Source organism: Carcharodon carcharias, chromosome 20 (genome assembly GCF_017639515.1).
Source record: "Carcharodon carcharias isolate sCarCar2 chromosome 20, sCarCar2.pri, whole genome shotgun sequence".
Taxonomy (NCBI): domain Eukaryota; kingdom Metazoa; phylum Chordata; class Chondrichthyes; order Lamniformes; family Lamnidae; genus Carcharodon; species Carcharodon carcharias.
Genome location: NC_054486.1, coordinates 72007847 through 72134936, shown reverse-complemented (window position 1 = coordinate 72134936; position 127090 = coordinate 72007847). Strand labels below are relative to the sequence as shown.

General features: G+C 40.7%; 1 protein-coding gene across 9 annotated transcripts; it reads right to left on the bottom strand.

Moving 5' to 3' along the window:
• Positions 1–20872: 20872 nt before the first annotated feature.
• On the bottom strand, positions 20873–126812 carry ppp1r13bb (protein phosphatase 1, regulatory subunit 13Bb). 9 transcript variants are annotated; one of them, XM_041214060.1, is made up of 19 exons: positions 126412–126812; positions 98275–98422; positions 88838–88957; positions 87482–87558; positions 66936–67037; positions 60910–61084; positions 53973–54169; positions 53181–53345; positions 51837–52038; positions 39953–40108; positions 39452–39565; positions 34343–34518; positions 32993–33518; positions 31532–32268; positions 27340–27477; positions 27079–27212; positions 24778–24944; positions 23575–23774; positions 20873–22037 (listed from the first exon to the last, which is right to left on the bottom strand). In XM_041214060.1, the coding sequence occupies exons 1-19, from the start codon at positions 126418–126420 to the stop codon at positions 21996–21998; spliced, it is 3585 nt and encodes a 1194-aa protein (XP_041069994.1). In that variant the 5' UTR covers positions 126421–126812; the 3' UTR covers positions 20873–21995. The 9 variants fall into 9 exon arrangements, with proteins under 9 accessions (XP_041069994.1, XP_041069996.1, XP_041069992.1 ...); XM_041214062.1 differs by lacking the exon at positions 126412–126812 and adding an exon at positions 115992–116012; XM_041214058.1 differs by lacking the exon at positions 126412–126812 and adding an exon at positions 99983–100242.
• Positions 126813–127090: the final 278 nt, after the last annotated feature.

Here is a 127090-nt window from a genome sequence, read left to right as displayed (position 1 = left end):
GAGTATCTCTTCTGTCTTCATACTGCAGCGTTGCTACACTTGAAATCATTGACACTTGATATGAATCCCTCTCTCATGCAAATTGTTGGCTAACAATTTTTAGGCTATTTGCATCCAGGGTCAGAATCACTGCAGAAAGGATGTATATCTATCTGTTCAGTAAGCGTGGTCAGGTTGCACAACTGTGGAGGGCATCACAACCAAACCTGATCCTGCCCTCAACCATAGCTTTAGTGGAGATCTCTGGATAGCACTAAAACAGCCAACTGACTGATTTCCTCCTTTGCTTCTTTTGCTCTGAAGACTATTTTCACATGGCTGACATCAACTGAATAAAGATCAGGGATAAAACTTGGAATGGTCCTTGTCTGTGCAACTCAGTACCATATAATGGTGGTGCCCACTCTTTTTTTTATTCATTCATGGGATGTGGGCTTTGCTGGTTGGGCCAGCATTTATTGCCCATCCCTAGTTGCCCTTGAAAAGGTGGTGGGGAACTGCCTTCTTGGACCGCTGCAGTCCATGTGGTGTGGGTACACCCACAGTGCTGTTAGGAGGGGAGTTCCAGGATTATGACCCAGCGACAGTGAAGGAACAGTGATATATTTCCAAATCAGGATGATGAGTGACTTGAAGGGGAGCTTCCAGATGGTGGTGTTCCCATCTATCTGCTGCCTTGTTCTTCCAGATGGTAGTGGTTGTGGGTTTGGAAGGTGCAGTCTAAGGAGGCTTGGTGAATTCCTGCAGTGCATCTTGTAGATGGTACACACTGCTGCTACCGTGCATCAGTGGTGGGGGTGTGAATGTTTGTGGATGGGGTGCCACTCAAGCGGGCTGCTTTGTCCTGGATAGTGTCAAGCTTCTTGAGTGTTGTTGGCACTGCACCTGACTTGTGCCTTGTAGATGGTGAACAGGTTTTGGGGAGTCAGGAGGTGAGTTACTCATTGCAGGATTCCTAGCCTCTGACCTGCTCTTGTAGCCACAGTATTTATATGGCTAGTCCAGTTCAGTTTCTGGTCAATGGAAACCCCCTGGATGTTGATAGTGGGGGCTTCAGTGGTGGTGATTCCATTGAATGTCAAGGGGCAATGGTTAGATTCTTTCTTGTTGTAGATGGTCATTGCCTGGCACTTGTGTGGCGCAAATGTTCCTTGCCACGTCAGCCCAGGCCTAGATATTGTCCAGGTCTTGCTGCATTTGGACATGGGCTGCTTCAGCATCTGAGGAATCACGAATGCTGCTGAACATTGTGCAATCATCAACGAACATTCCCACTTCTGACCTTATGTTGGAAGGAAGGTCATTGATGAAGCAGCTGAAGATGGTTAGGCCGAGGACACTACCCTGAGGAACTCCTGCAGTGATGTCCTGGAACTGAGATGACTGACCTCCAACAACCACAACCATCTTCTTTTGTGCTAGGTATGACTCCAACCAGCAGAAAGTTTTCCCCCCAATTCCCATTGACTCCAGTTTGGCTAGGGTTGATGCCACACTTGGTCAGTGGTCTTGATGTCAAGGGCAGTCACTCTCACCTCACCTCAGGAGTTGAGCTCTTTTGTCCATGTTTGAACCAAGGCTGTAATGAGATCAGGAGCAGAGTGACCCTGGCGGAACCCAAACTGGGCATCAGTGAGCAGGTTATTGCTAAGCAAGGGCCGCTTGATAGTACTGTTGATGACCCCTTCTATTACCTTATTGATGATGGAGAGTAGACTAAGGGGGTGGTAATTGGCTGGGTTGGATTTGTCCTGCTTTTTGTGTTTAGGACATATCTGGGCAATTTTCCATATAGCTGGGTAGATGTCAGTATTGTAGCTGTACTGGAACAGCTTGGCTAGGGGCGCAGCAAGTTCTGGAGCACAAGTTTTCAGTACTATTGCTGGAATATTGTCAGAGCCCATAGTTTTTGCACTATCCAGTGCCTTCAGCCATTTCTTGATATCACGTGGAGTGAATTGAATTGGCTGGATACTGGCATCAATGATGCTGGGGACTTCCGCAGGAGGCCAAGGTGGATCTAGCACACAGCACATCTGGCTGAATATTATAGCAAATGCTTCCACCTTATCTTATGCACTGACATGCTGGGCTCCCCCATCATTGAGGTGGGGGATATTTGTGGAGCCGCCTCCTCCAGTGAGTTGTTTAATTGTCCACCACCATTCATGACTGGATGTGGCAGGACTGCAGATCTTAGATCTGATCCATTGGTTGTGGGATTGCTAAGCTCTATCACTTGCTGCTTTTGCTGTTTGGCATGCAAGTAGTCCTGTGTTATAGCATCACCAGGTTGTCACCTCATTTTTAGGTATGCCTGGTTCTGCTCCTGGCATGCCATCCTGCACTCTTCATTGAACGAGAGTTGATCCCCTGGCTTGATGGTAATGGTAGAGTGAAGAATATGCCGGGCCATGAGGTTACCGATTGTGTTTGAGTACAATTCTGCTGCTGCTGATGGCCCACAGCACCTTATGGATGCACAGTCTTGAGTTGCTAGATCTGTTCAAAATCTATCCCATTCAGCACGGTGGTAGTGCCACATAACACGATGGAGGGTATCCTCAATGTGATGGCGGGACTTTGTCCCTACAACAACTGTGTGATGGTCACTCCTACTGATACTGTCATGGACAGATGCATCTGCTGCAGGCAGGTTGGTGAGGATGAGGTCAAGTATGTTTTTCCCTCTTGTTGGTTCCCTCACCACCTGCCGCAGACCCAGTCTAGCAGCTATGTCCTTTCGGACTCCGCTAGCTTGGTCAGTAGTGGTGCTGCTGAGCCACTCTTGGTGATGAACATTGAAGTCCCCCACCCTGAGTACATTCTGAGCCCCTGCCACACACACTGCTTCCTCCAAGTGATGTTCAACATGGAGGAGCACTGATTCACCAGCTGAGGGAGGGCGGTATGTGGTAATCAGCAGGAGGTTTCCTTGCCCATGTTTAACCTGATGCCATGAGACTTCATGGGGCCTGGAGTTGATGTTTAGGACTCCCAGGGCAACTCCCTCCTGACTGTATACCACTGTGCTGCCACCTCTGTTGAGTATGTCCTGCTGGTGGGACAGGACATACCCAGGGATGGTGATGGTGGTGTCTGGGACATCATCTGCAAGATATGATTCTGTGAGGATGACTATGTCAGGCTGTTGCTTGACAAGTCTATGAGACAGCTCTCACAATTTTGGCACTAGCCCCCAGATGTTAATGAGGATGACTTTGCAGAGTCGATAGGGCTGAGTTTACCATTGTCATTTCCGGTGCCTAGGTAGATGCTGGGTGGTCCATCTGGTTGCATTGCTTTGTTGAGACTTTGTAGTGGTTTGGTACAACTGAGTGGCTTGCTGGGCAGAGGGCATTTAAGAGTCAACCACATTGCTATGCATCTGGAATTTCATGTAGCCCAGGCCAGGTAAGGATGGCAGATTTCCTTCCCTAAAGGACATTAGAAAACCAGATGGGTTTTTATGATAATTGACAATGGTTTCATGGTTATCATTAGACTTCTAATTCCAGATTTTTTTTATTGAATTCAAATTCCACCATCTGCCATGGAAGGATTCGAACCTGGCTCTCCAGAGTATTACCCTGGGTCTCTGGATTACTATTTGTTTAGGATGCTTTAAGGTACTACTTTAACTACTAACTTGATTCAGTGATAGTACTGTTTTCTCTGAGTTGGAAATTAGAGAATTATTTCCCACTCTAGAGCAGAAGTATGTAAATCTATATTAATGCTTCACTGCAGGTACTGCTGCATTGTTTGAGGTGCTGTTCATTGGATGACACATTAACCAAGATCCCATCTGCTTTCTTAAGGAGATGCAAAAGATCCTGTTGCACATTTTTGAAAAGTAGGGAATCTTTCCCAGTGTCCTGATCAACAGTTACCCGTTATCTATTGTAATGGCACAGCTGATAGTAAATACAGAACTGTTCAAGTTCCAAAGGGAAACTTGAAACAACTGCCACAACTGTTTTGAAAATTGTATAAATTCCAAAATGTGTGCTTTGAATTCAGTAGTAATAAGACCAATGAGTCTTATAGGATTCTTACAAAGCTAAATTAAACCTTTATTAATAAAAGAAATTATTTTCAGTACACACATAGATCTACAAATTATTACTATGATAACTTCTAAATCCTCTAGTTAATCTAACTCCCAGTTACACTTTTATTAAGGCAACAGTAAGACACACAGATTTTAAAAGACCCATAGATTTTAAAAGACCCAGGCAAAGAAACACCATACCCTGAACAATTCAGTTCAAAGTGAGTTTTCTTAATTTCAGTTCTTTGTAGACAGCAGTTTGAAGCGTAGATGCTGGAAGCTTTTTCACACTCATTTTAGATCTTAGAATGCCTATTCTCACACACAGCCTTCGCTCCTTTATACGTATTTTCTCCTTTGAATACAAATTCCAATTGTTTCACTATGTCTTTGGGCTTTACCTCTCTAATAATAAAAATCTCTCTTAGCACCAATTTTACCAATAACCTTTGGGAAAAATAAACACATTGTTTCTTAACTTCTCTTGGCTAGGAGTAATATTTTACTCCCTCTTTTGAATTCATTCTAGTCTGGGGGTTCATTTAAAAATGCAATTGTCCCCTTTACACCTTATATCCTAAAACTTCCCCCATGTTTACTTACTTAACATTTCAAACCTAGCTTATCTTCTGTTACATCAAAACCTTCAGACCAGCTGCCTTTAATTTAATTAAGTCCCACACACACACAGACCCCACTATTACCCTACTTTACAATAAATTCCAATAACATGAAAATTATTATATCTTCCTGACATCTACTACCAACAAAAATGAGTCTATTTATTGTGGTGCCAGTGTGAGACTTTGCTGTGTGCAAGCTAGCTGCTATGTTGCCTGTGCTTCAAATAAGAAATTTGTTGTTGTGAAGTACCCTGGGATACCTGGAGCTTGATTGGTGCAATATAAACATAAATGATGGCTTTTTAAAAATTTTGAGGTAGAGTTCCAAAAGTTCATCTCTTGGATGGGAGCAGATTATGAAGTGGAGATAATCCACCAGATATAAGCAGCAACTATGGCTGAACAATGAGAACATCTACAGATATGTTGTACCACCCTTTAAAGAGCGCGCAACTGCATTAATGATCTTCAGACAGAAACACTCTACATAGTAGTGTGCAATCCAGCACCTATAAGGATTGTGTGGGGCAAATCTAGAATTTCAATACCTCTAGTTTCATTCAGAGACCTCAAGGTGCAATTATTTACTTTGACCCAGATTTCATGTTTGACTAACAGTGAGGCTAACTGCACCCACCGTTATTATGAAGTAAATCAGAGAGCAACTTCTGAAGTACACACGTGCAGTTAAGTAAGGAAATCCAGAAGCTGACTTGCTGAGTTTCCCTGCTCCTTCACAGGCTGTGCTATTACTGCACCTCACGGCAAGATTCTGGATGAAAGCAACACAGTAGTTTAAAGATTCTGGTACTTACTCATTAAACACAACAGTGTGTACAACAGTGTGTATCAGGGTTGGGGCATTCAGATGTAAGTGAATTTTTAATGATGTGACCGGTTGTTATTACTGCCAAACAACCTTTTTGGCCCTGAAAATTTATGTGGTGTCTCATTCCTTCGGAATTGTGTTGATGATTTGAAAAAAATATTTTCTCTTTTCTCTCACTCTGGTCCCTATTTTTCCCCCAAACTTTATTTTACGTTCGGTACATGATATAAATCTAATTTATAATTGTTTTATACCTCGGTTTAAACGCTGCATGTCTGATGACTTTCCAATTTGATTGGTTGAAGTGCTTCACTGTTGTTTGCCCTGTTCAGAGATGCCACATTCTTTGAAGAAAGTACCAGGCTGGATCAGATATTCAATGACAGCAAGTATGTCTAAACTCAAAATTCCATGGAATTTCTGTGGCCAGCTTTCAGCATGATGGTGAAAGGGGAAAACAGTACCATCATTGCTGACCACAAAATCCACACCATTGCCTGTGTACACTTATCATTACAGCACAGGAAGCCATTCAGTCCATCAAGGCATCACCTCAGTGGGAATATCTAGGAAGCCGTTAATTGTCTTAGCAAGGAGACATTTGATGAAGACTGCTAATTATGCAATTGGTACTATTGTTATCCTGCCACTTCCTATAGCACTGTGGAGTGCTGCATGAAATGAAAAAGTGGTCACAGAGTGCATTGCAAGCAGAGTGCAAAAACACCAAAACTGGTGCATGTGAAACTCTCTGACAAATGAGTATAGACAAAACTGAAAACTAGTTAACAGAAACAACCTGTCAGCACCAACTTACAGGCAATCAGGCAATCTCCAGGAACTTCAGCTCTGAGCTGTTGAGCTGGAATCTGAGATGTAGACATTGCAGGACATCAGGGAGGGAGAAGATTTATAAATGTAAAGCGAAAAATCAAGGCCACAGGGTGATGAACAGCGTGTGGCAGAAAAGGATAAAATGTTTAACGGCAATAGTGAATAAAATCATATAAAGGAAAATAGTAAGAGGTTAAAATGAAAAGGTGCTTTATTTGAATGTCTGAAGTATTTGTCACAGGCTAGAAGAAATAACGGTACAAAGCTGTTTATACTTCACTGCAAGGAGTATTACAAACAAGGTAGATGAGTTAAGGGCACAGATAGACACATGGCAGCAGGATGCCATTGCTATAATGGAGACCTGGCTAAAGGAGGGACAAAACTGGCAGCTTAATATCCCTGGTTATAGAGTCTTCAGACACGATAGAGTAGGAGATAAAAAAAGGAGGTGGGGGTAGCACTAATAGTTAAAGAATCAATTCCAGTTGTGAGAAGGGATGATATACTAAATGGGTCAACAAATGAGGCTTTATGGATTGAGCTTAGAAATAAAAAAGGGGCAGTCACACTACTGGGAGTATACTACAGACCCCCAAAGAGTGAAAGGGAGATAGAAGAACAAATATGTAGGCAAATTTCTGCTTGCAAGAACAAGAGAGCAATAATAGTAGGAGACTTCAACTATCCTAATATCAACTGAGATTCAAGCAATATAAGGGGCACTGAGGGAGAAAAATTCATGGGGTGTCCAGAAATTTTTTTTCAACCAATTAGTGACAAACCCAATGAGAGGAGATGCAATTCTAGACCTAGTCTTAGGGAACGAAGGAGGGCAAGTGGGTGAAGTGATAGTTGGCGACCATATCGGGGACAGTGATCACAATTCAGTTAGATTTAGCATTACCATGGAAAAGGACAGAGATAAGGCAGTAGTAAAAGATTGGACTGGGGCAAAGCAAGTTTTGCAGAAATGAGAAGGGACTTGGCTGACGTGCATTGGACAGCACTGCTGGAGGATAAAACAGTGGAAAACCAGTGGGTAGCACTAAAAAGCGAGATCCTAATTGTACAAAGTAGACATGTTTCCTACAAAAATAAGAGTGGGACTGCCAAATCTAGACCCTCCTGGTTGTCTAGAGGAATACAGGGGAAGATCAAACAGAAAAAGAAAGCGTAAAATAGGCACAAAGAACTAAGCACTGCAGAGAGCCTAGACGAATATAGGAAGTGCAGGGATGAAGTAAAAAAGGAAATAAGGAAATCAAAGAGACGACATGAAAAAAGATTAGCAAGTAAAGTCAAAGATAACCCAAAGATGTTTTACCAATACATTAATGCTAAAAGGCTAGTTAAGGAAAAAGTGGGACCTGTCAGAGTTGAAGATGGAAACCTTTATGGAGATGCAGAGGTTGTGGGAAGGGTTTTGAATGAATATTTTGTCTCTGTGTTCACAAAGGAAAGGGAAGATGCAGATATAGTAGTCCAGGAGGAACACTGCGAGGTATTGGATGGGATAGTCATAAAGAGAGAGGAAGTACCCGAAGGGTTGAAATCCTTGAAAGCTAATAAGCCACCAGGGCCAGATGGATTGTTTCCGAGGCTGCTGACGGAAGTCAGGGAGGAGATAGCAGATGCTCTGAGGATGATTTTCCCACCTTCACTAGGTACAGGGGAGGTACCAGAGGACTGGAGAAATGCGAATGTAGTTCCGTTGTTTAAAAAGGGATCAAAGGAAATGCCAAACAATGATAGGCGAGTTAGTCTTACATCGGTGGTGAGCAGATTAGTAGAATCAATCCTGAGAGATAGGATTAACTGTCATGTGGAAAGGCATGGACTAGTCAGGGATGGTCAGTATGGATTTGTTAAAGGAAGATCTTGCATCACAAATTTGAATTCTTTGAGGAAGTGACAAGAAGGGTTGATGAAGGTAGTGCAGTGGATGTTGTGTACGTGGATTTTAACAAGGCATTTGACAAGGTCCCACATGGCAGATTGGTCAGGAAAGTAAAAGCCTATGGGATTCAGGGTAATGTGGAAAACTGGATAAAAGGTTGGCTTTGTAACAGGAAATAAAGGGTAATGGTCAATGGATGCCCATGCGAATGGAAAGTTGTCTCAAGTGGTGTTCCACAGGGCTCGGTATTGGGACACTTGCTGTTTGTGTTATATATTAACGATTTGGACATGGATGTTGGGGGTACGATTGGGAAATTTGTAGATAACACAAAGATTGGCTGAGTAGTGGATAGTGTAGAGGATAGCCATAATCTCCAAAATGCTATAGATGGGTTGGTGGAGGGGGCGGTAAAATGGCAGATGGATTTTAACATAGAGAAGTGTGAGGTCATACATTTAGGGAGGTTAAACAGTTACAGGGATTACACAATAAATGGGAATATACTAAGAGGGGTAGATGAAGTGAGATATCTTGGTGTACAAGTGCACAGGTCCCCGAAGGCAGCAGTTCAAGTAGACAAGGTTGTAAAGGCGGCATATGGAATGCTCTCCTTCATTGGCAGAGGTATAGAATATAAAATTAAGGATATAATTTTGGAATTGTATAAAACACTGTGAGGCCACAACTGGAGTATTGTGTGCAGTTCTGGTCACCACATTGTAGGAAGGACGTAATAGCTCTGGAGAGAGTGCAGAAGAGGTTTATAAGAATGTTGCCAGGGTTAGAAAAATGTAGCTATAAGGAGAGATTGGATAGGTTGGGGTTATTTTCCTTAGAACAAAGAAGGCTGAGAGGTGACTTGATTGAGGTGTACAAAATTATGAGGGGAATAGATAGAGCGGACAGGATAAAATTGTTTCCCTTGATGGAGAATTCTAGAACCAGGGAACATAGATTCAAGATAAGTGGCAGAAGGTGTAGGGGGGACTTTTTTTATGCAGAGGGTAGTGGGTGTCTGGAATTCGCTGCCCAAGTTGGTGACAGAGGCAGAAACTCTAAACTCGTTGAAAAAGCACCTTAAGTGCTGTAAGCTGCAGGGCTCTGCGTTGGGTGCAGGAAGGTGGGATTAGAAAGGGCACCTGGCTGGCATGGACAAGATGGGCTGAATGGCCTTCTTTTGTGCTGTAACTTTTCTATGGCTCTAAAGATAAATGGTTTTGATCTAATAGTCACTACAGAGATATGCTTGCATGGTAACTAAATATTCCTTGGTACATGACATTTAGAAAAGTCAGACAATGGAAAAAGGGATAAAAACAAAAAACTGTGGACTCTGGAAATCCAAAACAAAAACAGAATTACCTGGAAAAACTCAGCAGGTCTGGCAGCATCGGCGGAGAAGAAAAGAGTTGACGTTTCGAGTCCTCATGACCCTTCAACAGAACTGATTTTTCTTTACAAGGAGAGGGGTGAAATATAAGTTGGTTTAAGGTGGGGGTGGGGAGAGAAGTGGAGGGGGAGGGGGGTGTTGTTCTAGGGCCAAGCAAGCAGTGACGGGAGCAGATCATCAAACGATGTCACAGACAAAAGAACAAAAGAGCACAGAGGTGTTGATGTTGGTGATATTATCTAAACGAATGTGCTAATTAAGAATGGATGGTAGGGCACTCAAGGTATAGCTCTAGTGAGGGTAAGGGGGCATAAAAGATTTAAAAATAATGGAAATAGGTGGGAAAAGAAAAATCTATATAAATTATTGGAAAAAAACAAAAGGAAGGGGAAAGAATCAGAAAGCGGGTGGGGATAGAGGAGGGAGCTCAAGACCTAAAGTTGTTGAATTCAACATTCAGTCCGGAAGGCTGTAAAGTGCCTACTCGGAAGATGAGGTGCTGTTCCTCCAGTTTGCGTTGGGCTTCATTGGAACAATGCAGCAGTCCAAGGACAGACATGTGGGCAAGAGAGCAGGGTGGAGTGTTAAACCTCCCTGTCGCTTGCCATTTTGGGTCATTCTTGCGGACAGACCACAGGTGTTCTGCAAAGCGGTCGCCCAGTGTACGTTTGGTCTCTCCAATGTAGAAGAGAGTGCATTGGGAGCAACGAATACAGTAGACTAAGTTGGAGGAAATGCAAGTGAAATGCTGCTTCACTTGAAAGGACTGTTTGGGCCCTTGGACGGTGAGGAGAGAGGAAGTGAAGGGGCAGGTGTTATATCTTTTGCGTGGGCATTGGGTGGTGCCATAGGTGGGGGTTGAGGAGTAGGGGGTGATGGAGGAATGGACCAGAGTGTCCCGGAGGGAACGATCCCTATGGAATGCCTACAGGGGGGGGGGTGAAGGGAAGATGTGTTTGGTGGTGGCATCATGCTGGAGTTGGTGGAAATGGCGGACGATGATCCTTTGAATGCGGAGGCTGGTGGGGTGATAAGTGAGGACAAGGGGGACCCTATCATGTTTCAGGGAGGGAGGAGAAGGTGTGAGGGCAGATGCGCAGGAGATGGGCTGGACACGGTTGAGGGCCCTGTCAACGATCGTGGGTGGAAAACCTTGGTTAAGGAAGAAGGAGGACATGTCAGAGGAATTGTTTTTGAAGGTAGCATCATCGGAACAGATGTGATGGAGGCGAAGGAACTGAGAGAATGGGATGGAGTCCTCACAGGAAGCGGGGTGTGAGGAGCTGTAGTCGAGGAAGCTGTGGGAATCAGTAGGCTTGTAATGGATATTGGTGGACAGTCTATCACCAGAGATTGAGACAGAGAGGTCAAGGAAGGGAAGGGAAGTGTCAGAGATGGACCACGTGAAAATGATGGAGGGATGGAGATTGGAAGCAAAATTAATAAATTTTTCCAAGTCCCGACGAGAGCATGAAGCAGCACCGAAGTAATCATTGATGTACCGGAGAAAGAATTGTGGAAGGGGGCCGGAGTAGGACTGGAACAAGGAATGTTTCACATGCCCCATAAAGAGACAGGCATAGCTGGGGCCCATGCAAGTACCCATAGCCACACCTTTTATTTGGAGGAAGTGAGAGGAGTTGAAGAAGAAATTGTTCAGTGTGAGAACCAGTTCAGCCAGACGGAGGAGAGTAGTGGTGGATGGGGATTGTTCGGGCCTCTGTTCAAGGAAGAAGCTAAGGGCCCTCAGACCATCCTGGTGGGGGATGGAGGTGTAGAGGGATTGGACGTCCATGGTGAAGAGGAAGCGGTTGGGGCCAGGGAACTGGAAATTGTTGATGTGATGTAAGGTGTCAGAGGAATCACAGATGTAGGTGGGAAGGGACTGGACAAGGGGATCGAGAAGAGAGTCAAGATAACGAGAAATGAGTTCCAAGGGGCAGGAGCAAGCTGACATGATCGGTCTACCAGGACAGTTCTGTTTGTGGATTTTGGGTAGGAGGTAGAAGCGGGCCGTCCGAGGTTGGGCGACTATCATGTTGGAAGCTGTGGGAGGAAGATCCCCAGAGGAGATGAGGTCAGTGACATTCCTGGAAACAATGGCTTGATGTTCAGTGGTGGAGTCATGGTCCAGGGAGAGGTAGGAAGAAGTGTCTGTGAGTTGACGCTCAGCCTCCGCGAGGTAGAGGTCAGTGCGCCAGACAACAACAGCACCACCATTGTCAGCGGGTTTGATGACAATGTCAGGGTTGGACCTGAGAGAACGGAGTGCAGTAAGTTCAGAGAGAGAGAGATTAGAATGGGTGAGAGGAGCAGAGAAATTGAGACGACTAATGTCACGCCAACAGTTCTCAATGAAAAGATCAAGAGAAGGTAAGAATCCAGAGGGAGGGGTCCAGGTGGAGGGAGAATATTGGAGGTGGGTAAAAAGATCCGTTGAACGGGGAGATGACTCCTGCCCAAAGAGGTGATCCCGGAGACGAAGACGGCAGAAGAAGATTTCAGCATTGTGTCGAGCCCGAAATTCATTGAGATGAGTGCATAAGGGTATGAAACTAAATCCTTTGCTAAGCACTGAACATTTAGCGTCGGAGAGGGGAAGGTCAGGGGGTATAGTGAATACATGGCTGGGGCTGGGTTTGGAAGATGGGGTGGGGACGGAGGGACAGGCAGGGGTGGAGGGTCCTAGATGGGTGTTGGTGTCGATGAGTTGTTGGAGCTTGCGTTCCTTAGCACTTGAGAGAAAGAGAAAAAGTTTCTTGTTGAGGCGTCGGATGAGACGAAGAATAAAATGAAACTGGGGGCACGCACAGCTTTGAAAAAGGGTGCGGCGGTGCTGCTGGAGGGAGAGGTCAATTGTGTTCATATGGTGTCGCATGGCACTGAGTGTGGATTTCAGAATGTGACGGGAACAGCAGTCCAAGAAATGTTTTGTGTCCCAGAGATAACTGTAATCCTGGGTGGGTTTGAAACGTGAGGGGTGGAATTTCAGTTGAAATCCACGTGGGGTAAGTCAGAGATGGAGACAGTCACTGAGAAAGGAGATATGGCTGTGAAAGCGGGTTTTAGTAAACACCTTGTCAAACACCAGGAGAGAAATGGAAAGCAATGAAAGTGAGCAAGGCAAAAGAGAGATACGGAAATCTTGTCACAGAGACGAACAGAACTTCTTCAAGGTAGGCATTTCTTGAAGAGCAATGGCAGTCAATTAAATACAGTGATAAAAATAAAAAACTGCGGATGCTGGAAATCCAAAACAAAAACAGAATTACCTGGAAAAACTCAGCAGGTCTGGCAGCATCGGCGGAGAAGGGTTGACGTTTCGAGTCCTCATGATCCTTCAACAGAACTGATTTTTCTTTACAAGGAGAGGGGTGAAATATAAGCTGGTTTAAGGTGGGGGTGGGGAGAGAAGTGGAGGGGGAGGGGGGTGTTGTTGTAGGGACAAGCAAGCAGTGACAGGAGCAGATCATCAAAAGATGTCACAGACAAAAGAACAAAAGAACACAGAGGTGTTGATGTTGGTGATATTATCTAAACGAATGTGCTAATTAAGAATGGATGGTAGGGCACTCAAGGTATAGCTTTAGTGGGGGTGGGGGGGGCATAAAAGATTTAAAAATAATGGAAATAGGTGGGAAAAAAATCTATATAAATTATTGGAAAAAAACAAAAGGAAGGGGGAAGAAACAGAAAGTGGGTGGGGATGGAGGAGGGAGCTCAAGACCTAAAGTTGTTGAATTCAATATTCAGTCCGGAAGGCTGTAAATTACCTAGTTGGAAGATGAGGTGCTGTTCCTCCAGTTTGCGTTGGGCTTCAGTGGAACAATGCAGCAGGTCAAGGACAGACATGTGGGCAAGAGAGCAGGGTGGAGTGTTTAAATGGCAAGCGACAGGGAGGTTTGGGTCATTCTTGCTGGCAGACCGCAGGTGTTCTGCAAAGCGGTCGCCCAGTTTATGTTTGGTCTCTCCAATGTACAGGAGACCACATTGGGAGCAACGAATACGGTAGACTAAGTTGGGGGAAATGCAAGTGAAATGCTGCTTCACTTGAAAGGACTGTTTGGGCCCTTGGACGGTGAGGATAGAGGAAGTGAAGGGGCAAGTGTTGCATCTTTTGCGTGGGCATGGGGAGGTTCCATAGGTGGGGGTTGAGGAGTAGGGGGTGATGGAGGAATGGACCAGAGTGTCCCGGAGGGAACGATCCCTACAGAATGCCGACAGGGTGGGTGAAGGGAAGATGTGTTTGGTGGTGGCATCATCCTGGAGTTGGCGGAAATGGCGGACGATGATCCTTTGAATGCGGAGGCTGGTGGGGTGATAAGTGAGGACAAGGGGGACCCTATCATGTTTCTGGGAGGGAGAAGGTGTGAGGGCAGATGCGCGGGAGATGGGCCAGACATGGTTGAGGGCCCTGTCAACGACTGTGGGTGGAAAACCTCGGTTAAGTAAGAAGGAGGACATGTCAGAGGAACTGGTTTTGAAGGTAGCATCATCGGAACAGATGCGACTGAGGCGAAGGAACAGAGAGAATGGGATGGAGTCCTTACAGGAAGCGGGGTGTGAGGAGCTGTAGTCGAGGTAGCTGTGCAAGTTGGTAGGCTTGTAATGGATATTGGTGGACAGTCTATCACCAGAGATTGAGACAGAGAGGTCAAGGAAGGGAAGTGTCAGAGATGGACCACATGAAAATGACGGAGGGGTGAAGATTGGAAGCAAAATTAATACATTTTTCCAAGTCCCAACGAGAGCATGAAGCAGCACCGAAGTAATCATCGATGTACCGGAGAAAGAGTTGTGGAAGGAGGCTGGAGTAGGACTGGAACAAGGAATGTTCCACATACCCCATTAAGAGACAGGCATAGCTGGGGCCCATGCAGGTACCCATAGCCACACCTTTTATTTGGAGGAAGTGAGATGAGTTGAAGAAGAAATTGTTCAATGTGAGAACAAGTTCAGCCAGATGGAAAAATGGAAAAAGGGAGGTGGGGAAGGAAAATTGGGGAATTGGAGGGTAGCAAATGTAACAGTACTATTCAAAAAAGGAGGGAGGTTGGAAACTGAGAACTACAGGCCAGTTAACCTGGCATATGTCACCAGGAAAATGCTGGAATCCATTAAGAAAATTATAACATAATTAAGTAGAGTCGGCAAGATTTTATGAAAGGAAAATGGTGTTTGACAAACTGATTAGAATTTTCTGCAAATGTCACTAGCAGATTAGATAAACTGGAACCTGTGGATGTACATTATTTGGATTGTCGAAAGGCAATTGATTAGGCGCCACTTGAATGTTGTTTCACAAGGGCCCCTGGAATTGGGGTAATATGCGTAGAGAATTGGTTAAAGATAGAGAGCAGGTCATTTTCAGGTTGGCAGGTGGGGTGCCACAAGGATTAGTAACTAAGGGCACAGCTATTTCCAATCTACATTAATGACTTAGATGAAAGGGCTAAATGTAATTTATCCACATTTGTTGATACAAAACAAGGTGGGAAAGTAAGCTGTGAAAAGGGCAGAGTCTGCTGCTGAATATAGATAGGCTGAGTAAGCATGAAGGTGGTAGATGGGAGTATAAAGTATGGAAATGAAATATTCACTTTGTAAGAATAGAAAAGCAATATTCTTTAAATGGCAAAAAATGTTTAAATGTTGGTGCTCAAAGGAATTTGGGTATTTTTGTGCAATAAACAAGGGCCTGGATTTTCACCATGATGGAAAGGCTCTCTGTGCAAGTTCAGACCTGCACTTACCTGTTCTAATCTGCACAGACTGTATTCCCAAAGTTCTACTTCAGTGGAGGCCTCTCCCAAACTTCTACTTCACTGGAGGCCACTGGTGAGTTAAATGGCTGGCTGCTTCCACCAATTGTGCATGTGCAAACCCTGGCCCAACTCCAGTCTCGCATCAGACCTGGCATTTCCCACATTCGCAGGGTAGGACTGGAGTTGGGCCAGGGTTTGCACGTGCACAATTGGCAGAGGCAGCTGGCCATTTAAATCACCAGCTACCAGATTCATTTGGATAGCTAGGATAGTGTCCCAGGACACCTTTTGGAGAGATAAGGCACCTTTTGGGACTGTTGAAAGTGAACATCATTGTGCATGTTTTACACAAACTCATTGGAACTGTCAAGGGGCTGTCTAGCTGTCAAGGGGCGGACCAGCTAGCGTCCAAGGATATTAGGTGAGTTGGCACGGAGGGTGTAAGGGCAAAGGGTGGTGGGGCTTAGGTTGGAATGGGGGTATGTGGTGGGTACAGGGACACTAAGTTGGCAGGGGTTTGGAGCAATGGGGTGGTAGACCATGGTTGGCATGGGGATGGGTAGAGGGGCAGATTTGGCATATTGGCATAGATCGAATATAAGATGGAATATTGGGGGTGAGTAATGGAGGGATGTTTATTTTTTATCTTTATTTATTTAAACAGTTCCAGAGCAGAGGCAGGCCTTGCACCCAGCTCACCTCTGTACTCGTTTCAGAGTAGCCCACCCTGTCTTCTATTTCAGCCCACCCCCTACCCCACACCACACAAAATCTGACCTATGGGCGGATATTTTTAAAGGTCGCATTCGCTGAGCCAGGAAATCTCCTGACTTGGCAAACCAGACACTGGGCTGAAAATCTGGACCAAGGTTATCATGCAGGTACAGCATGCAATTAGGAACAAATAGTATATTGACCTTTATTGCAAGATGTTAAGAGTATAAGAGTAAGGATGTCTTGCTACAAATGCACATGGCTTTGGCGAGACCACACCTGGAATACTGTTTATAGCTTTAGGGTCTCTGTACCCAAGGATATATCTGCTTTAGAGAGGGAGTGCAATGAAGGTTCAGTAGATTGATTCCTGAGATGGGAAGGTGGTCATATCATGAGGGATCTGATAGAATGGGCCTATACTCTGAAGTTTAGAAGAATCAGAAGCGAACTCCTTGCAACATAAGATTCTGGAAGGGCTTAAACAAGATAGATACAGAGAGGCTGCTTCCCCTGGCTGGCAAGTCTAGAACTAAGGGGCATAATCTCAGGATAAGGGAACAGCCATTTTGAGCGACTTGAGACATTTCTCCACTCAGACTTGTGAATCTTTGGAATTCTCAGCCCCAGGTGGCTGAATGCTCAGTCATCGAGTATGTTCAAGATTGAGATGGTTAGATTTTTGGAATCAAAGGATATGGGAATCAGGCAGCATCATGACCAGTTCCTGGACAAGGTCCCCCAATTTATTAAATTCCCATTCGGGACCCCAATTTTGTTATAATGCCTGGTGAGGAGGAATAAGCTGGCAGCTGGCTCCCATTATTTATTCAACCCCCTCAGCTGGTCACAACAAGGTTAATTTAAAAATCCTTTCCCCCTGGATATCTTTTCCCAGTCCAAATGAATTTATTTTTCAGGAGCCATTTTAACTAAGTTTTGAGTCAAAGAAAATGTAGGTTTATTAGTTCCTAAAACCTGATAAAAATAAAAATGCAACACAGATCAGAAATGAGAAGTTGAGTCAAAATACAAGTTAAATATACAAATCAATCCTTGGCTTATCCATGAGGCACAGATGGTACATTGCAGCCATTAAATTGGGTGATTTCAGTACAGCTGACTTTGGCAGATTCGCAGTCAGTTGGGAGATGCTTGGTTCTACAGGGTAGCTGAAGAGGCTGTCCTTTTTCCTTTTGAATGTGGCTCCTGCTGAGCCGTGCCTTCAAATGAGAGAGAAAAAAAAGACACTTGGTCTACAAACTGTGGGGTGACTGGTTTTTCTTCTTGTTGCTGTTACTCTCAAACACTGGTCTGCAGCCAGCTTTTTAAACCCATTTTCTTGTGTATTCCCTGGAGAGGAAATAGTGTCTTGCACCCAGAGCCATTTTTCTTTCATCTCAAACCATTTTACACATTGAGATATAAATCAACAGGAGATGAATTTTTGGATGACTGCTGAGATATGGAAATCAGTCTCCATTGTCTCTGTAAACACAGGAGATTAAAAGTCCAGTCTTTTGCATTTTCCGTATCTTCAAGTGTCTTTGTTTTGAGTAGGCCTTGACACCTCTTCAGGTGCAACATTCCATTTTCCCTTAGGACAGGTCTGTCTGTATAATCCACACAGGAATTTTCCAGAAAGCGGCTGCTTTACATTATCAGCCAGCTTTTGATCAATCTTTACTTGTACTTCTTTTTCAAACATAAGCCTTCCTTAAAAAAAAGTTCAATATGCCTGTAGATAGTTGGTAGCTGTACTCTGCTTTTCATGACAATGGGCAAGTAGAGTTGAGGTCAAGGATCAGCCATGACCAAATGGAATGTGGGAGCAGGCTTGAGGGGCCATATGGCCTATACCTGTTCCTATTTCTTATACTCTTAAGATTTTTTGAGGTTCATTGGTGCCAAATTCAAAGGGTGTTTTACAGATCCAGTGGCGAGACAAATATATAACAAATATTAATTTTTCTATTATTCAGTGTTTCTTTGTCAGAGGTTGCAGACAATTAAAAACTTTAACGAACAATACAATGCAAGCAATCAAATCTGCTTTATGTTATGTTACTGGAGATCAAGAAACGTAGAATAATCACTTGTACATTTGAGTTCCATAAGTAGTGGAAGTACAATTTTCTCCTGGCTCTGTTAGGTTATTAAACCCTGATGTTTTGGGAGAAGCAAACTGCAAGGAGTTTGATGTTCATCCTCTAGTTTTCATCTTCGTCGAGATTACAGGGAATAAATGGACACAACGTAGGGAAACAGGGAGCCAAGAATTGTCTGATCCAATGAACAATAGAAGTTGATAGAACTTCCACTGACAGCACTATTTTCTGATAGAAACAATACAAGATGAAAATATAATTGGTAATACTCAAAAAAAACTCTTGGAAATTCCACTCAGATGCTCCACGGAATTCAAAAAGATCCAGGAAATTACAACTGCCGTTAAATCATTGCAACATGCCCTCTATAACTGGGAGTGTCCTTTTCTTTCAAAAAAGTAATTTGTCTCAGCGGCTTGTTCCAAAGAGCAAAGATTTTTCAAAAATAAGTATTCCCAGTTGTCTAACTTTGACCATGGATGTCATAAATAAGCTTTTGTTCTGCCATTCTAAACCATTTCAAATTATCTGTATAGCTAGACTATATCAAATCCCTTCAGAATTAAAAAATTGCAATCACACATCCTAAAAGCCAAAAGAAAGTTTACTGATACCTTTAAGTTTGACAGTTTAATGAAATTACTGCTTAATTACTAATCTTTTTGCTAATAAGGGAAGTCCAAAAGATATCAGAGAAGATTTTGTCCAAAAGCTTAGAGAGGTGTAGTTGGTCTTTAGGGCATTTGTAATCAGTATTTGTTCAAATTAAGGGATAACTTTCCTACAGATGGATGTTTAGTCTGGAGTTGGGTGCTTAATGCATCTTGTGAGTGGGTCCAGTGAGCACAAAATAGATGCAATGTGAGCTAACATGCTCAATTATTTTTCAATATACTGTTTCATGTCTCAATGGAACTTGGAAGGGAAATGTTTCCATTTATTTCCCTACTCAAAAAATCCAGGCCATGTTCTCTTATTCAAAGCTCCATGGCCAAGTTCACCATAGTCAGTTTTAAAAAAAAATTCCTTTGAAGGATGAGTATGCTACTGGCAAAGCTTGCATTTGTTGTCCCTATCTGCCCTAGTGAAAGTGGTCATGAGCCATTTTCTCGAGCCATTAAAATATGTGGTGTGAGTACACTGACAGTGTACTTTCTTGTAGTCATTAGGCCAACCACATTGGTATTTTCATGACCGTTATTAATGAGATCAGCATTTTATTCCAGTGTTACAATTATGAGATTTAAGATTGTTATGTTTAGAGACCTTTTTTATGTTTAGTGTAATATGAAGGTGGTCAGGTGATTTGTGCTGAAGTCTGTCTGACAATAGGCCTGGGTGATGGGGCTGCTACAGATCAAAGGAAGGCCTAGATTGTTTTACTGGGAAGAAGGTGCAAGGTGTCCAGAGTAGGAGACAATGGCAGCAGCATCTGTGTTTACAGTGGTCAGACTGCTGGACTCCGAAGTTCCAGGAAGGTGTTGAAAATATCAGCTTGTCAATGGTTGCGCTTTATTTGTTCACTTAATTTCACAATAGAACAGAGTTGGAGTCTACAGAATTGTTAGTCAGCATTTCTAACTGGATACAAGGCCCATCTGAATCATGGTGCCGTGGTGATGGGCTTTGAGGGGGAAGCCATTGTGATATTGGATTACAGGTTTTCCTAAAATAGCATGACGGACAGGTTTGTCTGCCAGGCTCTGGGAGAGAGCAACTAGAGGCCGAAAGTCTCTATGGTTTACCGCAAGAATGCGGGTGGGAGCTCGTGTTCTGATTGGAAAGGTCAAATAAGTGGGGAGTTAAAATGAGATTCGCTTAGCTTGTGGGAGAATAGCCTCACTGAGAAAGTTCTGAGGTTACAAGTTACCAGGCTGAGAAAGAAAAGAACAGAAGTAAACACTTGGAAGCTAGAAATCACTTTGGACTGATTCTGGAAGAATTGAATGTCTACTTAAAAGGACAGTGTAAACTATACCTGTGATGTTTGATTTTTCGTTTGTGCTGGAAGTAACAAAAGAACAGTTCTATTCTGTGGTTTGAAGTATAAGTGGCCTACAAAATAGTGTTTAGTCAAATAAAAACAGAAAATGTTGGAAAAATTCAGCAGGTCTAGCAGCATCAGGAGAGAGAAAAGGAGTTAACATTTCACTCATGTCCCAATGCCCTGTTTACCTTGCATTATTGGCTTGCACTTTCAACAACTTGCAATGCAAAAATTTCCCATCTAAATATGCAAGGGTAAATCTGAAAACAGACAATTAGATGTCTTATGCTGCAGCAAAATTTAGCTCAATAAAATTATGCATCTGCAAGAGAAACTTCTTTGGCATACAGCAGCAGAGATGGAATAAGGGGATTATATCTGACTTAAAACTTCAAGGACAGTAATCCTTCGAAGAACTGGAATTATTCCACACATCAGTTTATCATTCAATAATATTTTCCTGCTACCTTCAGTAAGAAAAACAATTCTAAACTAAACAGTGCAGTTAAGCAAATGTGGCTGCTTAATTAGTTCACTGGTACATGTAAAAACAATTCATAGACATTTAAGAATTAAATGTCAAGAATTTAGATTCCATCCTCCCCCAGTCATTATAAATTGAATATTCATTAGATAGACTGAATATAATTTGCAAAATGTCATTGTTCATGCCACTGTATTTTATTGTATACGTTTACATAACACCCTTGTTAAGCAGTGTATTACTATCAACTATGAAAAAAGTTACAGTTCAGTCACTTAGTCATACATAATTATAGCCCACTGTTATAATCTTATACATCACAATATTTACATTCAATACTACCCTGTGCTCAGTTAACAGAACTGTTCGATAGGAAAAGATTAGATATGAAACATGGTAAACAAGCCAAAGATTGTTTTGATACATGTATAAACCCATCATTTGTTAGGATGTATGCCTAGAATTATTTCAAAAAGAAAAATGTAATTGGAAAAAATAAAAGAAAGATTCTTTAATATAGAAATATACTTGAATACTTATTTCAATGAAGTGCTGTAGTGTTTTGCACCAAAATGTGGTGAAAGTTATTGCATCATTTCCATTATAGACACAGAAGTTAATCGAAGACAATATCCTCTGCTCATTCTCACATCCGCTGTTCCATTAGTCACATACACTTCACTTACCTCAAACGACTCAGACAGTGCACACCTCACCTTACTAAAACCCTTGTTTCATCTCACAAAATTATTCTTTTATGTCCAAACATACATTTCATAATCCTTTAATGGCTCTAATTATCACAAAACCAAATCAAACTCTGCTAGTCCACTCACATGGCCTTTCAATAATCAAGATAACTTCCTCCCTGAAACCAATGAAAGTTACATTAAAACATTTCCCTTACCACCACTGCCAGCCAAGCATGCCACGTACTAACAATACTGAGGTCATGTGGTTTTCAGATAACACCACTTCCTCTTGTGTGTGTGTATGGGTGGTGTGCATGTGTGTGCAGGCCTGTGTGTGATGTCCAGGTATGCGTGCTCATGTGGGTCCATCCATATGCACGTGCAAGTGTGCATGTGTTTGAGTGCGCACATGTGAAGGTGTGCTTGGGTACGCATATGCGTGTTCTTCGGATGTAGCAATGCAACTTTGTTCAGAGAAAAAGCACCATAAACTACTGTATATCCAAATCACAGCACATAAATATCTAGTTCCTCGTCTGGGAGGAGAGCACCTCCATTGTGTAGCGTATTGTGTCTGTTCCAGATTCCGATTAGAAGGACTCAAGAATATTCCTAAGCCAGAGATCGCTGCCGGGGCTTTATTCTAGGATACAACTGTAACAAAAATTTAAAAAAAGACATGAAAGTAATGGTTTATCATAATATTACTATATTATACTTCATACACAACTGTACTTCCTTTTTCAGCTGCAGATTAAGACAGTCTGAGCTATGGATGTCACTATAGTCATTTATTAATACTGCTCAGAATTTGATGATAACTAACATTTATAGTAATGTATATAGCAATGTAGGGAAATGTCCAAAGGTATTTCGCAGGAGAACAAGATGACAAAAATAAACCCAGAGCAAAAGGAGGAGATATTAGGTGGCTAAATGCTTGGCCAGAGAGGTATGTTTTAGGAAGGGCCTTAAAAAAGAGAGATGGCAAGATTGCAGGTTTGGAGGAGCAATTTCATAACTTAGGGCCTAGACAGCTAAAAGTACAGCCAGGAACAGAGAGGCAAGCATAAATCCAGAGCTGGAAGAATGAAGAGTCCTTGGAGGGTTGTAGGCCTGGAGAAAGATAAGGAAGGGTGAAGCCAGGTAGGGATTTGAACATTAAAAAAGCTTTTGACCTCCATTTTGAGGCATAATTGTTTATGATCGTTAGTAAATTACCTATTTCTTACTGTAATTTCAACTGAAAATGATCTATAATCCTACGACAAAGGTTAGCAAAGGGTGTAATTACAAGTTCTCTTAGCTTTACATCTAACTTCAGGATGAAATAAGGGAGCAGCAACAATAGAAAACTCCCTATAGCCTTCATACAGCATAGCAGTAACCTTATCATAAATGAGGACCAAGGGACCAAACCTCATGCTGCCATTTTTAAATTTTACACTTGATATCTGTTTCTAGGCTGCCTTTAATCAGCAGTTTTGAAAAGCAAAAGGATGATGAGAATCATTGCAGTTTGTACACACAATGCCTTCCTTTGTAACATGTAGGATATGTAGTAATTGATCTGAACTGTTTTATCAATACAGTTTATACTGTAAAAACTAATGATCCACATGGATCAGCAGGACAAACAAATCAATAACTGACATATAAAATTTAATGATGCATTTGTTAAAGGAAGGACTTATTTTTTCTTCAATTATGTTGCTTGTCCTTTGCACTAACTTCTGTTTTCTGGGATTGGTCCCCAAGAAGATTCCCTAACTAACCTGACTTTTACACTCTTCCAGTCTCTTTAGCTACTGATTTGATCAGCCAGCAGAGTTGGATTAAGAATTCTTGGAACCTTGGAAATCAACATCATTTTGGCCCATCCCATCAACACAAAGCATCATCCCCGATCTACTAAAATTCAAATGCTTAGTAAAATACATGAAGCCACACGCCAGCAGAATATTTACAAACTGATTAAAGTAATCAGAATTACAACACTTATACACCACATCATACCATTCTTAATGGAGAGATGCCTACATGAGGCCTCTAACAGGAGTTCCATATTTGGCTGGATCTTTAACTTAATCTGCCTTGTCAGTTGGTATTACTAAGAGTTACTTTTGTTTCACTTGCACTATTACAGTTTATTTGAAAAAACTAAAGCTACAGAAATTTGGGCTATATTTACCCCTAGCAGATTGCGAGGAACATAGCCTTCTTTGTCATTCAAACGAGCCCACCACCAGTCTGTTTCATTGTCATCTTTACGCCTCACGACCGTCAGAGGGTCTCCTTCATGGAATGATAATTCATCACTGTTCTTGGCCTCATAGTCCCATAAAGCATAAACCACACCTTTGTTCATGACACCCATTTTTTCTTGCACTCCTATTGTGGATTGAAAATAATTCTCAATTACCTCAAACTTACAAAACATGTTGCTGGTCATTGAACAAAATGTATGCTTTAGAGCTATGCTTAGAAGATCAACACAAGTTTTTTTTTTGCCTTCAAAAGTGTGCATTCAAACATGTATAGCTTTTGAAAGCTTGTTGTGGGGATTTCATGACAATTGCTAATATGTGCATCCAGACTTATAAAAAAAAATATCAAATATCCGCTCAGGCTGATCATTATCATACATTCTTCTACAGCTAAGAGAACAGAACAGCACTGTTTCTGGACTTAAATACAAATGCTTTTCTAGAACTGAAGCGAGATGGGGTAGAAATTGTATTTTTTCAAATCTCCTTCTCAAGAAAAAAGAAATGCTTTGCTGTCAATTAGTAATCCATTAAGGGGCTTTAGAAAATTATTTTTTCCCACTGTAGATATGTTCAAGTGGCAAACAGCCTCCAATCTCAAACCTGATCTTCTGCTTGAGAAATCAAGTCAAAATGTCAGAACAATATGCTAAAATGACCAATACCACACAATCAAATCTTTGTTTGTATAGATGCTGTGGAGATGCTACTGATTTACTCATTTACAATTTTGTCTTGCATAAAATATTCAAAAAAGTGAAAGGGACAATGGCAGGGTGTATTTGTTCACAAAATATATAATCTGGCACTGGTCCATGTCCTTAAATGACAAGTTCCTGATCAGAGCAAGCTTGAGAGAGGAGCACCAAGCAGAGACCGAACACCAGCATGGATGGATATAAGTGAATCAATCTAAATATTGGTTGGAGTTGAAGTGGCTCATTGTATGGTTAGTGAAGATAGAACATTTCACCATGGCAGAGAAACTTGATAAAGTGCCAAGAGAACATATTGCAACATTAAGCACTGCTTAATTTATTTTGCCGAATTTTAAAAATAGGGGTTGAACATGTGCACAAAAGATTACACATTTTTATAAAAGAATCACAAAGTTCATAAATACTTGCCATAAAGGAACTGTGAGCATTGTACAAAGCCTTCTTCCATCTCCTCACATTTATCTGCTGCTGTTTCAACATCACTGATAGTGGTGGCAAAAATAGCAGCACCAGATTCCACAAGCAGTTTGCAGAGTTGGACGCTGTTGCAGGAAGCAGCGCAGTGTAATGGTGTCCTGAGAAGAAATTGGCACGATTTTAGATGACATTTTTGAGTGATTTTAGTCTGAAAGTTAATTAAGTATACAGTCTTAGAACCATGGAAGCCATGTTTCCACGTATAGAATAATAATGATTTAACTACAGGGTCAGTTTTTCTAATTGTCTTTAACATTACAGCTAAAGATTGCCCAAAATATCATGTAGTTATAAAATGGGATGAGGAGTTTGACTTGTACCATAAATCAATTTGGCACATTACAGCCTTCCGGACTTAACATTGTGTTCAAAACTTCACACCATGAACTCTCTCCTCCATATTTACCCCTTTTTAAAGTTTTTATTATTTAGTTATTCATTTTTTAAAATCCTTTTTCCCCACCCCCAGAGGGACATCTGTCACTTTTTTCTATGTTGTGCTTTCAGAGTGCTGACCCTGGTTCTGCTATTAACACTTTCTGCTATCTTACCATAATGCCACTATCAGCACCTTCTTTAGTCTTTACTATGACCATTAACACTCCCTTTGTCTTGTGTCCGTGACATCTTTCTCAATCTCTCCTCAACTCCCACCTATTCCTGACGTTCTATCTTGCTCCACCTGCTCCATCCTCTCTTAATTAGAATCAAATTGATCACATTTGTCTTTAGCTTTGAAGAAGTTATATGGACTCAACATATTAACTCTGATTCTCTCTCCACAGATGCTGCCAGAACTGTTGAGTTTTTCCAGCATTTTCTAATTTTAAATTTTTTTATTACCTTTAAATTAAATGCGAGTGCAAGGACTGTCTGGAGAAGGAAGATTGCAAATTCCATATCTTAATCAATTGGCCATGGAAAGCAAGACACAGCAGTTATTTTTGGAGCTTTCCCAATTGAGAATATTAACAAGCAGCAACACCTGATTTCCTTCCCATGTAACATAAGGATAACCATACACTTGCGTTATTAACACAATTTTGCATTTCTTCTTTGCCTCTGATACTGCCAATGCAGTATTCAAGGTACAGCCTGACAATAGAACTGTATAGTTTTGTTCACTATTCCCTCAATTATATGTTTTGTTGATCGCTGCTCTAAACTGATTGGACATGTTTAATATCAAGTTTAAGATTCCCAAATCACTTTCAGCTTTTTAACAAGTACATATGGCACCTTTTCCTTTCCAATCTACAGTACTTTGCACCTGTTTGCATTAAGTTTCATCAGCCATTTTTCTACCAACATACATACTTTGTCAAACTCATTTTGTAATGATTCATTTACTTATTGACAATTCTACATTTCACTCAATGGAAATGTATTTAATGTAGGGAAGAATCAATTTAATTTGTTGCATTTAACTCCAAAAATAGAAAATAAACCCCACAAATGTCCTTTGTTGGCACAATATGTACCGAGAACTGAATATTCGAGGTAGAACCAACCTACTTGAATTTGCATAAGCCATCTCGTTAAATTGCAACACTTGTAACTAATTTGTTTCACAGTAATTCTACTAAAGCATGAGAGCTTGAGTTACTCACAATAAAACTGAAGGTTTCAATAAGGCAAAACAACTTGCATTTAAACTGTTGGTAAGTGGAAAACGTCCACTTGAGGGGGAAAAAACAGAAGCCAAAATTAGAGAAATAGGTAACCAAAACTTTGGTTGAAAAGGGTGGCCTTTTAGAATTTTAAAGAAAAAATGGGGTGAGAGAAAAGGGGAGAAGGGAAAAAGGGCGAAAGAAAAAGAAAAAAAGGGAGACGGAGAAAGAAAAAAGGGAAGATAGAAAGAGAAAAAAAACAGAAAGAAAAAGGGGGGGAAGAGAGCAAAAAGGGAGAAAAAGCAAGAAAAATAAAAAGGGACTGAAGAAAAAAAAGAAGTGAAAAAATTCCAGTCCAGGGAGACCAAGGCTGGAGCTGAAGACCATCAGTGGTGAGAGAGATGGGGGCAGAGGGAGAAACAGAAAATGCACAGAAGGTCAACATTTATACAATTACAAGTCTAGTTTAGATCACCTATTTGGAAACTTTTGCAACATAGAAATTTACAATTATAAGGAGAGCTTTAAGTTGAATTAAGGACAGATTTTATCAGCTTAGTCTAAACAATTATTGGCCACATTTCAACCAATATTCATGTCAACAACAAAGTTTGAAGCTTACCATCCATCACTGTCTGCTGCATTTGCATTTACACCAAAATCAACAAGGAACTTCACAATGTGATGGTGACCAGCACACACTGCATTGTGTAATGGCGTAATCCCTTCATCATTAGGTCTACTGGGATCATTAACCTGGCCAAAACCAAAAAAAGAGTGCTGAACATATTAAGTAACTGTTTAAATGTTACATTCTACTATGTTGGAATTTCAAAGGCAGCATGTAACAATGACAATACAAAAACTTATGTAGAAAAGTTACCTCATAAATGATGCGCTGTACAAGATCAAATTCTCCTTCTAAAGAAGCATCTAGAAGTAAAGCTAGAGGATCGAATTTTACCCTCATCCCACAACCTGTCCTTTCTGAATCAGGCTTTTTTAAATTTGTACGTTTAGTCTGAGGAAATACAGATATTAGAAGTAAACTCAACAATTAGCACAACAGAAGCACAACGATTTCCCATGACTATGTAGCAACCGCTTTCTGTAAGAAAAGCGGGTGCACAAATAACTTAAATGGCTACATAGAAAGAAAAATTATATACAATGGATTGGTCTCAAAAATTAAAACAACCAACATCATAAATGTAGAAATAAATGTTACTGTAGAATTTAAAGTTATATGTTTTAGGTGCAAGTGTCTCCAGATTTTATGCCGAGTAAGAACAAAGTCTGCACTGCAATAGTATTGCTTAATAGATTACTAGTCATTTAAAAAGAAAATCACTTTAGTTTAAGCTTAATAAGCTTATCCACTTTTAATCTAATGTTAAGATTCAACATAAAATGGCACAGTAAATAAATTACTGCCTGTTCACTTACTGGTCTGCAAATATTGGTAAACATGAGCTGCTCTAATTTAAAGCCCCTTTAGTGCTATGGAATCTAAACAACAGAAAATTCCGGGCTAATTTTTTGGAATCTTGTCCCTTCCCTGCTTGATAGGTACCCATATCTCTAATGTTCCATTCACTAAAGGCGAAGGCCAGCTGCGGCACCCACAATGCACTCTGATTGAGATCAACTAATTATCACAGAGGAGGGGATCAAGACTTATTTTGCATTGCCCTATGCTTCAAAAGTTTATCTATTCTTTCCTTAAAATACATGCTTACCAACTCTACATGCAAAGCATTTTGTCTAACACCTGTTCTCACTATCAGACACAATTTTAAATTGATGATCCCTCACCACAAACTGCAACCAGAGGAAATGGTCTTTACCTATTCACTCTAACAAAGCCTTTGTAATCTTAAAAAAAAAACTTGGTCTTTGCTTTGCCATCTTTGCTCCAGTGGAATTAATCTTAATATCATAAATCTTTTCTTACAACTAGTATTTTACCCAGTTTATCATACTGGTGATAAGGAGCTTTACGCTCCTTATGGCTTCATTGTCCATTCAGTGACCTGCCTAAAACATCACAGTATCCCAATTATGGTTGTGAGAGAGAGAACAAATTAATTTTCATTTTATATGATGAATTTGTTCATAGCCAATGCAATACATTTGCAATGTCACTGCTGTAATATGGGCTAATTATGGTCTTGTAAAAAATGTTATTTCTTTGCTTTTGTTTATAAAACCCAAAATGCAATTGGCTTTTAACTTTCAAGGAATTCTGTCTATGAAACCCTAGTGACTTTGTCCCTCCAATCTTCAATGTTTTTCCATCAAGTATATATGTTCAATCTTTGCTTTTTCTCCCAAAGCCTCTTTAAAATAAGTATATAGGAGGAATAGAGAAACTAAGAAAGAAGACATTGATGAGAGGGGATGCAAGCTATGGAGAGGGATAATGTAGACGTAGAGGAGTACAAACAGGGTCAAAATGGTTGGATCTGCAAGATAAAGGATTTGCAACGTTGGTAGGAGAAAGTTGTGGAAATGAAGTGAATCAGGGAATCTGCAGTCAGTCACTCTATTCTAAGATGAGTAGGAACCAAATTATTGTTCTGGGAGATTTTAATTATCCATTTATTTATTTATTAGGACAGAGGAGTAAATAGAGAAAAGGGAATGAAATTCACTGAAAAAGACAAGGTGCCAAAGCTTCTCGTCTTGCATTCATCAGGACAAAGACAAGAATGCACCAATCCTGAGTGCTCTAATAGCTACACTAACAATCAATTTAAGATAAATCAGTCATGCTCATAACATGGCCCATTTACGCTCGCCAGAAGTGACATACATTCAAACGCAAGGACCTGTTTTCTGCAAAGAAATACGTTCAAGGCTTGTGCCTTTTCTTATTAAATACCCAGGAGCTTGGGGAGCCTATGTTGTTTTCTCCATGGCAGTGCCTTGCTCAGAGTTGACTTGCCAAACAATCAGCACCCTTTTTTGGCATTCTTGAATTTTTCCTGATGAGTGCAAGGTGAAAAACTTCAGGTCCATGTGCCTCTTTTCAGCAATATTCAAGGAATGAAATTCCTAAAATCTTTCCTCAGGACTCTTCCCTCAAGCAGGACAGTATTAGAAAATAAGAGGTAAAGTCAAGAGGAGCCTTGAGGAAAAAACATCACTAAACATCAAAGAAAACAAAGTATTTCATTCATTGGACAAGTGAGCAGGCTAAGGGAAGACAGTGTTCCAGCATCTGATGGGATAGGTCCTAGGACCCTGAGGGAGGCAAGTAAGAAATTGCTGGGACCCTAAATATTATATTTCAGGAGTCTATTGAGTGTGATGTATGGAGGAATGGAGAGTGACCAATGTAGTGCCCATTTTTAAAAAGGGAGGCAGCCAATCTGGATAATTACAGACAGAGATTAAGAAAAAATTAATTTGCATTTACACAGCCGATTTCATGTCCTTGGGACATTGTAAGGGATTGACAGCAAACAGCTTAACATCTGTTACAGAGAAATTTTTAGAGTAATAAGGATGAAATACTTATATATACATAAAGAGAAAACAGAAGTAGCCAGCATGGATTTCTTGAGGTATGATTATGCTCGACAAGCCTCATCGAATTATTAGAGAAGGTAACAGACTAGGTATATGGAGGCAATGGAAGGAATGTAGTGAACATGGACTTGAGGAAAACCTTTCAAAGGGTACCACAAAGGAGATTACAAGAGAAGAGCAAAAGTCGAATTAAAGGACTGGATTAAAAACTAGGAGAGAGAGAGTTGGAGTTAAGGATGGTTTTTCAGGTTAGCTGGAAACAAATGGCGATGTCCCATAAATCCACTCTGGTTCACTGTGTATATCAGTGATTTGGGTACTTGAGGGAGTGGTGTGAAATTTATAGGAGGTATAATTAACCTATAGGGAGCTACAAAAAAAAAAAATTGAGAGGACGAAGGAAAGGGTAAAAGGTGAGAAAAGTGCGAGGTGACACATTAGGATTTAGAAAAAAAACAGTAATAATACTCTGAATGAAAATAGTCTTAATGCTGCCAAAAAACCAAGGGTTTGAGGCTGCAGACTTACAGGCATTAAAGGCAGCACCTTGGGTTGTTACTGTAGTAAAGAAAGCTAATGGAATTCTTGATTTTATCATGATGCATGGAATAGAAAAGCTAGGATGGTAATGAATCATGTTTATGTACAACTTTAATTGTATTGTTATGCAGGAGAAAAGATAAATTTAAGAGTTACATAAAGTTGTGGAATTCACTTCCAGAATTAATGGTTGGGCAGAAACTATGTCAACATTCAAGGTTAGACTGGCTAGGTGGATGACAAAAGGGAATGAAGCAATATGGTAAATGTGATTAGCATACTTGCTCACATGGAGGATAAACATTGACAGGCTGGTTGGGTCAACTGGCCTGTTTATGCAACAGAACTTAAGAAATTCTATATAAATTGTACCAGTAATCCATCAGCCTTAATCAATCTACTTCCTCCTTGTGTTTGCCAAATCCTCTACTTCTGTGTAATCGCTAAATGCCAATATTATGATCCCTGAATCAGTCCAAACCATCTGCATACATGGAAAACCGTCATACAGATGGAACATTTTACTTTAGAGACAATTTTCAGCAACATGTTCTTTAGCTGCCATGATCAAGATTTGAAACCTTTGAACAAAACTTGTGAAAATAATATCCATATGTCACAAGATGCAAAGCAAAATGAAGCCTTGCTCTATCCTCTCCATAACCTACAAGAGCTCCTCTGCTACATCAATTCTACTCCCCATATCAGACACACATGCAAGCTAAAAGAGATTCCCAATTTAATGCCTAATTAGGGGCAGAGCTGTCTTGTGGGCCCATATCCAGCTAAAACGATCCAAACTCATTTCACATACAGCATTTCCAGCCAAAAAAGAGATTTGCAACCATCATCCTGGATTGAATGTAAAACCAGTTAGACAGTAACTTAATTTACTATGCTATTTGGTCCCAGGAAATACAGCTTCTTAAAACAAAAGCCCATTGATTCTACTGATATTACTCTACATTTATTGTTTATACTAGGTACAACACAAAACTTACAGGAGAGGCCAGTGGCACAGCAGGTGGCAGAGGAACATCTTCCTCTGGTGATATGACCTCTGGCATAGGGCTTGGTAGTTGCTCCGTTTGAACAATAGCGGGGTTATTGTTATTGTCCTCTATTGTAGCAGATATCTCGTTGTCATCTGTCTGAATCAATTCAGAATGTGGAGAAGGCAGCTGGTTATCATTGGCATCCGACGATGGTTGAACTTCAGGCTGAGTTGTTGGTTCAGGCTGCACAGAACCAGACTCCACTAAGCTGGTATTACCATTATCAACATCTGCTAAAGCACCTACATAGTCCTGCTGATTACTGGGGAGGTAAAATGGCATATTATCCATACCCCCAGCTAGTGTATTAAAACGCTGATACAGCAACTTCTGTATATTTGGCCCACTTGGGCCTTCTGGCTCAGTTATAGAACTCCGTTTCTTCAGAGGCCTTGGTGCATGTGCCAGTTTCTTCCTTAGAGCTTCAAGGTCAGCATCACTTTGATACCGTAATGGCGAATGCACAATAGGTAATAATTTTGTAGGACTCAGAGGACGTGGGATGTTTTCAACATTTGAGTTGGTGGGTGGCAAGTTCTCATGTTCTAGCTCTTTTTCATTACTAGTTTGGTTTTCATCACTGGTCTGAGGATGAGAACTTTGGAAAGGCTGGGTATGAGTAAAAGGCAAAGGAGATGGTGAAGCAGAACCAGATCCAGATGGCAATACTGGCTTTCCATACACTAGAAAAGGGAAAGAGAAATTTCTCTAATAAATCAAAAGTAATAATTATGCTTTATTATGTTAAATACAGCAAAATCCCACCATTCATGACTTCCTCTTCCACAAATTTGCTTATCCGCGCAAAAGTCTTTGTACGCCAGATCATCCATTCTGGGCTCAAATGTATGCTTAGCTGCTGTTTTAAAAGTCAAGAAATAGAAGCCAATTTAAATGCCAAAAAAGAAAAAATGCCTAAATGAACTTTGAAGAACCTTGAAAGTGTCCATGATGTGTTTCCTGCATTGAACATTGAGCGTATGTCTCTGCTGTTGCTTGCACGTGGATATCCATTGTTGCTGCGATTTAATTCCTGATCACAGTCCACCTCCACTCTCAAGTAATGTACTGAGAGGCAAATTTTACATTGTTCTTGTTTTATTCTTATGTTAAACAATTCCCCCAGTAAATTTCTCTTTAAATTTATTAAGAGCATAGTTTTTATTGCCTTTGATCCTTTACACATGTCAAATTTTAGGATAGCTGGAACCTATCTAATTAATGTCCATTGTAAAGTATGTTCAACATTTGCGATTTCGCCATTTGTGAGTTTTCGCAGAAACTTAACCCCCACGAGCGGCGGGACTTTATTGTATAATAATTATACTTTTGCTGTACACAAAACATTATAGAAACTATCAAATTATTAATGGTTTTTATCAAACATTTAAAAATTAAACTACTTACTTGCTTTAACAGTATGAGTTTTGTTTAGGGTGTTATATGCAGCCTGTTGATAGTTCTTTGGTGGAGTAGCTTGCTGAAGATACATTGAATAAATCGAACTGGAATTCACCGTTTGAGGCCCTTTTCGTGGAGACTGAGGTCTAGAACCTTTATCTGTCAAGAATGGCCTTACTGCCACAGCTAGTGGTGGATCAGGTCTGTTGTCTCCAGCAGGGAACAATGGTGAGCCAGCTGGCTGATAAGTAGGACTTGGAGGCACAGTAATTCTCTGCTGAATTTGTTGCGAGGCACTGGCTTGAAATGTGCTTGCAGGTTGTGAAGACTGGATAGGTCTCTGCCAGTTTGCTGAGGTTATGTTGGAGACTGAACCCATACTAGGCCTGGGCTGAGTGCTATCTTTCATTCTTTCCAGTGAATTGGTGGAACCGATGGTCATGAGAGAAGATTTTGGGTGAGATCCATAAGACTGAGGCAGCTGCTTTACTGCACTCGGCACTGATGGCGGTACTTTTCCTGTTTCAATACCCTAAATTAAATGAGATACTGTTAGAAATAGTCATAATCAGTTTATAATCTCCAAAACAAAGCTTTACCTAACCAATTTATAACTAATAGCCAGTTTGAAAACATTAAACACTCAGAACAAGAGCAAAACACAGTGGATGTTAGAAATCTGAAATAAAACCAGGCTGACAGCATCAGTGGAGAGAGAAATAGAATGAAGGTTTCATGTCATTGACCCTTTGTCAGAATTGGGAATGCTTAGAGATCTAACAGATTTAAAGCAAGGCAGGGAAGGGTGGGGGTGGGGTAGGGGAGGAAAGGTGGGTTGGGATAGGGAAGGAAAAGGGGGTGGGGTGGGGGAGGAAAGGAGGGGTGGGGTCGGGGAGGAAAGAACAAACAGAAGACCTGTGATAGAGTGAAAGGCGGGAGATTAAAATCACAAAAGGGATCACAGTGCTCAAGAAATGAAAGGTGTGTCCAAAGAAGGTGCAAATGGAAAAGCAGAATCACTGTCAATGGTTGCTGCCCAAAAAAGAGCAGAGGTAATATGAACTCAATGTTCAGTCAGGAAGGCTGTAAATTACTTAAACTTTTTATGGTCTCTCATTAAAAGCTTTTACTGTATTCATATTATTCAAGCAACAAAAGCACTATTAAATGTTAGAAAACTAAAACTTTGGATTCAGAACAAACTAAATTTAATTTTGTGCCCTGGAGCAGTAAAGGCAGGTTGCCATCTGGAGTTGACTGTACTTTGAAATTGATTTGCTAAAATCAAATAGGGAAAGATAGCTTCCATATTAAATGGATCATCAGAGGCCACTTTGAAGTACTGCCAAAACCTACCACCATTTTCTCATTGCTTGAAATAGATGAGGAAGTGGACAGGGCCTGACTTGATCCAGCTCCTGGTTTCAAAACCGTATCCATGTTGGATTCCTTCCAGTCATTGTTTGCTGTTGTAGGTGATTTCCCTGTCGTAACAGATCCCTGTGGGACTGCTGGCCAATTTCCATCGTTAGCTAATTAGGGCATGAAAAATTGAAATATATTTAAAATCTATTTTAAAAAAAATCAAATAACTACTTATTTTAGTTAAATTGATCACATCTGGTTAGTAAATACTCAAGCTTTCCCAATCTGTCACTGCAATTATGGCAGGGTGGAAGAGAATGCACTAACAATTGTTCAAGCACAATCGTTGCAGCCATTTTGGGGACAAAAAGGAAATGTAATTTCCTTATGCCACTAATGTACATGGCACATGCAAGCAGTAGAGTTTCGTTACAAACTGATAATTAGGTACTGAATTAACATTTGCTCAATGTCATATGTCCTTTGCCTGAAGGCAGGGCCTTGACTCATTACTGATGCTTCATCCCAAGCTGTTTTTTTGTCAGTTTTTGTCAGCGGTGGTTTGCCATTGTCTTAATTTGGTCAACTGACATACTGTAATAGCAATGATCCTCTAAATACCAATATTAATGTCAGTTGTCACACAACACCGCAATAAAAATGGTAAAATAATTTTCTCTAAGGACAGAATATTCCCCCCGTTTTTTGGTGGGGGGGGGGGAGGGGAGAAGAGTTGTGTGGGGGCAAACACGGCCCCAATTGGCACCCCTGATCAGGTCCGCACCGCCATTTTACGTGGGCAGGCCAATTAAGGCCCACCCAGCATGATGCGTGCCCGGAAGCGCTGTGCGCTCCCTGTGCGGGCGGGGAGGGTTCCCTCAGTCGGCAGTGCGCTCTTTCATGCATTTGTGCAAAAACCGCAGAAATCTGAGGCACAGGGGTGCTTCAGGGAGATTAGTTTAAAGTTTCTAAAGTTTAAAAGGAGGGAAAAATCTTCAGATCATGTTCCCTCGTGTGAACTGTCACATGAGCTGGGACAAGTGTATTAATTTTATTAAAAATTTTTCCAAGATTTTAAAAACATTCATGAAACCTCTTCCCACCCATGGATGAGATTCCATGAAAAATGCGAAGGCCTCCTGGCCTCTTTGCCCGCCCGCCAATCTTAAAGTTGGATGGGCAGCTTTCTCTATAGTGTTAATTAATGGCCTTAATGGGCCTTTGACAGTTCGGTGGGCACACAGCCGACTGGGCTGCATGCCCACCAAACTGAAAATCTAAATGGCACACAGTGACATCGGGATACATGCCCGTCACCCCATGTCATTTTACGCCTCGGTGAGCAGGCCCCACCCCCGCTTGCTGGGCCGAAAATTCTCCCCTAAGTGTTTGCTTAAGCTTCACTCAGCCTGATGGATCAGCATTTTAACATAATGTAGTACTATGTGGTTAGTTAGGGTCCTCATTGACAAATTCCCCAGAGATGGATAAACCAGACTTTACAGCTGAGGAGGAATGTGAAATATTGGATGGGACATTAATTACTCCCTATATTTAAGATATTTATCATCCTTAAAAGTAGATCAATCACCAGGCCCAATTGAAATGTATTCCAGGTTGTTAAAGGAAGCAAGAAAATAAATAGCAGAGATTTTGACCATCATTTTCCAATCTTTTCTGGGCACACTGGAGAATTGCAGGACTACTAACCGTGTATAGTTGTTTAAAAAAAGGAATAGCCCAACTAATTACACACCAGTTAGTTATTACCTCAGTGGTGGGCAGATTACTGGAAAAAAAAATGAGATAAGGTATAAAGAGCCATTTAGAGGAGCATGGATTAATCAAGGACAGCATGTATTTGTTAAGGGAAGGTTGTGCCTGCATAATTTAATTGAATGTTTTGAAGTAACAAGGAAGATCAAAAAGGGTAGCATGTTTGAAATAGTCTGCATGGATTTTACGAAGGGTTTTGAAAAGGTTCCAAATTGCAGACTGGTCAGAAAAGTAAACACCCATGGAATCCAAGAGAAAGTAGCAAGGTGGATATAAAATTGGCTCTGTGGCAGGGAGCAAAGGGTTATTGAGGCTGGAAAGCAGCTGCTAGCAGGATTCCACTGAGCTCAGTACTTGGCCCCTAACTGCTCACGGTATGCATATCAATGATTTAGACCAAAATGTACAGGGTATCATGAAATTTGCAGATGATACGAAAATTAGCCAACGTGCAAAAGTGAGAAAGGAAGCTGTAGTCTGCAGGAAGACATCCACACACTGGCCAGGTGGGCAGGAGAGTGATAAATGGAATTCGATCCAGAGAAGCATGAGATAGTGCGTTTGGGAAGGACAAACAAGGCAAGGGAATACACAATAAATGGTAGGTTTCTGAAAAGCATAGAGGAACAGAAGGGTCCTGGAGTGTATGACTGCAGATCTCTGAAGGTAACAGGACAGGTAGATGAAGTGGTCAACAAGGCACAGGGGATATTTTTCTTTATTGGCCAAGGTCTAGAGCAAAGGAGCAGGGAAATTATGCTAGCGCTACATAGACTACAGCTAGAGTACTGCCTACAGTTCTGGCCACCTGATTCCATCATGGATCTGATCACAAGAGAGAGGGTAGAGAAGGGATTTATAAGGACGTTGCCAGGAATGGAGAACTTTAGCAATGAGGAAGGATTGAATAGGCTGGGTTTTTTTTCTTTGGAACAGATCAAGCGAAGGGGAGATTTCATTGAGATGCATAAAATTATGAGGGGTCCAGATAGAGTTGATAGGAAGGAAGGACCTATTTCCGTTAGCAAAGAGGTCATTAACCGGGGGTATAGATTTCAAACAATTGGATGGATTACAGGGGAGTTTAGGAGGAATTCTTTTACCCAGGAGGTGGTGGGGCTCTGGAACACTGTCTGAAAGGGCAGCAGAGGCAGAAATACTCATTGCATTTAATGAACACTTGAGATGCAGTAACCTACAGTGCTACAGACCAAGAGCTGGAAGCAGTGATTAAGCTGGATAGCTCTTTTTCAGTCGGCATGGACACAGTGGGCCAAATGGCCTCCTTCTGCAGCTTAAATCTTTCTATGTTCTCTTATCTCAACTGGCCCAAAGGAAAGTGCAATGGGTGGCACATCAATCCACAATTACTTCCATGCCTCTGTGGTAGCTGCATTTTAGTAGCAGCAGAGTATAGGTTACCAACTCAATCTACTTTCTAGAAAATGGCACAAAATACAATGGTGGCTGTCAAAAGGAAAAATGATTCTTTGCAAAATTTCAGTAATATGGGAGCCCATAAAAGTGTGATTATTTTTACAAATTCAATAGTTGTTCTATTCAATGATGGAAGTTAAGTTTATTCAGAAGTGTAAAATGATTGTTAATACTACCATACTTCAAAATTAGCAATACATTGAAATGTTTTACACCATAATTTTACCATACATCACTAAAAGGGCAAAACATATATATATTCCATTTGTCTACAATGTCATAATTGGTTCCCAGCAAGTGTAATAAAAAAGAAAACTTAATTAAAAGAAACTCAACACCAGTTCATTCTGCTAATTTTCTGCCCAACCTCCATTTCCGAAAGCATCGATCTGTGGCTAGGTTCCATCACCCTTCCATACCTTGCCTGTGGCCATTATTAATGTACAAGCTCTGATACTGTGTTCAAAGGCTATTTTCCTGGTGATAGGGTTGGGAAGGAGAAACATCACTACCCTATTGTTATCTAACCTCATATACATTTCCAGCAGGAGAGGGAGGAGAGTGTCATTGGATAGCAATCAAATGCAGGCATTTGGCCAATTTGCTCCCGCTCCATCCTTTCAAGGGGTAGCAGGCTTAATGTAGATTTCACCCCAACAAAGATCAGCTAAATCAGCAAGGACCACTCATCAAACCTTAGATTGTCTCAAATGTGTGTCAGTTACTCAGGGAAATCTTGCTAATGGATTGGGGCGGGGGTGAGAGTGGGGGTGGGGGAGAGGAGCCAAAGCTAGTTCACTTTATTTGGCTCTATACAGTACATCAGTTCATAATATAATTATCCATGGGAAGTTTTATAACTAAATCAATCAGTTTCAGTTATGGCAAACTTAAAGTGCCACTTAACTACCAGGTTCACCACAGGGATTGTTTAAATACAACCCATCCTATTCAATATTGTTTGGTTGCACACTTAAAGTAGTATTGTGACCATTGAAAAAAATAAAATTTTAACTGCCTGGATTTTCTTGACTTATGAACATTTTTTTTTGTTACTTGGATGGGATTTTTAACCATTTTGTAGAAGATTGTAAAGCTAGGAGGATTTTGTTATTAAAAACCAACTTTTCCTGTTCTTGTAAACTTAAAACAGTTTTAAAACATGTTGCCTTAAATTGTGATATTTGTGCCTCTGGAAGCAGAGCTCAAAAGAAAGACTCTTTAAAGTAAGGCCTGACAAGTGCAAAGTTTTAGAATTTAGGTCACAGATCTTGACTTCACAAGATCTTGATTTAATGCTGAGAGAATAAGACAACTTTTCTTTCAAAGAATGGAAGAATCAAGAGATTACTAGCAGGTCTGCCTGAAAATGCTCAATTATTATCAAGATAAATATAGAAGAGCAAAACTTTTTAGGCCCACCTTAGCTTTTCCATCTAGAAAGCCTAACCACAAATAAATCTACTGTAATTAAACAAAACCATGACTTTGTGTTACATATTCATTGCTGCAAAACTGGATCATTTTCTATGCAAAATTACGCTTAGAGAAGCATTAAGGAATTTGTAACATTTTATACCACTAGGCCATTACAATCAATGGTAGGCTGCTAGAATCATTTGTGAACTATTCAGTTTTGAGTTAAGCAGGTGAAAAATGTTTCATTCAGTTTTATAGTACTTTAACAGCCAATCATAAAGAAAGCTCATGCACCAAGCATGCACAAACACGTGCATCAGTTAGATATACTAAGTATAATCAAATTCAAAAACCCTCAAACAGGAAGCCAGCTTTAATTATGGATGCATTATTAGGGGCTTGCAGCATTCAAAATTATAACAAATCACATCAGTCTATTCAAAGAAACAGAACTGTATAAAGACGTACAACCCAAGCATCTGCTTTCATAGTTTTTAAAATGCAAGGATGAACCAGAGTCAAGACCCACATCCAAATCAGACACCACCCAGGAGCCGGTCAGCTTGTGTCTAAGAATTTCATCTATGTATAATGGAACAGAAAATAGAAGACAGACAATTGTAGGACTCATTAGGTTTAAATTTTAAATGTTTTTACCTCAAATATTAGATGCATTTTTAAAAACAAGATTAACATTTTATAATCTAGTGTTTTTTGAATGATTACATACAGCATCAACATTTAGCTTTACAATTATATTTATTTGCATCTACATTTGGCTGTGCAATAATGTTCACTTGTGTCTACAATAAATTCATAGGACTATTTTGCAACAAAAGTATTAAAACATAACCAGGAATTTTTAAAATCTCACTTCAAAGGCAAGGAGAAAGTTTGTCTTATGCAAGTTTAAAACATACGGCAGGATATGTCCTTTAAGCAAAGTCAGTAACAGTTCCACAGACTCACAATGTAGTTTGTCAGGAACAGAAGTTGCCAAGTGGTTCACACTATGATCTGGAGACTTTAGAGAGGCAGTAGAAGAAATTAAAACAGGATCCACTATGATGTCTAAATCAGAAACTTTCCAAATGCCTGGAGGTTTTTTCAAACTGCCATCTGATTCTGTCCAAGAAGTCAAAGCAAAGTGAGTCATTGAAGGACCCAGTAGTAAAGCAAAAGAAAAGCATAAGAACACAAAAGAATATATCAAATTAAACATAAAAGAGAAGAGTTGGAAGAAATCTGAAATACTAAAGTTATAAATTCAAAATATGGTGCTATAAAAATGTGAACCCAAGTACTTAACAACTTACTAATAACTGGTAAAAGTTTAAATATAGTATGAGAAGACACTCTGAAAGAAAGAAACACTTAAATAGATGTGGTACACTAGTATGGAAATAAGATCATTTTTGAGCTCTTCCAGGGGAAGGAATTAGTGCTAAGAAATTATGATCCTAGACCAGGCCTCCAAGATTTTTGTAAAATCCAGTTGGGAACAATAACATTTTGTTTGAAGTGGACAAAGTTTGGAGATTCAAGAAATTGCCAATTTTGTGCCAAATTTAAAGCAATTTTGTATTGTGAACTCAATAATTGAACGGTGATTGGCAAAATTAATTTCAAACAGAACCTGTTTAGCCAGAGTGTGATAACCAGCCTGGATTGGATTCTACCCAAAGTCTATGAAATGAAAGATCATTGCACCACTCAGTTCCCAAATTAAAAAGCTACATTAAAAAATTTAAGGCACAGAAGGATATCATTCAGCTCATTGTGTTTGTGTCAGCTGGAAACGACCTATCCAGCTTAATCTCACCTTCCAATTCTTGGTCTGTACCCCTGCAAAATTACAGAACTTCTAGTGCATATTCAAGTGTTTTTTTTAAAATGTAATGATGGTTTCTGCCTCTATCGCTCTTTCAGGCAGTGAGCTCCAGATCCACCATTCTCTGGGTGAAAAAAAATAGCTCTGATCTTTCTACCAATCATTTTAATCTATGCTGCTAGGTTATTGACCTCTCAATTTTACACACCTCAATGAAATTTCTCCTCAGTCCCCACTGTTCCAAAGAAAACACCCGAGCCTATTCAATCTCTTCTCAATAGCTAAAATTTTCCATTCCTGGCAACATCCTCATAACTCTCTTCGGTACCCTCTCTATTGTGATCGTATCCTTCCTGTAATGCAGTGTCCAGAACTGTATGGAGTACTCTAACTAGACTAAATAGTGGTCCACTGAACATCAAGCCATTGTTTCCAGGACTGTCACTGACCTCATCTCCTCTGGGGATCTTCTTCCCACAGCTTCCAACCTGATAGTCGCCCAACCTTGGATGGCCCGCTTCTATCTCCTACCCAAAATCCACAAACAGAACTGCCCCGGTAGACCGATCGTCTCAGCTTGCTCCTGCCCCACAGAACTCATTTCTCGTTATCTTGACTCCCTTCTCTCTCCCCTTGTCCAGTCCCTTCCCACCTACATCCATGATTCCTCTGACACCTTACGTCATATCAACAATTTCCAGTTCCCTGGCCCCAACCGCTTCCTCTTCACCATGGACGTCCAATCCCTCTACACCTCCATCCCCCACCAGGATGGTCTGAGGGCCCTTAGCTTCTTCCTCGAACAGAGGCCCGAACAATCTCCATCCACCACTACTCTCCTCCGTCTGGCTGAACTTGTTCTCACGCTGAACAATTTCTCCTTCAACTCCTCTCACTTCCTCCAAAAAAAGGTGTGGCTATGGGTACCTGCATGGGCCCCAGCTATGCCTGTCTCTTTATGGGGTATGTGGAACATTCCTTGTTCCAGTCCTACTCCGGCCTCCTTCCACAACTCTTTCTCCGGTACATCGATGATTACTTCGGTGCTGCTTCATGCTCTCGTCGGGACTTAGAAAAATTTATTAATTTTGCTTCCAATCTCCACCCCTCCATCATTTTCACGTGGTCCATCTCTGACACTTCCCTTCCTTGACCTCTCTGTCTCAATCTCTGGTGATAGACTGTCCACCAATATCCATTACAAACCCACCGACTCCCACAGCTATCTCGACTACAGCTCCTCACAGCCCGCTTCCTGTAAGGACTCCATCCCATTCTCTCTGTTCCTTCGCCTCTGTCGCATCTGTTCCGATGATGCTACCTTCAAAAACAGTTCCTCTGACATGTCCTCCTTCTTCCTTAACCGAGGTTTTCCACCCATGGTTATTGACAGGGCCCTCAACCGTGTCCGGCCCATCTCCCGCGCATCCGCCCTCACGCCTTCTCCTCCCTCCCAGAAACATAATAGGGTCCCCCTTGTCCTCACTTATCACCCCACCAGCCTCCGCATTCAAAGGGTCATCGTCCGCCATTTCCGCCAACTCCAGCATGATGCCACTACCAAACACATCTTCCCTTCATCCCCCCTATCGGCATTCTGTAGGGATCGCTCCCTCTGGGACACCCTGGTTCACTCCTCCATCACCCCCTACTCCTCAACCCCCTCCTATGGCACCACCCCATGCCCACGCAAAAGATGCAACACCTGCCCCTTCACTTCCTCTCTCCTCACCGTCCAAGGACCCAAACACTCCTTTCAAGTGAAGCAGCATTTCACTTGCATTTCCCCCAACTTAGTCTACTGCATTCGTTGCTCCCAATGTGGTCTCCTCTACATTGGAGAGACCAAACGTAAACTGGGCGACCGCTTTGCAGAACACCTGCGGTCTGTCCGCAAGAATGACCCAAACCTCCCTGTCGCTTGCCATTTTAACACTCCACCCTGCTCTCTTGCCCACATGTCTGTCCTTGGCTTGCTGCATTGTTCCAGTGAAGCCCAACGCAAACTGGAGGAACAACACCTCATCTTCCGACTAGGCACTTTACAGCCTTCCGGACTGAATATTGAATTCAACAACTTTAGGTCTTGAGCTCCCTCCCCCATCCCCACCCCCTTTTTGTTTCCCCCTTCCTTTTTTTCTCCAATAAATTATATAGATTTTTCTTTTCCCACCTATTTCCATTATTTTTAAATATTTTAAAATCTTTTATGCTCTCCCCAACCCCACTTGAGTGCCCTACCATCCATTCTTAATTAGCACATTCATTTAGATATCACCAACTTTAACACCTATGTGTTCTTTTGTTCTATTGTTGTTGACATCTTTTGATGATCTGCTTCTATCACTGCTTGTTTGTCCCTACAACCACACCAACCCCCTCCACTTCTCTCTCTCTCTGCCCCCCCCACACACCTTAAACCAGCTTATATTTCAACTCTTTCTTGGACTCGAACTCAAGTTCTGTCGAAGGGTCATGAGGACTCGAAACGTCAACTCTTTTCTTCTCCGCCGCTGCTGCCAGACCTGCTGAGTTTTTCCAGGTAATTCTGCTTTTGTTTTAAATAGTGGTCTCTACAGTTTTAACATAACCTCCTTGCCCTGTTTCTTATACCCCCATGCCTTGGACGATAAAGGGAAGTATTTTGTATGCCTTCTTAACCACTTTGTCCATCTGTCTCGTTACCTCCAGGGATATGAGGATATGCACTCCAAGGTCCCTATGTTCCTCTACACTTCTCAGAATCCTATAACCTATTTTGTATTCTCTTGCCTTGTTTGCCCTCCACAAATGGATTAACTAATTTCTTCAGGTTGAATTCCATTTGCCAATTTTATGCCCTCCTGACCAGTCTACTAATATCATCCTGCAGTCTACAGTTTTCTTCCTCACCATCAACAACACTGCCAATTTCGTACCATCTTCAACTTCTTAATGATGCCCCCTGCATTGTCTAAATCATTGATATATATACCATGAAAAGCAAGGGACCCAGTATCCAGTACAGTTTAGTAATTCAAAAGCAATACATTAATAAATACACTAATTATAAATGGATAATACTAATTTAACTCTGAGTGCATAGTTTCAAAAATCTTCAACTTAGATTATTTATGGTTTCCATAACAAGATTAATCCAAGTAAGACTTTTATTATAAATAAATTAGCAACCAACTAATCAACTGAACTTGAAACAGAAAATAGAATTGTAAAAGTTATACTTCCATTTATTAGCAAAGTACTTCAGTTCACAGCCTTGTATTAGAATCTTAGATAGAAATAGATATGTTGATGTTTTCACTTTATTTTTAATTCATTCAAGGGATGCGGGGGTCACCGGCAAGGTTAGTATTTGCTTCCCGACCCTCAATTGCCCTTGAGGTGATGGTGATGAGGCACCTTCTTGAATTGTTGCAGTCCATGAGGCCCACAGAGCCCATTAGGAAGGGATTTTGACATAGCAGAGAAGGAATGATGATATAGTGCTAAGTCAGGATAGTATATGGTTTGGAGGGGAAGTTGTAGGCAGTGGTAAGAGTCTTAATTTTTCTTAACTCCACTCACTTCCTCCAAATAAAGGTGTCCCTGCATGGGTCCAAGCTATGTCTGCCTTTCTGTGGGATATGTGGAACATTCCTTGTTCCAGTCCCACTCAGGTGCCCTCCCTCACCTCTTTCCCCAGGACACTGATAATGGTGTCTCTGCCGTTTCCTGTTCTCACTGAGCTGGAAAATTTAATCAACTTTGCTTCTAAATTCCACCCTTCTCTCACCTTCACATAGTCTATCTCTGACTCATCCTGTCCTCAACTTCTGTCTCCATTTCCAAAGAAAGGCCAACAATCAATATTCACCGACTCCCAGAGTAACCTCAACTACATTTCCTTACATCCCACTTCTTGTGGGAACTCTATTCCATCCTTTCAGTTTCCGTTGCATATTTTCTGCTGGTACAACCTTCTATAGCAGCGCTTCTAGTTTTCCTTTTACCTCAACTGAGGATTCCTTCCCACTGTGGTTGACAGGGCCATCGACCATGTCTGTTCCATTACCCACAATTCTGCTCTCACCCCTTCTGTTCCCACCCAGAACCAGGATAGAGTCCCCCTTGTTCTCACCGTCTATCCCACCAACCTATATATTCAATGGATCATACTCTGTTTCCGCCACCTCCAGGTTGACACCCCCACCAAAACCACCTTCCCCTCCCCTCTGCTTTCAGCACTGACAGGTCCAACCTGTCCAAATCTCAAATCACCCCCCAACAACCCCTCCCTGTTCCATGTCACCTATCTATGCAAATGTAGGAGATACAAAACCTGTCCTTTAATTTCTTCTTACCATCCAAGGCCCCAAGCTTTCCTTCCAGGTGAAACAGTAATTTACGTGTACTTCTTTCAATTTAGCATACTGTATTCGCTGCTCTCAATGGGTTCTACTCTACAAAGAGGACACAAAATGCAGACTGGACTTCACAGAACATCTCTGCAGGCACGAGCCAAAGTTTCCAGTAGCCTTTCATTTTAATTGCTCTCATGCTGACCTCTCTGTCATCATCTACTTGCAGTATTCCAATGAAGCTCAATGTAATCTTGACAAGCAGCGCCTACTCTTTCAATTAAGCACTTTATTGCCTTCCAGCCTCAACAATTTCGGACCATAATCTTTGTCCCCATTGTGTTTTTTTTTGCAGGTTTCGGTTTTACTCTCCTTTTTGCTTTCGGATGGTAGCTGTTCATCATTCTGTCATTCACACCTTCTCGAGGTACATCTTTTGTTCACTTGTCCCATTACCACTCCCCTTGTCCTTATACCACTAACTCTCATCATTTAATCTCTCCTGTTTTCACAATCCTTCCTATTTGTTCTTTTCCCACCCTCTCCCTTTTCACTTGCTCGAAACCCATTATATTTCTAACTTTTCCCAGTCTGATGAACGATCAATCTGAAACTTTAACTCTTGTTTCCCTCTCCAAAGATGCTGCCTTAGCATTTACAACATTTTCCATTTTTATGTAAAATCAGGAGCACAGGCCAAACGTTTCCCAAACAAATAGCCAAAATTAGGGACACTAACAATGTGTTACATTGTGAAAAATCAAATAACCTAACATTTCACTTTTATATTATAGGTCTAATGCTTTTGTTGTTTGCACAGCTCTAAACACTGTACAAAACGCCTCAAATCTAAATTTAAAATGTTTTCTCTGCAGACTTCCTGTCCAAAAAATGTTGCTTTTTGTCAATCATTCCACATTATAAATTCCTAAAACCTTATTGAAAAAATGGGAACTGCCAACGTACATTTGATCCACTATAATACCTTCCTGCTGCAGCACTGCAGTTGTATGACTCATGTAAAAATTAAGTGATTAGCCATAGTCCACAAAGGACCATTGGCATCTCTGTCCAGCTGGTTACATACAGCTTGAGGGGCACCGTTCCGCAAGTGCGGGAGTAGTGCTGTTGAGAAAATTCTATGCTTTAGCCAACTGCTTCCCAAATTGCTATAAACTTGCTGTTTAACTACAAATAATAAAATCAAATTAATGTATTATACAAAATAATGTGTGAAGGCGTGATTTTAAAATGGAATTGGAATACATCAATATACACCCTAGTCCAAATCTCCCACACCCTCACCTGAAGACCATACTGACGCTGGTTTCTCACACGCAAGACAGATCGACTTCTATGCAATGAATACGGCAAAGCTGGCTATGTTAACATATGTAAAAAGAATGACAATTGGTATTTATATAGCACCTTTTATTTACTCAGGAAGTCCTAAAGCGTTTCATAAGGCAACAAATTATTTTTGAACTGCAATCAATTGTTATGTCAGGAAATGCAGCACCTGAATAGGCGGAATGGGCCTCAGTTTAATGTCTCATTTGAAAGATATCAACTCTGACAACATAGTACTTATTCAGTGTTGAAAGAATTGTCAGCCTTCTGTGGAGCTCAAACTCAACTTTCTCACTTACACAGTAGTGCTGCCAAAAAGCTAAGCTGACAAAAAGACAATTAAAACAAAAAGTCAAAAATCAAACAAATTTATGGGGGTTGGAGGTGAAGAATCTAGCAGAAAACTATGCTTAACCTATCTATATTCCTATATTTTTGGAGGCAGGCAATATGCATGATTATTTATCAATAAAGTTTCTTTTTAGATTTATCATTATGCGCTGGTTCCTGTATTTGTAATCTATTGGATTGAGAAGTGACATTTGCATGTTTCAGTTAAGAGGGACATCCGGCACAAAAACTAAGTAGATTGATACCTTGGATGGGAAGGGTAGGATCAAATGCGGAAATATTGAGTAGAGTTGGTCTTTACTCTCTGGTGTTTAGAAGAACGAGAGTATTGTTCCCATACAGGGCAAGACTGGGGAATTAATAACGGGAAACAAGGCAATGGCAGAAGCTTGGAACAAATATTTTGTAACTATCTTCACAATAGAAAACACAAAAAGCATCCTCAGAATAGCTGAAAATCCCAAAAGGCAAAAGGAAGGGAGGAACTTAATAGCCGTTGCTAGAAAAAAAGTAATGGGAAAACTAATGGAACTAATGGCAGCTGACAAGTCCCCTGGGGCCCGATAGACTGCATCCTAGGATCTTAAAAGAGGTGGCTGCAGAGATAGTTGATGCATTGGTTGTAAAATTCCAAAATTCCCTAGATTCTGGAAAGGTCCCAGCAGATTGCAAAACTGCAAATGTAACACCTCAGTTCAAGAAAGGAGGGAGACAAAACAGGAAATAATAGGCTGGTTAGCCTAACGTCTGTCATTGGGAAAATGCTAAAATCCTTTGTTCAGGAGGCATTAATGCTTTCAGGCAGTATCAACATGGTTTTGTGAAAGGGAAATAGTGTTTGACAAATTTATTAGAGTCCTTTGAGGATATAACAAGCCAAGTAGATAAAGGAAAACCAGTGGATTTGGATTTCAAAAAGGCATTTAATTAGATGTCACATAAAACATTAATACACAAGATAAGAGCTTATGATGTTGAGAGTGATATATCATCACGGATAAAGGATTCGTTAACTACCAGGAAACAGAGTTGGCAAAAACGGGTCAATTTCAGGATGCAAACTATAACTAGTGGGGTGCCACAGGGATCTGTGCTGGGGCATCAACTATTTATGGTCAATATTAGCTACTTGGATGAAAGGACCAACAGTATTGTAGTCAAATTTGTTGAATATATAAAAGTAGGCAGAAAGACAAGCTATGATAAGGATACAAAGAGTCTGCAAAGGTATATAGATAGGTTAAGAAAAGGGAAAAAAATGGCTGATGGAGTATAACGTTGAAAATGTAAACTTGTCCACTTTGGCAGGAAGAATAGAAAACTATTAAATGGAGAGAGACTACAAAATGCTCTAATACAGAGGGATCTGGGTGTCCTTACACATGAAAAGTCAGTGCGCAGATACAGCAAGTAATTTGGAAGGCAAACAAAATGTTGGCCTTTAATGCAAGGCGGAATGGCATATAAAAGTTGGAAAGCCTTGCAACAATTGCACAGGGCATTGGTGAGACCACAACTATAGTACTGTGTACAGTTTTGATCAACTTACCCAAGGAGAGACATACTTGCATTAGAAGTATTTCAGAGGAGGTTCACTAGGCAGATTCCTGGAATGAGGAGTTTGGCTTATGAGGGTAGGTTGAGCAGGTTGGGCCTATACTCCATAGAACCATAGAAAAGTTACAGCACAGAAGGAGGCCACTCGACCCATCTTGTCCATGCCAGTCCGAGGACACCCAGGTGCCCTTTCTGATCCCACCTTCCTGCACCCAGCCCATAGCCCTGCAGCTTACAGCACTTAAGGTGCGATCCAGGTACTTTTTAAAAAAAGAGTTTAAAGTTTCTGCCTCTACCACCAACTTGGGCAGCGAATTCCAGACACCTACTACCCTCTGCGTAAAAAAGTTCTTCCTCATGTCCCCCCTACACCTTCTGCCACTTATCTTGAATCTATGTCCCCTGGTTCTAGAATTCTCCATCAAGGGAAACAATTTTATTCTGTCCAGTCTATCTATTCCCCTCATAATTTTGTACACCTCAATCAAGTCACCTCTCAGCCTTCTTTGTTCCAGGGAAAATAACCCCAACCTATCCAATCTCTCCACGTAGCCACACTTTTCTAATCTTTCATTCTTGTAAACCTCCTCTGCACTCCCTCCAGATCTATTACGTCCTTCCGGTAATGTGGTGACAGAACTGCACACAATACTCCAGTTGTGGCCTCACCAGTGTTTTATACATTCCAACAGTCCTCACTTTTATATTCTATATCTGTGCCAATGAAGGAGAGCAATCCATATGCCTTCTTTACAACCTTGTCTACTTGAACTGCTGCCTTCATGGACCTGTGTACTTGTACGCCAAGATCTCTCACTTCATCTACCCCTCTTAGTATATTCCCATTTATTGTGTAATCCCTGTAACTGTTTGAACTCCCTAAATGTATGACTTCACACTTCTCTATGTTAAAATCCATCTGCCACTTTACCGCCCCCTCCACCAACCCATCTATAGCATTTTGGAGATTATGGCTATCCTCTACACTATCCACTACTCAGCCAATCTTTGTGTCATCTGCAAATTTCCCAATTGTGTACCCCACGTTCATGTCCAAATCGTTAATATATAATGCAAACAGCAAGGGTTCCAACACCGAGCCCTGTGGAACTACACTTAAGACAACGTTCCATTTCCAAGGGCATGCATCGACCATTACCCTTTGTTTCCTGTTACAAAGCCAACCTTTTATCCAGTTTGCCACATTACCCTGAATTCCATGGGCTTTCACTTTCCTGACCAATCTGCCATGTGGGACCTTGTCAAAGGCCTTGCTAAAATCCATGTACACAACATCCACTGCACTACCTTCATCAACCCTTCTTGTCACTTGCTCAAAGAATTCAAATCAAATTTGTGATGCAAGACCTTCCTTTAACAAATCCATGCTGACCATCCCTGACTAGTCCATGCCTTTCCACATGACTGTTAATCTTTTCTCTCAGGATTGATTCTACTAATTTGCTCACCACCGATGTAAGGCTAACTGCCTATCATTGCTTGGCATTTCCTTTAATCCCTTTTTAAACAATGGAACTACGTTTGCATTTCTCCAGTCCTCTGGTACCTCCCCTATATCAAGTGAAGATTGGAAAATCATCCTCAGAGCATCTGCTATCTCCTCCCTGACTTCCTTCAGTAGCCTTGGAAACAATCCATCTGGCCCAGGTGACTTATCAGCTCTCAAAGAATTCAACCCTTCGAGTACTTCCTCTCTCTTTATCACTATCCCATCCAATATCTCAGTGTTCCTCCTGGCCTACAATATCTACATCCTCCCTTTCCTTTGTAAACACGGAGACAAAATATTCATTCAAAACCCTCACTCCAGTTAAGAATAATGAGGTGACCATATTGAATCTTATAAGGCTCTGAGGGTGGTTCACAAGGTAGATGCTGAAAGAATGCTTCCTCTCATGGGGGAATCTAGAACTAAAGAGCACAGTTTAAAAATAAGGGGTCTCCATTTAGGACAGAGATGAGGAGGAATTTCTTCTCTCAGAGGGTCATTAGTGTTTGGAATTCCCTTCCCCAGTGAGCCATGGAGGCTGGGTCAATGAATACATTCAAGGCGGGGTTAGATTTTTGATTGACAAAGAAGTCAAGGATTATGGGTGGCAGGCAGAAGAGTGAAGTTAAGGCCACAATCAGACCAGCCATGATCTTACTGAATGGCAAAGCAGGCTCAGGGGATGATTGGCCCACTCCTGCTCCTATTTCTTATGTTCTTATGTAGATGATCTCATTGAAATGTATAAAATTCTGAAAGAGTTTGACAAGGGAGATATGGAGAGGATTTTACCCCTGGTATAGTCTAGAACTAGAGGTCATAGTCTCAGTACAGTCATGTGATGAGGAAAATTTCTTCTGAGGGTTTTGGATCTTTGGAATTTTCTACCCATTGCATTGTAAATCTCAGTCATTGAGTACATCCAAGGTTGAGAATGCTAGATTCCCTTAAGAGTCCTAAAATCAAGGCATGAGGATAGGGTGGGAAAATGCAGTTGATGCAAAGGTTTATCCATGATTTTCATGAATTGTGGAGCAGGCAGTGGCTGAATAGTCTGCTCCTATTCCTTGTTATGTTCTTAACATTACGATGCTGGGATTATAAAGCAGAGTAGCTGAGAAGCATGGCTGACACCCAAGTAATGTTTTGCCTTACCGAGGAGAGTTGAGCATAAATTATGAGAAAGGTGTTTCATTTGTGTTGTGGCACACTGGTGAATGTAACTGTGTTTTTGTTTTTGCAATTTTTCTGGATAGCTGCAGCAATTGCTACCCATAATCATACTATTACATGAAAGTGATTAGAAAGGGCTATCAGTTTAAAGTAAAATAGGAATAAATTACTGTAGTTTGAGAGGTATTAAAATAATTAACATTAGGCTCAACATTAGTGCAGTACACTGGTCTACCAATATGCTGCTTTATGCAAATCCAAGTATTGCCTATGATTCACTCCATGGCTAGCTACTCACTTCAAAAACAGATCGATAGAAGGGTCATGATATAAATCATAGGGAGGAAAGAAAATCATGATTAAGTTCACACCTCTTGTTATTCAAAATCAGAATTCAAAAACCAGGGAATAGGTTGCTTATTAATAGGCTCATTCAAGAACCTATTTTCTGATACAGAATATTCTGTATTACTTGTGGCTGAGAGGGAAGTGAGACACAAGAAAATATAGTTTTAACAAACAAAAATACAGCCAAAAGTTCCTATTTTACATCTACTGGGAATCAACAATGTTTTGTTCTGGAACACTTGTAACTTCTTACTGCTTAAGCCATGGTTAAATATATCAATCTGAGCTGTGGGTTAAGCTTTTCTCCAACGTTTTCCCTCTTTCTTAATCAAGTTAATCCCTCTCAGAATAGGACCACAGTTTTTTTTTTAAATAGCAACTTACTCCACTGCTTACCAGATTTTGCTCTTGTCATAGCATAGCCACCATTGCTAGATACAGTCAGTGACTGAGGTTTCAAGATCTCCCCTGGTGATGACTGGTTACTTTCTGGTCTAGTTGCAGTAGAAACTTGGATGTAGGGTCCCACAGCAGCAACACGACCCGAGGTATTAGACTGTGTCTGGGGTGTTGGTGTGCCATTAACTCGATTCAGCTGCTAAAGGAAAAACAGGTTTGTTAAATAAACATCAATATCAGATATGAAGAAAAGATTAACTCCTCTACTACAGTAAATTTGCATTCCCAGAAGTCTTTTTTTGACAATATTGATGTTAGGGCAACTAGCAGATCTCCTGTGACAATGAGTTGGAGGGTATGCCATTGTAGTAGGATGGGAGGTATGGGGGAAACTAGGAATTTTGGATGCCCAGTAGGACTTAATTGAAAGGGTTGAAAGAAATTTCAGGGGGCTAAAATATAAAAGAATGAAGGCAGCATGCCAAGAATTGATCTGTGGCTAGCAATCATCAGCAGAAGTAAGATATGTAGACAGTGATGGCAACAGCTGCAGTGAGGAAAGAGAAGTGACCTAGGTGGCCAAGCCAGGAATTTTTCCATTGTCTACATACCCCTACTAGCTTTATAGTTTTATGCTATAAATTCCAATATTTTAGATTGTATATACAGTTCACTGGCAGAGAAAACAATGTGATTTCATAAAGTCATTGCAAATAAATGTTCGAGCAATTTGATTGTTGTTACGTAGTTGCTATTTGTAATTAGCACAGCTTTGGAAAAAAAAAAGTGATTTTGGTTGGTCTTGCCATTGCTGCTTGCTGAATTTTCTGACCTACCTGGAGAATGAAACTGGCTTCTGATTGGTTCGCATTTCGTCACTGGACATTCAAGCCAACGAGCAGAGATAACTTAAAAAAATAGCTATCTGAGCTGTTTGCATTTTTTGCCCTGTGGACACTTGTGTGGTGTGATGCTTTGAAATATGAGGCTAATAATGCACAACAGATGCATAACTTGCAATTATACAGATGATAATGAAAATGATTCCACAGTCTGTGCTTGATCACAATTGTTGCATAATAACTTACAGGTAAACAGAAGATGTAACAATATGCCATAGTATTATCATTTACTTATTAACAAAATAAAATTAGTTAAACCTTCATCTCTTAGGAACCGAGAATCCAGACTAAAAGTTTAAAAAAAAAAATCTGCTGGAAAGGGCACCGAATTTACAAAACAAAGCAGTTTAGAATTGAAGATTTTTCATTGTAGAACTGCTTACAATTTGTTCAATTACAAACAGAACATTAGATATAAAAATAGAAATCAGCATCATACAGGGATGTTTTCTTTTTGACGTGCATCAGATTTCTTCTTCCACAAACGTTCACGAAGTTCACTGATTCTTTTGTCCATCATAGTCACTTCCACGTTCCGCTTGTTAAGCAATTCCTTTTGATGTTGAAGTTTAGTATTTTGCTCCTGGTTAAGCTTATTGCGAATCTAAAAAGGACAGTAAATCCATGGTATGAAAATGTTTGGTGTCATAATCTGTTTATAAACTCTTCCTCAAACTCAAATTTCTTTAGCCGGCCAGGGAAAGTTAGGGAGTGTCAAACTTCTCTATTGCTGCTTTTCTGTTGTGTGAGACCTATGCTAATGGTGCTGGCTCCCAGCACGTTGGTGTTGTGCAGCCAGTGCCAACCCCAAATTGAAGCTGCCAGATTGGTGAGGCTGGATGCCAGGATGACTTTTTTTTTTTAAGTAATTGGTCTTCCTAATGCCTGGCTTAAGTGAATCAGCCACTTGATAGTCTGGTTTCGTTTGCCTGCCTTCTTAACCATTGTGCAAAATAAGTGCATGGAAATAGAACAAAACAGTATATTTTAAAAATTTAATAAAATCTTTTCCTTCTATAAATAACTTCAATCAAATGGATATCTCCATCTTTGTAAAAGTCAAGCCAAATGGAAGTTTTCACTTTTAACATGCAACTATGCCATGATATCAAAGAAAAATTACAAGATTCATGCTTCCCTTCAAAAAAATGATTTTTTTTTTCTCTTGGATGCTTAAAACCAGTATTATAAAAATGGGTGCCACAGCTTTGGTTCATTCTGCATGCTTCACCTGCAGCTCTTGATATAGCTTCTTTAATTCAACGGCTGCGGGTCCTGGCACTTGTCCATTGTAAGCCTGCAATCCATTTGTTTTTCCTTTCCTCAAGTCATCAAGTTGCTGCGTCAGTTGATCAACTTTTAACACAGCTGATTGCAACTCCCGCTGTTTCTCATGGAACATATTGTTGATGTGCTCAATTTCAGCTGCTGTGAGAAGAGAGAGAAAAGTGGAAAACTATAAACCTGCAAACTTGCTAGTTTTTAAAGTGCTTTATATTCAAATTTTATTTTAGGTAGCATTTGCAGAGAGTGAATATCAAACTTTAAATAGTAGAAAGACATTATTCTAATATTAAAGTTAGTGTGGTGGAAAATAGCTAAAACCCACAATGTGCAGTACCAGTGGGCTGTGGAAGGTCTTGGATACAACGCAATGCATTTCTGGGATGATCTCACATGCTGGAAAAATGTCTCCATGGGCAGGATTTTTACCTCGTTGGGCAGGCGCGGTGGGTGGGCTCAGGAGCGGCTGTGAAACTGACCACTGCCCGCGATTGGGCCCCAGCCGCAATTTCACGCTGGCTGGCTAATTATCAGTGCTACTAGGATGGGGGCAGGAGGAGCGCAAGCGCTGAAGTGTACGCATGCACGGTGCTGCGCTCAGTGAAAGCTCTCTGAAGGCACAGAGCTGCCTCAGGAAGCTGAAGATTTTTAACATTACAAATGAAGAGTTGAAAAATAAGGAAAACATCTCTCCTCATGTCCCTACTCATATGACAGAGTCACATGTTAAAAATGAGTTTCAAAAGTTTCTTAAAAATCACTGGCTGAAACGTCATCCTGTCCCGAGGATGAGGTTTCACAAAAAATGTAAAGGCCGCTTGGCCTATTCGCCCGCCTGCCAATCGAACGGTTGGACGGGCAGTGAAAAATTTGATTTAATTAATTGATTAAGGGCCTTTATAGGGCTCTTAATTGTCGCCAGGTGCGCTGCCACCTCTCGTGAGCACCTGCCGAGCGAAATATCAGAGTGCGCAATGACGCCAGGAAGCTCGCCCAACGTTATTGCGCACTATTTTCATCCCATTCAGGTTGGACTTGCGCCCACCAGATGAGGGAAAATTTCTGCCCCATATTCTTGCCATCGACCTCAATATTTCTGAATTTGAGGGGAAGCCGAGGGCATCACGTCACATGTGATGAGCTAAATGATTATTCAAATGCACATTTAAGAACACTGTCACCTTATAAGCAAAGAAAATTTAATGAATGATGCCATTGGCAAGGCCAGCATTTATTATTCCTGTCTAATTGCCCAAAAAGTTGGTGGCACCTTCATTAACTACTGCAATCCATCCAGGGAAGGTATTCCCACAATGCTGTTAGAAAGAGAGCTCCAGGATTTTGATCCAGCAATGATGAAGCAATAGTGATATATTTCCAAGCCAAAATGACATGAGACTTGCAGGGGATCTTGGAATGTTGGCATTTCCATGGGTCAGCTGCCCTTGTCATTGTAAGTGGAGAGCTCACAGGTCTGGGAGTTGCGAGGTGTTGTCGAAGAAGCTTTGGCAAGTGGTTGCAGTGTATTTTGTAGATGGTACACACTATAGCCATGGTGTGCTGATGATGGCATGAGTAAATGATTAAGATGGTAGCTGTGTTGCCAGTTAAGCAGCATGCTTTGTCCTGGATGGTGTTGAGCTTCTTGAGTGTTGTTGGAAATGCTCTCCACTTGCCTGGATGAGTGTATTCCATCACAGTCCTGATTTGTGCCTTGTAAAAGGCTTTGGGAAGTGAGGCAAGTTATTTGCTACAGAATAATCAGCCTCTAATTTGTTCTTATAGCCACAGTAATTATGTGGCTGGTCCATATAAGTTTCTAGTCAACAGATGTGGGGGAAGGGTTCAATGAATGTAATGCCACTGAATTTCAAGGGGAGATGGTTAGACTCTCCCTTGGAGATTATCATTGTCTGGTCGGTGTGCTGCCCAAGCCTGCATGTTGTCCATGTCTTGCTGCATGTGGGCATAGGCTGCTTCATTACCTGAGGATTAGTGAATGGAATTGAGCACTGTGCAATTATCAGTGAACATCTCCAATCCTGAAATTATGATTGTGAAAGGTCATTAATGGAGGCTGCACTGAAGTATGGTCCTGATGGAACTGAAACTGAGTATCAGTGAATAGGCTAGTGGTGAGTTACTGTCAATGACCCATACCATCGTTTTGCTGACAACCGAGAATAAGTTGGTAGGGCAGTATGTAGCTAGATTGGATGTGGATTGAATGTGTCTGCCCAATTTTTCACATTGTTAGGTAGAGGCCAGTGATATAGCTACACTGGAATAGCTTGGCTAGAGGTGCAGCTAGTTCTGAAGCATGTCTGTAGCAATGTAGCCAGGATGTTTTGGGGGGGGGGGGGGGGGGGGGGGGGGGGGGGGGGGCCATTACTTTTGTTGCATCCAGTGTGCTCAACCGTTTCTTGATATCATGCAAAATGAATCAAGAAGGGTGAAGACTGGCTTCTGTTATGGTGAGGTCCTCAGGAGTAGTTAAAGATGAGTGATCCATTCCGCATTCTGGCTGAAGATCAATGCAAATGGTTCAGCTTCATCTCTTGTACTGGTGCTGGGCTCTGCTATCATTGAGGATGGGGATGTTCACGGAGCCTCCTTCTCATGTTGGATGGTCAATTGTCCATCACCATTCATGACTGGATCTGGCAGGACTTCAGATTTGCTCATCCATTAAGATGGGAGCAATCTAGGGATATGGATAACTGTTGAATTGGTCAGTGCTGAGAATCTGTGACAAAGATAGAGTGTAGAGCTACAGTAGTAACATGGAATTCCATAAATAACTGGTATATGCGGGGTTTTTTTGCCCACAGCTGGGACTCCTAAATGGCTTGTTGTCTCCAACATGCTAGGGTAAAGGATACAAAAAAAAAAGAGTAGGTGCAATAATGTTTTGAAACAAAATTGGGATCCCTCCCTGAATAATAACTAGTGTCGCAAGGGAGAAATTATATTGAGAGTGGATGAAAGGGGAAATAAAAGATGAAACAGAGAGCATTGTAAAGGGCAAGAGATGTAACAAGGAAGAAAAGAAGAAATTAACATGTTGGAAGCAGAAGCATGAAAAAGAAAGGAACTGAAGTTAGTTAGATGTATACATACAAAGCATTCTGAATATAATTGGTGAACTAGAGGCACAGATTGTTATGGGAGGAGATATGTTATTGTATTATTAATAGAAATGTGATGTAGGCTAGGGCAGGAGAGAGTTAAACATTCCTGGTTACAAACATTCAGGAAGAATAGAATAGGAAAGGGAGAACACTTTTGATCAAAGATTCCATTACAGCGCTAGAAGGTAAGGTAATATGTTTGCTGAAAAAAGCTGCATCTATTTGATAAGAGTTAAGGAAAAAGAAACTACTCTGTTGAAACAAGTGAAAACAAAACAGAAAATAAAAAATTGGGGGAAGAAAATGCAGAACCAACAGGACAACAATAATGCACCATTTCAATTATCCAAAGATAGAGTCATGTAGTTTCCATTGCTTTCTAGGTTAGTATGCTTTTAATCAACAAAGCTGGAGACAAGTCTAGATCTGGTACTTAAAAATGAGGGAAGTGCGTAAAACAACGGAGTACATCTAGAAAGCAGTGATCATACAATAGGGGAAGTGAAGAAACCAAAATTAAAATGATACTGGGAGATATGACAAATGTTAATGAGAAAAAACAAGCGTATTACAGAAAGTAGAAGGATATTAGAATGCTAGAAAGTCTAAAAAGGGTTACGAAGGGAGACTGACAAGGAACATAAATGCAAGGAATTAAGAATTTCATTGACAAACACAGAAAGGACACAAACAATTACAGATGAAAAATTAATTTTTTAAAATAAACTTTAGGATAGTGAGAATAAAAATTCACAGGATCGGGGGCAAAGCAATTAGATAACTAGAGTAGGACTAAATATTGAAAAAAAGTGGCTACGATCTTTCAAACAATGCTTGCATATGGAAGATGTGCAAGATGATTTAGAATCAGATTCTTACAGCTAAAAAGTCTGCCATTTAACTTGTCATGCCTGTTTTGCCCAATTTAGTCCCACACTCCAGCACTTTTCCCCATACCTCACAAATTAGTTTTTGTCAAGTACATGTCCAATTGCCTTTCTTAATATCATCCTGGTAAACTTCTTCTGTACACTCTCCAGGGCCTTGACATCCTCCCTAAAAAGTGTGGCACTCAGAAATGCAAACAATTCTCCAGCTGAGACTTAGCCAGAGATTTGTAAAGGTTTAAGCATGACTTCCTTGTTTTTGCCTTCAATGGCTCTATTTACAAAGCCAAGTATTCCATATGCTTTCTTACCACTACATCAAATTGTCCTGCCACCTTCAAACATTTGTGAATTGGCACCCTGTGACAGCCCAAGTGTTTGTTTGGGAGGGGGGGGGGGAGAACACTATGTTACATGGGGTGGTGGTCCCTTTAAGAACTAGGATCTGAGTTCTGGTTAAAACAAACAACTGGGTTCTAGTAAATTATCATGTAAATGATCAGGTTGCTTGGGTGAAGAACAATAGAAAACAAAAGGGTCAATAAGTTATTTAAAGGAGTCCGCTGCTCCTGTACCCATCTGCTTCTTCATGTTGTTCCTTCCAAAGTTCACTTCATATTTATCTGCATCAAATTGCTTTGGCCACATGTCTGCCTATTTTGCCAGTCTATGTCTTTAAGGAGTCAGCTGCTATCCAGCTCACTATTTACCACGTTACCAAGTTTTGCATCACCGCATACTTCAAAATTATACCCAAGTCTGGAGCAGGAAGGGAATTGAAAGAGAGATACCCAAGTCTTAAGAGTTGCTAATAAACCACCTCTTGGATTTGTAAAAAAAATCGTGTCTGACAAATTTGAAAAGAGATCTTTGAGGAAATGCAACTGACACTGTGCATTTAAATCTTCAAGCAACTACAGGAAGACATAGATTCCAACAGGTGATACATGAGGCCATATATTTTGGTAGAACATAGGAACAGGAGTAGGTCATTTCGGTCCATCAAGCCTGCTCTGCCATTCAATTAGATCATGACTGATCATCTACCTCAGTGCCACTTTCCCACACCATCTCCGTATCCCTTGATGTCATTAGTCTCCAGAAATCTATCGATTTCTGTCTTAAACATGCTCAATGATTGATCTTCCACAGCCTCCTGGGGTACAGAATTTCAACAATTCAACACCCTCTGAGTGAAGAAATTCCTCCCCGTCTCAGTCTTACTGGCCTACTACTTATCCTGAGATTATGTCCCTTGGCTTTTGATTCATCAGTCAGGGGAAAAATCTCATCTACATCCAGCCTGTCACACCCTGTAAGAATTTAAGTTTCAAGAGGTCACCCGTCATTCTTTAAAACTCCAGGGAATACAGACGTAGTCTCCCCAATCTCTCCTCTTAAAACAAACCTGCCATCCAAGGGATTAATCTGGTGAACCTCCGCACTTCCGCTATGGCAAATATATCCTTCCTTCGATAAGGGGACTGAAATTGTGCAGAATATTCCAGGTGAGGTCTCACCAAGGCTCTATAAAGCTGCAGCAAGACATCCTCACTCCTATATGCAAATCCCCTTGCGATGAAGGCCAACATACCATTTGCCTTCCTAGAATGCAAGTGCAGCAAGCAATTAACTTTTAGTGACTCATGAACAAGGACACCCAGGTCCCTTTGGACATCCACACTTCCCAACTTCTCACCACTTAAGAAATATTCTGCCTGTTTTTTCTGCCAAAGTGAATAACTTCACGCTTATTCACATTGTATTCCATCTGCCATGTTCTAGCCCATTCACTTAGCCTATTGAAGTCCTCTTGAAGCCTCCTTGCATCCTCCTCACAACTCGCATTCCCACCCAGTAAGGTGTCAACAGCAAATTTGGAAATATTACAATTTGCCTCCAAATCTAAATCATTTATATATATTGTGAGCAGCTGTGGACCTAGCACTCATCCTTGCAGTAGCCCACTAGTTACAGCCTGCCTTCCTGAAAATGGTCTGTTTATTCTTATTCTGCTTTTATCTGTTAACCAATTCTCAATCGATACCAGTAAATTTCCCCCATTTTAGAAAGAATAGGGAAATTTTACAATAGAGGAGCAGAGACTCAGACTAGTACACAAATCTTTAAAAGTAGGAAAACAATTTGATAAAATTGCATCAAAAAACATATGGGATTTAGATTTTATAAAAAGGGCACAAGTAAAAAAGCTGCAGCAACACTGAAGTCATACAAAGCAATGATTGGACTACATTTCAAATAGTGTTCAATTTTTGCAGCTTCACTTCAGCACAGGATGTTAAGGTCATGGAAAAGATACTGAAGAGATTTGTTAAAATGATATCAGCAATGAAAGACAACAGTTTTACGTTTGACTAGATAAATTGTGATATCTCTTTCCACAAATAGAGAGAAGACCTGACACAGATGGTTAGAAATGATGAGTTTTCATAAGAAAGGTAGGGAAAAAATGTGCCTATTGGTCAGGAGTTAGTGGCTAGAAATCATAAATTGAAGTTCACCACCTAGAGAATGAAGAGAGAAGTTAAGTTCTTTCTTAATAAAATACAGAAAGCTGTTTCTGGGTTAAGCATTTCAGATCCTAACAATGTGGGAGCAGCTTCATAATTTCCTTTAAAAAGGAAAATGGATGACTATTTAAAAAACAAAAATATTAAACAGCATCAGGAAAAGGAACAAATGAAGAATTCTTTCAAAGACTTGGTACAGGTACAATCAGCCTGTATTGTATATGCTATAGTACTGTCAATGTCCTGAAATACTCCAAATTAATCATTTTTACCAATAATATACCAATTGATTAATGTTTGCAAAGCAAAATGTATTCAAGATTAAGAATACTCACAAAGATTGCCATTGATAATTTTACTGTAGTCCACTTGTCCTCGCATAGCTCGTATCTTCTTCAGCTTTGCCTCCTGGCTCTCCATACGTTCTTTCAGTTTTTGTAATTTGTCACTTTCTGAAATGGACTGCTGCTGGCGCCTCTCTTGCTGTTTCAGATAACGCAAACGCTGCTCCTTTGGGGGAGGAAGAAAAGAGTAATTGCCCATTTTACTATTTAAAATTATGTTTAGGAACAAACATTCACATTGTATCGCTGGGTCGTTCAACACTGGAGTATTATACAAAAGCCAAATACTGGACATCTGAAATAAAAACAAAATGCTGTAAATACTCAGCAGGTCTTGTGGCCTCTATGGAGTAAAACGTTGTGAAATTATGTTGCCAGACCTGAGTATTTCCAGCATTTTCTGCTTTTACCCAAGTATATAAATCATAATTCCAATGTTACAATTTTATTCTTGGGGTTAGTAAAAACCTAATTTGCTGGACTGCATTGGATACATAATGAGTCACCAAAACCTCAAGGTAAAGAGTCACAATAACTTCATTTAGGGGAACAATACCTTGGGGTCAGATTTATGTCAGAGGATTAGTAATAGCAGACAAGGAAAAACCCTTGCTCAAGAATTTTTCTCTTGAATGGCAAGATACTGCTCTGGGTTTACATTTCCCTTGCAACCCCCAATTCTACATTCTTACTTCACCTATCTATGAACAAGATGAGAAACATGAGAGTTGCATCATGAAGTGATTATTCTACATATCCAAACCTGGGCAGTGAACGAGTGACTACTTGACTATGCTGATCTTCATATTTTCAACAGCCATCTGTGCATACATAGAGTCACCAGATAACCTCAGGACCAAAGAACTTTTTTACATCCCATTTGAGGCGACCCCACCTGGTATCTCCCAAGATAGTGAAGGCCAGAGTTAAAGGCTGTCACCTTCCTCATCTATACAGCTCAGTATCAGTTATAGAACACATTTCCACTGAATCATCTTTGATTGCTTTGTCTAAAAACATTAGAGATGATTTGTTAGAACCAGAATTTTGTTGCACTAGATTATCAAATTCATGAATGCATGCTATTTTGTTAAAGTAAATTTGTTACATACAAAATATTAGCAAAGCTCAAGTGTTTGGAAAATTTGACATTATTAAACATATGATTTGCAAAGAAAAGGTAGAATATATATGATTGGCTCTTAAATATTATGTCCATCAAGTAGATACAGCTTAATCGTTGAGATAATGCTGTCATTTACTTAGTAAGATTCTGCATAGGGCATGGATGATCAATAAGTACGATTATATCCTGCTGGAGAGTTATCTGAACACGATTAAAGAAAGTGATCTTATGAAAAGAAGTTTTTCTTTGACTTTGTCTAAACCCACTTTCATCTAGCATATTAATAACAGGAAGTGATGTTTTCACTCTAATTTTATTTTTCTGGTGCTATTATACTACTACAATGCAACTTTTCCTCCACCAGTCACCCTGCAAAGTGTCCAAGCTGCTTTGATATGGCTCCTCCTGGATTTATCAGTTTCCCACGATAAATAAGAAGTTCCTGTGTGGAAATCTGTGTTCTGCTGATAAGAGTTGCCACATGAAATAACTCACTAAAAACAATCAACTTCCCTAATAATACTAATTTCTTTCTTAGGATGAATTCTTCAACTCTGTTTAATGCTTTAGGAGCAATGAAGAGACTTCTGTGAAATAGAATCTTAATTGGTGTCAAAGGGAATTTCTTGTTCAGTCCTTTCATAGAATGATAGAAACAGACTAACCAGTCCCTGTCAGCATTTATGAAGCCTCCTCCAGACTTTTCTTATCAAACTATCAGCATAACCTTCTATCCTCTTCTCCCAAATATGCTTACCTAGCCCTCCTTAACCAAACTCTGTGGGAGCAAGTTCCAGATTCTCACCATTCTCTAAGTAAAGAAGTTTCTTTTGAATTTCCCATTTGATTTCTTGGCGATTATCTTAAATCATTAGCCTCTAGTGCTGCTCTTCATCACATGTGGAATCACACTTTACCTACTCTATTAAAACCTGTCATAATTTAAAAAGATTTCTACTTGGTCACCCCTCAGCCTTCTCTTTTTAAGAGAAAGAGACCCCAATCCTATATCATTATTTTTAAGAGATACATATATTTCTACACAGAGATCCCTTTGTTCCTTTATCCCATTTTGATTATTTTCTTAAAAAGTGACCTCCCAACTTTTGTTGCCAAAATGAAATACCTCATACTTATTTGTTTACCAGTTATATGCTCATACTGCAAATGTATTAATGTCTTCTTGTAATTTGTTGCAATTCCCCTCAGTCTGCCAGTTTGTTGTTGAAGATACAAAACATAATGAGAAACCCCTTCTATGGCATCTGCACATCTTGGAGGAAGAACAATCTGTTCTCAAAATTAACTCCAAGGCCAAGGTGAAAATGGCCAGCATGAGGTGTATAACAGCAGCTCATTATTTGATGTTCTGACGGTGATGAAGCACCTGGCCTCTAGTCAGTGCTTTCTTATAATTGCAGAACATTAGTGTGGAATCTCAGTCTGAGGCTTCAGTCACAAACATTTTAGCTATTCCAAATTACAGTACCAAATTGAATCGAAGTAAGGAACTGCAATGGCTTCTGAAGGGCTAGGGATGCTGATTTGGGGTCATGGTTTGCTGTATGTTAAAATAGGCAGGAAAGTAAGTTGTGAAGGGGACATAGGCTACAAAGGGATATAGAAATGTTAAATGGCAAAGATCTGGCAAATGGAGTATAATATGGCAGGAAGAATAAAAAAAGCATATTATTTAAGTAGTGAGAGATTACAGAGCTCTGAGATGCAGAGGGATCTGGGTGTCCTTGCGCATGAATTCCAAAAGATTAGTATGCAGGTATAGCAAGTAATTAGGAAAGCTAATAGAATGTTATTGTTTATCGCGATGGGAATTGAATACAAAAGTAGGAGGATATGCTTCAGTTATGCAGGGCATTGGTGAGACCATGTCTGGAGTACTGTGTACAGTACTGGTCTCCTTATTTAAGGAAGGATGTAAATGCATTGGAAGCAGTTCAGAAAAGGTTCACTAGACTAATACTTGGAATGGGTGGGTTGACTTATGAGGAAAGGTTGGACAGGCTAGGCTTGTTTCGCTGGAATTTGAAGAGTAAGAGGCAACTTGTTTGAGACATACAAGATCCTGAGGGGTCTTGCCAGGTTGGATGTGGAAAGGATGCTTCTGCTTGTGGGAGGATCTAGAACGAAGCTTCACTGTTTAAAAATAAGGGGTTGCCCATTTAAGACAGAGATGAGCAGAATTTTCTTTCTCTGAGGGTTGAGTGTCTTTCGAACTCTCTTCCTCAAGAGATAATGGAAACAGAGTCTTTGAATATTTTTAAGGCAGAGGGAGACAGATTCTTGATAAGCAAGGCAGTAAAAGTTAGAGGATAGGTGGGAATGTGGAGTTGAGGGTACAATCAGGTCAGCTGTGATCTTATTGAATGGTGGAGCAGACTTGAGGGGCCTACTTCTGCTCCTAATTCATAAATTTGTATCAAATTAGTTAGAATTAAGAGAAAATTAAAGGAAATTGGAGGGCAAGTTTACTGACCAGTGTAAAATTTTGCAAAAGCAGACTGTTAATGATGGGAATCTTTGTCAAATTTGTGCCTTCACAGTTAAGAAATTGTACAAAATAAAATGATGGACAGAAGAAACATTGAATTTTTAAAAAATATCAACACAGCTTGTGACATGGAAAATAAATTATTTAGCATTCAAACTTTTTTTCCTCTTTCATGGGATGCGAGCATAGCTAGCAACGCCAACGTTTGTTGCTCATCCCTAATTGTCCTTGAAAAGATGGTGGTAACCCAGGATTTTGACCTAGCAACAGTGAAAAAATGGCAAGATAGTTCCAAGTCAGGATGGTGTGTGCTTTGGAGGGCAACCTGTAGGTGGTGGCATTCCCATGAGTCTGCTGCCTTTGTCCAATTAGGTGGTAAAAGTTGTGGGTTTGGAAGGTGCTGGTGAAGTTGGTTGCTTCCGTGAATGCTGTATATGGTACATACTGCCGCCACTGTGCTGAAGGGAGTGAATGTTTATGATGGTGGATGAGGTCCCAATCAAATGGAATGCTTTTTCCTGGATGGTATTGAGCTTTTGAGCATGGTTAGAGCCGCAATCATCCAGGCAAGTGGAGTGCATTCCATCACACTTCTGACTTGTGCCTCATATGTGGTGGACTAGCTTTTGGGAGTCAGGAGGGGAGTAACCTGTCACAGAATTCCCAGCTCTTGCAGCCACTGTATTTATAAGGCTGGTCCAGTTCAGTTTCTGGTCAATGGTAACCCCCCAATGATGATGGTAGGGAATTCAACAATGGTAATGCTTTTGAATGTAATGGGATGATGGTTAGATTCTCCTTGTTGGAGATAGTCATTGCCTGGCAATTGTGAGGCACGAATGTTACTTGTCAAGTTTTAGTCCAAGCCTGAATGTTGTCCAGGCCTTAGTTCAAATGGACATGGGCTGCTTTAGTGTGAGTCGTCACAAACGGTCACCTGCATACATCTCCAATTCTGACCTTGTGCTGGAGGGAAGGTCGTTGATGAAGTAGCTAAAGAGGTTGAGCTGAGGGTACTACCCTATGGAGCTCCTGCAGTGATGTCCTGGAGCTGAGATGACTGGCTTTCTGACAACCTTGGCCTTGGTACAGCAAGTAATTAGGAAAGCTGATCAAATGTTATTGTTTATTGCAAGGGGATTTGAATATAAAAGTAGGGAGGTTATGCTTCAGTTGTACAGGGCATTGGTAAAACCACATCTGGAGCAGTGTGTGTAGTATTGGTCGCATTATTTAAGGAAAGATGTAAATGCATTAGCAGTTCAGAGAGTGTTTACTAGACTAATACCAGGAACGGGCAAGTTATCTTTTGAGGAAAGATTGGACAGGCTAGGCTTGTATCCACTAAAGCTTAGAAGAGTAAGAGGTGACTTGATTGAAACATATAAGATCCTGAGGGGTCTTGACAAGGTCCATGTGGAGAGAATGTTCCCTTTTGTGGGAGAATCTAGAACTAGGGGTCACTGTTTAAAAATAAGGGATCGTCCATTTAAGACAGATGAGAATTTTTTTCTCTCTGAGGGTTGTGACTCTTTGGAACTCCCTTCCTCTAAAGGCAGTGGAAGCAGAGTCTATGAATGTTTTCAAGGCAGAAATGGATAGATTCTTGATAAACAAGGGGTTGAGAGGTTACCAGGGGGTAGGCAGGAGGTTACAGTCAAATCAGCCATGATCTTATTGAATGGCAAAGCTGGCTCGAAGGGCCAAGTGGCCTACTCCTGCGCCTAGTTCATAAGTAACCACAACTATCGTCATTGTGCTAGGTATGAGTCCAACCAATGGAAAGCTTCCCCCCACCGCCCACCCTCCACCCTACTTCCCAATGATTCATTTTGCTGGGCTCCTTGATGCCAGACTAGGTCAAATGCTGCCTTGAGGTCAAGGATTGTTACTCTCACCTCTCCTCTTGAATTCAGCTCTTTTGTCCATGTTTGGACCGAGGGGCTGCAATGAGGTCAGGAGCTGAGTAGCCCTGGTAGAACACAAACTGTGTGTCAGTGAACAGATTATTGCTGTTTAAGTGCCACTTGATAGCACCGTTGACGACACCTTCCACCACTTTGCTGATGATTGAGAATAGACTGATGAGGTGGTAATTGGCCAGATTGGATTTGTCCTGTTTCTTGTGGGCAGGACATATCTGGGCAATTTCCCCATTGTCAGGTGGATGCCACTGGAACCACTGGTGCTGGAGCACAAATCTTCAGTACTACAGCTGGAATGTTTAAAAAGTAATTGGATGGCTACTTGAAGAACCGTGATCTATGGATGAAGTGCAGGAAATTGGGATTAGGCTGAGTAGCCACTCCATCCACAACCAAATGGTCATTAATCAAACGTCACACATTATTTCAATTCATAAAAAAACCTTTAAGTATCTACCTTGGCAACCAACATCTGTTGCTGGGCCTCAATCTGATGCTGCTGCCTGGAAGCCATTTCTTGCAGCTCTGAAAGGGTCAACTCCACCCGAGGATTACTGCCCTGTATGTTAAAGGAAATGAGGTGTTAGCATTGTTGGCATTTTGAAAATTAAACACCTGCACTTTAACTCTGAAAAGTCAATATTTAGATTTTAAATAGAACTTCCTTTCACAGGGTTGCTCATTATCAACTGAATCACCTATGTAATTGGCTGACCTGTTAACAACTGTCCACTTTTTATTCCAACTGCTCTGTGCTCAATATTTGAGATGTGTAAACTCCTCTGCTACAAGTGATGATTGGAGTTTTGAAAATTTCATATTTTTCAGAATAGAAGCTGCCTTTTTCATTAGTTTCTTTTAGAATTTGTATCCCAGATTTTTGCAGTGTGCCGTAAATCATATCTGTCATAGCTAATTAAAAAGTACATGTTCCTGTAAAGTGCAAGCCCTAATAATCAGTATGGCCAGTTTCATAGAAAATCATAAAAAATTTACCACATCAGAGGCCTTTCAATCCATTGTCTCTGTGCCAGTTGACAAAGGGCTACGCAGCCTAATCCCAACATCCTGTATGAGGTCAATAGATCTGCAGATCAGTTCTTCAAGTAGACAATCAAGTACTTTTTAAATGTAATGAGGGTTTTTGCCTCCACTACCTTTTCAAACAGCAGGTTCCAGGTCCTTACCACACACTGGGTGAAAAATATTTCTTCTTCATCTCCCTTCTAATCCTTCTACCAATTACTTTAAATGTATGCCCCTGACTTTTGATCCCTCTGCTAAGGTAAATAGGTTGTTCCTATTTTTTTTTCCATCTCGACCCCTCAATCTTACACAAGACAATTAAGCCACCCCTCAGCCCCCTCTGTTCCAAGGAAAACACCACCAGCCGATCCAATCTTCCCTCATAGGTTCAAGTTTCTCCTGTCCTGCCAATATCTTCATAAATCTCCTCTGCACCCTCTCCAGTACAATCACATCTTTCCTGCAACATAGTGACCAGAACTGTATGCAATAGTCAAACTATTGTCTAACTAGCATTGTTTACAGTTCCAGTATATCCCCTCTGTTGTAATATTGTGCCTTGGCTAATAAAGGAAAACATAAGCTTTCTCAACCACTTTATTTACCTGTCCTGTTATCGTTAAGGATCTGTGACACACTTCAAGGTCCACCTGTTCTTCCACACTACTCAGTATCCTTGCGTTTATTCTCTATTCCCATGGCTTTTTGCACCTTCCAAAATGCAACTTCACATTTCTTTGGAGTAAATTCCATTTTCATGCCCAACTGACAGAACACCCATATCTTCCTGCAGTCTAGAGCTTTCTTCCTCACTGTCAACCACACAGCCATTTTTTGTAAGAGAAGTCTAAATCACTGATATAAATTACATAAAGCAAGAGACCAAGTACTGACACCTGAGGAAACCAACAGCGTTTGAGTCACAAAAATACTAGTCAACCATTACATTTTGCCTCCTGCCACCAAGCAAATTTTGGATCCAATTTGCCGCTGTCTCTTGGATTCTAAGGACTTTTGCTTTTTTGACCAGCCTGTCACATGGGATCTTGTCAAAAGCCTTGCTAAAATCCACGTGGATCACATCTATCACACTGACCTCATCAATCCTACTTGTCACTGCCTCAAAAAATTCAATAGGACTTAGTAATCAGACATGACCTTCCCTTAACCATCACATGTTGACTTTCCTTGATTAATCAATGACTTTCTCAATTAAAATTTATACTGTCCCACAGAATTCATTCCAATATTTTTTCCGGAACTGAAGTTAAGCTAACTGGCCTAAAATGTTTTAGATTATCCCTTCCTCCCTTTATATATATAAAAAAGTACAGTGTTGGCAAGTTTCCAATCCTCTGACACCACTCCTGTAGCAAGGGAGGATTGAAACATGATGGTCAGAGACTCTGCAATTTTCTTCCTTGCTTCTTTTAACAACCGGAGATATATTTAATCTGGGCCTAACTTTTGAAGGTTAAACCCTTTAACACATCCTCTCAATATTTATCCCACCCAATATTTCACACACTTCCTTCTTAGCTACGATGTCACCATCAGCCATTTGTCACCATCAGGGAAGACAGCCACAAAGTGACAGCTGAAAAGGATTCATTAAAAATTTATCATTCACCACACATTAGTTACCTTTTAAGTCCCTAATTTGCTCTATTCTTTCCTTAGTTATCTTCTTACTCTCTATGTACTTATAAAACATCTTTTGTGTTTGACATAAGCTTCTCTTTTTTGCTTCACCTTGCCCTGTTAGCACCTTCTCAACCAAGGGATTCTAAATTTGGCTGTTCCACCATTTTCGTTGCAGTTTAACTGCTCGTTAGTAATAAAACGCATGCATACCCTTTCTGCATCATATTTTTTACTTCAATTGTTGAAATGCTAAAATTACAAAAGCAGCTGAACAGCAAATTGTCTACACAAGCCGAGCACACAACAAAAAGACTTCTCACTTGTTGTCATTAGCAAAACATCAAATAATACAAAGCACTTCTGGATGTATTCTGGTTGAAATAATTTTTAGCAAATGAAAATTTTAATTTTAATTAAAAAGCTGCTCAGATCAACAGTGGCATTACTGTAGGAAAATGCTCATTTCCATTAAACTCCTTCCCCTCTTAAGTAATTAATAGGCTCATTTTTGGGGGTAGCGCATAGCTCAGTGGATAAATGTGCCATGGGGGCTGCACTGATGCATTTGGGCCAGGAAATTCAATCCACCAGTAATATTTGCCAGGATGCCTGCTTTCAAACATGATCAAATGACTTCTGATGAAATGTATGCATATGTGTCAGTTGAGAACAGGATTGGAGCCAGCGTCATACCCTGTACAGATGAATAACCTACTGTCATTCATCTGGGTTCAAACATGTAAAATAGTCATTGGATAATAGTGTGACCACACTAATAGGGTTGTATTATAGACCGCCCAATAGACAGAGAGAATTGGAGGAGCAAATCTGTAGAGAGATAGCAGACTGATGTAAGAAACAGAAAGTTATGATAGTAGGAGATTTTAACTTTCCACATATTGACTGGGATTCCCATACTGTAAAAGGGCTGGATGGCTTGGAGTTTGTCAAATGTGTTCAGGAAAGTTTTCTAAATCAATATATAGAGGTACCAACGAAAGAGGATGCAATACTTGATCTCCTATTAGGGAACCAGACAGGTCAGGTGACAGAAGTATGTGTAGGCGAACATTTTGGGTCCAGTGACCACAATGTCATTAGTTTTAAGCTAATTATGGAAAAGGATAGGTCTGGTCCTCAAGTTGAGATTCTAAGTTGGAGAAAGGCCAATTTTGTGGAAATGAGAAAGGATCTAGGACGAGTGGATTGGCATAAGTTGTTTTCTGGCAAGGATGTGTTCAGTAAGTGGAAGGCATTCAAAGGTGAAATTTTGAGAGCGCAGAGTTTGTCAGGATTAAAGACAAAGTTAACAGGCATAGGGAACCTTGATTTTCAAGGGATATTGGTGATCTGGTTAAGAAGAAGAGAGGTGTATAGCAGGTATAGGCAACAAGAAGCACATGAGGTACTTGTAGAGTATAGAAAATGTAAGAAAATACTAAAAAAGGAAATCAGGAAGGCAAAAAGAAGACATTAGGTTGCTTTGGCAAATAATGTGAAGGTAAACCCGAAAGGTTTCTACAAGTATATTAAGAGTAAAAGGATAGTAAGGGAAACAATTGGTCCCCTTGAAGATCAGAGTAGTCATCTATGTGTGGAGCCTCACGAGATGGGGGAGATCTTAAACAGTTTTTTTGCATCAGTATTTACTCAGGAAACAGGCAGTGTATAAGGAAGGGAAACAACCAGTAGTTTCACGGAACAAATAGAGATTAAAGAGGAGGAGGTGCTTGCTGCCTTACAGCGAATAAAGGTAGATAAATCCCCCGGGCCTGATATAATATTCCCTCGGACCTTGAGGGAGACTAGTGTAGAAATTGCAGGGGCCCTGGCAAAAATATTTAAAATGTCCTTAGCCATGGGTGAGGTGCCGGAGGATTGGAGGGTAGCTCATGTTGTTCCGTTGTTTAAAAAAGGCTCCAAAAATAAACCAGGTAATTACAGGCCAGTGAGCCTGACGTCAGTAGTAGGTAAATTATTGGAAGGTGTTCTGAGAGATCAGATATATAATTATTTGGACAGCCAAGGGCTGATTAAGGATAGTCAGCATGGCTTTGTGCGTGGTAGGTCATGTTTAACGAACTTTGTAGAGTTTTTCGAGGAGGTTACCAAGAAAGTAGATGAAGGAAAGGCTGTGGATGTTGTCTACATGGACTTTAGTAAGGCCTTGGACAAGGTCCCACATGGGAGGTTTGTTCAGAAGGTTCAGACACTTGGTATCCATGGAGAGGTTGTAAACTGGATTTGAAATTGGCTGTGTGGGAGAAGACAGAGAGTGGTAGTGGATGATTGCTTCTCAGACTGGAGGTCCGTGACTAGTGGTGTGCCTCAGGTATCTGTGCTGGGACCATTGTTGTATGTTGTCTATATCAATGATTTGGATGATAATGTGGTGAATTGGATCAGCAAGTTTGCTGATGACACTAAGATTGGAGGCGTTGTGGACAGCGAGGAAGGCTTTCAAAGCTTGCAGAGAGATCTGGACCAACTGGAAAAATGGGCCGGAAAATGGCAGATGGAATTTAATGCGGAAAAGTGTGAGGTGTTACATTTTGGAAGGTCAAACCAAGGTAGGACATACACAGTAAATGGTAGGGCACTGAGGAGTGCGGAGGAACAAAAGGATCTGGGAGTTCAGATACATGGTTTCCTGAAAGTGGCGTCACAGATAGACAAGGTTGTAAAGAAAGCTTTTGGCATACTGGCCTTCGTAAATCAAAGTATTGAGTATAGGAGTTGGGATGTTGTGGTGAGGTTGTATAAGACATTGGTGAGGCCAACTTTGGAGTATTGTGTGCAGTTCTGGTCGCCTAACTACAGGAAGGATATCAGTAAGATTGAGAGAGTGCAGTGAAGATTTACTAGGATGTTGCCGGGTCTTAAGGAGTTGAGTTACAGGGAAAGGTTAAACAGGTTAGGACTTTATTCCTTGGAGTGTAGAAGAATGAGGGGAGATATGATAGAAGTTTACAAAATTATGAGGGGTATAGACAGAGTAAGTGCGAGTAGGCTCTTTCTACTTAGATTAGGAGAAATAAACACGAGAGGACATGGCTTTAGGGTGAAAGGGGAAAGATTTAGGGGGAACATTAGGGGGAACTTCTTCACTCAGAGTGGTGAGAGTGTGGAACGAGCTACCATCTGACGTGGTAAATGCGGGCTCACTCTTAAGTTTTAAGAATAAATTAGATAGATACATGGATGGGAGAGGTCTGGAGGGTTATGGACTAGGTGCAGGTCAATGGGACTAGCAGAATAATATTTTGGCACAGACTAGAAGGGCCGAATGGCCTGTTTTCTGTGCTGTAGTGTTCTATGGTTCTAAGTTGGGAGACCTGTAAAAATCAAATCCTGGCATGAGTTATCTTCAGGGGAAAGTGAAGAAGTAGAAAACTCCTAGGCAGAAAAATTAAAATGGAGTTCTTTGCTGAGCAAAGTTCAAAGACCATCTTGAAACATACATAAAACCATGTTTAAATTGGACCTTTAGATCATCAACATGCCCACTCTCTTTCACACGCATGGACAGGTGGCAGTAACAAGATATCTTGCATAATTTTGATGCAAACTCTTAAGTTTACAACCAGAATATCACAAGCCTCATCTTCATTAGAACCACCAGGGGATATTATGGAGGTCGCCTGGTAGAATCAAATCAAAATACTTCTACAAATATTATAGACTAGCATGAAGCTCAAAATCATTAGAAAATTAGACAAAATTCAATTCCAAAATGTTCTTGGAGCACCTGAAAATAAAATTTTAATATTCATCATGAAATAATACACAGTATTGTTAAATATTTCTAGCAATATCTGGAAGTGTCCTTGATGTGTTTTAGAATTGAGGGGAAACACTGGCCAACAATTTGAGATTCACACAATTTCACCGAAAAGACTGATAATGCTATCAGGACACAATGTTCCAGATTTGAAATTGCCAGTGAAATCATTTAACAAACAGTTTTCACATTCTACTGAAGGAGATAAAAGGACAAGGAATGTAGTAGCTGATAGCATAATGTGCTATCGGACTAGTCTAGATTCCACAGCTATGAGATTCAATTATGCTACTCTAGGACACATGGATGGCAGTGATGTTATGAAATAGCTTGAAGGTGGCAACCAGCTGATTGGCAAGTTTCTGTGCTGGTCAAAAAATTGAAATTTAATATTTTTGTAGGTACAGTGGATTTCCTGCCGCTCTGCTTAAGCCTCACACTCCAAAGTTCCGATTTATATGGAGCCTATATTTTCACTACCTTAACCTTGCCACCTTTTTTGGCCCCATTGTTATCTTATGTCGTCAATCATCCAAGCTCTAAATTTCTGTGTCCAACATCCTTTGCATCTTCTCTCCCAGCCACGTTCTACGGTCTCCTGCCCAAGTTCCGTATCTCTGCTCCACCACTGTTTTTCCTCTCTTGATCTTAGCTGTCATCTTAGTTTGCCCAGCTTATCATCTCTGCAGGTTCCACCAGTTCCACCTTTCTCGTCTTCATTTCGCCCTACCATTTATGTTTGCTAGCAGAAAGCTAGGGAAAGGCAGTTTAAAAAAAAAATAATTTGAACCATAAGTGCCACCCCTTGCTCCCTTGATTCTATTCCTGCTAAGTCGATTATTCAACTTCTCTTCCTAACAATATTAGCTAACATGGGAGTCAACAGTTTTCTCTCCTCAGTACTATCCCACCCCACCCCATTTCCTTTAAATCTGCCATTTTCATCCCTTCTTCAAAAAGACAACTCCTGTCCTCGCAATCTACTGGCCCATCTCCAAACTCCTTTTCCTCTGTTGTTGCTTGTTGTTACCTCCTAAATTCATGCCCATCTTTCCTAGCACTCCCGTGTTTGAATACCTTCAATCAAGCTTTTGTACCATCCAATGTGCGAAAGCAGCTCTTACCAAAATCACAAATGACAGCCCATATGCCTGTGACAAAGGTAAAATATCCCTCTGTGTCTTCTGAACCCGTCTCAGCTTCAGATGGGGTTGACCACACCATCCTACTGCAGTGCTTCTCCACTGCTGTCCAGCTGGTTGGATTTGCCTGGTTCTATTCTTACTTAGCCAGTGTAGCCAGAGTGTCACTTGTATTGGCTTCTCTTATGCTCATACATTGTTACTTCTTGTTTTTCCCAAGGTTCTAACCTAGGCACCCCCCCTCCTATTTTTTAACTACATGCTGCCCCTCAATATCATCTGAACAGCATCAGTTCGTTTCTCCATATACAGTGACAACATCCAGTTCTACCTCACCCCCACCTCTCCTCACTGTCTCTAAATTGCCAGACTGCTTGCCCGACATCCAGTAATGGACGAGCAGAAATTTCCTCCAAATGAATAATGGGGAGACAAAAGCCATCATCTTCGGACCCTGCCAGAAACTGTTTCTTGGTCACCAACGCCAACCCTCTCCCTGGCAGCTGTCTGTGGCTGAGCCACAGTTCATAACCTTGGTGCAATATTTGCACTTCTGACCACATACCTGCACCATCATGAAGATCATCTATTTCCACTTCCATAATATCACAAAACTCTGCCCTTGCCTCAGCTCAACTATAGCTGAAACCCTCACCTTTGCCAATGTTACTTCTAAACTAGACTTGTCCACTGTATTCCTGGCTGGTCGCCTATATTCTCTTCAACAGAAACTTGCACCAAATCCCACTCACCCATCATTCAGTGCTGAAAGACCAAATTAGCGCCTGGTTAAGCAACACCTCGCTTTTAAAATTCTTATCTTTGTTTTCAAATCCTTTTATGCCCTCACTCCTCCCCATCATCTCTTATCTCCTCCGTCCTTACAACCCTCCGAAATATCTGCACTCCTCCAATTCTGTCTTCTTGACATCCTCAAATCTCATCACCACCACTGGTGACCGTGCTTTCACCTGTCAAGCTTCGCAAGCTCTGGAATTCCTTCCCCAAACCTCCTTGCCTCTTTCCTCCTTTAAGACACTCCTTAAAACTACTTCTTTGTCTGCCCAAATATCCCTTTTACATGGCTTGATGTCAGATTATGTGAAGAGTCTTGCAACTTTTACTACATTAAAGGCATTGTATAAGTTGCTGTGCTGATGAATTTAAAACTCGAGACTTGGAGACTGGATCCAATATAGGTCAGCAGGGACAGGGTTGATGGTTGGTTAGGACAGGATTACAGGCAGTAGCGTCTTGGGTTAACTGAAGTTCACAGCCAAGAGAGCACTGGAATAGCCGAAAGGCAACAAAGCCGTTGATGAGCAATCTTTAATTTTCTTTTGATTAAGTCTAGATGAAGCAGATGGCTGTGGTGGGATGGAGGCAGGCAATATTACAGAGATAGGAGGTACACAGTCATTGTGATGAAAAGGATATGGGGTCAGACATTCAGCTAGAGTTGGGCACCATAGTTGCAAACAGTCTGGCTTGAGACAGTGACAAAACAACGTACGGAGTCATTGTGAAGCTTAGAGTTTGTGACAGCATAGGCAACTGATGGTTTAAGTCTTCCCAATGTTCAGCTCCAGAAATTGAATGTTGGAGAAGCAGGAGGTAGTGGAGGGATGGAGAGATAGGTCTGGGTATCATCAACAGGCATATGGAAGCTGAGTGGGGTGTGCAGGTCTAACTATACAAATTGAACAAACCTGATTTCATACTGTGCCATGTCATTTTCTCATGCTTTAGAATCAATGACTTAAGTTACCATTACATAGGCAAACAGACAACAGTAAAAGGTTCCACGAATGAAGACAATGAATAATCAGTTAATCTGTGTTTGATGTTTTGTGCCTGGTGAAAGGAATGTTGGCAAGAAGAATTCCCTGCTCTTCTGCAAATAGTGGTATGGGTTTTTTTGGTACATCCACCCTAATTTAACTTCTCATCTGAAAGATGGCATCTCAGCTAAGCATAATATTGAGGGAATGTTGCATTAAGCGTCAGCATAGGTTACATACTAAAGTGGGCTTGAACTTTGTGATTTAATGACAGAAATGCAACCAGCTAAGCCAATTTGACAAGATTTCCACAATCATATCAATCTCACACATAAGCAGATTTATTTTAAGAAACAAGAGTTTTATTTTCTGCTAATATTTTTGTAAAGTTCAAAATATTACATATTATGTGAATGAAACCGAAGATTAGGAAATGTTTGAAACTGACATTTATGATGTGCAAGTATGATAGGTTTGGAAACATGTAGTTATGTTTACTTTTAAGAGTGAATCAATCAATTTAAGTTTGTAAACTACAATGGATAACCACCACGGTTAATGAGTAACATTTGTTCATCTATATGAAAATAAAACCTAAAAGTGAACCATCTTATAAGCTGATTGCTCTGACAACGGACAACTAACCGAAGAACATGTTGAACTTGCCAATGAAGCAACTGTGATTTAAGAATCAACACATTATACATGAAACCAGAAAAGGGCAGTTTCCTTGTAAATTTTCCATTCATAAAACAAAAAGCATCGTGCAAATTTAAACAACCCACACAGCCAAATGAAAAATAGCAATTTCACAAGGTTTCAGTTTGGAAAGAGTTTAGTTATTTTCAGTGGCCTTCCAGCTAGCTCCATTTGAAACTAGATGCAAAATTCAAATAGGCAAATCCTCTTTGTACTTTTTAAATCACCTATACACATTGGCCCAAATCTTCCGATCAGCGCCAGAACTGTTGCGTCCGATGGTGGTCAGACTTCTGCACACTTACCTAGTTACATTTAAAAGGCTCTGATTTCTGAAGCAGCAACTGAAGAAGTCACTCAGCACAGGAATCCAAGCAGAGACCTGCGAAGAGGATCTGTCCAGAAGATACAGCCGCTTTTTACAACACTTGCTGCAGGGGCAAGTAAGCTATGGAAGGTGGTTGACGTAGGCAAGCGGATCATTGGTCCGGTCGGGGGTTACTCAGGTGAAGCTGTGGGGGTGGGTGGGGGGCAGTGTGCTTGGGTAGTAAGTTTTGTAGTTACCCGGATATTAGACTAGGTTTCAATCTGTTTAACATTTCCTGGATAACTATTCAGCTAAGTCCCACAGGTCTCTCCCAAGTCTCCAACTCTATCTCAGAGTTGGAGACATTCACAGAGTGTTCTGGAGAGCAGGGGAATTACCCATCGGAAGTAGAAACTTCCTAAGCAATTCCCATGTAGGTCCACATGTCAGGACTTCCACAGGCTCCTGATGCACATCTCAGTCCTATGTCTGGTTTCCAACTATCCAGAAACTGGAAGATTTGGACTTATGGTGCTATTTCTGGAGGCACTGTAACCTTTCCAGCCTGGAAATCTATTTTCATAAACATGATGGCCCTCAACCTCTATGTCTCTGGTTATTTCCAGGTGTCAGTGGGGGATCTTTGGAGTCTCCCAATTAGCTGTCCACAGTTGCGTCAAGCTGGTGACAGAAGCTCTGTTCAGGTGCGCATTGACATTCACTACCGTACGGATAGGGCCAGCCAGGCAGAGTGAGCCAGAGGCTTTGCAGTGATTGCTGGGTTCCCCCAGTGTCCAGGGTGCAATCAATTGCACACGTGGCCATCAAAGTGCTAGCGGGTGAGCCATGTGCCTTTGTCAATAGGAAAGGATACCACTCCATGAATGTGCAGATAGTGTGTAACCACAGGGTGCAAATTCTGCAAGTCTGTGCAAGGTACCCTGGCAGCTCGAATAACGCTTACAGCCTGAGACACTTCCAGGTGCTGAGGCTCTTTAGTGCTCCAGCCCGACTGGATGGATGGCCGCTGGGTGACAAGGGCTGTTCCCGGAAAAGGTAGCTCATGACGCCTCTCCGCCACTCAAGAAGAGGCCAAGCAGTGGTACAACAGGTGCCATGGCTTCACAAGGGCGGAGATAGAGGGAGCCATAGGTCTTAAGATGCGCTTCCGATGCCAGGACCATTCAGGGGCGCACTCCAATACCCCCCAGATCATGCGTCACTGATAGTAGTTGCATGCTGCGCTCTACACAATCTGGCACTGGAAAGTGGAGACGCAGTGGAGGGAGAAGATCTTGAGGCAGCTGCTCAGGCAACAGACAATGAGTCTAGTAGTGAGTCCGAGGACCAGCACGGTCAGGATAACGCTGAGGGCATGTAGAAGCTGACCTGGGCAAACTCCAGGGAGGCAGGGACGCTTTGATCCAATGCTCCTTCAGCCAGCCTACCAAATAACAACCATCACATGCCAGGGCTGCAGGCTCCATACTTGATCCCTGACAGGAACGTTTGTTTGGTCAACAGCATGCACTGTGCCATTTCAATAAAGTTTAATGAGAAACAATTCACTCATAACATCATGGGTTATCCTGCACCTGCAGAACAAATGAAGCAACCCAGAGGCTTGTACAAAAACACATTAAGTGATATGGTGCCTGGCGTAAAATTAACAAATGAAATTCAGAGGTGTTCTCCATCACACCGATTAAGAATTAAATTAAGAGTGGGGATAACAAATATCACCCGCTCTCAGGCTATGTTGTGATTAAGGTGCTTTAAGTTTGCGCTTGCAAGTGCTACACTTGGGTGCTCCCCTCCCTTGCTGGCACTGGCACTGGAGACAGCCTGCTTGCTCTGCTGTCCTGTTGGCCTTGATGACTTTGGCAGGCGTCCTCTGGCCCGTGAAGCCTGTGCTGGTCCCGCCTGGGAGGGAGTGGCCAATGTCACAGCTGGCTTCACCCCAGTCACCGCAGCCTCATCGGATGCCATGGTCACTGGCAGAGAGGCGGAGGAGCTGCTGCCCTCATCTGGAGCGCCCTGAGGAGCCTGCAGAGACAACAGGCAGCTCGTGCACCAGCGGGAGGTTGCTCTGAACCTCCCTGCTCGCCATTGATGGATGGGCATCTGGCTGGGATACTGGGTGCCTAATCCATCTCTCACACTGACACTGACTGCCTGAGGTCATTGCCGGTGTGATATCTTGCGGGTCCGAGTGCATCCCAAGAACTCCTGATTCAGCTCCTGGAGGAGCCCCTCCATGAGTTGCCACTCTCTCCATAGACGAGACATTGCGCTCGGCCATGAGGGTCACTGCATTGCTCATACACTGCAAGGGCTCCTCCACAATAGAGAACATGGCACGCATTCCCTCATGTATCTCCGCCAGATCCTCCCGCACACCTGCTGGATGTCCAGCATCTGCTGCCTCAGGGAGGACTCCAGAGGTCCATCATCAGCCACCAAGTGAGCATTGTCCTGGTCCCCAACACTCCTCCGACTGCCCTGGGCGCTCTCTGCCTCCGCCTGTACTGCAAGCAAGTATGAAGTGCCCCGAGATACAAGCTTCCGATCTAATGCCCGAGGTGGTTGTATTTGCGCTGGTGCCTGCTTGGCAGAGAGGGTGTGATGCAGGTACGTTCTGTTAGCTGCTGTCCTCTGGGGTCAGTGGTGGGCCTTCAGGCTCTTCACCCCAATTTTTGAATTGGCCACCAGGTCGCCATTGGATTCAGCGGGCATTCAGCTTCTGCCCCTTCTCACTGTTGTGTCTTACGCTGGCTTTAATTGGCCCGCCCAGCATAAAAATTGCGGCGCAGAGCTGATCACAGGTGGCTGTCGGGAACCCACCCGCCCGCCCCCACTGAGCCCGACGATAAATGAAAAAGTCTGGCCATGGAAGATACAATGTTTAAGTGAAGTACTTTTTATTACTACTTTACAATGATTTATCACCATTTTATGTTTCAGATAAACATTCATATTTACAGTGTTTCCCGGTTCACATACTTGTGGCTAGGCATCCTAATTCAAAAATTCCAAAATCTAGAAATTACTTGGTCCCCAGCATTCTGGACTGGGGAGTTTACAGTGTACCACCTCAAGGAGATTTTTTCTCCCAGACTCAGAAAGCAAAGCAAATCTGTGGTAAAAATAAATGATCGCCTTGTCCATCAGGTCAGCCATTTATTCTAGTCATGGGGAGAATGAGCTCCTGGCTGTCCCACACAGGTCATTGGCTACAATATTTCCATATTGTTGGCTTGTATTAACCTTCCAAAATATCCTTTGGAAGTAATCAGCAAATAAAACAATGATATTGGATTAGCCAGCTCTGCAGATTTAACTAAAATAATCTATATCAATAAGATCCCGAGGAATGTAAAGGAGGAAAGTGAACTAAAAAATATAAAATGAACACCTTTACTAGTTAACTTTGCTTATAAGCCCCATTTTTGATGATGGATAAAATTAATTTGTCCAAACAAGCAAGTGCCACCTACAACCGAGTACTGCAAATCCAAAATTAAAACTACCCATCAAGGCAGTAAATGGCTTTTTCCCTTTAATAGTAAGTGAGGTCCTGGTCCTCTACAGCATTTATAAATGAACGCCAGGCTCAAGGTGCTCCTTCTGATGAACAATCACCGATCTGAAACTAACTTTTTTTTCTCTCCACAGATGCTGTTTGGTCTGCTGATTATTTCCAGCATGTTCTGTTTTTATTTCAGATTTTCACATCCAGAGTGTTTTGCTTTTGTGTCAAGGTGTTTAAGTTACAAAATGTTGCGTTATGGTCTTATGCTGTACTCCTAAACATTATTTATTTGTTTTTGGGGTGTGCATAGCACTTACTTATTCCATCCACAGTTGCCTGAAGGGCATTAAGGTCAGCTGCACTTGGGATAGTTTGGATTATTGTTAAAACCCAGACTTTTCATTGCTTTTTGTCAGGTTGCAGTTTACAATTGAACTGAATTATTGAATTCAATTTCTTAACTGACAAGATCTGCATTCAGGATCACTAGGATGCTAGTGCAGTACCACAACCACCAGGCTACAACACAAAGCATCATAGGAAAGTCAAAACACTACTTCACATATTGAATTTTTATATTGTCTTATTATATCACTAAAATGTCTCAAAAAGCTTCACAAATTATGGTACTTCTGGACTGTGACTGTTGGCAAACATTAAGTTAGTGCTTCAGTGGATATCTTGTGAATGGGGCTGAAGTCCAGGGCCATCTACTGCATAGAATATCATTTTGCCAGTTCAAATGTTTTCCTAATGAATGTTTAATTTAATAGCAATATGTAGCCCATATAAACATTTTCACATTCCATTCCTACATCATTTAACTAAGCAATTAAATTATAGAGAAATGGAAAGTGAAAACACCTGTATTATCTACATTCTAGTGTTATATGAGAATTCCATTTTCTATACTTTTGGAGATTTGTAACTGTTAGTCTTTCTGCTTCTTTGATTATGTGAAATGGCAATATACATATTTCACACTTGAAGTCATACTAAGATGCTATGAGCCTGTTAACCTCATGTTTATGGTACTGAATTAGCAACCCAAAGGTCATGAACTCATAAATTTGGAAACTTGTGGTTGAAACCATGAAGATTATGGTAAAAATCCAAATGGTCAACATGTATCTGACAATGTGTTTCAGTGTAACCCAAGTATGAGCAATAAGTACAGTCTTGCCAGTGTCACCCACATACAAAGAACAAATAGCATTTAGGGGAAGAGCAACACATCCTAACACAAACTTGAAATTTAAAAAGATAGCAGAGGCTTTTAAAACATACTGATTTTATATTATTGAACCATTAGGTCTTTCAGAAAACTATTCCGATTCCAGCACATCTGGACCTTAAATGGCTGAAGTGGTTGAATGGTATTTAAATGGTAGGAATTATTTACTAAACTATCAAATTATAATGGCGAGAAAGCCAAGCCAAAAATCACCAACAGTTTTGGAAAACAGTTAAAGGGTGGTCTTTATTCAAGTACTGCTTTGTCATTTGTAGTGGCAGACAGATGCAAAGTTTTTTTCATTTATCCAGCACCAACTGAAAACGTAAAAAGAGATTCCACAGAGCTGGCTGTGACACAACAGCCTCTACCAAACATAGTGCTAAGAAGGCAAACAGCTGGAAACAGGCAGACAAACAAAGTTAAGAAAAGGAAATTCAGTAGAGAGAAGTTTAATTTTCCATCCCGATACAATTTATGTGGCTGATTGCCTAGCATATAACAAATTTACACTTAGTCATTTGGTAGTACAGTACATAAGTATTGCTGAAAAAAGAGACGTCAAAGCTTTTCGCCTTGCATTCATCAGGACACTTCAAAGAATACCAACATAAAGGGAAAACAATTTATACCGTATGAGTCGAGCGTGCCAATTGGTTGGCAAGTGGACTCTGATCAGTAGAGCCGTTGCCATGGAGAATGCACCAATTTATGGTGACAGTTAACTGACAAGCATTGTTTGAAATTTAAACAGGCAGCTTGACCCTGATCAAGGCATTCCCCTGAGGAATGAGTCAGCAAATGGCTGTCACTTATTTTGTTGTGTGTGTGTGTGCATGTTCTCTGTCTGCAAAGGACAGAGCCCTGTGTATTAATATATGTAGTTTCCAGTACACGTAAATGTGCCAAACTGCGAGCCCGATTGACAATCTTAATGATGCTGAAATAGGGTGCATCTAAGATATCCTGCGGGATAATGACTACCCTGATCAGGTCATTTTGCGCTGCAATCACACAAACAGGCCTATGGCTGTCATTTTCAGCCCTGAAAAGCACTCAGTCCACCTCAGATTACCCTGGAATGGCAAGGTATCTCACAAATTGGAGCAACAGGTGAAGCTAGCCGTTTCCACGCTATTACTATGCAGAAGCAACACTATTAGTATTCATCACTAAACACGATGCTGCCGTCAAGTCAAAAAGACATTCTGCTTATCACACAAATGTGTATGTGGTACATGAATTTCAGTGCCAGTGTGATACTAGGTAGGCTGTACGTCCCAAAGACTGGCGGATCGTTTCAATCAGCATATCCCAACTGCTGTTCAGAATGGGCAAGGTATAGACCATACCCAACCAGCCCATGCTTGAAAAATTCAAAAGTATGTCCAAAATTAGATGTGATTAAGCGATTGGGCAACATTTACTAAATAATCCTCAGTGTGCTAAGAATTACGTTGACAATCAATTTAAGGTTGTTAGTCAGTTTGCAGTTTGGCACATTTGTGTATACTGCAAGCTACATATATTAACACACAGGGCTGTACTTTGCAGACAGAAAAAACATGTACACACATTGCAAAAACAAAAATACCTGGAAAAACTCAGGTTTTTCCTGCTGAGTTTTTCCAGGTATTTTTGTTTTTGTTTTGGATTTCCAGCATCCGCAGTTTTTTGCTTTTATGTATACACATTGCACCTGTTTCAACTAAACAAAATAAGTGACAGCCATTCGCTGACACATTCCTCAGAGCAATGCCTTGACCTATCGGGGTCAAGCTGCCTAGTTTAAATTTCAAACAATGCTTGTCAGTTCTCCATGGCAACACCTCTATCAGAGTCCACTTGCCAACCAATCAGCACTCTCTTCTCTTACAGTATAAAATGTTGCTTTCCCCTTATATTGTTATTCCTGCAAAGTGTCCTGATGAGTGCAAGATGTCTCTTTTTTCAGCAATATTGACACTTGTTGTGAATCAACTCACCCGGTTTGCTTCTAGACTGTTCATCGCCCAGCAGGACTTGGCAGTAAAATATTGTGAAACATTTCCCAATTTTGTATTCCTATCTGTATAAACACAGCACTTAAAATGTTCAATACATTTGTGCTGAACAGCTCCACTAAATCACAATGTCCATGGGTCTGCTGGGTTTTGCTGACCTAGAAAGCTCACTCAACTGTGCTTTTATTACGGCAACCTTGATGGACTGATAACAAAATGTAATGCTCAACGACTTGTGAGAAATCTCATATTTTGCATTCCAGAAAATAGATTTTCAAAAGGTGCTTATCATAAAAAGACAAATTAAAATGTTATTGGCACACACAGTGGGTGAAGTATGGCAGTTCTTTTTTGTATGATAATTTTGTTCAGTACTAACAGTTTTCTCCATTTTCCATATTTAACCTGATTTTTAATAGAGTGGTTTAAAAATGAAACTCTAAATCATTCCTGAAGTTTTTTGGGTTGGAAGAATGAACATGTAACATGAATACGGCTTTGAATTTTTTTACTTTCAAGAAGGTGTTCTCGTGTTTGACACAAAAAAACAAGTAGCAAACTAATGAATTGTTTAAAATCATGAAAATTAATATACTTTTTGTAAATGAGAGTATAACCTACAATCTTCATATACTTCTTGGAAGTGTATGGGGAAAAGAGGGAGACACCAATCACTCGAAGCCAATGAAAAACCAGTTTAAATAATCTGCCATTCTTTTCAAATTTTCTTCCTCTTTCTTTCTTGTTCTTGAAGATGGCAACACATTCTGGGATAAAACTCCACAGATGCCAGCAACCTTCATATTTCTTCATCACAAGATAACTACAGGTGAGGATAGCTATTTGGCCCATTTTATTCTATCCAGCTAGAAAGACTCAACACTTTCCCCTTTGCTGCATTTAATTGGTTAGATTATTCCTCTAACTGGGAGCCCATTCCAAGCGTTGATTGCTTGGAAAAGATAAACTCAGACTAGTTTACACTGCAAGAGTGATTTAAGAAACTACATGGTCAAACTAATTAATTTAGACTGATATTAGTCTAAATTTGTCTAATTAGTTTGACCATGTAGTGCCTTATCTCACTCTTAGATGCCTCCTATCCAGCCATTTTTCTCATAACTGTATAACATTAAGGGCCAGTCTTGAGACTCTTACCAGTCTTGTTTTCAACAACCTTTTGGTGACCAGAACTAGGCATAGTTGTCGAGATATTTTCTGGCCAGAGAACTATATAGTTTGACCATGATTTCCTCTGATTTGAATTCTATTGCTTTGGCTAAATAGTTTCAACTTTCTATTAGCCTTGCTGGCTGACACCTTGCATTGGTTTGACACGTTGAGCATCAAGTCTCTTTCAGTTTCCATCTGCCTGCTTGGGTGAACATAAGATCTCAAGGCACTATTTCGAAGAATAGCAGGTTATTAACCCCAGTGTCCCAACCAATATTCATCCCTCAGTCAACATCACAAAAACAGATTAGCTGGTCATTATCAGATTTCCGTTTGTGGGAGTTTACTGAATGAATATTGGCTGCCACAATTTCTATTTTAGAGTGACTACACTTCAAAAAGTACTTTATTGGCTGTAAACACTTTGAGACGTCTCGCAACTGTGAAAAGCCCTACATAAATGCACATCTTTTTCTTTTTAGTTATTTCAGTGTCATTCATGGACCATGAGCTGTCCGTTTTCTTTCCAATATACTGCCCACTTGTACAATTTACCCATCTCGTTGCACAATTTTGATCTGTCTCCTCTCTATTTGTTACTAATTTACAAATTTGGTCAACTTCTGAATTCAAAGCAATGGTGTAAATTAGAAACAATCGTTTTAACTTGACCCTGATGCAATTTCTCAAACAAGTAATCGTTATTTTCTACCCTGCAAGCAATTTCTCATCAATATCCAACATTTGGCTTGAAGACCCATAGTTTTGAGCCTAATGTATTTTTGTGTGGAATATTTGTGTGGCCAATATTTATCCCTCAATCAACTTAAAATAATTATCTGGCCATTACCACATTGCTGCTTGAGGAAAGTTGCTGTGTGCATACTGGCTGCGGATTTTTTTTATATTACAACAGTGCTAACGCTTCATAAGTATTTCATTGGCTGTAAAACAATTTGGGACATCCTCAGGTTGTGAAAACCACTATTATAAATGCAAGTCTTTCTTTTATATTAACTCAGGTCAACGCTGCACAGATAAAGAATCAAACACAGATCTTACTGGTTTTTCACAGTTCTGTATCATCCAAGAGTACATTCAACTACCAACCACTAAACCATTATGGCACCCTGCTTATGCAACACAAAAACACATCAGTTCAGGAATATTTTCAATCAATTCCACCATCTTAGTGCATATATTTCACTTTAAAGAGGAACAATATTTTCAAACTAAACACCTGGACAACAAATTCCCAATCACTTGCAAACTCCCAAAACAAAAGTCAAGCTAAATTGCTCAAATTGACAAATTAACTAACTCATGGTACATAATTTAGACTTTTCATAAATATCCTATGTTCAAAAAATTCTATGGCACAGATGTATACAGTCAACTTTACTGTAATAGTGATTCAGGTATTTTGACTTCACTGAGAACTGATAGGTCTGTACAGCACATAGAACAGATTGAGGATTGAGATCTATTTCGATTCACTGCACACAGCTCTGAAAACGAAGATTGCCTGTATTTTCCCCAAATTACATTATGGCTACAACTAAATAAGTGGTCATGATTTTCAAATTTAGTGAGGTTATTGCAATTTTCAAGGATTACTGTGCACAATTTCTAATTTCAAAAATACAATGATTTATCATCAAATATATCCCAGTGTGGCAGAGAAAAAACGCTCATTTAACTTTGGATCAAAGAGCAGAGTTAGTTATTGCTGTCTTGTATTGGTCAATTAATTAATTCCATTTACTATTAGGCTGACCCTATCCTGATTCAATACCGCATCAACATCTTGTTTATCCATCCCTCAACATCTGCAATCCAAGAGTTTGTTACGAGCAGATATTCTGATCAGTCTTGCTCAAACCCAGAGTTGATCCTTTAAAATTCCCCACATTGAACTCTATTTGTAATAGTTTTATTCACTTATTTTTTTTTGGATATAGCCTCTTGGTAGCTTCCTGTCCCCATCCACACAACATACTAGGCCTTCTAGTTAAGTGTCACTGGCAAACTTAGATACTAAACACCTCTATTTCTTCATTGAAGCCATGAACATATATGGTGAAAAGCTGAGGCTCCAGTATAAGTCTCCGAGGAACACCAATTGCTGAGTGCAATTCTTTTAATCCATCCGTCTTCGAGCCTCTCAACTTGTTGCCAACGCATGTCACAAGGTTACTTCCAATACCTTGTACATTTATTTTTGCTCTTAAACTATTACGGGAACTTTATCAAATGCCTTCTGAAGTCCACATAATCAATATCCATAGATAATCAACCATTCGCCATGCTGGTGACCTGCTTAAAAATAATTTAGGCTGCAGACAGTGTTAGGAGACAGCCAGGGCACTAGCGAGCAACAATTGGGTATTGTACACATGGGAGTTGAATCTTTGCTTGTGGCCGATGTTGTTGCACATAATGGGGACACACTCAAGATTACCCTGACCCTATATTGGTGGACAGCAAGATGCTGAAGAATGTTAAGCTGTGGCTGAATACTGACATCATATTCTTGACCCTGAATGTCACATTCTCAGCGCTGTGGATAGACTGAACACAAATTGGAAGGACTTGAATAGAGGGAAGAAACTTAAACAACTGCTTAAGCAACGCACATGCATTCAAGGAGAAACACAAAAAAAGACAAAGAAACTACATACCCCATTTTCAAAACGCTTGTCTGTAGATAGGTTTATTCCATTCCATCTATTCAGTTGATCTTGAGACTGACGTCCACCTGTAAAAGCAAACCAAAAAGTTTATTTTAAAATATGGCTAGTTAGATTCAAGTTAAACCAAGCAGAAATAAAAAAAATCTGCATACATCAAACAATAGACTGTGCTGATTAAGCTGTTTGATTTTACTGTTTAATATCAGAAACTGTATTATTGTCCACATAAAGGATATTAAGGCTTAAGTTCTCATGTAGTATCACATTCACCATAGAGGCTATACTGTATTGCCAGGTGTTATTGTCTATTACTTTAGTACATTAATTGCTGCCAAGAAGGGCTATCATCCTATTGTGACTCTCAGTCTGTACCTTTGCTCTCTGGTCTCTGAGTTGGAGAACTGTGGGTTTGAGCCCAACCAGTGCTGACACTATAGTGCAGAACTGAGATAATTGCTACAAGATCAGAAGTACTGTATACCACATGAGATATCAAACCAAGATCATGTTTTTTTTGGTCCAGTTACTTACATTTATAGTGAAGTATAATTGGAATTGGAAGTGAACAAAAGGAAAGGTGTTATAAAAACTGAAGTTCTTTATTTTAAATGAAATTGAGAGCATAAGGGCAAAACAACACAAGTTCAAACTAGGAGATAAATTTAGAAATGAAATGAGAAAATTCTCCTTTATACAAAGTGACCAGCATTTGGAATAAACTTCCAAGTAAGGATACTAGAAGCAGATGGTGTGGGATCATTTAAGGAACAACTAGATGCAACAATGGCAGGACTATAGGGTCTGTTTGGATCGATGAAAATAGATCAAATGGCTTCCTTAACCTTCAATACCTTGTGATTCTATTTTGTCACATCCTAATACTTCAAAAGAAAAAAAAATTGGGAAGAATAGGCTGTTTGATGCTATTGATCAATTGCACCCCCCAAAATGTCAAAATGGGGTCTTCTAAAAATATCATGCAATAGAAATAGAGTTTGATCTCCTGTATTAGCAGTTCTGATGATTAGACCTTTTCATATGAAACCAACTACCTAAAGGTGTAGCAGAATCAAGAGAATTGGAAATTTGCAGGACTACAGAATAGAAGAATGGAACTACTTGGATAGGAGTTTCAAAAATCTGCCACAGGCACAATAGGCTGAATGACTTCTTTCCATGCTGTATGCTTCCACAATTGGGAATCTTTTGGCAATCGGCATTTTCACACAGTACTTTGAAACTGCACACAACTCCACAACGGAATGCTTCATGAGAATTAAAATGGTCCAGTTTCTTACATGTGCATTTATTCACAAGTTTAAAAAAAGTCTGTGTTTTACTTGCTTTGTTCACTATTATCACTGGGCAAATCCTCATGACGGAGAAAGAATTTCACTTCTTCCCTACGAGGTCCCCACTTCTGCAGATGTTCATACATCATATGGTCAGAAGGAATGGCACGCTCTGTCAAAGAAACAAAATGTTACCCCTCTACAATATCACAATACTAATTTGAGTCAAAGTATTCAAAAGTAATTAAAATGCCAGAATTAAAAACTTACACAGGCTATGACAGTCAATAAAACACAGCCTTTTTGGCAGTATATTACAATAAATTCCAAGGCAAAATCTAAATCAAGTGGTTCTAATGACACAATGAACTGGACCCTCAAAATTCACTGCTTGTCATCTGCTACTTTAAGTTATAAACATTTGAGATCACGTTGTGTATACAGTATATATGGGCCAAAGGATGAATAAATTAATGGCGATGTGAGCTTGAAGATATATGGTGTAATGGAGTACTATCAATATTTTCCTTCCAGAAGAATGTTGAAAGAGAACAGTCAAGAAAGTGCATAGGAGCAAGAAAGAAAGTGCATGAGAAAATGACATGCGGGAATGTGAGACAGATTAACAAAAAAGAGACAGACAGTATAAAAGGTCCCAAGTATTTGAGTTGACTTTTCTTATGATATAAAATTTGATTGGGAGGGGTGGGCAGGTTGGGGCTAGAGGCTGTAGAAGGGAAAGTCGTCTGCAAATAGAGCAAATAAGTGGAACAAATAGACAGAAATTGTTACAATGTGTTGAGGGAATTGGCTGAGGAGTATTAGATAAAAACAAAAAAACTGTGGATGCTGGAAATCCAAAACAAAAACAGAATTACCTGGAAAAACTCAGCAGGTCTGGCAGCATCGGCGGAGAAGAAAAGAGTTGACGTTTCGAGTCCTCATGACCCTTCGACAGAACTTGAGTTCGAGTCCAAGAAAGAGTTGAAATATAAGCTGGTTTAAGGTGTGTGTGTGGGGGGGCAGAGAGAGAGAGAGAGAAGTGGAGTGGGGGTGTGGTTGTAGGGACAAACAAGCAGTGATAGAAGCAGATCATTAAAAGATATCAAAAACAATAGTACAAAAGAACACATAGGTGTTAAAGTTAAAGTTGGTGATATTATCTAAACGAATGTGCTAATTAAGAATGGATGGTAGGGCACAAGGTATAGCTCTAGTGGGGGTGGGGAGAGCATAAAAGATTTAAAAAAAATAAAAAAAAATAATGGAAATAGGTGGGAAAAGGAAAATCTTTATAATTTATTGGAAAAAAAAAGGAAGGGGGAGACAGAAAGGGGGTGGGGATGGGGGAGGGAGCTCACGACCTAAAGTTGTTGAATTCAATATTCAGTCCGGAAGGCTGTAAAGTGCCTAGTCGGAAGATGAGGTGTTGTTCCTCCAGTTTGCGTTGGAAATTACGTTGGTATTAGATGTTGTTTAATGTGGATAAATGCCAGGGGTGGGATTGGGAAGGGAGGGGTGAACTGACTCCTCTCTTTGTCCCACCCCTGGGTTGATTGTAGCAACGTTTGAATTTAAAAAAGGTGATTTGCCAATTCAATATATGTACTTAATTGTATGTAGTTCAGTGTAAGAAATAAGCCATCCAGGTTTAAGTTAAAGAGTTAGTTTTATTGCTAAAGCTGTCTCGGGTAAAGATGCAGCAATTAACAACAAAAGGTTTAAAATGTACAGATATGTCCAACTACGCACAACCACACCCCCACCCCCCAAGCATTCAAAAAGAAATTTAAAAACTCTGCAGAGTGTCAGATCTTAAAACTTGACCAAGCAAAAAGTCAAGGCAGGAAAAAAAAATACATGGACTGTCCAGATGCTTCTTTATAGCTGAAGGATCACTTTCCACAGTAGCTGCTGGTACTGAAGATTCTCACCGGAGCAGTCATGGCTGGTTGATTCCCTTTTCCCTTGGAGACAGTGGTGTTGATTTGGAATCTCCTTTAAGAGCTCTCGTTTGCAGCAATAAGGCCTTCTGGTGGGTTTTCAAATCACAAAAAGCTCAGTTTTGATGAGCGAGAGAGAGAGAGGGTAAGGCTGTTACCAATGGCAGTTTCTCTGACTGTTAGTTCAAATCTAATATATTTTATACCCAAGAGCTGGGACACGTGACCTCTCTCTGTTTTCAACCTGGGCCTTAGTCACTGTCTCAGATAGCTCCGTAGACTGTCTTCATAAAGCAGCTTGTGTCCTTCGCAAATGCATATATAGCTGCTGTTGCCAGTATCCTTGGGAAAAGTGTTCTTTTCAAAAGCTTTTATATAGCAATATATGTCCAGCGATGATACTACTAAAATTAATATATTGTATATAGCACATCTTGTAAGTTCTAAAATTAAATCATAATAGTCTACAAAGCAGAACACAGGAAGGTAGTCTGAAGTGCTGATCAATAGTACAGAGAAGCTATTAGTACTAAGAAGTGTCATTTTAGGCTATATAGTCATGGAAGCAAAATAGTTTTATTAAGAGCTTCCACCTCACTGAGGAATTCTTAAGCTCATCCATATCCAATGTGTTTGAAAACTGCTCAAATTTTCACAGCTGTGACAAATTGCACTACAGCAGCTGAGACAATCCACAACATTCTAAACAAACAAAATTCTAAATAAAACAACCTACAACATTCTTTACAAAAAAGTCAATTCGCCCTATTTCCCAATGTTCTTTTAAAATCCTTTTAAAAAATTGCAGGATTCTAATCCACATCTTTGCCAAAAGCTAACCCGTTCTTCCTTGAGCCATTTCTTCTGTACAAAGTTTCATTAAAATCCATACATTAGTTTTTCAGACATACTGTTTACAACAGGCTAACAGGTGAAAACATTACCTCCACCTAACTTCAGTGGTGGAGGTAATAATGTTGCACTTTTGGCCGCCAAACCTAGTGTAGAAACATCTTGGCTTCCAAGAGGATTCAAACAGCTACTAAACAGATACTGAGAATTTGGCATCTGAGTTATGAGGAGGATTTAAGAAAGCTGAGAAGGCATACACTGGTGAAAAACTGATTTCAGGAGTTTGCTGAATTTTTAAGATTCTAACAGATATAGATAAGCTGAATCCTAATAGATTGATGTAACCAGAAAAAGCATTTTACAGAACGGAGAAAACAAGTAGATGATAAGCACTAAGAAAATCGGAAAGCAGTTAGATCCTGAACCAAAATCTTGGTTAGAGGGATAAGTTTTTAAGAGACCTTTGAAATCAAAGAGGGAGGAAGCAAAACAAAGAGATTTTTTGGAATTAATTCCAGATGGCACAATGGCTAAAAATAAATGGCCCTAATTTTTAAGTGGGTGACACCGCTGTTGGACGAGCGGGAAGTCAGGTGGGGATATACTACTGGAAGTGATCACTAAAACATGGTGGGACAAAATTACGAAAATATTTGTAAACAAAAATGGTGATCTCAAAATCAATTAACATGGTGGAGTTTGACAAGGAGTTCAGTGGTACGCGTACAACTTTTATGCGCGTAAGAATATGGGCAAAGAGTTTCTGAATGAGTTATAGCTTAGAGGATAGAAGTGGGGGCGGGAACAAACTGGGAGGGTATTTAAGAAAAGTCAACATTTGGGATGATAATGGCAAGGTATAGAGTTTCTGCATCCAGGTAAAGTGGCAGGTAGAGGTGGAGGCAGGCAATGTTGTGGAAGTGAAAGAACATGATCTTGGCAATGGAACAGATGCAGAAAAGGCACTTTGGCTCAGAATTGATCAATTTCACAAATTTCTGCACCTATAAAGGCAAGTTAATTTGAGCTTGAGATGTCACACAACTCAGTCAGGTCCAAGCAATACACTGCGGATGCTGGAAATTGGAAATAAAAACAGAAATTACGAGATAAAACCCAGCAGGTCTGAAAGCATCTGTGGAGAAACAGAGTTAACATTTCGAGTCCGCATGGCCCTTCTTCAGAGCTCTGAAGAAGGGGCATACAGACTTGAAACATTAACTGTTTCTCTCTCCACAGTTGCTGTCAGACCTGCTGGGTTTTTCCAGCATTTTCTGTTTCTATCAGGTCAAAGCAGGTCAATTCCCAGCCAATTAAGGACTAAATTATTGAAGCAATAACATGGATATTTTTAAAAAAATAGATGAGCATAAAATGTATTTTTCCCAGCTCACTGGAATAATAATATTTTCTTTACCTGGCCAAAAGGATCAAAATCTTTATATTACAGTAAATATTTTAACCTTAAAAAGAAATTTATTGGTAACTTGCACTTTTTCAGCAAACATGGTAAACATTCACTAATGAATAAGAACTGAAACAGTAAACTTTTTCTTATATACATGGCCAATGCAGTAAAAGGAGATATACGGTACTCTAAGTACTGATCTATAGTCACTACAATGCAATGCTTTGATGTGAAGGTTGCTTGCTATCCTTTTCTGAAGTTTCAATAGATTGCTGTAAATATTTTTTAAGCTGAAAAAAATGTGAAATTAATGCTTCCATGGTAAAGAAACAAAATATTTTGTCCACTGCATAAATTAGCACAATGAGTTGAAATAACTTTTCTATCCAGTGAAAAACAGTAAAAACACAATTGGAGATACAAGTCTTCACCAGGAAAACAACTTTTAAAAAAATATTAAATCAATCATTGTCTTTTCAACCAAGTACATAATGACAGTCCATGAGCCTTTTTTGTTTTGCAAATTTCAAAAACTGAAGTGTCACCTGAAACTGAAATAACAACACAATATCTTGTGTTGATTGGCCAATATACAATCTTTTTACCATTCAGCATACTGGAAATTGGTACTTTTGCTGGACTATGTGGTTGGACTTTTGTCCATTAATCCAACTACTCAAAACCAGCATCAAATAAGTCACTTCATTGAATTGTACTAACCAATTTTTATATAAAGAATACTTTAATACAAAGACACTGGCAGAACCAAAGGTCATTTAGTATGAGATCAATGAACATAACTCTGGGAATATGGTCTAGTTAGTCTTAGGCATGTAATCCTTTGAGATGGCAAATTAAACCAAAAGATGTTGGCACTTGATAGAAACTTATTAACCTTTGTTTCTTCTGTAATTACTTTTAAAAATATCAGAGTTGTAGGAAACAACATTACAATTGCAGCAACAGGTCATTTGAGCTACCTAGTCTAAGCACAACCTCTCGTTCTCTCTTCCCACCCCCACCAAGTTCCACTTCTCAAGCAACTTTTTAAAGTATATATTATTTATCAATGGTTTATCAGAGAATCGAACATTCTAATCACCTTCTGTGCTTAAATAACACACCTACCTTTATTTTGAGACACAAATTTGCACCCTTGCTATTGTGATATATCCTTATACTATGTAGGTTATAAGACCACACATCATTTAAACACTATTACCATTTTTATGAAGACAGTTTGAAAAAGGATTCAGGAATATAATTGAAAATTCAAAATTGTGTACCTGAGAAATATTAAATACAAAAATAGGAAAAATGTTATACACTTATAAGTGTATATGATTGTTTCATTTAAAGTACAATGCCAAATTTTGAGAAAGCTTAAAAAAGTTAGCATTGGATTTCTGGGTAGACTAATGAGAAATCCTCACAGATGAGGCAACTAAAAAGGGCTTAGGCAAGGGGCAACCATTTCCAGTTAATAACTGGTACCAAGTGAATCCAGATCTACATAGGAACATAGGGCTTAGGAGCAGGAATAGGCCATTCAGCGCTTCGAGCCTGTTCTGCCATTCAATATGATTGAGGCTGATCTGGTTGTGGTCTCAACGACAACTTGCTGGGTGCCTCCCATAACCCTCGACTCCCTGTTATTCAATAATCTGTTGAACTCTGCCTTGAATAAATTCAACGATCCAGCTTCCATTTCTTTGAGGAAGAGAATTCCACATACTAACAACCCTTTGGGAGAAAAAAACTTCTCATCTCCATCTTAAATGGTAGACCTCTTATTCTGAAACCGTGTATCTTGGTTCTACTCTCTTCCACAGTAGAAACATCATCATGGTATCTGTCAAGGTTACCCTGTGTGGATGGGTCAAACGGAAAGGTGGAAAGATAAATATTTAGGAGGGTCTCTTGGGAAAACCCTGTTATTTAATCTATACAGAATCGTAGAATGGTTACATGCTAGTATATAAAAAATAAAGGTTTGCTATTATTGAAATGCAGAGGGCTGCATATACAGCTACTGTTTATTTTCTTGTCAGGGTTGCAGTATCCAATGTATATCAGGAAATTGAGGTCAGGTTTATCACAAAAACTGATGTCAATTTGCTACTCCAAACTATCAACATCATCAGACAAAACTCAACCAGAGATGGATTTAACACTGCTTCTAATTTAGATAAATACCAGTATAATTGGTAGTTCATTTATAATCTAAATCACTTGCACCAACAACACCTTGTTTGAGTACTTCATCCGCTCAACACGAGCCACTTTCTTTCCTCCTGCCAAGTGTCTCTGGTTATCATCATTTTCACATTTTAAAAAACTGTGTCTACATTCAAATGGTCCAACTTGCACATTTCTGTTGATGTTTTAAATAAATTTACTCAGTAGAGGACTGAGACACATGGAATAGGGAGATTCCAGTTTCAATCCATGGTCAAATTATCTGATCTCAACTAAAGCAATGAATTGTCATCACCCCTGAACTAAAAAGTGGAGATAAAGAATAAATCGTCCAGAGATCATGTGACGAATTGCAAGTCAGAGGCCTCTGGCAAAACGTAAGGGCACCTCAACACGATGCAAGGACTTGATGGGTTTATCTGTAATATCCTACTTCCAAAGGAAGAGGAGTCACTTAGAAGTACCAGAGGACTGCTGGTATCCATAGGATCATATTCCTACATGAACTACCACCTTCAGATGACTTGGGGAGAAAATTGGATTAAAAAAAAGACAATAGTCATCAGGTGTTCACTCAAACATATTCCCTTCCAGTATGAAACAGATATGCCTTATTTCCATTCAGACAAGTTTGACTGTGAAACTATGCAATATCACATATGTGCTGGGTAAAAATGAGAAAACCCCATTCTATCCATCTGGATCCATATATAGGGCTCAAGCCATTTTATCATCCACCTACTTGAGAGAACAATTTATTTATCTTTATTCCTCCTCAACTCCAAGATCTGTCATTTTATTTTTTGAAAAATTAGCTGTGTTCGTTGTAGTTTATTTCTCATGTTAAAAATGGTGTGATGTAATTGCTTTATGCTCACCATTTCCTTGTTTCAGTCATATTCTTGTTTCATTGAAAACACTATTGATTTGAATTTGTGTGCGCAATTTCACAATTTACTAGATTTAAGAAATAGATTTAAGCATACTGGAGCAAAAACATAGTGCAGTAATAGTATGCCTAATTATTTTTAGAAGACTTTGTTAATATGATAAAAGAGTTAATAGAAAATGTCAGAGGTGGAGTATCAATGCTGTGTTCATGTTAATATTTTTATTGATTAAATTACACCTTTAATTGAAAAATCAACCATATTGTGGGGCTATTCTAAGCTGAGGAAGAACTTCAAAATGATGTGGAAAATAAGTCTGGAGAAGCAGTGAAAACTGATTCCCTCCAGCCCTTGCATTATTCTGGGAAATGGGGATAGTATGGGAAAAAGACATTAAAGTGGAAGATCAGCCATGATCGTAATGAAAGGCAGAGCAGGCTCAACGGCTGAATGGCCTACTCCTGTTCCTATGAAATGAGACTATCAGGATACATGGAAAAATAAAGAATTTTAAACCCAAATTACAAAGAATTACAGACACAAACATGGCATTCAGCCCTGATGGCCCATGCCAATGGTTACGCCACCACCAAACACATCTTCCCTTCATCCCCCCTATCGGCATTCCGTAGGGATCGCTCCCTCCGGGACACCCTGGTCCACTCCTCCATCACCCCCTACTCCTCAACTCCCTCCTATGGCACCACCCCATGCCCACGCAAAAGATGCAACACCTGCCCCTTCACTTCCTCTCTCCTCACCGTCCAAGGACCCAAACACTCCTTTCAAGTGAAGCAGCATTTCACTTGCATTTCCCCCAACTTAGTCTACTGCATTCGTTGCTCCCAATGTGGTCTCCTCTACATTGGAGAGACCAAACGTAAACTGGGCGACCGCTTTGCAGAACACCTGCGGTCTGTCCACAAGAATGACCCAAACCTCCCTGTCGCTTGCCAGTTTAACACTCCACCCTGCTCTCTTGCCCACATGTCTGTCCTTGGCTTGCTGCATTGTTCCAGTGAAGCCCAACGCAAACTGGAGGAACAACACCTCATCTTCCAACTAGGCACTTAACAGCCTTCCGGACTGAATATTGAATTCAACAACTTTAGGTCGTGAGCTCCCTCCCCCATCCCCACCCCCTTTCTGTTTCCCCCTTCCTTTTTTTCCCCCAATAAATTATAAAGATTTTCCTTTTCCCACCTATTTCCATTATTTTAAAAAAATTTTTTTTAAAAATTTAAAAAATTTAAAAAAAAAATCTTTTATGCTCTCCCCACCCCCACTAGAGCTATACCTTAAGTGCCCTACCATCCATTCTTAATTAGCACATTCGTTTAGATAATATCACCAACTTTAACTTTAACACCTATGTGTTCTTTTGTACTATTGTTGTTGACATCTTTTGATGATCTGCTTCTATCACTGCTTGTTTGTCCCTACAACCACATCCCCACTCCACTTCTCTCTCTCTCTCTCCGCCCCCCCACACACACACCTTAATCCAGCTTATATTTCAACTCTTTCTTGGACTCAAACTCAAGTTCTGTCGAAGGGTCATGAGGACTCGAAACGTCAACTCTTTTCTTCTCCGCCGATGCTGCCAGATCTGCTGAGTTTTTCCAGGTAATTCTGTTTTTGTTTTTATTTTGATGGCTCCTAGTTCTACGCAGCAGCCCCCACCCCAAGTAGAAACGTCTATGCTACATCTATTATATTGAATCCCTCCATAACCAAAGAAACATCAATCAGGCCCTCTCTCAGCCTTCTACATTTCTAAAGTTAACTGCACTTCCCACTGGAATCCCAATGGGCTTCCCAGTAAGCAATAGTTCAGGTTCACGTTATGGTCCATTTCATTCATATTTAAGAGATTTTCAATGACTCAACCCCAGATTGCCTTTTGCTTTCCTTCTCTGGAAGGAATGTGGAGTTTGGGACCTGGATCCTCCTGGAGCTTGTTGATCACTCATGTGGTATTAGAGATAAATTTGTAAACAGAGGATTCGTAAACTGGTTCCTCACTTTTTCTTTGTCTCTCAGGAAATGGGAGAAGAGGGGTAGTTAGTTAATGGACCTAAAATGAACCAAAGAATGATGGTGAGCACAGTGGTTGATTGTCTTTTTTTGGTCTGTACAGATAAAACAGTTATACAATGGTATATACCTGATAACGGTAAATAAGTGCAATACCTACCATTTCCACGCCACACTTCAGCCAAGTGGCAACCAATCTCGCCAGGTTCTTTGCAAAATTCAATAACATCTCTACATGTAGTTTCTGGTGTTATGGGGACTTCTGTTAAACCCTGCTCATTGTTACTCAAGTACACAGTCAGTATCATCTGAAAAGAAAGGAAATTTTAGACATTAGATTTATAGTATAATCTGTTCCCTATTTTCCACAATTTCCAAAGAATACCACAGTGCATTCAAATTTCAAGAATCAGAATGGGTCAACTAAATAGTGTATTATGCGAATTAGAAGTACAGAAAAAATGAAATCAGTACAAATAACGATTAAACTCATTTTTAAGGCCAAATTTGGACTGTGGATACCACAATATTCTCTGTCCTCTGAAGAGTTCAAGCTCACTTGAAATATTTCAAGTTAAAAATAAGCTGAACGTATACAAGGTATATTTGCTCTAGATTAAACTAAAAGCAAATTAGTAAAGATGTATTTATTGTTTTAAAATGCCCAGTAACAGAATGTAACACTTCAACGTAATAGGAATGCACTTTCCTCAGCAGCATTTTACAAATGTACAACCTGCAGACCAGCTATCTCAGTAATACATCAGCAAACATTCAATCCCAGCTCAACTAGTGTGTCCCAAAAAGAAATGTTTGAGCCAGATCTAACACAATGGTGTCTACCAAATTTCCTAGTACATCTATACAACCACTAAATAAAATCAACAGCTGTAGATTCTTCTTTCATGCAGTACGCAGATGGCTGATCATAGCATTGACTCACAAGCCTTTTGCTCTGATCATAAAACAATAAAATTATGTTACTGTTTCAACAATAAAACCTTAAGTGTTATAATGGAACAGGGCAGTGGTTCGCAAAACGTATTAAAAACATCTCACTCCAATAACTTTGGATACTGCTCGTAGTCTGTTAAAACTACCAGTAAAATTATGAGTTTGAATTGATTTTTTTAAATCACTTTATCCTGTATTCTCATATCAAATAATTTTCACCTATATATTCCTTTATTCTATTACAAAGTACACTTAGTGGTTGATGAGTTTATAGCAAATACAAAACAAAAAGGAGGGCTAATTGGAATTCAATGGAAATTAAAATGAAAATCTGACTGTTTCCATAATGGGCAGCCAAACCCAAACACCCGTTTTATGCCTGGTGGCAAGTTGATCCCAATGTCTTTTGTAATTCAAATCAAAGGGAACAAAATATAATCACCATTCATTTGTGAACTGTAAAAATGTAATTTTCCATTAGCGTTACCAGAAACAAATACCATTTATGTTGTCTGGTGTTTTGCCAAAGCCACATATAAGTAATTTCAATAGTTTTCTTTGATGGAGCAAAATTGCTGCACGTTATACAACAACTTTCAAGACTGCATACTAATTGGGTGAAAACTAAACTATATTCTACCTACTCCATTAAAATGCACCGCACATTTCAAGACTACACAAAATGCCGGATTCATCAGAACACTGAAACAATAACAGGACCACACACTGTTCAAAATTCTGCTTTGCCAAAGTACACAAAAACAGCAGCTCTTGTTTATTTGGGGATGAGAAAACATTAACTTGATGTCTGCAGGTGTTTTGAAAGCAAGGTCATACTAAGCATTCTTATACTGTAATAACCTTTCTGTAAAAGTTACATTAGTTCAAAGAATACTATATTTCTTATACTTTACCTTCCCACGGTTTAAATTCCCTTTATTCATTGTATGAAGTTTTTGTCCAACTTTCTTACATAGCCAAGAATTCTCTCTTGACTTAATTAAGCTTTGCAGTACCATTGCAACAAAATCCATCATGTGCTTTGCATTAATGATTGAATTTAAAAGAAAAAAGTAAAATGGAAAGGGAAAACAAAGAACAGAACAAAAAAGTTCTAGTGAACTGGAATGGAATTCCAAAGGAAAATAGCCTACTGGTATGTCTTTGCACTGGGCTCAAATGGTAATCAGCTTCACTGCATTAGCAGACGTCATTGAGTCCTTGTGATGCGAGAATCAGCAGACATACTTACAACTTTAGCACTGATAAGGTGGCCCAAATAAAACAGGACAGCATTTTCTACTGACAGCAAGGGCATATCGAGTACACTCTTATCTCGGGTACATTTATGAGAAAACCATTTCTCATTGGGTTAAAAATTCTTTACGGGAAATTATTGAGCTGACAGTATGCAATTTTCCAGTATGCACTTCAGATGCTGAATGGTTATTCTACTGTTCCAACTCCATAGCATACAATTACATAACTAGACTCTGAACTTGTCCAACTTGGTGTGCAGCTCCAATTTCATAGCAAAATGTGACATATTTTGATGCAACATTTTAGAAGTTAATTTACCTTCTATCTTTAAATATCTACTTTACAGAATTTTGTGCTTGTCAAATGCAAACAACTTGCATTATAAAGCATCTTTCAGATAATAAAATGTCCCAAAGCACTTCACAGGCTCGTTATTAAACAAAATTTGACACAAAGATGGGTAGAGGAGTTTAGGGGGAATTCTAGGGTGTGGCCACCAATGGTGTCACAATTAAAATCAGGGATCAGCAAGAGGCTAGAATTTGAGGAATGCAGATATCTCAAAGAGCTGGAAGGCTAGAGATGGTCAAGGCCATGGAGAGATTCAGATACACAAATGAGAGTTTAAAAAAAGTATTACTCATCCAGGAGCCAATGTAGGACAGCAAGCACAGGAATGATGGATGAATGGGACTTGGTTGAATTAGGTTGCAGGTACCAGAGTTTTGAATGACCTCAAATCACCGACAGTTAGTCTGCCGGGGTGTGGGAGAGAGAGAGCACGCAGCTGGAGCCCAAAACACACTATGGTTCACTGCACAGGAATGCGGGTGGAAACTCGCACTCAGATTAAAGGACCAAATTTGTGGGGAGTTAAAATAGGCTAGAAGATTTGTCTAGCTTTAGCTAGAGGGAGAAGTTGCCAAGAAAATTTGCACCGTGAAAGACAAATCTGTAATTAAAAGTTTTCAAGCTGGGAAAGGAAAAGATCGGAAGTAAACCCTCCTGAGCTAAGAATCATTTTGGAATGATTCTGGAAGAATTGAATGTCTGCTTAAAGGGCAGTGTGGTGCATACCTGATAGTATTTTCTTTAGTTTGTGTTAAAAGTTCTGTTCTGTAGCTTAAAGAACAAGTTGCCTATAAAAATGTTGAGTTAATAGTGCTTTTAGTCTGTTTGGTACAGTAAACATCCTAAAACGTGAAATCTTGTCATGTCATCCATTCAGCAATTAACTGCAAGTTAAAATTTATGTTTTTAAACCTTATCAGTATCTATGGAGATCGTAACACAGTATACAAATAGAGTATTTCCAGAAGCACATGAAACTTGGGCTGCAGTTCTAATAACATTTTAGAATGAAGGCACGCTTTGTTTACTTAGTTATGAACTACATGCCTCACATGTGAAATTAAAATCTGCATAAATTATATTCCAAGTCACAAGGTTGCCACTCAGCCATTAGCAAGATTTGAAAAACACTGCAAGGACACTGATTTGTCAGTCTTTATTTCAGCAAAGGTGTACTTGGGATGCTTGTGAACATAATCAAAGTCTAAATACTTGCTTCTCGGACTTGTCTGAGATCAAATCTAGAGGTATAATCAGATTTTCATAAGAGACATAACTATACTATTTGCAAACAACAGGGCCTCCACTTGAGCGCGCTTTATTGGGCACAAATAATATTTAAAACTCACTAGAGAAAGAGGACAAAAAACAGTCCTGAATCCAACTGCTCAAACTTGAAAATTGTAATAAATGAAATTTCCATGCTCACTAATATGAGGGATCAATGCTGAGGAATGGAAATTTCCTCCTTTTTGTAGTTATGTTAAGCATCCATCCACCCTGAAATCAATAACAATCCTGGTCAGATAGAGTGTAAAATGAACTCCACACTTGAGGGTACAATATATAACAGTGCTGGGTATACTACTGTATATATAAAATTTACAGTAAGGAATTGCTGTTAAACATAATTGGGGAGAGGTGACTATTCGTATAACTAATGGAGATAATTTATGTAAATCAATGTTAAACACAGACAGACAGACTCAGATGCACAATAGAAGGAAACATGAGTCTCTAGACTTCAGACACACCCACAAACAAACGACACATGGAAGCACGTAGGTCCCTCGCTGCATTATTTAATGTGAACAGGGAGATACAGGGACGCAACAGACAAATTTGTAGTGTTATTCCAAGTTATATAATACACTGATATCCACATCACAGTCCTAAAATGTTTTAATTTTTAACCTTGCCCTAGCCAAGGACATTATTTCAGTCAAATGTGATTTTTAATTTCCTTCATTGGCAAAGATTTTTCTTGGTAGGATTTACACAATAAATGGATTGCATAAAATAGAAGGCTATCAGCGAATGCAGTGAATAGTTACATTTGAAAATACCAAGAATCTGGTTAAAAAAGTGCTTTACTTGTATGCCAAATATGCCATTATTAAAAATCACACAAGTTTGACATATGGCTTATGAAAGTAATTCACTTCTTCAGATTGCAACCCTAAACTAAGTTAAACTCTTAATGCAACAGAAACCAAAATGAAGTGCAAGCTCATAAAGCTGTACATTCCTGCTTCATTACAAAAAAAGAAATTTCTCACATGAATTCATCCTACTCACAAATACTGCAACAATTACACACACAAGAGATAGATTATTTTACATAGTTTATAAAACCTTCTGATGTACCAACCTCTCCTATCACTTGCGAAATGTCTGCTTTTTTGGGGCACAATTACAATTCACAGTGAAAGACAAACCAACTTTTAAGGCAAAGTACAGCATATAACATTAACACTTCTTGAAGCAAAGTGCAATGAACATTTAAACAACTACTGAAGTTGACATATTACTCTTGTAGGACAGCTATGTAGAACCATCACTTTGAACCCATCAGAATACTAAAATCTGTGAAAAAATTCAAAGCTGAAGAATGTCTCCACTTTTGATATATGAGATGATGTAGGAGTTTAACGTGAAGTTCTGAATTGAGAGAACTATATTAAGTATAGTGTAGTTGGAGAAAATTAAGTCAAGCTTTTTAAAAAAAACTAAGCAAGCTGGCCGCATATATTACTGTGAACAACCTATGGCTTTGATGTTTTCTGATTTCTACAATATAGTTTTACACACAAGAGAATTGTCATGTTCAACCCCTCTACTGATTCAGACTTGTCACGCTGCACGTCTGACATCTAGTATTGGATAAGTGGAAATTTCCAACTAAATAATAGGAAGCCAGAAGCCATTGTCTTTAGTTTCCCCCACCCCCGCTTCCTTTTCACCTAGCTGAGAGGAAGTGACCAATTTTCAGGCCTCAAGTGTTATTTGCAATAGTGGTGGAAGTGTACAAAAAGAAAGATTGCTCAATATATCCTTCAACCTCCCTCCTTGATATTAAAGGAAAAGGGCATGAAGTACACCAGCACAAGAGCAAAGTACCATTGATGTTGGAAATCAAATAAAAACAAAATGCTGAAAATACTCAGCAGGTCTGGCAGCATCTGTAGAGAGCGAGAGTCAACACACATGTGAACAACCAAGTTAGAGATTTTTCCTTCCTGTGAAGACAGAAATCAACTTCATCTCCTCCAACTCTGCAGTGGTCTAAGAATTACAGTTGTGAACTGCTAAGACCTAATGGAAAACAAATATACATTAAATGAAATATTAAATTAGAGCTGCATAAAACCAGAATGATTCATTTTAATCAAAATTACCACTGAAGGTGTCACATTAATGTTGCACTGGCACATGATTAGCTATAGATACATTGTCTGGGAGTCATGGAGATTAACCAATCATAAAATTATAAAATATTATAAACACTAATATTTTCAAAAGCTTAAAAACCATACCAGACAATGGTATTGTTTGCTTCCAATAACACTTTGTTTGTATACAAAAAACAGGCATTACAACAATGGAAACAGATATTTGCTAGTCAAAATTTAGTAAGATGCATTTCACACCGTGCTTCATAATTCCCAAGTTCATAAGCCAGCCCAGAAATAAGGTAAAAATGAGTGTACTTTGAATTGACACAAAAGTATGATTTAATGCATGAAAACACCAGTGATGTCTCCTTGCCAAATGTTAATGGAAATATTTTCAAAGCATTTTTAATAGCACTCTTCAAAACTAATCATCTATAAATGCCAAAAAATATTCCTGGTATTACACAAGTACACAATAATAATACAAGCATGCCGTTTAAGTGTTTATAATAGTACCAAGTAATTCAGCCATCTACTATACTAATATTCTAATGAAATAAATTTGACAATACAGTATATAAAATAATTCCATGTTAGAAGAGATCCATATTTAAATTCCACAACATTCATGAAGATCTATGCAAACAATATATAAAATTAAAACTTTCTGCAATGCTGCCAACAGAATGTTATAACTATGCAAATAGTGCAAGAATTTATCTGAACCATGCACAAAATTAGCAGTAACCAACTCTTACCATGAGTACTTAAGCAGAAGTAGTTTGTTTTACATAATTCAGAAATACATTATGGACCATTGAAAGGATGATTAGTTTCCAACTCTCAATGTATGCTAAAAATCTATAGAACTATACTGCTAAATTTCACACCATCTGGATGAAGACTGCTATACATACCTAAATGCCAGTATTTACACGTGAAAGCATAATCCTTGGCATAGTGCCATATTGTGTTCAAGCACATCAATCATGCAGCAACTAAAACACTGCAACATAATTAACAAGACTCAATTCACTCTCAAACAAGCAGAGTATCTCTAACAGTATGTTACTGCCTCCAAGTGATGAATTGTTCAAATGGTGAAGAAAATGGACCTTCAATCTTAAATTACTGTCATTACACAAAGAGAGTTTTAAAAAGCTACCGAAAGTTGGTTAAGTCAATTCAAAATATCAGAAAATATCTCCTATACTGTTTTGATTGCCATAAAATGTCTACTTAGACAAAGTAAAAACCTTCTGCAGATCAAGGGTCAAAATAATTTTTTAGGGCTCTTTGAGAAAAAAATGTCATCACAGAACTGTTATAGCACAGGTGGAGGCCATTCAGCCTGTCGTGGCTGTGCCAACTCTCTGTTTAGCAATTTACATAGTGCCATTCCTTCACCTTCCTACCACAACCCTACACATTCTTCCTTTTCAGATAACAACTCAATTCCCTTGAATGCCTCGATTGAAACGGCCTCCACCACACTCTCGGGCAGTGCATTCCAGATCTTAACCACTCACTGGATAAAAAGATTTTTCCTCATGTCGCCAAAACTTCTTTTGCCAATAACCTTAAATCTGCACCCTCTGGTTCTTGATCCTTCCACAAATGAGAACACTTTCTCCCTATCTACTCTGTCCAGACCCTCATGATTTTGAATACTTCTACAAAATCTCCTCTCAAACTTGCCTTCTCCAAGGAAAATGGTCCCAACTTCTCCAATCTATCTTTGTAACTGGAGTTCCTCATCATTCCTCATCCCTGAGACCATTCTCATGAATCTTTTCTGCACTCTCTCCAATGCCTTCCTACCTTTCCTAAAGTGTGGCATCCAGAACTGGATGCAATACCCCAGTTGAGGCTGAACCAGTTCTCTAAGTAAGTCTAACATCACTACCTTGCTTTTGTAGATTTTTTTTATTCTTTCATGGGATGTCGGCGTCATTGGCTAGGCCAGTATTTATCACCCACCCCTAATTGCCCTTCAGAATGCCATGGTGGCTGCCTTCTTGAACTGCTTCAGTCCATGTGGTGTAGGTACACCCACAGTGCTTTTAGGGAGGTAGAATGCCCCCATTAATAAAGCCTAGGATGCTGCATGCTTTATTAATCGCTCTCTCAAACTGTCCTGCCACCTTCAATGATTTATGCACATATACTCAGCCAAGTCCCTTTGCTCCTGCACCCCCTTTAGAAATGTACCCATTTTCTATTGCCTCTCCATGTTCTTAAAATGAATCATTTCACATTTCTTTGCACTGAACTCCATCTGCCACCTGTCTGCCCATTCCACCAACTTGTCAACGCCCATTTATATCTGTCCCTGGGGTTCAACTAGTCCAAAAAAAATCCATTAACTATTTCCTGTCAGTCAATTTCGAGTCCACGTTGCTATACTTTTTTTTATTATTCATTAGATATGGGCTTCGCTGCCGAACATTTATTGCCCATCCCTAATTCCTTTTAGAGGGCACCACATAAGAGTCAACCATATTGCTGTGGGTTTGGAGTCACATGTAGGTCAGACCATGTAAGAGCAGCAGATTTCCTTCCCTAAAGGACATTAGCGAACCAGATGAGTTTTTACAATCATTGGCAATGGTTTCAGTCATCATCAGACTTTCAATTCCAGATTTTTATTGAATTCAAATTTCATGGTGGGATTTGAACCGGATCCCCAGAGCAATACCCTGAAATACAAGTCCAGCAACAATAACACTATGCCACCGACTCCCCAGGAGGTCCTTTTCATTCCATCAGCTATAACTTTGTCCACAAGTCTGTTGTTTGGCAGCTTATCAAATGCCTTTGAGGTCCAGGTACACTACATCAAAAGCATTGCCCTCATCAACCTTTTATGCTACCTCATCAAAACAACTCAAGCAAGTTGGTTAAATAGGATTTGCCCTTCACAAATATGTGCTGGCTTTCCTTACTTAACCAGCATTTTCTGAAGTGCTTATTAATTTAGTCCCACATTATCATTCCTAGAAGCTTCCCCACCACCAAAGTTAACCTATAGTTACAGGGCTTAACCTTACACCTTGTTCAAAAAAGTGTGTAACATTTGCAATTCTCCAGTCCACTGGCACCACCCCTAAGACTAAGGAAGTGTGCAAAATTATGACCAGTGCCTCCACAATTTCCACTTCACTTCCCTCAATATCTTGATGCATCTCATCTGGTCCTGGTGCCTTATCAATTCTAAGTACAGACAGCCAATCCAACACCACCTTATCAATTTTAAGCCCTTCAAGTATCTGAATTACCTCCTCTTTCACCACAACTTGTGCAACATCTTCCTTGGTAAAGACAGATAAAGTATTAATTTAATAACTCAGCCATGAACACCTGCCTCCAGGCATAAATGCCCCTTTTTCATCCCTGATCAGCCCCACTCCTCCTCTTACCACCCTTTTACTATTTATATGCCTACAGAATCTTTTGGATTCCCTTTTGTGTTAGCTGCTGGATACTTTTCTCTATGCTTCTTTATTTGCCTGCTGAACCTTTAATTCAGCTTGATTCTTGGTTATATGGTCCACCTGATACCTGTCATTAGCAAACTTTTTCCGTCTTCAGCTTTGCTCTCTTTTGTCTTCCAAGAAACTCTGGATTTTTTTGTCCTGACTTTCCACTTCATGGAAATACACATTGTCAGTGCCTGAACTCACTCAAGACGGTCCATTGTTCAGATCAAAAAGAAAAATACCTGGAAAACTCAGCAGGTCTGGCAGCATCTGCGGAGAAGAGCACAGTTAAAGTTTCGAGTCTGAATGACCCTTCAACAGAACTAAGTAAAAATAGAAGAGAGGTGAAATATAAGCTGGTTTAAGGGTGGTGGTGGTGGTGGAGGAGACAAGTAGAGCTGGATAGAGGGGCAGTAACAGGTGGAGATAACCAAAAGATGTCACAGACAAAAGGACAAAGAGGTGTTGAAGATGGTGATATTATCTAAGAAAAGTGCTAATTAAAGGTAGAAAGCAGGACAAGCAAGGTACAGATAGCCCTAGTGAGGGTGGGGTGGGGTGAAGGAATCAAAAAAGGCTAAACGGTAGAGATAAAACAATGGATGGAAATACATTTAAAAATAATGGAAGTAGCTGGGAAAAGAAAAATCTACATAAATTATAGGAAAAAAACGGGGGGAAATCAGAAAGGGGGTGGGGATGGAGGAGAGAGTTCATGAGCTAAAATTGTTGAACTCAATATTCAGTCCAGAAGGCTGTAAAATGCCTAGGTGGAAGATGAGGTGCTGTTCCTCCAGTTTGCGTTGAGCTTCACTGGAACAATGCAGCAAGCCAAGGACGGACATGTGGGCATGAGAACAGGGTGGAGCGTTCAAATGGCAAGCAACAGGGAGGTTTGGGTAATGCTTGCAGACAGACCGAAGGTGTTCTGCAAAGCGGTCACCCAGTCTGCGTTTGGTCTCTCCAATGTAGAGGAAACTGCATTGGGAGCAACGAATGCAGTAGACTAAATTGAGGGAAGTGCAAGTGAAATGCTGCTTCACTTGAAAGGAGTGTTTGGGCCCTTGGACGGTGAGGAGAGGGGAAGTAAAGGGGCAGGTGTTGCACCTTCTGCGGTTGCATGGGAAGGTGCCGTGGGAGGCGGTTGAAGTGTAGGGGGTAATGGAGGAGTGGACCAGGGTGTCCCAGAGGGAACGATCCCTGTGGAATGCCGCTGGGGGGGGTGAAGGGAAGATGTGTTTGGTGGCTGGAGTTGGTGGAAATGGCGGAGGATGATCCTTTGAATGCGGAGGCTGGTGGGGTGATAAGTGAAGACAAGGGGGACCCTATCATGTTTCTGGGAGGGAGAAGAAGGTGAGGATGGATGCGTGGGAGATGGGCCGCACACGGTTGAGGGCCCTGTCAACCACCGTGGGTGGAAAACCTCGGTTAAGAAAGAAGGAGGACATGTCAGAGGAACTGTTTTTGAAGGTAGCATCATCAGAACAGATGCGACGGAGGCGAAGGAACTGAGAGGATGGGATGGAGTCCTTACAGGAAGCGGGCTGTGAGGAGCTGTAGTCGAGGTAGCTGTGGGAATCGGTAGGCTTGTAATGGATATTGGTGGACAGTCTATCACCAGAGATTGAGACAGAGAGGTCAAGGAAGGGAAGTGTCAGAGATGGACCATGTGAAAATGATGGAGGGGTGGAAATTGGAAGCAAAATTAATACATTTTTCCAGATCCAGACGAGAGCATGAAGCAGCACCGAAGTAATCATCGATGTACCGGAGAAAGAGTTGTGGGAGGGGGCCGGAGTAGGACTGGAACAAGGAATACGGTAGTTGACAGGGCCCTCAACCGTGTCTGGCCCATCTCCCGCGCATCCGCCCTCACGCCTTCTCCTCCCTCCCAGAACCATGATAGGGTTCCCCTTGTCCTCACGTATCACCCCACCAGCCTCCGCATTCAAAGGATCATTCTCCGCCATTTCCGCCAACTCCAGCCACCAAACACATCTTCCCTTCACCCCCCTCAGCGGCATTCCACAGGGATCGTTCCCTCTGGGACACCCTGGTCCACTCCTCCATCACCTCCTACACCTCAACCGCCTCCCACGGCACCTTCCCATGCAACCGCAGAAGGTGCAACACCTGCCCCTTTACTTCCCCTCTCCTCACTGTCCAAGGGCCCAAATACTCCTTTCAAGTGAAGCAGCATTTCACTTGCACTTCCCTCAATTTAGTCTACTGCATTCGTTGCTCCCAATGCAGTTTCCTCTACATTGGAGAGACCAAACGCAGACTGGGTGACCGCTTTGCAGAACACCTTCGGTTTGTCTGCAAGCATTACCCAAACCTCCCTGTTGCTTCCCATTTGAACACTCCACCCTGTTCTCATGCCCACATGTCCGTCCTTGGCTTGCTGCATTGTTCCAGTGAAGCTCAACGCAAACTGGAGGAACAGCACCTCATCTTCCGCCTAGGCACTTTACAGCCTTCCAGACTGAATATTGAGTTCAACAATTTTAGCTCATGAACTCTCTCCTCCATCCCCACCCCCTTTCTGATTCCCCCCGTTTTTTTCCAATAATGTATATAGATTTTTCTTTTCCCAGCTACTTCCATTATTTTTAAATGTATTTCCATCCATTGTTTTATCTGTAACTTTTATTCCTTCACCCTACCCCACACCCACTGGGGCTATCTGTACCTTGCTTGTCCTGTTTTCTACCCTTAATTAGCACATTCCTTAGATCATATCACCACCTTCAACACCTCTTTGTCCTTTTGTTTGTGACATCTTTTGGTCATCTCCACCTGTCACTGGCTCTCTATCCAGCTCTGCTTGTCCCGTCCCATCCCCCCACCCCCCACAAAAAACCAGCTTATATTTCACCTCTCTTCTATTTTTACTTCGTTCTGTTGAAGGGTCATTTGGACTCAAAACTTTAACTGTGCTCCTCTCCGCAGATGCTGCCAGACCTGCTGAGTTTTTCCAGGTATTTTTGTTTTGGATTTCCAGTATCCGCAGTTTTTTTGCTTTTATCCATTGTTCAGATACCGTTTTGCCTGCCAATCTTTGATTCCAATGATCTGGGCCAGATCCATTCTCACCCCGTTGAAGTTGGCTTTTTCAGAGTTAATTATTCTTACTCTGGATTGTTCAGTGTCTTTTCTATAGTCAGCCTAAACCTTATTATGCATTGATCTGTCCCCGAAATTCTCCTCTACTGATACTTCATTCACTTTGCCCACTTCATTCCCAAGAAGTAGGTCTAATGGGTATTTCCTCTCTGATAGGACTGAAAACATATTGCTGTAAAAAAAAATTACTGAACACACTGTAGGAACTCTTGTCCCTTGCTGCCCTTTACAACACTTCTGTCCCAGTCTATATTCAGATGACTAAAGTCTTCCATTACAACTTCCTTATAATTCTTGCACTTTAATTTCCTCAACATCCTTCCCACTAGCTGGTGGCTGATAGACTACACCGAACAATGTAATTGAACTTTTTTTGTTCCTTAGTTCTAGCCAAATAGTTTCTGTCCTCAACTCCTTTGGAATATCCTCTCTCCAGCACTGCAATGTTATCCTTAAACAGTAAAGCAGGTCCTACCTTAAAACTGTAGCTGCATTCCTGAAAAGTGCTACTTTAAGCAAAATGACTTTAAGCGAATCACATTTCCCCATGAAAACCTACTTAAAAGCCATTGTTAGGTTCTGTAGGATCTTTCTCATCACACATAAACACATTAAAACTTTACACTCTAAGCTGAAATGCTTCATATTGTTAAATTCTTATATTGCTGTATGAAATTACTTCTAAATTTTAAAATAAGAAAGAAATATGGTAACTTTCTACTTACCTCCTACTCGCTGCCAATCCTGCTTCCTGGACCTCCTGCTCACCACACATCCCACTCTGATCCTCCTGGTTTCTGCAGACCCTTCCTCTCACCAACCTTCTGGTTTGAGGCCTCTCCTGCTCTCTAAACCCACACTCTCGCTGCCGACCTTCTGCCTTGCAGCTTCTCCTGTTCCCTGACTCGCCCATACACCAATCATTGAGCTCCCCATCTCTCCCATTTCCCTCTCCTGAACCCTCATTCATAGTGAGAGTTCAGGAAAGGGAAGTGATGAGTGGGAGGTTTGACAAGAGGAAGGATAGCAAGAGGGTGAATCAGGGGTGGCAGAGGCCACAAGTTGGGGGTCAGCAGCAAGAGGGTGGGTTAATGATTCTGATTGAGTCACACAGCTCCACATCATACTGATACAAAATGACTTTTAAATGAAAGTTGAGGCTAAACAAGAAAGCAGGTCCCATTAACTGACGGACACCAAATCGAAACAACATAAAGCAATGTTAAAGAGGGAATTACTGTACTGCCACCTCTTCCCCTTTCCTAAACACCTTGTATCCAAGAATATTTAATAATCACATCATTATATGGAAATCTGTGCTTGTATCTCACCAAATGTCCCAGCTTAACTTCTCAAGGGCTACTTTTTTGAATTTCAGGGGCTACTTTTTGGATTTTGCAGGTTCCTTTATTAGGTGATAGAGTCAGTGGTGGCATTATGTTCTGAATTTTTTTAGGGTTTTCTCCTTTAGATAGAAAAGATAGCACAAATGCCCAATGGAAATATTATAATATTTACACACAGACTCACACACAACACGCTCCCCCCTCCCTGACCCGCCCTGTCTAGTTTGCAGATTATCACCGAATACTGCATTTTACACACCAAATTAAACCAGAGCTATATTTGATAACGCCAAGATACCTTTGAAAACAGAATAAAGTATTGCTCACCGGTCCCCTACCTGCACCTCCCCATAGCTCGGTTTGCAGAGTGAAGCTGAGCACCCCCCCACCTCAGGCCAGGTGGTATTTTAAACATTAACTGAGGTATTTATAAACCCCTCCCCTACCCAATACTGCAGAGCAGCAAGTTGGTTTTGGGGGCAGGGGGAACTATTCTGCTGGCTGCTGCCCATGAAGACACTCTCAGTACAAGCAGCTCCCCAGGCCAATTCCTGGCCTCATTATTAGAGGGGATTTTCCAGGCAAAGACTCTCTCTCCAGCTTTGGCTGTGTTGGAGGCAGAAACCAAGGAAAGGCTGGAGGCCCTGCTCTTGGCCCACACTCCAGCTACCTCCTCCCTTTTTTATTATTTTTCTGCTTCTTCTCCCGGAAAATGCTCAGCAGCTGGTCAAAGTGATTGGTAACAGTGCAGCCATGGGACTGGCCAGAGCAGCTGCCCCTCAACCTCCAATCACAGGTTCCTTCCCTCCTGCCCTTGCTGCTCCTCCAATCAGAGAATGTGTCTCTGGAGGAACTGTAGCAGCAAGCATGGGAGTGACAGAATCTGTGATTGGAGGTGCAGTACCTCACAGCTTCTGTCCCTCTCACGTTGGCTACTCCTTCGTATCACAATTCTGCATTATTTTTCCACTCTCACTGACATTTGGGATTTCAATTGTTCAGCCTGTTTGGACTTCGGAGGTGGGGGAGAGGCTGGAGCTCAAATGTACAGGGGCAACTTCTCTCTCAACATATTGCATTTTTTTCGTCCCATCTTTGATTTTTCGCATGCTATTTTGGAGATTGAGGGCAAATTTGGCCACTGCCCCCATGTATTTTGAGCCCTGCTGCAAAGTCTGCCAATAGCTAGAAATTAGCAAAATTTAGCACTTTACCACATATATACAGTTAAGAGCCAAATATGAGGAGAATGCATTTTCATTTAATTATTTTATTTTTGCCCTGTTGTAGGGGGAAAAATAAACATCTGGCACACAAAGCATCCACTTTGAGAATGGAAGTTCATCATAATTTGGCACACAAATTGTATAACACTTCAATAAAGTTTTTGACAGCACAATACAGCTTAGACAAGACAACACCAAGTTTAGCCAGATATGTTATTTACAAAATTATGCTGGATATGTCTTTTATGGAACAATATACAATACACTATAATGCACTATCAATAACCTAACAAACAAATGCATTATTATATCATTGGTAGAGACCTTTAATTTGAGTGTAATATGTAGCATCCTGGAAACTATAAACTCCCCAGTATTAACCCATGGTACTTTCTCAATTTGAACCATTTGACAGGAGTTGCTCTAAGTCTGGAAGTTAGGAGATGAAGGGCTACTATTACCTAACGGTCTCAAAACATTTTTATGGACAAATAAAACATACCTGCATCTATTTCAAACTGCAAATTTAATAACTGTCCACTGACAGATAATGCATTTTAACTGTCAGAAACCAAAGCAAAAAACAAGGGCTGTAACTCATTCTCCTTTACTTGAAAATCAAATTACAATTAGTCAGGTCTTCAAACATTGTTAATTCATCGAGATCCTGGCTAAACTTTTAAATTCTTATCATTGTTCTTTGAAACGGTTTTAATACCTAAAACACTTGCTTTTTGACTGAATTTATCAGAAATAATTTAAAAATTTTAAATATGCGGTTTAAACTAATACCAGAACACACAATTTACCAACCTCCTTACATAATAAATTTCAGTAAATGAAATACAGGGAATACACATTCTCTTTAACTATAAAAGGCTAAATTTCTTCACGAAGGGGTTAACTTAAAAACATCTTGTAAACGTTAGGAGTCCAGATACCAAAAGTATTCCAGCAATGACACTTCTATCTAAACTACCGTCCAACTCCAAGTTATTCAATGCAGAAAGTAGAGGCTAAGGGAACAAAAACATCAACTACAGTTCTTAGGTTTTTCAGATGAGCAATGGACTCAAATTTTTAGACCTCTTTAAAAAAAAAACAAAGTGCTGGAAAAATTCAGCAGGTCTGGCAGCATCCATGGAGAGAGAAACAGAATTAATACATTGAATCCGAGACGATTCTTCCTCTGAACTATTTGGCTAGAGTTGCATTTGTTCCGAGTTCTGAAGATACTTCAGAATTTTGGGATCAACATGTTGTTTGTGTCTCCACAGATGCTGCCAGACCTGCTGATTTTTATCCTGCACTATTTTTATTTCATATTTCCAGCATCCATAGTGTTCTGCTGTTATTTTACTGTAAATCTGGGGTCCCGCTGACTGTGGTTAAGGACAGATATGAATGTGCCAGTTATATATACACTCTTCTGTAGAATCTATGCATGTGTATACATTTGGGTTTTTGATACTCAAATTTTGGGTCTGCTTTAGCTATTTCATCTGTTTCAACTGAAGTGGCCAAACCTACAAAAGGACCACATGTCCCTTATGTTCAGGAGGTTTACCTCTACTGTCCAGTATCTAATTACAGCAAAAGCATCCTGCACTGTCGTGTCCCTAAGACATAAAAGGGATCATAAAGTTTAAAATCAATGGACTCAACCAAAAGATGGCTGCTACAGGTCACATGACTCAAGATTGTCCGCAGCTTCTGGAAATGTCCAAACAGCAATTACAAGCCAAAAACAACCCTCATCAGTATGGAATCTCACACCTCTCTTTGTGAGGACATCACAATAAACTAAACCAGGGAAATAACAGACAATTGGTCTCTTTAGCCCAACCAAAACTATTGCACTTTGAAACTCATTATCCCTGCAGAGGCGAGAACAGCCACCATTTATCTCATAAGGCAGGCAATAGATTTGACCAGAGGCACAGAAACTGCTAATTAACTTTCAATTGCCTCATTAATGAGTCACATCACATGATCCAAGCTTCTGGCCTTTGGAATACTTCTATTATGACATTTTGAGACTCAAGTCAGATTACCTCCAACCAGCAAGATTCAACAGCACAACTCCAGGTCGACAAAGCAACCTGCAACAAGTCTTAGCCCCTTAAAGCCTGTTTAGCTGGAAGTCTCTGATTGTGGTCTGCCAAGCAGGCCAAGTCTATCTACAGCAATCTTGCTGTATTGCCATCCATTTTAAAGAAATTCTGCACAGCTGCCTTGTGATCATTCCCTTCCCTGGGTTTGAATGTGTGAATAAACTAATCATAAAGAGTTTTATGGTTTAAAAATTGAGCTTCATAAACTGAGGGTTTGGGGAAACATGCCACTGCCCATTTTTAAAACCAATTTAAAAACATCTGCTTACGGACAGATAGAGGATAATGGAGTTCATATCCTATCCGTCACACTACCCTAAATGGAAAGCAGACAACCATATCTATTTTCCTTTTTTCTGGCCAGTGGTTAGTGTAGTAGAAGGGTTTGGCACATGCAAGGTTAATGTGGAACTGGGAACAGTACCGCCCACATAGTGATGTAAGGCAGCATATGCTCTAGACCTAGGGTCAGTGTGGTGTTGGCCAGATGTGTGTTATGACCTCAGATGGAAACAGCTCCATGCCCGTACCCTTTACTGTATACTTGTATATAGTTACAAGTAGTTAATAAAGGCTTGCTGCTAACATACAGGAGACTAAGAAGGCTAAAACAAAAACAGAAATACCTGGAAAAACTTAGCAGGTCTGGCAGCATCAGCGGAGAAGAGCAAAGTTGACGTTTCGATTCCTCATGACCCTCCAACAGAACTAAGTAAAAATAGGAAAGGGGTGAAATATAAGCTGGTTTGGGGGGGAAGAGGGGAGAAGGTTGTTGGGACAAGCAAGCAGTGATAGGAGGAGATAACCAAAAGATGTCACAGACAAAAGAACAAAGAGGTGTTGAAGGTGGTGATATTATCTAAAAGAATGTGCTAATTAAGAGTGGAGAGCAGGGCAAGCAAGGTAGCTCTAGTGAGGGTGGGGTGAAATAAACGATTGGTGGAACACATTTAAAAATAATGGAAATAGGTGGGAAAAGAAAAATCTATATAAATTATTGGAAAAAACAAAAAGGAGAGGGAAGAAACGGAAAGGGGGTGGGGATGGAGGAGAGAGTTCAAGATCTAAAATTGTTGAGCTCAATATTCAGTCCGGAAGGCTGTAAAGTGCCTAGTCGGAAGATGAGGTGCTGTTCCTCCAGTTTGCGTTGAGCTTCACTGGAATAATGCAGCAAGCCAAAGACAGACATGTGGGCAAGAGAGCAGGGTGGAGTGTTAAAATGGCAAGCAACAGGGAGGTCTGGGTAATGCTTGCGGACAGACTGCGTTTGGTCTCTCCAATGTAGAGGAAACCACATTGGGAGCAACGAATGCAGTAAACTAAGTTGAGGGAAGTGCATGTGAAATGCTGCTTCACTCGAAAGGAGTGTTTGGGCCCTTGGACGGTGAGGAGAGAGGAAGTGAAGGGGCAGGTGTTGCATATTCTACATTTACATGGGGAGGTGCCGTAGGAAGGGGTTGAGGAGTAGGGGGTGATGGAGGAGTGGACCGGGGTGTCACGGAGGGAATAATACCTACGGAATGCCGCCGGGGAGTGAAGGGAAGATGTGTTTGATGGTGACATCATGCTGGAGTTGGTGGAAATGACGGAGGATGATCCTTTGAATGCGGAGGCTGGTGGGGTGATAAGTGAGGACAAGGGGGACCCAATCATGTTGCTGGGAGGGAGGAGAAGGCGTGAGGGTGGATGCGCGGGAGATAGGCCAGACACAGTTGAGGGCCCTGTCAACTACCCTAGGTGGAAAACCTCAGTTAAGGAAGAAGGAGGACATGTCAGAGGAACTGTTTTTGAAGGTAGCATCATCAGAACAGATGCGACGGAGGCAAAGGAACTGAGAGAATGGGACGGAGTCCTTACAGGAAGCGGGGTGTGAGAAACTGTAGTCGAGGTAGCTGTGGGAGTCGGTAGGCTTGTAATGGATATTGGTGGACAATCTATCGCCAGAAATTGAGACAGAGAGGTTAAGGAAGTGTCAGAGATGGACCATGTGAAAATGATGGAGGGGTGGAGATTGGAAGCAAAATTAATACATTTTTCCAGGTCTCGATGAAAGCATGAAGCAGCACCGACCGAAGCAATCATCAATGTACTGGAGAAAGAGTTGTGGGAGGGGGCCGGAGTAGGACTGGAACAAGGAATGTTCTACATACCCCATAAAGAGACAGGCATAGCTGGGACCCATGCGGGTACCCATAGCCACACCTTTTATTTGGAGGAAGTGAGAGAAGTTAAAGGAGAAATTGTTCAGTGTGAGAACAAATTCAGCCAGACAGAGGACAGTAGCGGTGGATGGCGATTGTTCGGGCCTATGTTCAAGGAACAAGCAGAGAGCCCTCAGACCATCCCAGTGGGGGATGGAGGTGTAGAGGGATTGGACGTCCATGGTGAAGAGGCGGCGGTTGGGGCCAGGGAACTGGAAATTGTTGATGTGACGTAAGGTGTCCGAGAAGACTTCTTTGACAGATACGTTCCGCAACCAACACCATCCCAACATGGTGGCAGCTGCAGATCAAAAAACCCCATCTTCACAGAAATGCTGAAAGACTATGAAAAGAACATATTCAATGGATTCTGAACTGGTAGAAGCTCCCAAACAAAACTACAGATGCTGAGAAAATTCACCAGAAAAACCTCCAGAGAGAAGGGCCTGGAAGCTAAGGGCAGAAGTTTTACCTCAGCAGAAGACTCCATTCAATCTCTCTTGGAAGTCCAGCTGCAGCACCCAGACTTCCTAGCCTGCAAGGATGAGCCAAATCCTTTTCACTTCCAGGTTGCAGCCAGGCCCGAGAAGCCTTTTTACTAATTCAGTCAGAAGCACCGTTCAGACGAAACCTGCTGCTAATCCTGATTCCCTAACTCTGAGCCTCAAAACGTGGCCTCCAAGTTGAACAGAAAAAACAAATTATTAACTTACTCAACTCTTGGGAGCCTCACGACTATCTGAATCCTTAAACAGCAAGCCTGCGCTCCATTCAAACATCTTGCTATTCGCAATGCTACTCTCACTGATTAAATCAAGCCAGCAGAGGACAACCCAATGCTTCCACTACAACAGACTGGGCCACTTTGGTAAACTGTGCAAGTCAAACCCCAGCACTGCAGATAGCCCAAAAAAGGTAATCCAGGAGGTCGAGACTGAAAACCCAGAAGACACACAGCCATGCTTTTTGGTTGAGATCAAAGATTGTGGTTCTTCATTTTGCAATTCTGACATCCTGGTAAATGGACATCAAAAATTTTTTGATTAGATTCAGGTACCAGTGTCACAGTCCTGTCTGTTAAGGAACCATGGCTCAAAGACTTCCCAACTTCAAACAATGGACACTTCGCCTCATGTGGCAGGAGCACTCTGCCTTCCAATCAAGGTTACCCTGCAAGTGACTCAGAGCTACAGGAACAAAACGATCCAAGCGATCCTCTTCATGGTCCACAACCGGGAGACTATTAAGCCGCAATGCCTGTATCAAGCTTAACCTCCTGCAATGGACTGATGAGGTCAACTGGCAAGGGCTTGGCTCTAAATACAGGCAAGAGTTCCCAAAGCTCTTCATGGGACTGGACCACCTGAAAAATGCTTATGGATCACGGTCAGGAGTGATGCCAAGCCAGTGTGCCTTTCCGCTCCACGATTACACCCACCACTTCAGGAAGGAAGTACAATGGCTGCTGGACAAGATAGTTAATAGTCAAACAACCTACCACATGGTGCTCAGGAATGGTCTCAGTCCAAAGACCGAATGGGTCTCTCCGCATCTGCTTGGACCTCAGCCTGCTCAACAAGGCTATAGGCAGTGAGGCCCATCCCATGTCCTCAATGGATGAGAGCCTGACCAAGCTTTCAAGGAACAGAGTGTTTTCCAAACTAGACCCTAACAGTGGTTTCTAGCAGCTTTCCCTCAATGAGGACTCCTGCCTCCTAACTACATTTATCACTCCCTTTGGCAGATTTTTCTTCAACCGTCTGCCCTTTGAGATTATGTTGTCGTCAGAGATGCTCTGATGTCAGACATGCTACAGGGCCTTCAGGGGTTATTTGCCCCATGGATGGTGTCTTGGTCCACGGGCTCACTGTGGAAGAGCATGATGAAAGGCTTATGGCAGTCTTGGAGTGGCCACAAGAGACAGAGCTGCTGCTGAATATTAAAATGTGAGTTTACCAAGACCTCCATTTAGTTCCTGGGCCACGTCGTCAAAGGCATCACAGCAGACACACACAAAACAAAGACAATCATCGACTTCCCCTCTCCTTCCTCTGTTCAATGGTAAACCAGCTGGCGAAGTTTTTACTTCACTGGGCACAAGTCATGGAACTGTTGAGACACCTGCTCAAGAAAGACCAAGAGTGGTACTAGGATGCCCATTAAGAGCATGCATTCACTCATGTCAAGGAAATGTTGCTCTCCACCAACATTCTGGCCCAGCCCTGCCCTCCACCATTGTGGCTGATGCTTTGTCCACAGGCCTCAGGGCAGTTCTCTTTCAGAAGCAATTTGCTGGCAGTGACCCCTCTACTATGCGTCTAGAGGGCTGTTGGACATGGAAACAAGGTATGCCGTCATCAGGAAGGAAGCTCTTGCTGTCACATGGGCCTGTGAGAAGCTTTCTGACTATATCAGCAGCCTCAAGTTCACAATCAAGATGGACCACAACCCACTCCTCTTTTTGTTAAACAAAAGGAGCTTGCAAAAATTCCTCCTTGGATCCAGAGGTTTCACCTACGCCTCATGATATTCGCCTACGAGACCATCTATGTCCAGGGCAAAAAAAAGAGTCAGACAATGGTAGATACACATTCAAGGGTCATTGTGGGCCTTCCAACCAAATAGGATGTAGATTTTATCGCAGAGGTGGAGGTCTATTCCCAAACCACTATCAGACCTGCCAACAACCAATAAGAGCGTGCAACAGATTGGCCAAGAGCAGCTAAGCGATGAAGAGTGTGTCTGTATCCGTACTTACTGCCAACAATGGTGGCCTCATCAGAAACCAAGTGGTGGCTCAGCCAAAACGTGGTTTGAACAGCAGAGCCACTTTACTATCATAGATGAACTCCTGGTCAGTCTAGCCTCTCTGTGGGCAGATGTCCTTCAGAAGATAAACTAGGGTCAGTGTCATCTGGGCATCACACAGGCCTAAGGCACGGGCCCAACCCACCATCTGGTATCTCCAAAGCAATAGAGACCACCATCACAAATTGCCAGGTTTGTGCATTGCACTGCCAGGACCAAAGGGAGCCAATCATTCCCACACAATTTCCCAACAGGCATGGGAAAGGCTGGCCACGGACTTGTTTGACTACAATGGCAAACCCTTCCTAATTGTCGTAGACTACTTCTCCAGATGGGTGGAGATAAAGCAACTTCATACGACCACCACAGAGACAGTCATTAAAACTGCTCAGATGTTCGCAAGACATGGCAACTGGACAGGTTCATACTGGATAATGGCCCACAATTCTTGAACAAATGCTTGAACAAAGCCATATTCAGCTTCCACCACTGCACCAGCTTCCTGAGATACCTGCAAACAGTGAAGCGGAGCAAGGGTTTCTTATGGTGAAGGCCCTCCTGAAGAAAAATGAGGACTTCCTTACCGCACTGCTCATTAACAGACCCACCCACTTACAGTGCAGCCTGCCCCCATCCAAGCTCCTGATGGACAGGTAACTTTATATATGAGTCCCGTTCCTGCCAAAGAAACTCCTACCAGGGACTACCAGGACACACAAGCAAGAGAGCTGTCCTTACAGATAGAAACAAGCTTCTGCCTACCACAGGCAGCACCGCACCAGACATTTGCCACAGCTGCAGCAGAGTGATAAGGTCTGGATCCCTGACTTTGGAAACACAGAATGGTCCTCTGACAGAATGAGAACCAGTCCTGGTCCTGTCCAATTGGCACGCCAGAGGGCAGAGTCAGGCATAACAGGAGTCTCCACCCTCTCCCGAGACAGGCTCCATCCACTGCACAGTGGTGGACTATTGATGAGGATACACAAATGCCAGTCCAACCTCCAAGCCAACAAGAACCAGAACTAACAGAACCTACTACTCTCCCGATGGAACAGCAAACAAGATGTGGAAGGGTTATAAGGCCTCCAGACTGTGTGAATCTCTCACTTCAAGTACTTGAAGGGGGAGATGGGGATTGAGAATGTTGTTAATGCTAATACTGTAATAGCAATAACGTTAGAATAGCATTAAGGTTGTAACAATAAGGTAAATACATAAAACTTATACAATTGTAAGAACTGAAGTATTCATGGGATAAAGAATTTGGTGGGGTGGGCTAGGGTGTGTATAGTAGAAGGGTTTGGCACATACAGGATTAATGTTGGACTGAGTACATTATGCCCACACAGTGATGGAAGGAGCACAAGACCAAGGACTAGGGTCAGTGTGTTGGCCAGAGCTGTGTTAAGACCTAGGATACAGATAGCTCCATGTCTACTCTTTACTGTATATTTGTGTATAGTTACAAGCTGTTAATAAAGACTTGCTGTTAACAGACAGAAAGCTATGAAAGAACAAGCTTCTCATGTGGTTTACTCATTTTTTGTTGCCACTCAGCAAAGTGGGACTTGCTTCCTGATCCTTCACTTGCCCAGCAGCAGGTATATATTGAAATGACAATCAAAAATATCTCACACCAAAAATAAAACAGATGCTGATGCTTATTGGAGAGCCTTGTGACACGATAATAACTATCCATTAAAGTCAGAGTATAAGGCATCATTTTGGCTCATGTGGTCTGATTATACAACTTATTCTTTGTGGATTCACTTTAAACACAATTGTGTCTGTGGAAAAAGTTAAAAATTCTGAAATGTCAATCGTCAAATGGTGAACTTTTCTCAGCAGCAAATAATGTTCATGATGCCTCAACCACCAAATCTTGCTAGCCCATCACCTCTATTCTCACTGACAAATTTGCTCCCTGTCCTTCAAATATTTGTCTTTGTGTTCCTTCATGACCTCACCCCACTGCATCTCTGCAACCTCCTTCAGCCTCGTCCTGTCCCACCTGCACTAACCTTTCAAGCCACGTAAGCCCTATTATACACAAATTTCTTAATTAAACTCCAGTTATTTATCTTTAAAAATGCATGCTTTTAAAGATTTCAATCACCTCTTCCCACCCTGCTTCATTGGCCATTTTTTTCATCTATTTTCTCCATTCATCTTTTGAAGGATCTTGGGTTGTTTTGTACATTAAGGATATTGTTTATCTATACAGAGGCATAAGTGGGCAATAAGATTCTCCCATTAGAAATCCTTACACAAAACCAAAAATATTTTTCAATACATATGAAAACTACATACCAAGAGAAGTTATGCTGAACCTATATAAAGCTCTGGTTCGGCCATAACTACAGTCCTGTGCCCAGTTCTGGGTCACTGCAGTTTAGGAAGGATACGTAGGTCCTTAAGAGGGTGCAGAGGGAATTTATTAGAATGGCTCGGAGAGGCTGGGGTTCTTCTTTTTGAAGCAAAGCAGATTGAGGGGAGATTTGATGACAGGTTTAGATTAGATATGTACTGGTTAGGCAGAATGGCCTGTTTCTGTGCCATATACATCCCATGTAAAAGGTAGACAAAGAAAAGTTGTACCCATTAGCTTATGGTACAATGAATAGGGGACAAAGATTTAAGGTTTTGGGCAGGAGATTTGGGGGGGGGGGGGGGAGATATGTAGGATGTAAGGAAAAACCTTTTTTTTTTAAAACTCAGCAAGTGGTGATGGCCTGGAACTTGCCAACTATGGTGGAAGCAGAGATGAAGAATGATTTTTAAAGCACACTGAATAGGCACTTGAGCGAAATAAACTTAGAGCTTAAGTTGGGGAATGGGACTGATTGGATTGCCCTAGGGAGAGCAGCATGGGCTCAATGAACCAAATTGCCTCCTTCTGTGCCATTGTGACTCTGACTCTACACAAATAAGAACCACAACATGCAGTTTTTTTAAGTACTTAGTCTGTGTCTGTTGAATTTAACACTCTTCAAAAAAGCATTACTATATGCAAGGCTAAAAGTTCTGTTGCAGTTCAGCATAAAGTGTGGATATGCACAACTAGTACTGAGTTTATTCTGATTGTACTTCAGAGTGTGGAAATTCTTAACAAAAACAGAAACAGAAATACCTGGAAAAATTCTGTGGAAATTCTTAACTTGTTTAGTATTTTTTGGTCAGTGTAAGCAACCAATACAAATTCCCAGACTGTTCTACAGTGAGGGTCAATTTCAGACAAATATCAAGGTGATAACTTTATGCAGACTAGCAATTTAGTCAATTCTTCCCTACTGGCTAGTTAAATAACAGGCTGTAAAGAATAGGTAAAATACCAGGTGAAGTGCAGTAACGGTGGAACCAAGCGAGGAGTCAGACCATCAGTAGTGGAAAAAAGAGGAAACGTGTATACAAAAATTGGAGTTCCAAAATACAAAACTACCCAACATTTATATGAGTTTTTTGTTCACCTTACAAAAACCGCAAGTGTACAAAAAGAAACAATAGTTAGTTACAGGATAGGATTTACATCTTCCTTGCGGTGCCAGAATGTTGGCTTCAACCCAACCACAAGATATAAAAAAAACATATATGCAAGAGTCAAACATACATACTCCATATTTAATGGACACAAGTGTTCTAATTATTATTTGTAAACTGCAGTGTTGTATTTATAAATTAGGAGGCCAATGTCAAAAAAATATCAAATGGCACCAAACATTTTTGGTGATAAGCAATTCAAGTAGTTAATTTTAATACAACCCAAGAGCCAATGCATGTTCCTCAACAGCATTTAAACAGGACACTTAAGAGGATAGGTGCAAACCCAAAAACATTTAATTCTGTAACTTTTGAAATGCAGACTTTATCAATGAAGAGGATGGTCAGTTGAGATTCCAAAAGAATGTGTATACATCCTAAATTATCTAAAAAGCAATTTTCAATTCTCCAGAAGTATTATTCTGTATTTCATAAATCTTCTGAACAATTAAAAAGTCTCACAGATGGGTTCTGATTTGTGCATTTACATCAATGAATGTTTTTTTTTAAAAAGTATTTTAAAAAGTTTACACTAGATTCTCTCTAATTACTGTTATAAACTACAATTTTAACACAAGTTATAAATTTACAATAAAAACAATGCAACAACTTGAATACAACTTACAGCCAAATGAAATTTATCTCACTAGGAGACAGAGAGTTGGTGTAGTTGTTTTGCCAATGTGAAACACCCATAACTCAGGAGTGTCAACAGACAGTTTCAGGCCATTCACACAAGTTAAAAAGATCCTCTGAACTCACTTGTCACCAAGGGGATGCAGTTTATTTTGCAATTAGGATGCAGGGCTCCAAAGAACAGTAGATACCTGACTTGAACTTTAGCATTAAGTGGCTGCCAATCAAATCTGTAAGGCTTTCTTTAAAAAAAAAACTCTGTTTTAAATATCCCCCCTGAAGCTTCTCACAGGAACCAGTGGAAAGGGAGAAGCAGTTATGATTTTTGCATCCTCCTCAGGTCCCCCGACTGGTAACCCAACAAATCTGGCAGATCAACTAGCTCACCAGCCTATCTCATCATTCTTCATTCATCCCCTTCACTCCCTGAGTTCAAGAAAATCTAGTTGTTGGAAAACCCTAAACTCAAATATATATAAACATTAAATCTGAGAGGTCACATCATGCAGTAGATTAATACTGAAACTCATCAAATGTCAGCAATGAAGCCAATCCCGCCCCACAATATGCCTCCCGTCGTCAGTACAGAACAGTATCAATAAATCATTGTTCTCCCAACCAAACAGAAATATAGAAAGGACAGTGAATGAGGCAAAAAAATTATAAAGCAAATAAATAACAGGATCTTCACTACTTTTCCAGTAAGTGCAAAACATTAAATGTGCATATTCACAAGAAGTTCATTTGTTTCTGTTAGAGGAGGAAAAGCAAAATCTTAAGCGAGAGGAAGGGAGGGATTGAGAAAAAAATTAAACGATTGAAGATTAGGTTGCAAAGGGAGGGGTTCCACTGAAAACATTTTTGCTTCATTAGTTAAAACTCTATTCAACAGCCATGAACATAAATAATGCAGTTATCATCGACTCATTCCCAAAGCTATCTGAAGACTAATCTCTCCATGAATTCAAAAAGTTCAATTAAAAACATATTAATATTGGGTAAATAATAGCATAATGCAAACCTACACACTAGTGGTATTTTTGTTCTAGGCTTCAAATTAAAAAAAGACATGGCCTTATCAAGCCAAGAACCAAAGCTAGTGAATATGCAATATTGTATAACAAGTTCTTGATGTTGCAGTTTCTATCTATAGCAAAAATCTTTGATGCAATACTTGGAAGGATAAAGGCTATCTCAAATATAGCAAAAAATGCTACATCTCGCTTTTCCGCTGCTGAGGTATAAATAATAGCTTTATTTGTTGACATGTCACCAAAATATTACTTGGTGAAATGCCTTTTTGATCCAGAGTGAACTTAATTTACATTCCCTACAATTATCAAGAAGTTCTACTTTTTTCAAAGTTTGTTTTTAATATAGTACAATAACATAATAGTACTTTCCAGTTATATTTTCGCTTTATTCGCGCAGCGGAATTTTACGCACTGTTTTCAAGTCTTTATTAAATCACAGTAATTAAAATGGTACAATGAACATCTTAGAAAACTGAATATGTGTAAACATCAAAACTCATCTAAACCATTTCACAAAAGACAACCGAGCAGAGGTTTCCTTTCAGTTTATTAAAATAATATTTTGGTCAACGTGAATGTTAAAATATAAATAACACAGCATTTGGACGTTATCTGAATAACGAGCAATGATCTGGTAGAAAGGAGCTCACTGCGGTATTTTAGTTATTGCTTTCTTCTACCACGATAGCGTCAAAACCCCATACAGTAAATTTCCTGGATTTTCCCTTCCGTGGGTGAGAAATTATTTGAAAAGGATACTTAGCTTCTCCTTAAATCATGTTAATTCACGTTATTAAGTCCCAGGACAGAAGCAGACAAACACTCACCGGCATCATTTTGGCGATATCTCAGCACAACCCCACCATGCGACCAAGAGAAAGGGTTCAATTTCCTCTGATCCCGAGCGGCCGCCGGCAGCAGTTGCAGCTGGGAGGGGAGGGGTCTGACTGGGGCACCCGTCCAACTCCAGGCCGCTGCTGACTTCACCCTTCGCTCTCGAGCCAAGGAGACAACAACGTCAACGGGCGGCGATTTAAAAAATGGCAGGAGGCGGCGAGCTGATTGCAGGGCTGTGGCCCGGATCGCAGCTGGCGTGGACGGCTCGGCGCTGCCAGAGTTTGAAGCCACTTTCGTTGAGGCTCGGTCCCGGGCGGGGGCGGGGGCGGCGCGCGGAAGCCACGAGCGGGAGCGCGAGGCCTAGTCAGCTGACACCCCGCCCCCGGCGTCATCGGGAGCCTGGGCGTCAGGTAGGATTGGTGCCGGCGGCCGGCAGACACTTCAATTTACGGCGTTTCTTTACAGTACAAAGTCTTTTTTTTAAAAAAATACGCACTGCTTCCCTCGACTTTCCTATATTGAAATCTCACCACCGTTGTCTCAAAACTGTCATGGTTTGCGCAAATGGTTGGGTCGATCTTACAAGCGGGCGGGATACGCCAGCACAAGTAGTTTGGTATCCCTGGAATGTAAATTAATTGTCGTCTCCTGATGGTCTGTAGGAGAGGC

Excerpts from the sequence above, each read along its gene's own strand:
- ppp1r13bb (XM_041214058.1), bottom strand. The coding sequence starts at position 100,105 with ATGATGGATTTTGTTGCAATGGTACTGCAAAGCTTAATTAAGTCAAGA. Across the intron at positions 98,423-99,982 it reads GGAATTTAAACCGTGGGAAG|ATGATACTGACTGTGTACTT; the intron begins GTAAAGTATAAG and ends CTTTCTTTTCAG. Across the intron at positions 40,109-51,836 it reads TATGACAAGAGCAAAATCTG|AATCAGATGGCAGTTTGAAA; the intron begins GTAAGCAGTGGA and ends CTTCTTGGACAG.